The sequence below is a fragment of the Saccoglossus kowalevskii genome, chromosome 3, assembly GCF_978046115.1.
Source record: "Saccoglossus kowalevskii chromosome 3, keSacKowa6.1, whole genome shotgun sequence".
Classification (NCBI taxonomy): Eukaryota; Metazoa; Hemichordata; class Enteropneusta; family Harrimaniidae; genus Saccoglossus; species Saccoglossus kowalevskii.
In genome coordinates, this window is record NC_140643.1 from 35,379,965 (window position 1) to 35,498,095 (window position 118,131).

General features: G+C 36.4%; 1 protein-coding gene across 4 annotated transcripts; it reads left to right on the forward strand.

Moving 5' to 3' along the window:
* Window positions 1–6,473: 6,473 nt before the first annotated feature.
* LOC100374040 (plasma membrane calcium-transporting ATPase 3) lies at window positions 6,474–109,363 on the forward strand. Of its 4 annotated transcripts, none has more exons than XM_085497133.1 (18): window positions 6,474–6,698; window positions 70,463–70,652; window positions 71,881–72,075; window positions 72,876–73,109; window positions 75,417–75,542; window positions 77,801–77,980; window positions 86,452–86,673; window positions 87,459–87,661; window positions 88,236–88,478; window positions 89,139–89,380; window positions 90,042–90,273; window positions 91,613–91,792; window positions 91,964–92,158; window positions 93,333–93,524; window positions 93,909–94,122; window positions 96,802–97,004; window positions 97,659–97,937; window positions 105,869–109,363. In XM_085497133.1, the coding sequence occupies exons 2-18, from the start codon at window positions 70,490–70,492 to the stop codon at window positions 106,037–106,039; spliced, it is 3,474 nt and encodes a 1,157-aa protein (XP_085353259.1). In that variant the 5' UTR covers window positions 6,474–6,698; window positions 70,463–70,489; the 3' UTR covers window positions 106,040–109,363. The 4 variants fall into 4 exon arrangements, with proteins under 4 accessions (XP_085353259.1, XP_085353260.1, XP_085353261.1 ...); XM_085497134.1 differs by lacking the exon at window positions 6,474–6,698 and adding an exon at window positions 38,595–38,682; XM_085497135.1 differs by lacking the exon at window positions 6,474–6,698 and adding an exon at window positions 47,786–47,798.
* The last annotated feature ends 8,768 nt before the right edge of the window (window positions 109,364–118,131 follow it).

Sequence of the window (118,131 nt, forward strand, 5' to 3'; positions counted from 1 at the left end):
ACTCAAAAACGAGCAAAAGTGGAGTAGAGAGCCACTAAATCGGCTGGAAAATTACGAATAAAAGTTGCGAAAGTGATAAAAACCATGTTGGAATTTTGAAAAAAAGAGTTGCAAAAGTCCAGTGGAAAATCGAACAGCAATATAGAAATTTGTGAAAATGAGTTGCAAAAGTGGAAAATTGAAGGAGCTAAAAGGAGTGACAGTAGTGAAGTAGAGTTAAAATAAAAGAAAACTAGTTGCATAATTGCAAATGTACAGTAAAAAGTCGAAAAAACATATGATGGTATGTTGCAAAAATTAGTTGAAAAGTTGAAAACTGAGCAAGATGGTCCTTAGAGTGGAAGGTCAATAAACCAAAATTGACAATATTGAATATGAATTAAAAAAACATCCTGGAATGTTCCCAAAATGAGTTGCAAAACTGTGAAAGTTGAGTGGATTGTTGACAAATCATGATGGAAAATCGAAAAACCAAACTAAAAAGTGACGAACATGAAATGCAAATGTGGAGTGGAAAATTTAAAGATCTAGCTGGAGAAAATGAGTTGCAATGTCGCAAAAGTGGAGTTGAGAGTCGCCAAATAAGCTTGAAAGTTTAGTCAAAAGTCAGAGAACCTATGGTGCAAAGTTGCTAATATGTAGTTGAAAGTCAATAAACCAAGATTGAATGTTTTGAATATAAGTTGCGAAGTCCTAAAATTGGGATGGAAAGTTGATAAACCATGCTGGAATGTTCTGAAAATGAGTTGCGAAATTGTGAAAATGAAGTGGATCGAAAAACCAAGATAGAAAGGGGCGAATGTGAGTTTCAAAAACCAATATGAAAAGTGTTGAAACCAAGCAAAACCAAGCAAAAAATAAATAACTTGCAAAAGTTGAAAGTCAATCTGAATCTATTGCTAGGAAACCATCCTTCCAAGCTTTTTCTCCTGGGCGAATCAGGCATATCGTCATCACAGTCAACAAGCATTCTGGCAGCACTATCTATCATCGAGGGAAGCAGTCAGCAATAAGCAGCGTTGGAGATTGATAATACTCATGTCTTGTTTGATGCAGTTGCCTACCAACAGACTTCCGCTAGTCATCAAGACTGTGATGTCTCCACCAGAATTTATTCAAGTATAGGTTTTGATTCTCGACATTTACATCCATTGGCTGCTAGACTATTCACCGACTATTGCAACATCATGAAGAGTACCAGCCTTATCGGCAGCAAAGAATACTTTCACCACGGTGTTAAGGCAGTCATGAACATTCCAACACTACTGCACACAGTGGTGGTTCCAGATAATTTCTTGTTAATGTCACCCTACAAGCCATGGCCAAAACTTTCTTCCGGTCAAGTGTATGTATGCCAGAAGCCTGAACTATCAGTAGAGTGAGTAACAACAGACACTCGCCTGTAGGTGTAATGCTGAACACCTGCCAATAAGGGAACACAATTTGTTTCCATTTGAATGTTAATATATATATGAAATGCCGATTTTGACAAATATGTTTTCAATAGGAAATTCCAGTAAACCCAAGTTCTTTAGTAAGGTGTTCATAATACTAGTAATATGACTTATAAAACAAATGCTATGTCTGCAGCGACAACAACATATCCATTATAGAGGTCAGACGAGCAATTGAGTGCATCACGATCTTTAAATACCGACTTTGGTCGTCTGTTGATGCATAACTATAGATTCGACAACATATTTCATTTCGGATAGCCTTCTCCCAAGGAATAGACTTATTAGGTCTCAATAGCTTCTTGTCTTTTGATTACGTCCACCACCTAATTTCAGTTGATAAGGATAAAGCTAGTTTTGTCATCCTCTAATTACAGATCAATTTTTACGGGGGTGTTATAGGTACTGTCCTAGACATTACGCGGGTGTCAGTATCTAACTTACCGTCAAGTCCCTGGTCTGTTCTACCATTAGCTATCATCTCCAGTACATACCATTCCGAGACCCACGCTGTTAAGTGGTTAACATCTTATCTGACTGGGGTTTAAATTTGTAAATTTCAGAGGTAAAGATTTTGAAAACAAACTTGTGCCTACTGGGTTTCTCAGGGTTCAATTTTTATATTCATAAATGATGTTTAGTAACTGTGAAGTATGTCACGCAAACGTAGATATGTGTGCTGACGATTCTACCATATATACGTCGAACAAAATGGTTGTAAACACCGTCAAAAACTAAGTCAGTGTTAATATATCCACCTCATAGAAATCACAGAAAGTGCTCTCATCTGAACAGAACCCAAATATCACACCGCGGGAAGTATTTTTTCCAAAGAACTTTAGAAAGGTTACTTAGAGTAATGGTGAGTACAAATTTTGAAAAGATCATGTCCAAAAATATCTGACTATTTCAACTAGTAAAAACGTTTTATAATTCGTTTACATCAACTGATATGGCTAAGTTAGTCAAGTCACAGAAGGGAGCAGCATGTTCGATACCAGGTGTCCTGAGAAGACACACTACTAAAAACTTGTTCAAGGCCCTTTACTGATTACATATACCATGACATTCCTTGTTTTCAAATCAGTGAATAATTTAGTCTCATTATACAAGAAAGGTATGTTTACATATACAAAATGATGTTCAATGATCTGTACATCAAGTCCGCTGATTACTGGTGGTCTGACATGGAACAATTTGGATCTGGGAATTCGACGACCAGGTAGCAAAAATATTTATAAACATTTATTTTACATGAGTATGCATGTAACGGTAATTTGATTGGGATGTATATGTATACATTATGTTTGGTTATTTTTTTATTATTTTATTTTTCATTTCACTATATTTGGCAACGCTCTAAAATTGACAAGCTGTTAAATTTTCACAATTTGGCTTATTTTATACTGTCTTCGACATTTCAGGATATTTTATAAAGCTGCTATATTTTGACAATTCAGCTTATTTTAGAAAGCTACTAAACTTCGGCATTTCACTATATTTTAGAAAGCTGCTAAATTTCGACAATTCGGCTTATTTTAGAAAGCTACTAAACTCCGACATTTTAGTATATAGAAAGCTGCTAAATTTCGACATTTCAGCTTATTTTGAAAGCTACTAAACTTCGACAATTCAGCTTAATTTCAGAAAGCTACTAAACGTCGACATTTTAGTTTATAGAAAGCTGCTAAATTTCGACATTTCAGAATATTTCTAAAAACGTTATTTGAATATATTTGAGCAAGGTACTAAACTCCGCTAATTAGAATGCTAATTATATCGTAATTTTAATAAACTTGAGAAATCTGCTAAACTTCGATATTTGAGTGTGTATTCCAGAAACACAAACACATGAAAAAACGTTAAGCATCGGGTTTTTCACTGAATTATAGGTCAGTGCATACGTCACACATATAATGGGAACCTTACCATGCATGATACAGGGGTTAACGTTTTCTTCTTCCTACTCCCCTCTGTTTGCCTACCATTTACGACAAGATTTCTGTTGACTAACAAAATTTTCCTCCCTAAAATGTTGTTCGCCATTTACCTACTATGGTGTGCCATTAGGACCAAAATTGACAAATAAATAAAAGAATATTTCGAAGAATAGAACAATAAATAAATGAATAAATCAGTTAATATAAATATAAATAAAAGAATAGGTTTGGGAGTATGGTGTCCTGTCGGCTGCAGACGGTAAAAACTGACAGTGCTACACCTATCGCCCGCTCCTAACTACAGTACATATCCCAATGCCCCATGAATCCTCTTCGCGATGAGTCATGTAACTTTTCCTGTCAATTAATAAATGACTCAATCGTAAGAAACGTCTTTATTAAGAACTCTCCCAATATAAACTATATAAACGATAAATCCAAACTCATATTATTGATAACAACGAGTGAGAAAAAAGTTGACAAATATTTATATTTAAAAATGTGTATATAAAAACAAAATGAACCGATGTTACCCCTGATGGTATATTACACTGCTTCAGAAAAAGGAGGAGATGTTATAATGGTACGTATGTTGGTATTGCATGATTTTTGGATCCAGGATATGAACAACTGTCTATTCATCGCCTATTAGGTCATTATATGGCAGCCCTCATATTGCTCATACATTGCATTATATCTTATTGCTAAACCAAATAATGAACAAAACACATAAATGTAAAGAATAACATATTTATTTATATCATATATTAATGATTCGAAATATTGATAATACTAATAAGGAATGATTGTACAGATAACGCATTGTAATTTACTTGGGAACTGTGATTGACTCTCAAAGTAGTGATGGGCACGAGGCCGTGACATATCCGGGGTTCCAACAACTGAAACACATACTAACTAATATGTAGCTGGCAGACCAGGCCCACTCTGCGTGGGCACAATGTTGCGTGGCGGGGTAACACGTGCGTCAATTCCCGATATTGACAACCAAAATATGCATCGATACTGCAATAGTGGCAATGCACAGCAACATGGGTGGTGGTGGGTGATTAATCCAATAAATAAACTACGCCAGTCTATTTTTATTTGACCATCTACTATGCGTTATATCGGGTCCGGAGTTCGGATGTAAATGCTATTATAAACGTCTAGCTGCATGGCAAAGGAGGAAGGCTTGACATAATAATTACATTTGTAATAAAACTGTAATGAGCATGAGTATGTGTCTTGTGTACAATGCATTGGTAATGACTAATAAAAGCACAAGAATTGTACAATAAACATATTGTTATATTTAAAAAGTAACAATTGTTCCAAAAGTTGGTTGCCGAGAAAATAAAGTCAGCAAGTATGTAAACTGCTAGACTGGCAAAGTCGGGACTTCTTTTTTGTTTTACAAACAAATATAATTAATTGTCAATTTAGCCCTTTAGCGTGTTCGCGGAAACTAGCATGACCGCGAAAGAAAATGGATTTCTTTCTTTCATTTATTTTGGGATTTACTATATAGCCACTAATACTCAAATATACATATTTTCGAAGGTGGGCAACTTAACCATCGATATTTTATTTTATCTCCTAACTAAATCAAAGACTTGTTTCTCAAATAAATAGTTCACTATTATTAGGAATTTCAGAACAAAGATATGAAGCCAATTATACTCAATGTTTTCACACATGTAATAAATTGGTATAATGCTACAAAGCTGTTTGCCCTTATTACATATGCAGTCCAATGGCGTGGACATTTACTCACTAAAACAACCAGGTTCACAACCTTTATCCTGAAAAACATGTTAGTCATGATACAGGCGATTAAGTTGAATTAAATCTAATTATAAATAAAAACAAAATACTAATACTACAAATGATTTGTTTTGACGTCACATAATGGCGCCACGCCCTCAGACATGTACGTTCGACCAACCAAATTACACAGTTTCCCCTGAACTTTGGACAACCGAAGTGTCACGGGGTTGTGACGTCACTTGTTTCACTTGAGCACACAGCGAGAAATCTCACACATTTTGTGAAAATTAGCAAGATGTATGTTTGAATAAGTCCTTGAAAGGAGTTAATTGTAATTTTAAAAATGTTAAATGATATTTTAATTGTTCTTGATCATTTGAAATGAACAACACCGACAATGATGTGCGCATTTCCTTGTATTCACGTGTATATGCCAAACACTTGAGAACCTTTGGGTAGATGAGTATATAGTCTATATTTGTATAACCTTTCCATTGTAATAGGCGGCCAACCCTTTAAAGATCGGCGAATGAGTAAACAGAACCGCAATGAGTGTTATGACGTCATTGCCATTCCCTCAAAGTAACCATTGTACCGTAAATAAGTATGTCGTTGGACCCTTAGCTAAAAATAGTGTTGGGCGGTGATAAAGTTATTTGTTCATTTTACAAATCCGACGCCAATCGTGTTGTAATTATTTTCTGAAATCCGGCACTTTATCAACATTTGTTTTGCATACAGTCCCTCTGTAGACTATATAGGGACTGTGTTTTGCAGTTTTTAGTTGTGTTCGCATAGTTGGCAAGAACGATACAACACCGGGTTTAAGTTGGTGCTCAGACAATTAGTATTAGTATCAGTTACCCGAGGTTTGCGGCTAGATGGACGTGTTGTTTTTCCACAAATACTAGTACCCGTAGGCGTGGAATAAATAAAAACAGAATCTATTTTTAGTTTGAAATTAACTTGGGGTGACTCAGTGGCGCATTGTCCAATTTTACGCAACTCTCGGTGTTCCGCCCACTCAGTGACTCCGGGACGTACAGTGCCGGAAAAGTAGAACATTATACTAGTACCATTTTAGCTCCATGCTAGTACTGGGGACAAAAACAAAAGATATTTTAGCTTGCTATACAATATGAGATAATTATCACAGGGGCTATTTTAGGAAACAAAAGATTCCCGATCACACAATAAAACAGACATGTCAATGGGACAAAACCAGGTTAATGACGTCATAGTTTCTAGGCAATAGAGTGCAAATATTATTGTCTGCCAATCAGAGACAGCGTTACTGCCGCCTTCGGTAATACAGGGTCACGTGGTTCGACGTGGGGTGGTTCGAATCTGAACCTTTGCTGAAGATATTACCATCTAAGTTTCGGGAAATTCACCCCAATATCAGAAGAGTAACGGGTACAATTTACACAGAAGGCTAGAGTAATTGCTGCTCTTCGTATTTCTCATTTGTGAGGGAGATCACGGTCTTTTAGGACCGGGTTCTGGACATTTTCCACTCGGTATCGTTTCCGATGTAAGTACCTTCAATTTCTATCTAACATGATGTCCTCGTCGAAGCTCCTCGATTACCTTGCTCTGCAACGCAGATATCCTTAAAATAAATTATTTTAATGTATGCTAAAAAAGCACAGTCAGATCCTTTGTTTCAGTCTGTAGTATGTCCATGGTCACAGTCTTTAGATTCGAGTTGCTTTATGTATGTGACTAAAACTGGATCTGTGTTAGTAGTGTGTACGGCTTCGTTCGGTCGTCGATTGGGTGCCGTAAGCTACGCTGACCCGACGGCAAACACTTGATTTTAATGTTGTTATTTGGTCACTGCAAATATTGGGTGATCAATCTACCTACCCACTACGATTATTACACCCAGGTATTTATTGATGTATTATCGATTTTATGCATGGCGAAGCGCTGTATTTCAGGAGAAGAGGTGGCAAAATGGGAATGCCGCGACGCTTTCCAAAACATCTCATAATTGGCACTATTTGCTAATGTTGTTATGAGGCAGACAAAATCTGAACTGCTACTACTCTTTTGTTTTGTGTGTGTGTGTGTGACAATCGTGACGTAAAATGGGTGCAAAGTCAATTGTCTCTGGTGGGTATTATGATATACTGCTGTGAACCGTAATAAACAACAAGCGTAAGACCATTGTAGGGAACTGACGCTGATACGAATCTCTGATTCTAATCCTTTTTATGTACAGTATTTTTTATGCTTTTTAATTAATTTGTGAAACCAGGCTTCATATACTATCAAGAAAAGAATAGTTCATGAAGGGACTACTAGTAGTATTCTGCAACCAAGGTTACTATCTATTTCTATTCTATAATTCTTTGGTCATATACTGATAGTCAGTGCACTTACCTGGGTAAATACAGTAGTCAGACTATACTACTGTTCATATCACCTGTATTTCAAGCTTGTTTATAATTTCATATTAAAGATTTGATTCTGCTAGGTAACTCATGCATTAGGATTACTTAAAAAAAAAAACGTGCATACATACACCATTTTTTCCTGTGTACATCGAAGTAGGTAGTTTATGTACATGGGAGGGGCCTCATTTGCATACAGGTAAAACATGTTAGTATGCTCAGCTTCTCCATTCTGTTAAAATATAATGAGATGGGTCTTTGTTGAATGAATCTGAAAAGCTTGCCTATTGTTAGTTTTTTCCAGGGGTTCCTTGATGGTGTGTTATTTGCATTCTTGTAGGGGGTTCCCAAATCCTCTTCACTGTAAAGCGTTTCACGTTGGTTTTATTGTTCTGCAGACTGAAAATATTGTTCAACTGCACTCGATGCTTTAATCAGCGCTGCATAGCACTAGTGTGAATTATAGTAGAATTGGTTTACTTATGATGTCATAAGGCAGGAAATTCCCCAGTTGAAGTGTCATTATGGTAAACTCAAATTGAATGTTCTACAACACTATTGTGCTGGTTAGTCACGCACAGTGTACTATGGTATTATTTTATTACTATTACTGTAATCCCTTTGAATTACACAATAGACTTGTGTGACAAGTCGTGTTGTTTTACCTTGCCCTCATTAGGAAGGATTCTTGTATGAAATCTGTCAGTCAACCTTGTTCTTATCATTCTTATCACGAGATTGCCATAATACATCTAACCATTCAATAGACTACAAACATAGGTATTTTCGAAGGTGGCTGAACTCAAAAAAAATTATATTTTTCAAGTTGCTGAATTATTAGAGTGGCAATAGTCAGTGATTGATTGTTGAATAAAAGGTGTCAATGGAGGTCCTTTCATGATCAACAGAATGTGTAAAACATGTAAACAAACCACGAAAAAACTCAAAGGTGTATTTGTTTTATTTTTTATCAATAAGAAGCCAGGTAGATTTATAGGTATTAGCATCATTCTGAATGCGACCAATTCTTTCAGGTGGTTGAATAAAAAAAAAATCTTGCACAGGCAACTATTAGAAGAGTTATGGTATATATAGACCATATTGCAATCTCAAATTATAGTGCATTGTGGGATAGTTTTGACTGAATCAAATACAATTCTGCCAATTACAAAGCGTGCCTGTTGTGCGACTATCCCATAAATACACTTTAATTTGAAATTACGACAGTATCGCAGCCATGCAGGTACTGTTGAATTGTGTGTTTACTTTGCATGCATCATATTTACTGCATGGGACCCACGATGTGGTGCCACAACTGGAGTGCTTTAGTTTCAGATAATTGCAATATAACATTTTCTGGATGCAAATAACAATCCATTTCTTGCATCTTCAAGTTTTTTTTTTTTTTTATTAACATACATGTATACTGATTCTTTTTTTGAATAACTAGCCTTCATGTTTTTAATGTTCATGGGGAAAACATGACGTGGTTTGTATTCATGTGTCTATGAAATATTAATTTCAAGGTATCTCATTTAATATGATCAAGGTATCGGTTTATTTTTGAATCCAATAAATATTATTAATGCAAAACATGGCTGTTTTTATGTGTAGCTTTACAAGCTTATCAGCTGAAATTAAACCACTGAAGACTCTCTTAACAAAGATTCGTTTTCAGGGACCTATAAACACCTGATTGTGTCTAACATTTGTCGTACACACAATATAGTACCATGTATTCCTAATATTTCATATATCCTACTTTGCAGTGCCTTGATTTTTATATTGGGACTGCAGCCCATGCTTTTTTCAGATTTTAAGTAGTTTGCATGTGTTCACTTGCACAAAAAGTGGCCTCTTTTTATACATCCTTGTATTGTGAGAGTATACTAGTTGCATATCAATCGTATCCTGATTCATTTTTGAATAGTATTTGTAGGATCGCTCTAACAACTAATATATAATATTTTAACGTAGAACATCTATCGATTTTTTATGACATCAATTTTAGTTTATTGTATATTAAATTTGTAATTTCACAGATTTATATCCACATATTATTTGCTTTTTATAACAAATTTATTACCATTTTCTCTCCCTCTCAAGCCTCTTGCTTTGAGATCTTGTTTTGCATATTGATCAGGTGTGTTGGTTTTATATATATATATATATATATATATATATATATATGTATATATTGTGTTAGTGATTTGTCTATGCACATTTTGTGTCTACTGGAAATCTCCTAAATTACAACCAAACTTCAGGTGCAGGTTTCTCTGTAATGGGTGGTTGACATTTACTGATGATTATTGATTTTGATCGGTAAAAATTGCACACTTAAAAATGATGTTGTTATGGCGTAAATTCTTCTTATAGTGCAAGCAACCATAAAAACGACATTATTTCTTATATAAGTGTTCATTGTAAATTCTTGAGAACACATCTAAGTTGAGGTTTATACATGTATATTAGTCGTATTCAGTTAGCAGTTGCTTTGTGTGTGATATGCGATGACGTGATTATAAAATATTCTATAATCTATAGAAATATTAGACTCACAGACATGATGCGTCAAATTCTATGATGGTAAAAGGTAGGTGCCATATTACTGAACAATTTCTAGATTTTGACCAAATATATCACTTGTACATTATATAAGTGACCATAATCTAGAAATTGAATTAGGACGAAGAAGAAAGCCAAATGTGGAAGAAAAAGATAGAATATGTACAAAATGTAATGAAAAAAAAGTGGAAAATGAAATCCATGTTATTTTAGACTGTGAGTGCATACGAAAGAACTAAAATTGCTGTTTATAGAATGTAACATAGTAAATAAACAGAGGAGAATAAACAATTTTTTATAAACATATGCAACAACAGTTTTCCACTGGTTAAATACCTAAAACAAACAATATACAAAAAATAACGTTTTTGTTTTATGGTAACTTGTTCTTTATAGTATTGTTATTGTAATTTTCTTACCATACATTACCCACAGATGATAATTGTTGAGTAATAAAGTTATTATTATTATCATAAAGATATGGTATGAATTCATAATTGGGGAGTCTCACTAAAAATATAACTGATGTAATCATAAAACATCACATCATAGTTATTCATCTTACTTATTTGCTTGGTTAGTTTATTGAAACAAACGCTTTTTTTTGTTATCGTTTTTGCCATAAACTCATATATGCACTTGTTATATTGAATTGAAAATCATGTCCGTTTTAAAATAAGCTTATTTTTCACTGGATGCATGTTTATAGTACAGTTACCAGCAACTATCATCTGCATGCTTTGTTAACTTTCCTTTCACAAAATCAAATTGCCGTGTCAGCATAAAACAGTGGATTTAGGTTTTAGTTGCTATACCTGGGGAAATGTCCAGGGTTGGATGGATGGTTGACTTATGCAAATGAGCTGTTATTGACGTCACTGTGTCGATTGTATTGATGGCTGCACTGTTCCAGTAGTTAATCACACGCATAGATCGCTTTGACATATCTTCCTCGCCCCAAATTGACTCATAAAATTGTTTTCATGAATTTGTTTGAACGATTAATTCGTTCAAAAAATGGTTTTATTGTTGTTGAAACATGTAGGTATAATATGACGTTATTCTGAGATGGCTGCCATGTGCTTCTGTCAGATATTGATCTCTAGTTGTAGTGATGATGTCATAGTCTATTGCTGCCATTAGTATTCTAAACTAGGATGTTGCATTCATATCGGCATGTCCTTGATTCTGTATTCATGCTCATTTATTGAAAATATAGATACATTGTCTGTAAAAAGCATTTTGTATGTTCTTCAGGCTGGCTTTACCAGCTGTGATGCTTTCCATGTCTTTTTCAACTCATTAAATAATATATTAACTTGATCTTCCTGTCTTCTGTTGAGCTTTGTCACTGCAGATAAAACATATGTGTCTTTGAATATCTGCTTTATTTCATCAATAATCAAACAGTGTGTGCCATTCTAAAACCCAAAGGATGAATACCCATAGGTAAATTTTCCAAAACAATTAGCTTCAGCTTCAGCTTCAAGAGAAATGTTGTTGCAGTTATTGATGCATAATTTTGTATCATGGATATTGGTAATTTTCCATTAATTTGTTTGTTCTTGTGTAAATAAATAACTTAATGTCAAAATAAAAAATATTTCAAAGATTGATCATACAATAAACACAATTACTGGTTTATGTGAACCCCTGTTAAAGATGAGCTTCTAATAGAACAAATATGGTAGCCCTCCCCACTATATTTCTTGAATAATCAGTTAAAATGCAAATAACCTTTGAACTTTGACCCCTAGGAGATAATATTTCTTGATTGCTACATTTACATGCATCTAGTGATTGTGTGTGGGAAGCTGTCATATTTTTCAATTTATTACTTTGGTATAATAAATGAATTATTAGAAATAATAATCTTATATTTTCATTTCATAGAATTTGAACCATTTCGTTTTTATTTATTTTTGTGGGTGTTTCATCTGCTACATACAAAACTGTCACAGCATGATATTGATAAGTCAGTTGTCTTAACATAAGTGGTATATGCGATTCTATGTACTAAAATAATGTGGTCAATATCACCATTGTATATTGAAGGACAGGGGTGTATCCGATGGAATTCAGCGGATCGATTAGATAATGATATTATTGTGTATACTGCCATACAATACAATACCAGTACATGTACTACATGTATACAACAGAATTCTCTATGACGATTTAAAAATCAATTCATTTATCCCTGAATGGTTTTTGAAATTTCTAAAGGCTGTGTAGCATACTAACAAGCCTGTATCATAGCGTGACAATCCATGCTTTATGCATTGATGCCGTCTTAAAGGTAACACAAGAGATATTGCAATATTTTCAAACTGCTACTCTACTATTACAGCATTATTATAACCATCTGAGACCTAGTCACCTTTAATTATTACAAAACCATATTTGCTCTAATGGATACTCACGTAAATTAGAAAATTGAATTTTTTTTTGATTATTAAAATATGATTTATTTTGACCATTGACATAGATATACGTCTTTTTCATATTTTCATATCTACATGTAAATTACAGTAATAGAGCAAATACAACTTATTCTGATAAATGAGAAAACTCAACTTCAGCATTAGTTTGTCCATTCCTATTTCTATCAAGATGAAATATCAAACAAAATTATTTAAACTAATCATACTCAAAAATACATCTACATTGCTATTTCTATTTCTTGCCAACCTAATATATTTGTATTCCAACAACAATCAAGTTGTTTTCAAAATCATAATTATTTAAAAGTTGTCCTACTTTAATATATACTTTACCTTGCCTCTCATTTTTCATTATCTTTAATACTGTAATTTATTAATCTTTTTTGAAATTGTTATTTAAGGTGTCATAACAAAAATGGTGTGCTTGTTTTTTTCTGACAAATGCAAGGTGATGTACTTCTAAAAAAATTTTTACTACAAATGGACATGGTTTTTTCACAAGGAAAAATAAAAAATGAATATAAAATGTATTTATAGTCTTCCCCATAGATGTGTGTAAAATGTCTCAGTTGCACTAGAAAGAGGCAGAGGAAATAGGGAGACCCCATAACCACAGATCAGAAGACCCTTTCAGCTTCAGTAAAACTGATAATTACCAAAATTAATCAGTACAACTAGTAACTGTCTGATTTTTATGATATGTGGTAATTTGCATAATGCATTTGGGTCGTATATTTCGTATTTGATACGTCAGTTGCATCAAACACAATAAGCTAGTAAAAAGCTTCATTTTTTACAGTGACAGACTAGATGTCAAATGATGTCATACTCAGGGAGAGGTCAGAGATGAAGGTAGCATCTGAATACAAATTTATCACTAGTAGTGGAATAAATAGGAGGGGGTGTGTGTTTACAAAAAGCGCTTGATTGCATATTGGCACTGGTAATAGCAGATTTGAGATAATAAAAGCTAATGTCATTCAGAACAGCTTTTAGGAATAATACTGAATTGAATTTTAATGTTTTTTATGAATATTTTTCAGTAATCAAAATCACTCGGTGACTTTGATGACTATTTAAATCTACCCATAATTTTACACTTACAAATGCCAAAAATGGTTGCTAGGAAACCAGTGAAGAAGGAAGGTGTCTGTTCTCAAAATAATGAGTATTTTTCAGTTTTAATGAATTGGTTTATCGATAGATATTAGAATAAATATGTTAATGTTTAGCAGTGTCTTGTTTTCTGAAATAAAATGCAAATGTACCTTCCCTGACATGGTTTCAGTATGTGCCAAAATTAACCCTCTACAAAACCTTCAAAGACGAACAGTAGCTCATTTGTGAATTATCACATACTGTTTTTTTTTTGCTGAGAACTAAATTAAGCAAAATTAAGACCCAAATTAAAATTAACCATAGAATGCATTGTTTCCTTCACAAACTGAATTTAAAACTCAATGAATCAGTCTGCTAAAATTGAACCCAGTAAATACCCCCCCCCCTCCCATACATACATATAGAGTAGACAGATTTAAATGACCATCTTAAAGTTGAAGCTGGCACATATTCATGAAATTTACAAGTAATATTCGCAGAGATGAATATCTATAAACAGTCATATTTAATAAGTTTTGCTTGTTTTTGGGACATCTTGATTAATATAAACATCTAATGATTAGTAAATCATTTGTAAAAAAAAACCTACGCCTTATACTTGAGTCAGCAAATCAGAAACCAAGTCTCTCAAATTAGTATAATTCTTTTTATCTCTGTTATGTGTCGGAGTATATAAAGTATTTTAATTGCAAGATTGTCCTTTATTCATGGCACGAGTGAAAATCAAGTAGGTTTTATTTATTGACAGCTTCTAAGCTCATTGCCGTCTCATTGTCATGTGCTGGACGTACTGGGTGGATTTGATATGTTTTAGTGTGTTATTGACTTTTTGCCTTCGGGGATTTCAGCATGATTGCTTACTGTGAATTTGTCACTGCAAGGCTGACTGTTGAGATGCTGATGATAGAATTTGAAGAAAAAAAAAAAAATAGCCTTGCAACATTTTCTTTTTCTAATTATGTTGTTTTGAGAGGCTATTCAATCAGTTTCATTGTTGATTTGTCCTTGTAAAAAAACATCTCCATTTGTGTTAACAATTTTTCTGGCAGTATGTCATCTTACAGAAAAATGAATTGTATCGTTTTATGCTATTTATAGCAATATCAAAGTATGGGGCTGTCCATCTTATATTGTGTCAGCTAACTGGCCGTTAAAAAAGCCATTGTGCTACCGGTTTTAAATTGTGATTTATTGTTTTCCGGTGGGAGGCATTTCTTGTTTCCTTTTCCTTAGAGAATGGTTTCACTAATAATGGTTTATAAGAGACATATGCTTATGCATTGCTCGTGTTGTATGGTTATAATTATTTAAAAGAAATAGTCATTTTTTCTCCCATAATTTTAATGATAATAAGGTAAGGGTTCATGTCATATAGTAAATAAAAACAAAATGTGGAGACAATATTTTGCTTTTATAACATGAATGTTTTTAAACATATCTAGAAATTTGGCTGAGGGACATGAGCTGCAAGACATTGTATATTGTTTCTAATATTAATTCTATCCGGTAATAATTATTATTTTATTACAAATTCTTCCAAAAAAATATAAAATTTCCCATTATATTTCAAATGTCCCCGCTTTCATAAAGACAGTTAATTATTCTTTATTTCATGCATTTCTTCATGCTTTCAATAAGTTTAAAGTAGAGAAAGGTTTATTACTGGCTTGCATTTTATTGGAAATAACAGATAGACAGACTTATTTATGATGTGTATTTTCCCTGTATCTCTATTGCATTGAATAGCTGCTTTAATACTTGCCTGGATTTTTGGTTTGTCTTGCATATTCTTTCACTCGAATGGGTTTTTGGTTTGCCCTTAGACCTAAGGTCTATGGTTTGTCTTGCATATTTTTTCATTGTAAAATAGCAGTCCTAAACGGCATGTCATGTCCAAGTTCATTCAAACTTGGTGTTGACATCACCAATATGTTGGCCACTGATGCACCTCCCTTTGAGATTTCATTCAAAATGGCTGACTGGTGGTCATTTTGTTGAAACAATGACAACTCTTTAGGCATGCCTAAACCAATTTCAAACTTGGTATTGGTATTGATGCGCATTAATTTGTTTTGCGGTTTACAATGACCAACTGGCAGCCATTTTTTTATGTGTTTTTTGCCAATTTTTTTCTGTCATGCATATATTTGTGTACTTTGACTGATTTTGTTTACATTTGGTACAAATAGAAGACATAATAATTTACATATAATGCCTGTTAATTTGTTGGTGAGTTTCTCATATGCCATTTACAATGACTTGTTGAACATTACATTTATAAAATATACATATCAGATGTAACCAACTCAATTTTGATAAAGGTCTGTCTACAGGTACAATAAGTACATGTAGAGCTTTCAGAGTGGTACTAAAATGTTCAATTTTTGGCTGGTGGTCAACTGTTCAATCTATTAACTTTGTACATCCATCAGTTCTGCTAATTAAATAGCTGGTTTGTACATGTCAAGAAAAGTATATGGCGTAGTAATAGTATGATTTATAAACAGACAGATGTAATATACTGAGACGGAACTACTTAGAATCATCATGGATGGCTACAGAGGGTACCCCGGTAGTTTTGATTATATTTTATTTTAGGGAGAGAAAACATGAACACGGCATTACAATCGGCACAATGTTAAAATGTCTGACTTGGTGCAATCCGTCACAAATCATTTCTGTGTTGTCTTGTTCTGTATTTTTGCTACGTTGCTCTGAAATTAACCTTTTCGAAGTAGTCTCTATGATAAATAATGCATTTTTAATTCATATTTATAAGTTAAAGGCGATTTCATACTGTTATTGCGTGAACATGCTGTTACATTCACTCATTGACTATGGTTGACCAGACTTTTAGTTGCCGACGATGTAATCACTCTTCCCATCAGTGTTTTCTTATGAATTGTGCACTGTAGTAGTGACGTTTACTGGAAGAAGCTGTTATACTGTCAATCACCATCTTACTGTTGTAATAGCAGTTATGAATAATCAACAGTGATCACTTTTTTTGTGCCTGAAATATTGTAGACATGCGGAAGGTGGACATGTGCAAGTTAATCAAATAAATTAGCAATGGCGGGCGTTCTATTACATGGGTACTAAAACAAAATGGAGGACAATCTAGTATGAAACCTATCTCAAAGCACATGAACAGTCAGAATTGTGATGACACCATCTTATTTGATTTTGCTAAAATGTATGGTACACCTTCATTATTTAATGATTATTGCCATGGAAACCACAGTGATGTTTCCAGCACCTTATTGGGACTCTTAATTACTTTGAATCCACCACGACAATGTCGAAAATAACCGATAGTTTTATATTCATCTGCTGCACTCTGCTTAATTTGATTTCCTTTTATGAATCATTCACTGTGCGATGATGGTGTGGAATATCCGAAATGGTTTGTCTTGAGATCACCACAGTAATGGTCTTCATAAATACGAACAGACAGTCTTGGGAATCCTTGATGTTGATTACCATAGATTAGAGACGTTGCATATGTAGACTTGAAGACTGTCGCATCAATTTCCAGTAGTAGGTACAGTAGGTAAGACTGCCAGGGAAACAATAGTGCATAGAATAAGACATATTTTTGACAAGTTAGACTTTTCTGATGGCACAGTACCGTATATCGTAGATAACATTCAGTATGCAAATGGTAGTATAATTTTTTTCTATTTTAATGAAGTGAGTGATTCTTGCATGAATGTTTTTTGGTGTAACATACAAATAAAGTACCCAGTCAACTTGAATATGGAGAGGGACTTGGGTTCAGTTTTGTTTTAAATTTTTTCATTACCTGTTTATTATTGATTTCATTATGCATAAATCCATTTTTAAACAGAATCTAATGCTTGTTAATTTAACAGTTCAGATCAAAGTGATTCCACCACCATAGTAATTAGTTACCTAATTAGTCACCAAATAACTTAGTATAGCGTAGTTTAGGTTTTGTTACAATGTACCTCAAACTAACTTTATAGATCAACCAATTAAGCCTTGCTGTTCTGTTGAGATTTATAAATTCAATAGATGGGCAAAGCTTAAATGGAAATGAAATGATAGCAGTGGTCCAGGGAGGGCCATGAACATACATTAATGTATCCTGGAATCTATTACAAAAAAGATGCTCATTGTGAAATTAATAGAAACAGACTTGTTTCCCCTGTGGCGAGCAACTGTCTGAGTAGTTTTAGGCTTTCATGATATAAAAAAGAAGACAAATAAGTAAAAGGTCTGCCGGGATCAGGGCAGCTTACTATACATTTACCAGTGCTTGAAATCACCAATATTTGCATCTGATCATCACCATGTGCGTAACATACATATCTCTACTTTTTGAGAAAGGGCAGATTGAAAACAATGGATTTAATTCATGTATTCCTGCCTAGCGTGCTGTGCAATGACCACTGTCTTTCAAAAAACTATGAGGCACAGAATAATGCTACTGCATCGGTGGAGATCAGAGCGCATGCCTGCTGGTGGAAGGGACCCCTCTAACCAAAGTAAGAGTGATGCAATTAAGTAGGACCCCCTAGTCAATGTGTGGAAATAATCATGATGAATCATGAATCACTATTGTCCTAAATCATACCACCACCACCACGAGAGACACGAGGTATGATATAATAATTAATCTTGTGAAAATTTACTTTGATTCATTCATCAATAGCACAAAACGAAATAAATAAGACATATAAAAAATAATCTATTTTGCCCCCACATTGGTACCGGTAATTGGTACAAATTCTTGAATCTTAGGAGAAGTCAATGTTTGGTGCAATTACAGAATTACTTTCACTTATTGGACCCCCAGATATTAGGGTCTGTCGGGTCGTTATGGAGAATGGCCGTCCACTACATAGTTAGCCACCATGACATCAATAACCTGGTGGGTTATTTAATGTTTCCAATCCTACATTGTGAAGGTACATGTACTCTTCCTTGTCTCTACATTCTATAGATTTATAAATAACTGACACTGTGAGTGGCGCAAATATCATTAGGATTATTGAGACCATTTTGATAATCCAAGGGTCAGTAAAGTTCAGCAACTTCACTACTCAACCTTTTTGTATATAAGAACTGTATCCTGTTTCTCTCCATTTATACCACAGATTGGTCATAACAAAATAAAGATGTACCGGTATATAATTGTCTTTTGATATATATATATATAACATTTCAGAAACAACTATAGATTAATATATAGGTGAATTCTCTATCATTGGATAAACATAACTTCTGAAGTATTCTTTTGATAAATGAACTATTCTTTAAATCATAGTTTTTTAAAATCATACTTGATAACTAATTCTTTGATGATATTTATGATTTAGTTAATTGTATGTACTAAATTACTTATTTAGGTAATCTCTTGACCTTAGAGGGCGCCATATTCCAAAGATTTGTCCAGTGACCATACTGTTACATTTGTTCTATTTTTGAATACTTCAAACAGGAATGAATGTAATATCAACATTTACAGTATTGTATTTGCTCTATTAGTATTGCATGTGCTTACATAAATTACAAAAGTGTTTCTATGGTCAAAATAAGTAATATTTTAATGATTCAGTATAGAACAAATCTGATTTTTGGTTTATATGTACTTCTATTGGAGGTGCGCTTCTATTAGAGCAAATACTGTATTGTTATGAGTCTGTGAAACTTGTATGCACACAGATTATACTTAGGTTAATTTTGACAAATACTCATGAGGCTGGCTTGCATTCGTTCAGAAAAAAATCAATTCTAACAAACTGGCATGATGTTGACATGTATACTATTTCAACTCCAGCATTTGAAAGTTTATAGAACATTTGTTTAATTAATAAATTTGCAAAATGTAGTTTTTGATGAAAATAACCTTGCCTCAACCGTAACAAAAACATATATTATTACTCAAGAGATATAAATTTCAACACACACGCTATATAAGAATGACAGATTTTCTTACAAAAACTTGTTTTAGCTTAGAGAGTCTTCTAGGTGAGTCTTGCGTGTGTTGCATCGTAAAGTGCACTGTCACGCTGATGACATTTCAAGTGCAAACGGTGCCTTTGGTGTGGACGAATGTGCTTTGAATATAAATTCAATCTCAAAGATCCAAATAGCTTATTTTTTACCTAATAGATATTCTAGTCGGCCTGCTTCCTGTCTGATTCAAATGCTGAAAAGTCTACATTAATTTTGCAAAAGATTGAAAATTTGCTTTGATTTTTTTGAGTTGGTAAAAATTTTGTTGCACTGAAATTTCAGGGGGGACCCTAAAGTCATGGAATCAAAGTAACTATTGAAACATTTAAATCGTCAAATCGCAAAAAATTAACTTTTTACTGTACTTAAAAACCTGATGATCAAAGGAAGTATGAAATGATAATATGATATGCATGATAATGATCATAGTAACCGAAATGACAGTAAGATATACCGGGCAGTATTAAATGACTAATAATGTGATATTATTGGGCAAGATCACCTGGAACCATGTTAAATCGCGTTTTCTCCAATGTCAATCCCTTGTACACTTGTAGCAGTAAGATGTGATGATCATCGCGAGTCATGGCTGTTTTGAGAAAAAAAAAAAGAAATTCATAATTGAAGAGCTTGAGGTTAATTTCCAATACTGCTTTTGTAATTCATTTGGTATTCAGTGCACATCTCTCCATCCTATAAACTAAATTATTACCTTAGAAGTCACTATGAAAGACTTCAGGGTTTATTCTTCATCTGTATCTCCAGGGTTCACTTCTCTTAAAGATTTGTGTTTTAGATTTTGTTGCGCACTTTTAGTTTCTTCTTTTGTTTATATTAATTTATTATTTTTTCTTGAACCTATTTTGTCAAAAAGGTGTTACCGGAATTTGTATAATTATTATTTTTATTTTGCATCCTATAATAATCTCATGCTCAGAAAATTATTCAAGCTGCTTTATTTTGTTGAATCAGTCATTCATTAATAATACAATTTCTTCTCTTGTGCGTGTCACTTCCTGATTGCATTGTGGGTAATATAAAACCCCTTGACCTTGGCAGGTGTTGTTTTTCATGAAGATTACTGACATTGATTACATTTTATCCTGGGAATGCCATGTTCATTACTCCAAGGCACCTGTGGATAAATAAAAATTGAATTAAAACATCTGCAAACATTGGTAGGTGTGTGGATTATTTGATCCTTATTCATGGACAAGCTCGTCTGCTTCCCTTTTTATATTGATCTGTTCTCTTTCTTGTTTTCTCAAAATATTATTTATTAATCTTTCTGTTTTATTTTTGCTGATAAGTGAAATCTATAATTAAAAAACATGTGAAACGATAATATTACAATAGATCTCATTCTTTCACTGGAATTTGAGAACAGTAAATATGCTAAAAATATCAAAATAACAAAATTAATTGAAATGAATTGTTTTACAATATGATGCCAGGGCAGGGTCACACAGCTGTTCAGTGGAGAATGTTTTACATGATCGAGTTAAATATCAATAAATATAATACACACATTACTTCATTCTGCATAGATACAGGCATGCCTATTATCACCTTGTACGAGTCAGTCTGTTTCAAAAAAATTTATATTACAAAATAATGCGTGTATTATTTTGTTCGGTGACTTGACTAGATCATGTTCCATATGAACCTCCCTGGACATTTGCTATTATGACTTCTTTCCTGTTCTATGATCAGTGCAGTATCGAACGTTTTCATTTGAGATGCCTTGTTATGAGCCCCAACTATGAGCAGCTGCTGTCGATATCAATGTCGATATCGCTGCATAATTTACACAAATTTTATATTTTAAATGCGTTGCTGCTAAAGCAATTGAAATGATTTAATGCATATTATTTGTACCTTAATATCAAAGTGTATTTCGATTAAATATTTAGTATACAAGTACATGTGTGTTTCACTATCCATTCATTCCCCTCTGGTATTATAATATTATGTCTCGTATATATATATTGTCATATTCATATTTACTTATGATGGTCCATTTCAAAAATCCAGGTTCTTCCCATATCGCAAAAGGTTGCTAGGGAAATTTATAATAATATGCAACTATGTCGTGTACTGAATTGTGTCTTTCATTCCAAACACTGGTCTCTCAACTCATTTCAAAAGTGCTTTCAAGTACCAGTATTCTGTTATCTACCAATACATGTATCTCACATAAAGCTTTTTACTAGGTACATGTAAACTCATGGATTTTGACCTTGTCAATGCAGATAATCATAGAAAAAGCTTTTATATTTTACAGCAGTTTTCAGTGGTATTGATGGCTTCTTATAATTTGGATTTTGTCAATTGAATGTTTCTTTTATGTTATGCAGCACTCGTTATGTTGACAGTTATCTGAAATTCACTCGTCGCTGCTTTTATGGAATAAACACTGAGGGGCAATAGCATATGTATATTTGCCCTGAGGAATGCGAGTCACCACAGGGGAAACTCTGTACTTTGGTTGATATGCAATTTCGTGGTGGAAACAAGACATTAATGGTATTGTGCAAATACTGTATGATGAGGGATGTCTAGTCATAATGGTTTTAATAATCCAGCATTTAATCCATGTAATTGTTAGTGTACACTTTTGTTTAGGATACATGCTCTTCTAATGAGCAAATACTGCTATAAAGCGTATCATTACGGTGCTTAAATAGATAAGAATTTGTATATGCCTCTCTTCAGGACAAGTATATACAGTAGGTGGGCCATATACAATTAGATTGGCAGGTTAGTGGACTGTTAGAGTTCAGGTGATGGGGCGGTCACTTTGACAAACTCTTTTGGCTAAATGTTTTATAGTCTAAAATTACAAACCGGTTAATTTAAGTTTTCTCTGAAATTCAGCACACAAATCTAAGTGTTAGTTTTTTCAGGATCATACTAATATATCATGTTAATTTAAAACTGGTGTATATATATATACAAGTTGTTGCTAAGTGAGCAGATTAGTTTGTCCTTAATCTAGTTTTGCTTTTAATGTATTTTAAATAATTGAGAGTGTAGTTCATTGTCATGCAACTATTTTGGTTTATTTATACGTCATCATGGTTACAGGGATGGTGGAGTATCCTTGATGGGTTAGTTACAAAATTAACAAAGATATTATAATTTTTTAATTATTAAAAATTCCTGTATGCACTATTTATATACTCACCTGATTATCAAACCTTTCCAAATGGAGAATTGTTTATTAATGTTTTCTGAGCTAATTTTGTATTTCAGATTTTAAAATTATTTTAGATTAGTTGCATTACTTTATGTTTCTTATGTTGGACTTTACTCAAGCATTGTTTTTGTGTACATTTTAAATAAAATATCCTATCCTATCCTATTGGAAATGTTTTCCTTGTAATGGGTACCTATATTTGCATACTTTAATTTCTAGATATAACTGCTATTTGCTGACGTTAATGTGTTCTTGACTCGTACAAATAAAACATTACTGTATTTGCTCTGTAAGAAATACATCTCCAATAGAAGTGCTCCTACACTGAAAATTTCATTTATTGTGTACTGGATCATTAAAATATGACTTATTTTGACCATAGACATACCTCTGTTATTTGAGGAATGATGGAACTAATAACATAAGCATTAGTAAACTAAATATTTTATTTTAGCTGGAATTAATTTTTGCTGAATAGACTTTTTGGGTGTTTTGTATGGAATTTATTTTCACTGATTTTTGACGAGTTGAATGTAAAATATAGGAACAACAGTATATCACTGGATTTTATTTTCACTAAATCATTCCTTCAGCGAAAATTAATTCCAAGCAAAAATTAAGTATTCTACAGTATGTATTTTTGGAGTGTGAAGTTAACCCCTATACACATAGCTTCAATTGTGACTGTTTCATTTAATATAAATTTGTCATGATATTACCCCGATAATTGTGAATGTTGTAACTGTTAAATGTTATGAGAACCATGTTTACAGTAAATTCCCCAAATACAGCTGTGCTCTATAAATATTACAGAAGTGCATGTACTTTCCCCTGGTGTTCAGTTACAACGTGTACATAGGGTCACTTCCATGTAGATACTTTACAACAAAATTGCAGCTCACTGCATATATACCCAAAATCACTAAATGATTCAACTGAATGACCCAATTTTCATTGTTTAGATTAATTTTGACTTTTTTGAATGAAGTGAACTAAAGCGATATTGTTGAATTCGTCAGATTGGTTGTTTCTATCAGCTGTGAATATGGTTTGTTTCAAATTCAGACTGCAGTATGCATTTAAATGTTCATGAAGAATTGACATGGGATCGTCAGAACAGTCGACATTCTAAATACCCCTCATTTGACAGACATAGATACCCCTCATTATAAAATGGATTGTGCCTTAACCTATGAACTCAGTTTAAGGAATGCTACCCACGAATGCTTGAACATATTCTGTCACAAAGCGTCAGTCAGTTCATACTAGGTAACCTTTATTTCAACATTTTTTTTCTTTCAAAATAGCTTTAATAGCAGTCAGTTCATATTTTATATTCTGTATCTACTACCGTAAAATCTGTATTAGAAGCCGCATCACTAATAGAAGTTGCACCCATTCTTTTTGAATAATTGAGAACCAAAAAAATCATCATTTCTCATATGTGTAGGTGCTCTAATAGAAGCCGCATTCCCTCTGTTGTATTGTACCACTTTAATAGAAGCCGTGGCTTCTAATACAGATTTTTTAATTGATACCAACATGTTTCTGGGTCCACATTTTTATGAGAATCCATTTGCCCATCGGTCTTAAATATAGACACAACCATGTAACTTTCACTGACAACTTTTAAAACTGGTGATTTTCAGGCATTCTCAATTGATATTGGCCACTAGACATTGTGAGGCGTTATATTTGTAGATGCTATGTTTTCATAGAAACTAGTACAGAAAAGTACCCCTGTTTATTACATTTTGACACTTGGGTGCGATGGTTAGCATCTGACATCGAAGAAGTTATGGATTTTATGCTCAACAAATGTCCAGATCACCAAACACACGGTATTAGAATTAAGAAAGTCAGGATATTACAAACTGTTCTATCCACTGATGTTTTCTATGACATCATACATGAACTCGCAGTCATCCAATCTCGTCTTAACCTTTTCACCACCAGACTTTCTTGCACAAATTTTTCAGCACTTTTTTTTCTTGTATTCTTTATTATTCCTGGAAATGAACCCTAATTTTGGAGCCAACAGAAAAAATCTTAGTCAATTTTCAGTTTTTACTAAAAAAAAATTGGATATTTTTGTCGCAATCTTCTGAAGGAAAGTACAGACTATAAACGACCTATTTTGTGAATAGTTTCCTGAACAATGATTGGCTTCCTCCCTTGTGAGAGCTGGAGCTTCCACATCTGTAATTGAGTCATGGGTGTTTTGTATCGTTTTTTTGTTTCATGTTATTTCTCTCCAAAGACTTGTGCTCTTTAGGTTATTTGCTACATGTACCTGTAATCATGGTAACCACACATGTAAAAAAAGACATTAGGATATTATTTCCTGTACGCTACTAAAAGCTAATCATTCACTACAGAGAAGAAAGTAAATTAAATAAAAAATTACATCTTTGGTGGAATGAATGTGCACTGTTTTAAGTACCTACATATTGATCATGTGACCAGCATCTGGTGTACCGGATATCATGTGACCAGCATTCCAATAGTGTATCATGTGACCAGCATCCTATGTATCATGTTACCAGCATCCTATGTATCATGTGAGTGGTATCCACTGATGTATCATGTGACTGACTATTTTTACTAATGTATCATGTGACCAGCATCTACTTGTAATTGTAATATATTAGCTAATTTATAGGTGTTTCCCAGATATCTCTTCAAATTCAAATGAAACTTAGTACATATGTGCTCTTAATCTCTTAATCTCTAATTAGAGAATAATGAGCGACGGATGTCCATTATTGTGTGATAACTGGGTCACCCGGCAATCTGAACAATCTGGGTGAGCTGGACAATAGGACAGTTTACAGTTTTTAGTTGAGCATACATATGTTTCTCTTCTTCTTTGTCTTGTCTAAATGTCACTGTGCCGGGATAGTTTTTGTCTTTTTCATCTTTGCATATTCACATCGTTATCCCGTAATATTTTCTGAGATGTCTTCAGCATACTTTCCTTCCCCCACTGTTGTCGTATATACCACAAGTCAAGCAGGTTTAGATCACTGTTTTTTGCTATTTGTTATGATTCGAGCAGCTGATCGCACACATTCAATAAATCCTCTTGTATATCTTGTGATATATCGCCTTCATGTGGTATCGTTTGACCAATCAGAACACATCATTTCAGTATACAGCAATGTGCGGCATTATAATAATCCTGGTTGAAATATTTGCTTAAATTTTGGATTCACAATCCAACTTGGTGCATTTTAGCCAGTATTTTCTGCTCAAAATTTGTTATAGATATATATTGTTTTGTTTTAGAACTTTTATTCTCACTTTTTCTCTGCAAGGAAAAGATTATACTAGGCGTTGAGTGCATCATTAGTTTGTATCTGTTCTGAATTCTTATTTTATATCTAGATTCCTAATGGGCAAGGTTGTAATAGTTAGCGCTATGTTTTATAAAACCATTCTAGGTTTCTACTCAAAAGTGTCTTCCGGCTAATATATGATGAACAGCCCGCCCCAGGGAACACATAAATTGAATCAAAGGATATTTAAATGTTTGAGTCTTCGCATTCAACAACACTTTTCAGGACGACTATTTGCTACGGCACCTAAATTGCAGTCTGTGTATCTTCCTGGAAATTTTTGTAAGAAAATCCACATTGTATAAAAGTCTTTTACTTTATACTGTAAAAGATATGATTGAAATTATTTCATTTTTTTAATGATCTATAAAAAGCACTATATTTGTTGTAAAATGCAATTAGTGAATTGATTGTCCAGTGTAACTTACACAGGCTTGTTTTTATCACCCTGATTTTAAGTGATATTAAAAACTGAATTATCTATGAAGTTTTTTGCATTTTGCCTAGGGGGCTATAATCTTTTCCTGTGAATTATAAGTAATTTATGTATTTCTATATCAATAATCTTATTTATACTATAACCTTTTCCTCAATCAAGATTTCAAAATTTTGGAAAGCTTGCTCTGACATTGTTGCTGAAAGTTCATTCACAACTCACTCAATGTTTACATACAGTTGTTTACAATAATGTCTCACTGAATACTAAATATTTGCTAGAATGAGGCTCTACTCGCTCAACATTTGCCAGAATGAGGCTCTTCTCACTCAATATTTGCATATATTTGCTAGAATGAGGCTCCAATCACTCAATATTTGCATATATTTGCTAGAATGAGGCTCTACTAACTCAATATTTGCATATATTAACTAGAATAAGGCTCTACTCACTCAATATTTGCATATATTTTCTAGAATGAGGCTCTACTAACTCAATATTTGCATATATTAACTAGAATGAGGCTCTACTTACTCAATATTTGTATACACTTGCTTAGAAAGAGGTGCTATTCACTCACTATTTGTAAACATTGTCTGGAATAGGGTTTTCGCTCCCGTAAAACAGAGCATATTTGGTACCGGTGTCTGTGACTCTATGACACCGTGACTATGTTACTAAAATTTGTTCCACTGATAACTCAAGATCTACAATTTCAATTCAAATGAAATTTGGCACACAGCTAATATATGATGAGTAGATGTGTGGAGTCCGATCAAACTCTGGTAGCGTTCATGTTTGTTTTTATTATTAGAGGACTCTTACGTGCATGACCATTCCATATTTGGAATTTGCATTTCCTAATATGGTAGGATGAAAATACCCCGTAAAATACAGCAAAATTACGGCACGCTCTAACTTTCGGTGTTACGGTGACAAATGTATAATAATATGTTATGAGCTCTCACAAAACATTGTACAGAAATATAAAAAAAAATTTCGGGGAATTGTTATAGAAAGGAATTCATTCATATCATCTGAGATATTTTCCCTTTTTGATTTGTCTGCTCTGAATATAATCTAAGAAATGATATGGGCCTTAAAAAAAAATCAACATCTTCAATGTCAAACCTGTTCAAAGATAAATACATGCAACAAACCTAGTAGTATAAATGTTTTGAAATGAATTCATGCCGTTCTTTCGTTTTATGCCATGTTTTATTAACTTGCATATATTTGTTGAAATGAGGCCTTTAATATATGCTCTTGCATGTCACCCTATTTCATTGCTGAGATTACAAACGTGACCAAATCCTTTTTTCAGTAATTTTTCTGTATTAACCCTTCCAGCACTGTCAGCTTTTGTCACAAAACAAAACTTGGTAATTGTTTCATTTTTTTTGGTGAAATTTTATTCAAGTTGCATACTTTTGGTTTAAAATCATAGAAAAATACATAAAAATAGACACATTGCCATATTTTGGTGAGAAAATATGACTTCCAACAGGTTTTATTAAAGAGTTTAATATTATTCCATCAAGGTTTACCATTTGTATTGGAACTTGATCTGGTGTGCATTTATAAAATTACTTTTCACCTTCTTCATCATTTTTTTTACCCTCCAGCGTATTCATTTTATTTCCACTTTTGATAATTACCAAATCCTGGCAAACCACAATGCTTTGCAATTGGAAATTGTAAGGTGTCATATCAACATGTACCTTATTTTTTTTCTTCATTGGAATGATCAAAAAATTAAGACATAGATCGTGTATGCTCTAAATTTCTGAAATATTAACTGATGTTTCTTGGCACTTGAAAAAGTCACGAAAATAAATCTTGTCCATACATGTTTATGATGTAACATTCATTTTGGATTCATCTTTATAAAATAATCTGGAATCCCTGTCGTGTTTATAAATTGTTTTCTTTGTAAAACATAGCATATTAGAATTTGAATGAATCTTCACCAGAAAAGAAATTAACGCCACTGTGAAATATTAACAATGATTGGCAGCAGTATATGTGCGAGTATCATTTGTCTGATGAGTTTTTAGGATTTATTGATGTCTTCTACTGTGTACAAGATCCGACCTGAATACTCGATGCACCTATCCCAGAGATCATTGCAGGATTTTGTATTAGCTGCTTACTGAGATATCAAGGCCGAATGAGTGGGTGGATGAGTGAAATTGGGTCCAGAGGTAATTTATTGAGCATTGTGGCTTGCATAAAAACTTGTTTCATTATGCCACTAGACTGCAAATTAAAAGAACAAGACATCACCAACTGAAAGCTGAACTATTGTCGTGCGGCTTGCTGAATTGAATGCCCGGCCTTGAAGTATTTTGGTTTTGACTGACTGGCTTGTAAATTGTCAGCTCGAGGTGTTAGTGTCTTATGAGGTGAGAAGAGTTTTGATTGGATTCCATCCATGCATATCAACTCACTCCTGGAAACACCTTTAGAGCTGGCATAAAATGTTACATAATGATTTACATGACTGTACATATGTGGCTGACATTAATTCACAGACAGATGTTTGTCATGAAGTTTGTTTTTATGGAGTATTTTATTAGTCCTCCTGGGATGTAGTCTGAAAACCGGGACGTACAGTGTCTTGATTGAGCTCCCCCTGTCCGTATCTTGGACATTCCTGTGCCAATCACATTCAAACTTCACACTTCATCTCGAGAGATGAATGCACGTTAATTTGTTTCATCATCTGATTCAAAATGGACGTCTGTTCCTCAGACATGCTTTGACTGATTTACTTGAAGTCAAGTATGCCAAGAATGTTGATGTAATTTACCATATTAACAATTGTGATTTCAAATGTAAATTGTAGTCAATGAATAGACCAATTAATCCCTGTCTTCCTAAGTCTGAAAAAAAAAATCTGTCTTGATATACAAGTTAAATTTACGGTTTTCTTCATCTGTAAATTCACATGTCTCTTAATAACTGAATAACATAAGGCAAAGCAGAGCTCTACAGGAGGTCGGTTGCATAGGTAACGTAGTGTCCGTGTTAGACTAACATTTCTACATGGTTTTCTGATTACATTAAAGTAATTGGCACAATTCTATAATTAGTATTTGAGGGTCAACTACCATGGATGCACAAAGCCATTACAGTTATCATTTTCATTCATTTCTTTAATTTCAGTGAGTTAAAGAGTATTTTGTATTGTGTATTTGCATATTATTGGCTGTCACTGGACATTAAAATTTAAGCTGTACACAATTCTAACTAAGATAGAGTTACAATTCTAGTTTAGGAATTGACATTGAACAAGGTATGAGCTATTGCTTCAATATGACCAGCCAATGTTAATGGCACCTTTAGAATCATAGATGATACACATGTAATGGTACAGCCTACAGGTATAAATATAATATTGACAAATCCTGGATTGTCTTCTCTGTGTTTGCAGTCCTGGATTGTCTTGTCAGTGTTTGCAGTCCTGGATTGTCTTGTCTGTGTCTGCAGTCCTGGATTGTCGTGTCAGTGTCTGCAGTCCTGGGTTGTCTTGTCAGTGTCTGCAGTCCTGGATTGTCTTGTCAGTGTCTGCAGTCCTGGATTGTCTTGTCTGTGTCTGCAGTCCTGGATTGTCTTGTCAGTGTCTGCAGTCCTGGATTGTCTTGTCAGTGTCTGCAGTCCTGGATTGTCTTGCCAGTGTCTGCAGTCCTGGATTGTCTTGTCAGTGTCTGCAGTCCTGGATTGTCTTGTCTGTGTCTGCAGTCCTGGATTGTCTTGTCAGTGTCTGCAGTCCTGGATTGTCTTGTCACTGTTTGCAGTCCTGGATTGTCTTGTCAGTGTCTGTAGTCCTGGATTGTCTTGTCTTGTCAGTGTCTGCAGTCCTGGATTGTCTTGCAAGTGTTTGCAGTCCTGGATTGTCTTGTCATTGTTTGCAGTCCTGGATTGTCTTGTCTTGTCTGTGTCCGCAGTCCTGGATTGTCTTGTCAGTGTCTGCAGTCCTGGATTGTCTTGTCTGTGTCTGCAGTCCTGGATTGTCTTGCCAGTGTCCGCAGTCCTGGATTGTCTTGCCAGTGTCTGCAGTCCTGGGTTGTCTTGTCAGTGTCTGCAGTCCTGGGTTGTCTTGTCAGTGTCTGCAGTCCTGGGTTGTCTTGCCAGTGCCTGCAGTCCTGGATTGTCTTGTCTGTATCTGTAGTCCTGGATTGTCTTGTCTTGTCAGTGTCTGCAGTCCTGGATTGTCTTGCAAGTGTCTGCAGTCCTGGATTGTCTTGTCAGTGTCTGCAGTCCTGGATTGTCTTGTCTGTGTTTGCAGTCTTGGACTGTCTTGTCAGTGTCTGCAGTCCTGGATTGTCTTGTCAGTGTCTGCAGTCCTGGATTGTCTTGTCTGTGTCTGCAGTCCTGGATTGTCTTGCCAGTGTCCGCAGTCCTGGATTGTCTTGTCAGTGTCTGCAGTCCTGGATTGTCTTGTCTGTGTCTGCAGTCCTGGATTGTCTTGCCAGTGTCCGCAGTCCTGGATTGTCTTGTCAGTGTCTGCAGTCCTGGATTGTCTTGTCAGTGTCTGCAGTCCTGGATTGTCTTGTCTGTGTCTGCAGTTCTGGATTGTCTTGCCAGTGTCCGCAGTCCTGGATTGTCTTGCCAGTGTCTGCAGTCCTGGGTTGTCTTGTCAGTGTCTGCAGTCCTGGGTTGTCTTGTCAGTGTCTGCAGTCCTGGGTTGTCTTGCCAGTGCCTGCAGTCCTGGATTGTCTTGTCTGTATCTGTAGTCCTGGATTGTCTTGTCTTGTCAGTGTCTGCAGTCCTGGATTGTCTTGCAAGTGTCTGCAGTCCTGGATTGTCTTGTCAGTGTCTGCAGTCCTGGATTGTCTTGTCTGTGTTTGCAGTCTTGGACTGTCTTGTCAGTGTCTGCAGTCCTGGATTGTCTTGTCAGTGTCTGCAGTCCTGGATTGTCTTGTCTGTGTCTGCAGTCCTGGATTGTCTTGCCAGTGTCCGCAGTCCTGGATTGTCTTGTCAGTGTCTGCAGTCCTGGGTTGTCTTGTCAGTGTCTGCAGTCCTGGATTGTCTTGTCAGTGTCTGCAGTCCTGGATTGTCTTGTCTGTGTCTGCAGTCCTGGATTGTCTTGTCAGTGTCTGCAGTCCTGGATTGTCTTGTCAGTGTCTGCAGTCCTGGATTGTCTTGCCAGTGTCTGCAGTCCTGGATTGTCTTGTCAGTGTCTGCAGTCCTGGATTGTCTTGTCTGTGTCTGCAGTCCTGGATTGTCTTGTCAGTGTCTGCAGTCCTGGATTGTCTTGTCACTGTTTGCAGTCCTGGATTGTCTTGTCAGTGTCTGTAGTCCTGGATTGTCTTGTCTTGTCAGTGTCTGCAGTCCTGGATTGTCTTGCAAGTGTTTGCAGTCCTGGATTGTCTTGTCATTGTTTGCAGTCCTGGATTGTCTTGTCTTGTCTGTGTCCGCAGTCCTGGATTGTCTTGTCAGTGTCTGCAGTCCTGGATTGTCTTGTCTGTGTCTGCAGTCCTGGATTGTCTTGCCAGTGTCCGCAGTCCTGGATTGTCTTGCCAGTGTCTGCAGTCCTGGGTTGTCTTGTCAGTGTCTGCAGTCCTGGGTTGTCTTGTCAGTGTCTGCAGTCCTGGGTTGTCTTGCCAGTGCCTGCAGTCCTGGATTGTCTTGTCTGTATCTGTAGTCCTGGATTGTCTTGTCTTGTCAGTGTCTGCAGTCCTGGATTGTCTTGCAAGTGTCTGCAGTCCTGGATTGTCTTGTCAGTGTCTGCAGTCCTGGATTGTCTTGTCTGTGTTTGCAGTCTTGGACTGTCTTGTCAGTGTCTGCAGTCCTGGATTGTCTTGTCAGTGTCTGCAGTCCTGGATTGTCTTGTCTGTGTCTGCAGTCCTGGATTGTCTTGCCAGTGTCCGCAGTCCTGGATTGTCTTGTCAGTGTCTGCAGTCCTGGATTGTCTTGTCTGTGTCTGCAGTCCTGGATTGTCTTGCCAGTGTCCGCAGTCCTGGATTGTCTTGCCAGTGTCTGCAGTCCTGGGTTGTCTTGTCAGTGTCTGCAGTCCTGGGTTGTCTTGTCAGTGTCTGCAGTCCTGGGTTGTCTTGTCAGTGTCTGCAGTCCTGGGTTGTCTTGCCAGTGCCTGCAGTCCTGGATTGTCTTGTCTGTGTCTGCAGTCCTGGATTGTCTTGTCTGTGTCTGTAGTCCTGGATTGTCTTGTCTTGTCAGTGTCTGCAGTCCTGGATTGTCTTGCAAGTGTTTGCAGTCCTGGGTTGTCTTGTCAGTGTCTGCAGTCCTGGATTGTCTTGCAAGTGTTTGCAGTCCTGGGTTGTCTTGTCAGTGTCTGCAGTCCTGGATTGTCTTGTCAGTGTCTGCAGTCCTAGATTGTCTTGTCTGTGTTTGCAGTCTTGGACTGTCTTGTCAGTGTCTGCAGTCCTGGGTTGTCTTGCAAGTGTTTGCAGTCCTGGGTTGTCCTGTCAGTGTCTGCAGTCCTGGATTGTCTTGCCAGTGCCTGCAGTCCTAGATTGTCTTGTCTGTGTCTGTAGTCTTGGACTGTCTTGTCAGTGCCTGCAGTTCTGGATTGTCTTGTCTGTGTCTGTAGTCCTGGATTGTCTTGTCTTGTCAGTGTCTGCAGTCCTGGATTGTCTTGCAAGTGTTTGCAGTCCTGGATTGTCCTGTCAGTGTCTGCAGTCCTGGATTGTCTTGCCAGTGCCTGCAGTCCTAGATTGTCTTGTCTGTGTCTGTAGTCTTGGACTGTCTTGTCAGTGCCTGCAGTTCTGGATTGTCTTGTCTGTGTCTGTAGTCCTGGATTGTCTTGTCTTGTCAGTGTCTGCAGTCCTGGATTGTCTTGCAAGTGTTTGCAGTCCTGGATTGTCTTGTCATTGTTTGCAGTCCTGGATTGTCTTGTCTTGTCTGTGTCCGCAGTCCTGGATTGTCTTGTCAGTGTCTGCAGTCCTGGATTGTCTTGTCTGTGTCTGCAGTCCTGGATTGTCTTGCCAGTGTCCGCAGTCCTGGATTGTCTTGCCAGTGTCTGCAGTCCTGGGTTGTCTTGTCAGTGTCTGCAGTCCTGGGTTGTCTTGTCAGTGTCTGCAGTCCTGGGTTGTCTTGCCAGTGCCTGCAGTCCTGGATTGTCTTGTCTGTGTCTGTAGTCCTGGATTGTCTTGTCTTGTCAGTGTCTGCAGTCCTGGATTGTCTTGCAAGTGTCTGCAGTCCTGGATTGTCTTGTCAGTGTCTGCAGTCCTGGATTGTCTTGTCTGTGTTTGCAGTCTTGGACTGTCTTGTCAGTGTCTGCAGTCCTGGATTGTCTTGTCAGTGTCTGCAGTCCTGGATTGTCTTGTCTGTGTCTGCAGTCCTGGATTGTCTTGCCAGTGTCCGCAGTCCTGGATTGTCTTGTCAGTGTCTGCAGTCCTGGATTGTCTTGTCTGTGTCTGCAGTCCTGGATTGTCTTGCCAGTGTCCGCAGTCCTGGATTGTCTTGCCAGTGTCTGCAGTCCTGGGTTGTCTTGTCAGTGTCTGCAGTCCTGGGTTGTCTTGTCAGTGTCTGCAGTCCTGGGTTGTCTTGTCAGTGTCTGCAGTCCTGGGTTGTCTTGCCAGTGCCTGCAGTCCTGGATTGTCTTGTCTGTGTCTGCAGTCCTGGATTGTCTTGTCTGTGTCTGTAGTCCTGGATTGTCTTGTCTTGTCAGTGTCTGCAGTCCTGGATTGTCTTGCAAGTGTTTGCAGTCCTGGGTTGTCTTGCCAGTGTCTGCAGTCCTGGGTTGTCTTGTCAGTGTCTGCAGTCCTGGGTTGTCTTGTCAGTGTCTGCAGTCCTGGGTTGTCTTGTCAGTGTCTGCAGTCCTGGGTTGTCTTGCCAGTGCCTGCAGTCCTGGATTGTCTTGTCTGTGTCTGCAGTCCTGGATTGTCTTGTCTGTGTCTGTAGTCCTGGATTGTCTTGTCTTGTCAGTGTCTGCAGTCCTGGATTGTCTTGCAAGTGTTTGCAGTCCTGGGTTGTCTTGTCAGTGTCTGCAGTCCTGGATTGTCTTGTCAGTGTCTGCAGTCCTAGATTGTCTTGTCTGTGTTTGCAGTCTTGGACTGTCTTGTCAGTGTCTGCAGTCCTGGGTTGTCTTGCAAGTGTTTGCAGTCCTGGGTTGTCCTGTCAGTGTCTGCAGTCCTGGATTGTCTTGCCAGTGCCTGCAGTCCTAGATTGTCTTGTCTGTGTCTGTAGTCTTGGACTGTCTTGTCAGTGCCTGCAGTTCTGGATTGTCTTGTCTGTGTCTGTAGTCTTGGATTGTCTTGTCTGTGTCTGTAGTCTTGGACTGTCTTGCCAGTGCCTGCAGTCCTGGATTGTCTTGCCAGTGCCTGCAGTCCTGGATTGTCTTGTCTGTGTTTGCAGTCTTGGACTGTCTTGTCAGTGTCTGCAGTCCTGGGTTGTCTTGCCAGTGCCTGCAGTCCTGGATTGTCTTGTCTGTGTCTGTAGTCCTGGATTGTCTTGTCTTGTCAGTGTCTGCAGTCCTGGATTGTCTTGCAAGTGTTTGCAGTCCTGGGTTGTCTTGTCAGTGTCTGCAGTCCTGGATTGTCTTGTCAGTGTCTGCAGTCCTGGGTTGTCTTGAATAAAAAATTATGATGGCAATGCATACAGTAGTTTCATTTTCTGCTTCAGTTACATTACAGCATATTAAGATAAGTAAATAAGTAAATAATATTGCTACAATGTTTCTGTTCTTATCTTGGTTACTTATATGTAGTTTGGACATGATTTTTCATCATCTTCTATTTTCTTGTCCAATGTGGTGTAAATTATGGTAAAATCATTGTCATTTCAAGTCTCATCACGTAACTGTGAATCATCGAACATAAAATGGGGACTAAAGATATTAAAGCATTCAACATGCAGTGGTGAGTTTAATGTTCAGTTACATGCTGCAGGATAACTGAACAGCATGCACCGAGAGAGATAGAGAGATGTATTTATTTTGTTTTCAAACAAACATAAGATGAAGCTCTTAAAATTTGGTGTCATTTTAACATATAATTTCATGGATCATTCACATTGTAGAATGAAACTGTATTTTACTAGACATGTTGAATTCCTTTATGTCATTAAATTATAAGACCAAGACATTAAATGTCTATATATATTAACATAGGAAATCTGCAGTGGTTTATTTGCATCTCATAAGCATGCACTTTATATAACTTATCAATTGATGAGTTTTGAGTTATAATGTTATCAATAGGTTTTTGTGCGAGGATGGGGGATTGATTCCTTGCTCACTCAATTTCTTCGCTGGTTTCCCTGGTTCCCAGCGTTCTAATGAGCTTTCGAACATCAAAACGATGAAATCAACCCTCCTACGCAGACGAAATTTGATCGTTTTTACAGCAGAGCGTGAAAGTTTATAAGGTACTGGCAGAACTTGAAACTTGTCTCTATGCCATCATATACATGCAGGTTGCAATAAAGAAGAAAGATTTTAGGACTTGGTCTCAGGTGGTGCTGTTCATATGCTGTTGTGTACAATATAGGTACTGCTACATATACATGTATGTGTGACCAATTTTGGGGATGCCACATGCTACAAAATAAATTGTCTTGTGTATGTACTAAGTATATCACATGTCTGTTTAAACTCATCTTTGTTTTCTGTTCACTATTTCAAATTATTTACTGTATCACTGTACTTTTTTGGTGAATCTGCAGATTGTCTTTGGATGCTGCAATTTGACAACAGTATAATAGAATCTGTGACGTCAATTATGTTGTTTTTTCTCACCTAATATGCTCTTGACTTTAACTTGAATACAGCATATTGTTGGCCTTCAGGTGTGAATGTTTCATTAATCAAGTTATTTGGTTATTTTGTGTAATTTACCTCAATCTAAAATACATGAGTATTTATAATTCACAAACGTCTCCATATTATTATAATTCACAAACGTCTCCATATTATTATAATAACAGATGTGTACTTATGTCAGCAATAGAGTTTCGAACTTTCGGGGAACGCCACATTGGGTGTAACTATTACCATGGAAATGATATAGTTGGATTGAAAGGACGGAATTTAGCTTTCGCGAATTTTTGTTAAATGTGAAAAATAAGTCTTTCGCAATATTGGTCCCGTTTATTAGATTATGACATTTGTACATGCATTTTATAGAATTGTGTATGGGGAGCTGGGAACAGGTACCTGTCTACCACATACACCACATAGAAATATTGAAAAATAAAATCATTTTGTAGCTAATAATCATTGTATAAAGTATTATTAGATCATATTGCTTTTAACCAACCTTGTCTACTTCACAATTCTAGATATCTAATTATTTTGCTTTATTTAATTTATTTCTCATTCAATGTGTCCCTTTCTGCAAGCCCAATAGAATACTAATTTTCTTTCCAGCATTGCCTTCATTACCATAATTAACCTGTGACTGTACAAGTTATTAGGAAATCATTTCTTCAGATTTATGGCAACACTGAAATGTTCCCAGCATGCCTTGTGCTGTATTTCTTCTATTAGAAGCACATATATGCTGAAAATTGAATTATTTTAGCTGTATTAGTGGCATAACCATGTAAAACAATGTTTCTTGGGCTTCTTGTCGTCGTCTGACCAGTTATATCTAAGAATTCTTCATCAAAAATAATTTTTATTCATAAATCAAGCATTTGAAGCCTTCGAATAAGCAAAGAAAATGTTGTAATAAATGGCTCCAAACAAACACACCCAAGATGTTGCATTAAGGCATGTGCTTCTAATACAATATTAATTAATGTGAATCTGAGTACAACAACTTCTGGGTATACATGTACTGTATACCTTAATAACAATTTACACGGTACTTACTTAAATGTCTTTGGTATTTGAGCATTTTGTACTATTATAAATTTGTGTTTTAGTGGCAATCACGACAAAGCAGAATACTCATTAACCTTTTGGATGTGTATATTTTCTCACCATCCTTACTGTGCAGCATTTGTAATGTATTTTATAATATTACTTTGTGTTAATGTCGCACTAAGTGGCTGCAGATCTTAATCAAAATTATGTGGGGTTTATTTTGTAAAAATTGACAAAACTTGACTTTAGCGATCAAAAAGGTTGTAAAAAAAAACGTGACTAAAGTGGCAAGGGTCTGACATTTGAATTCAAATTGCAATAAGACAATATTTTGAGTAATGTCAAATAATGGTTGCATTCATGTAGAACAGCTTCTGTGCAGGATAAAATAGTTTTATCCGTGGGTGGCTAAATACTACCAACTAGTCACTTTGCAAATGTCACGATAGCATTACGAAAAATAACAATATTGTTCAGATTCATGTAGCAAATTGAAGTGTGCTATTATCCAGCATGCTTTTCTGATACCATATTTATTCTATTATAAATTTATCTCCAATAGAAACCAAAAAATTACATACATAAATATATTGATTGATTGCTGGATCATTACAATATGACTCATTTTGACGCAAATCTGTAATTTACGAACAAATGCAGTATTAGATGATCATTTATGCTTTGAAATGACTATTAGCCATTTTAAGTCAAAGTGATAAATTTTTGTCAAAATCTAAATGCAAGTCGCCATTGGCTACAGATAAAGCGTTAGTAAAAACACAAAAGGCTGACATATTGTACTTGTATATTGCGATGTAAAATGTTTCTAATGTACATAAATTAAATTCAAAATTGCTCTCAAGGTTAAACAAACAACATCTCATAAATATAGCTTTGTGACCATCTTGATAAAAATAAAATGTAATTATTATCTTTCTAATAATGTGACTCCAATAACTGTAATCCTGTCTAAAAAACAACTGCTTGTAAACGCAATATTTCAATGCCTCACAACCACTGGGATGGCATGCTATGTGGTTTGACATGTCCATTGATCCGACTGCCTCCTACACAGTTTGGTTGTGTCTGCTAGCTTTCACATTTCAATCACTGTGCTTAGCTCGACTCATTCTTCTCTTGATGCATTCTGGGAAATCATTGTGACATTCAGTCTTCCATGGCCACGGTGATGCCTTGCTCTTCTGGGCAGTTACTTCATGGTGATTTGGTTCACTTGTTAAATCCTCTCTCTCCAGGTAAGCTTGTACATATCAAGGGGGGGATCATTTTAACTGTTGTGACATATTGAAAAGATAGCTTAAAATACCGTGCAAGGATTAAGCCATCGCTAAAATACATTCTTATATAGGTCAGGGTTTGTTGCTGAGCATCGGTGAAAAAAATATCACCATTTTAATTTGTAAATTTGTCATTGAAGTCAAATTTATAAATCAATGTTGTTTCCATCCTGTCTATCAATTTTAAAATCAGTCGTGGTAAAAACGAGTGTATGTAGTGTGCTTCTACCGCATTGTATAACATTGTCAGTGTCTTAATAGAATAGCATTAAATCTGTGTAGTGTATCTCCCCCAAACATTAGATCTGTGTATACCAATTAAGCACTTGCACTTGACATGTATTGATAGATGACATACCCACAATTTTAATTGTGAGTTTTTATGTTGATATTTGAGTCTTATGCTTCATCAGTTAACCTTCTGACTGTGGCAAGCCATGTTGATCACTCGGAGATAATATCATTAATTTCTCTCCAAAATAACCCATTTTATGCCCCAGTTGAAGAGGCTGCAGTATTATTTTGAATTTCAAAATTTCTCTGTGAAGATGATATAGCGATGGTTATGCTTAATGAATTCTTGGGTGTATTTTTGCAGGTTTAATATTACATGTGATGTGGTATGACACGAATTTTGAATATTCATGAGTTGAAATCACAGGGATGAAGAGCCATCTCTCATATGATAGATCCCTCCTCTAACACTGTTTAAATGTGACAGAATCCTTTTTTTAGCTCTGCTGTCGACAAAATCATATTACTGATTGTGCATTGCTGTCTGTCATCCGTTGCCCGTTGGTGTCATCTTTCTATTTTTGACTTCTTAAATAATGTCAGCTATATGGGGGGTCGGAATCACTTCAAATGTACCTTGGGTGCTTCTCTCTCAGATGATACCTTCAATGTTTCAAAATGCTATTTTTGACATCTTCTTGAAAATGGCTATCCCAATTGCTTTCAAATTGATATTTTGTATATCATTTTGTATATACCGGAACCCTCAATTCAATCAATAATATTGTCATTTTGGTAAAGATGCTGTTTTTGACTTTATGTAGATACATGTACCTTGAGCTGAACATTTTGTGATGATCTTTGATTATCTAATTTTTGTGTTTTTGGTGAAAAATGGTATTTTTTTGAAAACTGCTTGCTCAGTTGTTTTAATATTTTTTACGCAGCACTTCAGGTGAACTTCTCGTAGATTTGTTGAATTCATGACGATAATTGAGTTATCTAATTTTAGCAAATATTTTTATCATTTTTGGTTAAAAAAAACCAAAAAACTATTTCTAACATCTTTTTATAGAAACATAGGTAGCTTGGATTGACCACTGGCAAACTTGTTTGGTTCATTCCTCTATCAGATTAATTTATTTAGCGCCGATAATTTCCTCCTTTCAGTTAATATTCTTTCAGTTGTCTTGAAGTGACCAGACTGATTGATTTGATATTTCTTTCTCATTATGCATGTGAAACAGCGGAGTTATATCAGGTAACAGGCTGCTTGTTCTTTGAATTAATATTGTGGATGCAAACTCGTAAGTTGTGTGTGTGTTCTCCCCAGCGACTTGTTTTAATTTTTCATGAGTGTGTGCAAAAAACGAAGGGTTCATTTCAAGGTAGTACTAGAGTGACATGTACAGTTGCGTTGAAATGCCGACTACGGTGGTGCTAGTTGATTGGAATACCACATCTTTCTGCACCTGCTCTTGGCAAAACAAATCCAGCAATGCTTAGTTTACAATGAAAACACCATTTTCCACTGCCTGTAAAAATGTTGTCCAGGTCCCTTGATGGGATGACAGAGTTGGGAGCTATATAATGAAACATTCATTCAGTATGTCATTTCTTAGATTGGCTCTGATTCATTCCAGTACACAATAATAGGCTTTCATTAAATTCCCTCATTTCACGGATATTACATTATGATAAGAAATCTGTCCATACACGGCTTGTGCTTCATGTCCACCACTCATACTCAGCGGTTTAGTTTTGTACAGGGATTGAAATTAAGGTCTGTTCAAGACAGGCAGATATAGGCTGCGATGGGCGATTGCATAACTTTACCTGTGGTTGGTGAATAAAGATATCAATATGTCATTCACTTGTCAAATAGGGGGGAGCCATCACTTGCTAAACAATGTTAAGAAAAATGTCTTTCACCTTGAAGTGTGTTTCAAAAATCACTATCAACTTGATGGTGATTAACTAAGAATGAAATAAAATCCTAATTGTAATACAAAGGTGACTTTGTGAATTATAACGAATTCTTTGAATGTCATCCTGATTTTTAATTTCCATTATTAGCCATATTCATCACTCAGTTCTATATTCAGCGTTAGTACAACAGTTAATGAATTCGCTTTTGAAATGAACATAATTATCTCAGAATTAATTAAATTAATATCTAATTTAACAGTTAAGCTCCAAGCTATAAAATTCTTTATTATAGGTAAGACATGATAGGTGTCTAGAAGTGCCCAGAGAGGTCATACATGTAGTTCAACTATGGGAACAATTTTTGCTGGTATCCACAAATTATGTGATGTGTGAGATTACATACATAATGTAAAATAAAAAAAAAACATTGTCTTCACACATGAATTATAACATGCATATCATGTGCCAACATGTTTAAAGACAATACAAAATAATATATATATTTGAGAATTCACCCTCATCAATTAAATGTCATTTCTCTGATTTCTAGAAGTGTTGTTGTAATTTAGTTCTGTATTCAGCTTAGTGGAATGTCTGGGAGTAGGATTTGTCAGTTGATTAAAATGAAAAAAGAATGTTCATGCGTCTTTTATTGATGAAAGCTGGCTGAAAATAAATACCCGACAAAGATTAATTTTGATGTCTTTTTGTTACCATGGAAACCTGCATTTACTATAAAAAAAAGATAATGTGGAATGTTGATTATGACAGCTTTGAAAACAAATATGTTAATGACATCACCAGTTTATTTTACCAGATATTTGGGTGGGGTGGGGGTGTCAAGAAATTATAATGTACATGTATGTACTTAACCTTTCTTGCATCTCACCTTTCGCAAATTATGTTTCATATTTTTCAACAGTCTTCATCATATCTATATATGGAAATATTATAGATAAACATGACTTTTGAAGTAGATTTAAAATGAAATAATCAGAATTGGTAGATGGTGCTTGCTGATATCATTTCTTAAGAGATATGAGACGAATTAATACAGAATTAAGAATTAATTTAAGATTTCACATCACAAGTGTATTTAATTCTACATCTCATGTGTTGTGTTGTAGCAAATTAATGGTATATGATATTTGGTATTGTATTCAATTTAAGATAAGATAATTTTGTATTAAACATACTTTCATCCATAATGACAGTTGCGACCCACATTTTATACAAGTTGTATTGTAACGCATTGCACTTCATGGTACCAAATTCTGATGTGTTCATTTCAAATAAAAAAATGTCTTGCCTGGTGCCGTAAGATACACGTCAGTCTGTATTTTCAATTTTATTTTAAATTGATTTGTGACTCTTTTTGCTGAATCTAAAAATGATACAATACATATGAAGTTTATTTACATGAAATATGAATAGTGGTGGCTCCCGTAGCATTTGATAAACTTAGTTTTTAAGTGTTCTTTGCATTTTCTCATACATCGCATGATCAGTATAGAGCTCAACATGAAACACACAATCACATGACATGCAACAGTCATTTTCCTTGTGCTTTTTAGCGTCTATTATCAAAGTCAGATCTCTACCATAATCTCCCAAACATTATCAGCACCAATCACATACAAAATTACTAAATGCTTTTTGGATTCCTTTTCCCTCACACTAACAAGTTTTCATGCACGTTATGAAATTTTTCGCACGCTAACCATGTTTTGCAACACTAACTGGCTTCTTTCTATGCTAATGAGTATGGTCCTTTACTACTAGTATCATCTTATTTCCAATACAGCTCATTTTTAAGAATACTTGCAGTTGGATTTAGTTTGTGATTTCAACCACTTCCAAAAACAGCTAGAATACAACAATGACTTTTTAGTTTATCATTCGTGTGTTCTCTGTTGAAAATGCAGTCCATTTTCTGTTGATTTGACAGCATACCATAGTTTCACTACTATCTACTTCAAAGTACCCCTTCCAAATTGTTATTGAGAATGTTAGCGTAGAATAATCCTTAATGTGATTCAAGGAAAATAAGATTGATAGATTTTGATTGAAGGCAAAAATTGAATTGAATTTATTGTGAAAGCACAGACATACAATTATAAAATAAGTTTGTGCAGCAGGTGATTTGCGTAATAGTATGAAAGTGCTGCCTCCACGTCTTATCAGCTCAGATCCCTGGTAAAGCGGCTATGATTGACGGCGTCTTCATTACACACTTCGTTCTCCCAGTGAAAATTAACTAAAATTACTGCCGCAGTTAATTTGTCTGGATGTAATTACCTGGCATGCAATGTGACAAGATATACTAGCCACCATTTCTCATGTCAAGACAGAAAGCATTGTGGCCAGGTACCAGTGCAGGTATTTCCTCAGAATATTCTGATGAGTTTGGAGTTAATCAAGTGGTTAAGTGCATTTGTTAGAAAAACTGTCACTAAGTATATCAATCATTGTCAGCATTTACTTTGTCTTAGTGCTGTGCAACCGGTCCTCTATTTTGACAGCCAGTAGATTTATTTTTTCCCTCAGTTTCATTACTTCACGGAATCTGACATGTACGATTAGTTCTTGTTTTTCTCATCATCTGAAATGGTTGTCTTGATCACTGGAGCTCTGATTTTTCAACTTACTGTGATTTTAAATAAATTTAAATCTAAATTTTAAATAACGTTTGTATCCTCAACTCACTGGTTGACGGGATGATTTTCATCACAGGTGTCAGCCTGGTCTTGTCATTTGTTGTACGGGTGCAGTAACCGTGGCAACTAGGAATAACGACACTGCTATGAAATAGGTGAGTGATAGATGTATTAGGTAGGTGTAAAATGGGAAAAAAAAATGTTTTCTATGTTTGTGTTCATGGAGATGACTTTTGTTGCTATGGAAACTTAGGCTTCATTGTCATTACGTATTTAAAACATCTTTCGCTGGCAGCCATTTGTCAAAATCTGAAAAAAACTGGAGCTTTAAATTTATATGTATAAAAGTTCCCTTTATTACTATTTTTGAGAAGTCACTTGTGTAAAACAATCGTTTTGTGTTCAAAACACACAACTACCCTATATTTCAGGTAATCTTTCAGATACATGTACTGGTAGATTGAGTGAGCATCATGTACTGTCTTCCATGATTTCTCATTACTTATGGGCACTGAAGCAAGGTGACCTACACATAGTCGTATTCACTAACATGTGGACAATGTAACAATCGTTGAAATTGTTCCGTAAAACGTGTTCTATTCAAAATAAACTGGAAGAATCTGTTGCAGCACTAAATAATTAACACTTCCACTAAAGGTCAACTCTGCTGTCCCTCTGGATGATTCAATTTCCAGTCTTGTTTTCTCCAGTAATTATCATTAGCTGTATTCACACACAGCAATATTTAGCACAGGCTAAGAGGTCAAAAACATTGGCCAGTGCTTATAAAACATATCCGAGAAAATGCAAAACCAAACTAAAATCTGAACAGTCTTAGCATGTGCGAGCAAAGTGTGTGGGCCCAAATATTAAGCTTGGGCTAAGAGTCTAAAATACTATTGTACTTGATGTCCATTTGGAGTATTTACTATTATTATACATCTGTCACCATAACGCCGTAAGTTACAGCGTGTCGTAACTTTGCGGTATTTTACGGGGTATTTTCATCCTACCCATATAAGGAAATGATTACGCACGTAAGCGTCCTCTAATAATAAAAAAGAAACATGGCTGCCACCAGGGTTTGATTGGTCTCCACACAAAGAAGTTCGCTGACTCTATTCTAAACTTTTTGGATTTCGGCATTCCCATGATGTATCATTGGAAAGAAAAGACTCGAACAGTACGCCGTCACATTGACGCTGCATGTCGGTCGATACTTCAGCTGTACTGTCTTTGTGCATACTATGAGGTATCCTCGTAATAACCTCATATTATATTCATAACTATTCAATACTGTAATCTATTACTGACATGACATCAGGATCATATCCAGAAACATTATTCTTGGGGGGGGGGGGAAACTGGACTGACGATGAGATGTTATTCTGCAATCTGCACTTTCTGAATTTGCATTGTTATTGTTTTTTCAACCGTAGAATTAACATGTACGCGTATACCTTCCTGGTTACTATCCTGAGTAATCATAGTTAAAAGGACTGAAGATTTGTATATTCTATATTTTCAAGTTTGGGTATCCTTAGACAATGCTAACTGTGAACACAATTGGATATAGTTCAACTGATAGAGGGCGCTCATCAACACTTCAGCTATTTAGTCAAGTGCTGTTACGTTGATGATTTGAGGAGTAAGGCATGTACAGAACTCAAGTTGTGTTGTTGTAAAATAGTAAAGGTACTTTGTTACATGACTCAGAACAAATTTTGTAATCAGAGTTTTTCTCTAAAAATAATGTTAATGGCCTCCTTTACATTTCATTGTTTTTACAACAGCATCAGTAATTTGTTTTTCAATAAAGTGATGTTCATCATCATGAAATGACTCCAGTGATAAGGAAAACAGTGATTGCTAACAGCTATTGAAAAAAATACATATAGATGGCACACATACAGATTATATTTTGTTAAAATAAATATAAAAATCCATAAAAATTAATCAGCTGAGAAATAGCTAAATTTTATTCAAACTTTAAAACTCATAACTGATAAATTTTAAATTTAATTCGACTGTTTAATTCGACTATATTTAGATGTTGTATTGAAGATATGCCACAGATAATGTCTTCCCTGGAGATGAGTTTTCTTAATTTTACATTTAGTCTATTTTTAGCAGCAGTGCCAGTTGTTTCCTCAGGAGTCATTTTGTCTTTCTGTATTTTATTTTTAGACCACTAGAATTATTTATTTCAAAATTGTTTCTAAAATTATTCTAACCTCCAGGTTTTTCACATATTGTATCATTTCTGTCATTGTGAAATCTGTTATTACAAGGACTCTTATAATGACTACATCCTCTTTTTTTTGTTTGTTCAGTGTTAAATATAATCATTTTTTACTGACATTTCAGCAGGGTTGTATACCTTTTCTATTATTACTTATTTAATCCATATTATATATGGATTATATATATATTCACTGGTCGGCATGAATAACTATTTGTTTCTATATAAAACCCTTTCAGTGTCTTATGTTGCTCATTTTTTCCCCTCATCTTTTGTATTTTTGTTCCAATAATAGTTTTTTTATCAAATTAATTAATTTATTAATTGCTTACACAAATTCATCAGTAATGTGTTTTTTTTTTTGTCAGACATATTTCATACATGTTTTTTAAACATTTAGGATTCCGATTCAGCCTATTAAGCTATATATTTAATAACTATATATTATTTTTACCAAGAAGTGTTTGTGTAGGTGAAACAAATAAAAAGTTTCTCATCATATGAACATTTGAAAAGAGTTTCGTTCGTATCCCCCACCCCTAATCCTAACTCTAATCCTAACTGCAAACCCCACACTTTATTAGTATATGCCCCTCTAGATAACTTTACATGTAGGTGTCCTTAGAAGGGGATATACCATTAAAATGGGGAGCGCTGGTGGGTAGAGATAGGGTTAGACAAGGTCGTGTTTACAGTAAGTACTCTTATCGAAAAATGATAGATATAATATTGTTCTTAAAAGTAAAATAAAATTAAATACTTAGGCACCTTACTAAACAAGAAAAAAATTGAAGTAAAATTATGCGTTTTTTTTTTATCCTAATCTGAATGCAAATTTCTGTAGCACCAGGGATTATACAGGGATTTACTTCATTCTTTGTGAAAAGGAAGCGTCTTATTTTTGATATATTACACGTCTTGAAAGATCTATTCCAGTATATTTAATTTAGTAGGTTCAGGTGCAATAGGATTTAGTCTGCCAAGTTCAAAATGTATGTGTAAAGAATTATGACCTTAAGGGGCTTTAGAAAGACTGTCAAGCATAAGATATTTTTAAAAGGGGAATAGGAAGGTGTGATCACATGACATGAGATATGAGATTGTAAAAAATAAAAAGCCAAAGTTCAAATGGGCACATGTTGTAGTGCATCATACTTGATGTGTAGGAGTGGACGTAATAGCGAATATTTATAAATAGCCTACGTGGGCCGCCGACTTTTTGTGAAGTAACCGTTCATTTCCTGGCTCGTATTGCGTTACTGTAGTGTAGCCGTTAGTCATATCTGTTGTAATACTCAGTATATGGGATGGTCCTTTGAACTGTGATATCTTCTACTATAACGGCTGTTATTGAAATAAGTAGCGCAATAGTGAGGTCTGTGTGGTGTTTTGGAGGTGAGTAGGATAAAGTTTTGTGTATACATTAAATTCCCTATTGAATGTTCTCCTTGGTTTATTTTATAAAATCAATACCAAATGTTAGTAGGTAGTTCAGTTGATACCAGATTGATTTCTTATATGGTCTTTACATCAGTGATCAGTGAATGCTCTCTTGTGATTGGCAGGACTACTAAATTGACCCCCTTCAATTAGATCCATTTCATAACATGCTACTACTTCACTGTGTATATATGCATGATATGAAATGGATGCAAATACCAAATGGTTGTAAATAGCCTGGTGAGCTAACTCTTGGCATTAATGGGGTGTGAAGTAATACAGAATGAAACTAATGGTTCCTGTAAGTACAGTTAGTGTCAGTAGTTAAAATATAGTGGGGCTTCTTAGTTGTCCTACTTAATGACTCTCTTCCCATCAATCAATTTTAATGTTTAATACTGGTATTGTCTGTGATTCATTTGCATAACACAAGGCAGATGACCTTTGTTGGCCCCTTTCTCCATTATACCATGTAATTGTTATGTATACTAGTAGTGGTTCACCTTGATCTCAACCTGACCTCTTTTCTAAGGTCTATGGATGTAGTATTTGGGCTGGTCAATAAAACAAAGGTAAGACTTAAGCAGATTCTTTCAAGTTCATAGGTCGTTTCTGTGGTAATGTTTACGATTCGTTTGTGTAGTTCTTTTTTCAACATTACTAGCTTATTTAAGAGTTGAATATTTTGATGAGAATTACTATGTGGATTTTTGTTGAGACTCTGAGTTTACCATGGCAACTGGTTGAATGCAGACTGATTAAGTTATAAAAGTTGTTTAGTCATTTTTATTTAGGGGAATGGATTCACATATTGATTTACTGTCTAATACACACTGTAACAGTTTGTTTTATCACCAGTACTTGTGGCACTCTCAGAACACAGAATTTACCGACAGCCTTCCAAAAACACTTACCTTGCAAGTGTTAAAATGAGATGTGCATGTCTGTGATGTTACTTTTAAATAGACGAACTAATGTGATCATCATATTGTTCTGTTTGCTCTTTAGATAGTGTGTAACTGTTAGTATTCTACTCATTAAAACACTGGAATGACTCTTGTTTATGGTATTTTTAAGGCGGGCAATGCTTTTCGCCTTCCCTAAAACTTTAATACTGCTGAAAACTACTGATATTTTGGTAGATGAACTTCCTGTAATATTCCTGTCATATTGAAACTCGATATGATGTTGGTGTTATTTGAAACAAAAATGCTACTCAGTGGAAATTTCACTGCTTAGGTTGGCCGGGTTATGGGCCAACTCAAGATCTGACCTATGACCCAAGACAAAGTGAACTGAATGATAATTATCACTGATAGCTGTATGTACATTATTCAGCTTGTTATATTCAGAGTTGATGAACTTGTAAAATCTGATCGTGACCAGCGTTTGTAGGTTCAAATGAAAAGTCACTCACCCTAGCTGCTCTGCACTGCATACCACATTCAATCCTAAATTGGATTAATTCCCTGTGTTTACAGACAGATTATACTGCACTTTTATATGAAGTATTAACCATTTGGTATTGCTGATTGTAAATCTTCAGGTAATGTAAAATTTGCATGTTATACTTCTTGTGATGAAATAGGATGCGAATGACTCGTTGGCAAAAGCTGAGAGTTTGAGTACTCGTATGTTATTCCATTGCATTAGCTGCACTTCAGTCAATTCCAGTATAGATAATTCAGCAAGGTATTGCAAAGAAAATGATGTCCAATGAATAAGAAAAAAAAATCTAGTCTGACCAACCCTGGTATCCTACCTGTTTTTTTCTTCGGCCTAATGTATGTATAGTGTTTGTAAATGTTGTCGATGATGAGTAAAAGAGTAATGGATTTCGCCCTGAGGCATGGACAACAGCCATTCTATTATATGTGATTGATGTGAAATACTTACAAAACTACAAGCATCAAATGATGGATTTGAGTTCTTGTTGGAGTGATCAAGCTGCTATGCCTAAGCTGTACGTGAACACCACTATTGTAACTTGTTAAAAAATATTACATTATTGACGATTAAATCAAATACATCAATAATTATCATTATGACACATTATTATTGGTGTATATCATCAAAATTACATTATTGAAGTATAACTAGTGTTCCTGGCAAATGTAATATACTAAGTAGGATTTTTATTTATAGAGAAAAATAATTCTTTCCTGCTTCATAAGTAAAAAATCCAAATAATCCAAATATTTCACCTACGTTATGCGTTTAATGAATGTAATTTATTATTTGTCATGAAAATATATTAATGATAGGATTAACACATATTTGTTTTATAATAAAAATGCCGACAGTGAAAATAAAAGTGAGGTATCATTTTTGCTTCTTTAACTTGTGCTTGTATCACAGGAAATTGCTTGGAAGCAAGTGGAAAATGATTTATAAAAAATGCACTCACCATGAAAAAAGATTCACTTTAAATAAATTCAAGTGAATCAAACTAAACTAAACTACACGCCCTGTGGCTCACCCCCCCAGTTCCCCTTGCAGCTGTTTCAAAAATTTTCCCAATGTGCATAAATGTGCCCAATGAATTAATTTAACTGAAATTCCAGTCTGGTTTTTTAGTGAGATGCATGCACATAAACAATGCTGAATAACTGTGGCCATTATAAATGTATATTGTCACTTCTTTATTCCCTTGGTATATGCATATTAAGTTGCACCATGCATTGAAATTAGGTCACTGAAGTAAATATCTTCGATTGAATTCTGCATTTTTGAGTTTATACACAATATCTTCTGATATTCAATAGTGACTGCAACATCTTTACAATTTTCCACAGCAGCATTTTTTTTATTTCTTCGTCTATAAAATATGGCATTCGCTCCTTAGAAACAGTCGTTACTTTGGGCAGTGATGCATAAATTATTTGGCGTACTGGTTCATTCACTTGTTACTTGATGTGTGATTTGATTTTGCGCTTGCATTGTCTGATTATAGGCTTGAATTTTTAACTTGTTTTTTTTTGTTTTACTCTGGCGAAGGTAATGTGAATTTTTAAAAATGGTTATTTCTAATATTTATTCAGCTGAACTTCCCAGCATGCATCATTGTCTACCCTTGACATTTAAATTCAAACTAGGCTTCGTTTTCATTTGTATTATGTTTATTTAATTTAACTCAGTTGAACATTACTCAGGAATAAAATAGTACGGAATTGTGTCAAGTATTGTAAATTATTATCAGTTATGACCTTCACAAATAATTGACTCTAATCATTTTTTCAAAAACAGTTTTGTTGAATACACGAATAAAATTAATGCTAAATCCTTTTTTTTAATGCAAGAATTATGAATGTGCTATCTGTTATTTTCACAATGACCTTCAATTTTATAAGATGAGATATCCTGCAAGCAGCCATACTGTGTTTTCTAATGCTACTAAGGATGTTGAATTGAGGCTTGTCAGGTTTGTTGACATTATTCCAATCCTCTTATTTGGAAGTGATTATCATTGATGTCTTGTGAAAAAAGACAGTTGCAGTCCACGTCTATACTTGTGTTTTTTGCTGGATATTCTAGTATATTTTTAAATGGTGTGACAGGAATGATTACCTCACTGCGATCCTCGTTGAAGTATAATATTTGATTCTGAAGGTTAGTGGAGGAATCTGTTTATGTAAAGGAGGTTGTTTGTTGCCTTTGAAATAACTGTTATTGAAACTCAGTACGAGGGTTGAGTCTGATTCACTCTACAATGTAGACAGTGAATGGCATGAATAAAGAAGTATTATGTTGTCATACTAAAAACCCTTGTCTGTCAGGAAGATTTTCCCTCCTGACCTGAATTCTTGCTTGTGTGAAGCAAGGCCACTGAGATGTGCTGTTTTTATAACACTGTCACTGTCAGTAATACATTTTTTGAATTATTTCTGAATTCTTTAGCTTTGATCATGAACAAGACCTTGAATTGGTTTGTGAGTTACGTTTTACAAGACCTTTTGTGTTTCTTATTTGAATGCAGCTTTATGTTCTTGTATATTCGAAAGGGTGTGCAGACCCGACAAAATATAATGAAATATAGTCAATGTTAGCAATTTTTCTCTTTGAAGAGTAATCTAGCAACTTTTTTTAATTACAGTTAAGCATTATGCTTGGTTTTCTCGTTGCTCTGTCACAAGTATTTTGTTTTAAATACATGGTTGATATAATTGTAGTGATTGATTACCAGGAATAAACTAACATTGATTAAATCAACTTAGTATTAAATAAATCTGATATTAATGAAGTAAATATATTTGTGTGCGCGACTGCAGGGTAAGGCACGGATGTTTTTTATTCTCAACTTAGTTGCCTCAATGTGACCCAACTTTGGGGGAAATTTAATACAATAACCAAGAATGACGTTAGACCTTCTGTAACTGAAATTTAATTTGTGAAAGTGGATTTTCTCAGGGATTTGTGCAATGAGGGAGTCGCAAGTGTAACAATTGTTGAGTGGGGCCAATGGATATTTATTTCTCTATTGGAGTGCCTGATAAGCCACTTAAAGTGCCACTAAACCTTCTAATATTCCAAAGTAACAGTTTGGTGGGCCCCTCAGCTATCAAGTATCACTTCTGTGGTCTTGCCACCTGTTCCTTAGCTTTTTATCCTTGGGAATATCAAATATGGGAAATATTCCTAGCATCTGGTATCTTGATATCCAGTCCCTTGCTGCTATGTACTGCCCTCCCATTGGTGTATTACGTATGTATATGTACGCATTTAATATATGCTTTAGAAATTATTATTTTTATTAGTTGAAATTTCCTCCGTTTGTTTATGGAGCTCTCTTTTTAGCTCCATGGTTTGTTTAAGGATTTCTCCCAGGGGAAAGCATGCTGTGGCAAATATTTGTTGGTACTGTTTCCCAAGTACTATGCTTGGTACTAAGGTGACAGTGTTTACAAATCAACCCTGGTAGTCATTTGAGACTACAACTGCTTCAACAATTAAAAAAGGATACATTAATTATTTTGCCGTGATTGTTTGAGCTGAGAAAGTGAAATAAACAATCCAAGAATTGATTTTAGATGTTTAAAGATGATTGGTGAATGTTTTGTTTAATTTTGAAAGAGTAATATTTTTCTGTGATATCCCTGACTGTCATGATCCAGGCTGTATTCAAATTTACATATTGATAATCCTGTAAATCCTAATGCATATTTTTTTATTTTTAGCATTGATATAATATTGTAAATATGACCTTTGTTCTTCTTTATGTATCAATTCAAACTGTTATTCATTTAATTAAAATTTTATATTTGAACTATTCACCCCCCCTCCCCCGGATTTGTATGGTAGCTACTGATTCTTCATATCATATGATGCTTTTAGAGTTGGGTGAATGACCCCTGGATATTGATGATTACAGAGAGGCCAGTGTTAGGGGTAGGCACATTTGTAGCGCTTTGACATTTATTCTATACAACAGGTATTGAACAGGATTCTTGTAGACTTTTCATGGTGCCCATCTACTGCTATCCCTCTACTGTTATTGGGTTGCCCGTGGAGGAGAGGTTTTTTTATGCAAGTACTGCATTTAAAAGGGTAGCTGTCATTCCCAGGGATGGCACTATATAGAATCAGGATACATTTTTGTTGTTTATTCTAATTTTAATGCAAGTTTATTGGAGATGATGGAGGTTGTCTCTTATAGGTTATTCATTTGAAGAACAAATAGGGAAGAAAATATAGTCAAGTTACCAATCAAGTTGCTGATCTAAAGATGTTAATTGACTATTAATGCACTATTAAAAAATGAATTCACAATTCTGTTGTGACAATAAACAGTTACAGAGTATTTATCACAAATTTGCTATCAATTTTGACGTTTGCACAACTTGACTTATTGTTCAAGCACATCTTTCAAACTCCTATTTAGTTTGTCTTAATTTTTCTTCCTAGCTATTAACAGTTTCTTCATATACTTTTTCTGTCAACAATTATAATATATATTGATACATTTTTTGAGGAAATTTCAAGGTACTGTATGACCTCATTGTATTTTATGGGTGTATTTTACATTGTTGATATAAGGTATTTGTATTTTCAGAAAAATATTTAGTATGGCTGATTTTTTGCTGCTGTATATAAACACACCTGTAATTGTAATACTCCCACATTGTTCTATTTTTAAACTTAAGTATGATTGATTTGTTTCTGCAGTCCGTAATTACATGTGACCATGTATGCGATTCCGTTAAGCTGCTGCTGCTGTAGCCTGAACCGCAAAGTTTTACACAAGCCTGATTGACAAATGAAAATTTGTATTCTAAGTCATTCGCTGAATTAATGAAGTTTTTTTTTAAGATTGCCAGAGTTTGATACAATGTAGATAAGCTGATATCATGGTTAGGGTTGCCCATAGTGGAAGGTAATGAATCAAATACAAGTAAATCAACTGTGAAATTGTTATGAACAAGGCAAGATTTAAGTCTGAAATCGCTACAAATAAATCAGCTGTGAAATCAGTATACACAAGGCAAGATTTAAGTCTGAAATCGTTACATCTATGTCCTATTTCCAGACAAACTAGTGACTTTAAATCTTAACAAGCATGTTCATGACCTTTAACCTCTGCATGTATTATAATGATTGATATAAATTACTTACATAACACATACCTTTTAAATTTTTTAAAAATAATTTTAGCTGTCAGCTATTCTTTATAATGATAAGTAATTCCAATCATTGTAAGACACTGATACTTGTATAATTACTATGCTAGATTGGTTGTTCAATGCTTAAGGTTCTTTTCATATGTCCTAATTACGATAAATAATTTGAAAAACAAATTGTAACTGCTGTACATGCCTTTATTTATTGTAAATAGTGTATTGTTTCAGCTTCTATTGATTATCTCTCTGGACTTCACAACCATAATGTTTTAAAAAAAACAAGACTTATCATATTAACTCTATTCGAATCGCAATTCTAATAGATGGATGTATTTACTAACGCTTGGAAATTTAGTCAAGCCTCAAATCTGGCTAAGCCTAAGGCCGGCCTGCTATCTTTTCTAATGTGAAACCATTATGATAAGGTCCAAATATGGACCATAGACATACCTCTGTCGATCACATAAGTGCATGCAGTAATAGAGCAAATACATTGATGTAAATTGATAAAAGTAAAGGACAAGTCGAATCAAAGAAAACTTTTTACCTTGAAGACTGTTTAAATTGTTTCGTCTATCTTGAATAATCTTGCACAATTAAATTCACTTAAGTTTAAGATTAGATTATCAATAAAAATTAGAGCGACTGCTCTTTAATTCACTAAGAGAGAGTGACTATCCAATGCTTCCACTTTCAAAGATTTCAGGCTGAGTGATCTTACTAGTTAGTTTCCCCCATTAGATTATAAACCAATCAGTTTTAATTATGGGTCTGGTTTCAGAAAGCATCTAAGGACTGCTTGCTGGCTATAGGGAATTCCCGCAGGTAACTTCAGACTGACTCACTGAGTATGATAATGATATCAGAATCCTCCCATTAATAACACCATGAATAAACATTTTTAAGGTTGAATTATTTGAAAAAAAATTATAAATTTCTTATGTTGAGTTTCATTCAGTACTAACGTGATTTTAGAATCCATAGGCATTTATATGGTGCCATATATCCAGAGAACTTCTCATTGGTGCTTTTAATTATTACCCCTGGTCACTGGGCCTTATGACACAGCCTGTAAATCATGCTTAGCCTGAGCAGGTCAAAGTGTATCAGAGCTAAGCTCGTGCACAGCAATCCCTACCCAACCGGATTTCTATATACTCCTGGCTGGAGAGAAGCGCAAGAGTAAAATGCCTTGCCAAAGGAAACAAAATCATAAAAAAAAGTCTAAAATTAAAACCATTGTACCATGATGCCTCTAAAAATATCAGGTGGTTCAACTACATGTAATAAGGGTTTCCAACGAATAGATGAATCACAGTAATTGTCATACAAAGTGAGGGTGTGTCTGTCTGTACTTACAGATAAATACTTGAAATCATAAAGTGGTCTAAATATGTTATCTTCTGCAACTGTTTTTTTTTTAACTGTTTATTTATTTGATTTAGTTTGTATACCTACTTGAGGCTTATGTGAAGAGTGTACATCATATTGCCCAGGGTTTTCATTTCCCTTGACGACCGTCACCTCGTGTTCCTTTGGCGACTGTCACCTCGTGTGTTGTGTAACATACATGTATGCGTTGATGTAAATTGTGATGCCCATTGAGTACAAAGCTCAGCCTGACAACTGGTGTCTGCTAGAGTAGACCATGGAGCTAGCTCCATGAGTAGACACAACAGATTAATGAAATTTGGGAATACTTGTCAGATAGAAAATGATGTATTAGTCTTACTGCTGGGTGAAATGAAAAATCTGTAGACAAGTGTTTAACAGCAGCAATAGTGATTTATCAGTTCACTGGGAATCGATCCAATCTAAGTCGGAAAGAAATCAAATGAAACATTACTTGAATTTCATTTAGCAGTTTCTGTTAAATTCTATGTACATAGTGTGCCTCATCTTCCCCAAACTTGTATAGCAGCAGCTTGTCTTTGATGTTTCTCACTGCATTTCAACTCATTAACATAATCTATGAGATCCAATGACTAGACTGTGTAAGCCAGGAGTCGATGCACTTTCTTGATCTGTCCCAACCGTAACTAATGCTTGGAATGATGGCCATGTTATTATTCACATATGTTACATACCATGGGCAGGAGAGCTGCAGAAAATACTCTTGTGTTCATTAGCCAGTGATCTCTTGATGATAGACACTGTTTGCCCTTGTGGTCAATATCAGACCATGATTTCATGTGTTAACCTTTAATTGTTCCTGTGGTTGTTAGTTTAGGTTGATGTCGTCCGAAAATGTCCAATATGTCTGAAACAGGAACTTATGCTGTTATTGAAACTTTGTATGAACTTCCAACATAATTGGTTACTGATGCACGTCAGCTTGTTATATATAAATGGCAAATTCATGGTGCAATTCGGTTTTATATTTATGTGTCATTTCTTGTACATGTCCTGGCTGATTTTGTTCAAATTTGATACAAAGACATGGGACACTGAGAAATATGTATCAGAAATTCAAATCTGCATTCCAAAGTAAATTGAATGTTTTAGACTAGTCTAAGGGACATTTTGACCGTAAAAGCCAACTAAAATTTGGGCAGGCCTTAGACAAGCTAAATGTGAAACTGGCAATTATGTACATGTACATGCGGTTAGATCTTTTGTTTTCATATTACATGTACTTGTGTACAGGCTGCACAAGTACAGGCTAGATTTAAGCTAATCTCATATGTTTGCTTATCGGCTATACCTCGTTGAGATCACACATGCAAGGAAACAACAGTTAGCACGGGATAAGGAACACTCAAATATACAACTAACTATGATAGACTACAATTGCTCTGAACAGTAACCAAGAAGGTATACATGTTAGCTATGGTTAAAAAACAATACAAATTCAGAAAGTGCATATTGAAAAATAACAGTCGAGAATAATGTTTCCAGATGTGATCACGTTGATCATGTTAGAATTGGCCTACGTACCAAAATGAATAGTTATGAATATACCCGGTAATAGTAAATCTTCCAAATTAACATTGATTACAATGATGTTTTGGCCTAGCCCTAGCTAAGTTTACGTGTACACTTTGTTGGCCACGCTAAGGTTTAGACCAGGTCTTAAAAACGGTTCAGATTTAGCTCGTTCTTGCAATCTCTTAGAACATGCTAAACATCCATCCACTTTTTCTTAGCCAGGGGTTAACGCTTTTTACCTCTGGGCCCATGCTTAGGAGCTGTGCGCAAACATTAATAATATAAATGCCCGGTAAACAAACTTTTAATACTGGATTAAAATTGCAACCAAAAGTAAAGATAATTTAAAGTATATGCAGCTGACAATAGATAGGATGTTGTTCTTTAGTTTGTTGATTATTCTGAAGTGTGTTGCCAATTCTCCTAATGACCTGATTGATTACTGATACAATATCTGTTACCAGTAAAGCTAGAGCACCTGTGCATTTGGAACAGTTATTTTACGTTACGAACAAGTCTCGCAATATATATGTATAAACATGTTTGTTTGTTTTTCTTGGAAATTGTGAATCAAGAGATATATCCAATGTTATGGTTTGATCATTTGTTTGATCATATGGTGAAAAATGTATTGCACTCAAAAGGGTTAATGTGATATTGTTCTTTTAGTACCGTGAAATACTTTATTTTAGCTGGAATTAATTTTCGCTGAAAAGGCATTTTGGGTGTTTTGTATGGAATTTATTTTCACTGATTTTTGATGAGTCGAATGTGAAATATAGGGAAAAAAGTATACTCGCTGGATTTTATTTTCACGGAATCATCCATTCAGCGAAAATAAATTCCAAGTGAAAATAAAGTATTCTATACTATATGGGTTAAACTATAATCATGAATTTTTAAATGAACGTACTTCATGAAAAAGTCTGAAAATACTCTCTGCTGTCAGTTTTCAACACACAAGCATACATGTACATTTTGTATGGCTTGATTATAATTTATACATTGTATGTTATCGCCATGGAAACTGATTGTCTCAGCTACTTTGCTGTAGTTATGCCTGATATATTGCATATCTTCATATTGAGCAGTCAGTGTGAATAAGTAGCAATACATGTATATATCTATTATTAGATGTTATGCTGGGTAGAACAGGTCTTCAATCTGTCAGCCATACACTGTACGTATTGTCAATATATTGTAGAGTACTGAATAGCTTTTATTAAGGCAAGTTGAATTTTATCATGATTTAAACCCTTGTCGGTTTGTTTGTTCTGCGAGAAAGCTCATTTCTCTTCTATCGTTTTAAGAGGCTAATATTTCAACTATCCATCATATTCTGCTTGATGGTTTATTAAATTGTATAAATTTCCACTAACCCAGCATCTATTTCAGTGTTATATAATATATATTGAAAGTTTGTACACAAGTACTGTGCTCATAGTAAGATTGTGTTATTTTGTGTGACTTATCAGACACTGTGTTGTCAATAGTTGCGTTCACGCACAGCTCCTTAGCCCGTGATAAGAAAACGTGTGTGAATGCTTAGCATGGGCTAAGGAATGCTAAGTACGGGTAATATCTGATCCAAATTTAAGACGCGGTCTAGACCCTTAGCATGGGCTAACTAAGTATGCGCGAACGCTTAGCCCAGGGCTAAGCGCCCTCTGCGGTGACCTTTAGGTGTGGAAATTATGCATGTGATCAAATACGTCCAACTTTCTCATTCCCAAAGTTAACAGACCTGTTAACGACTTTATTCCACCAGTCATTACTCCGCGCTCGCTTCCACCCTGATCGGGTCGCTGTAGTAAAGCGTACAGCAGCTCCAATTGTAGACAAAATAAATTTGGTTCGCTGTCTACGATATGCATTAATAAAACTCTGTATACTGTTTCTGTGCATCCAAATAAGTTGAGGCCGTCTTCTCTCGCGCGTTCCTGTGCACGTCGCTTCAAAATTAGAATGAAACATGCCAGCAGCAGAAATGGAACCTCGCGCATGTTGTCCATTTTTCGTTCGTAAATAGCGGCTTGCCAAAGGTCACTGACTGATGGCGCCCCTTAGCCCGTGCTAATGACTGACCCTCCCTGTGCGTGGACGCAATTGGGTCTAGCCGAAATGCAAATATGCTAGATAAGCCTAAATCAGCTTAAATCTTAGCCCGTACTTCGTGTAACGTGAACACAACTAATGTGTGTGAAATATGGCATTGTATGTCTTGAAAACAGTGGGTGGGCATACCCCCCAGATTGTTTGTGTGCTAAGCATGCAATGTTATTGTGTCATATGTTTTGGATATAACTTAACCCTATGCTATTATAAGAAGTTATATGCAAGTTGCGTTATATTTGATAGAGATTTCCTCAAAGCGAAGTCCACAATAGATGGTGTGCTGCAGCATACATGTAGTTACCTTCGTTTTTTTTTTTACGATTCTTAGATTATTAAGTAACGTATGACTCATAGTTCTGACCTTGCAATGTGATTACTGCTGTCCATGCTTATAGACATTTGAATTTAGTTCTAATCTAATGTTATTGAATTACTCCGTACATTTGTCTATCCAGGTAGTGACTATAAATAGGAATATTCTTATTATAAGCTATTGCTTTTGGATAATATCCCTCGGCGACGATGATGTCATCGGCATGATATTACAAGCAGGCCTCTGGCTTTAACATTAACAAGTGTTTTATCTTGTCGACCCAGCCGATGTCAAGAGATCATGACAACCTTCTATTATTTCAAATTTTTTAGACTCCTGTCTTACACATTGCTGTTTTGATTTTCACTTATTGGTAGTTCTGCAACAATGGAGAAATATTAATAATATGTTATTATGTCGCCTTCCACAGAATAAACTTGCATATTTTTGTATTAGTCATTTTTTTCAACCAATGAAAAATGTTCATATTTTTCAATTGATACATAAAATTGATAGGGAGAAGAATATTGGTATTCAAAAGGGTAATGCTGAGTAGGGTATCATTCTCTATATATTTTGAGATTTATTTCTTATTGAAATAAATATTGTCTTCATTAATCCAGTTGATTAAAACTTTTAATATTCAATGTTGATTTGTTGAGGCTCATGAATGTAGTTCAATGCTCAAAATCTTAAGTACAAAAGAGCAAGAAGCAAGGGGTTGGGTAGCATCCAATCAGATGCAATTTTGTATATCACTTGCAATTTCCTGCTTGTACATAGTAATAATGCTCCGAGCATGATCAGTTACTGTTAAGCCAATTCTCATGTTGTCATGGTTACTATAACAAAATACACCATGATAAGCCTGTTCTATTTTCGTGTTGCTGTATGGTTTAATTGAGAATGCTGTGACTTGTAAATACTTTCTGATTAAGCACATGTGCAGTTATGAAATGAAGTACACAATGTACATTGTATGGTACATTTGTACCAGTTATTGTGAATCTAAATCAGTGAACCAAAAAACCCAATGAAATTACAATATTACTTGTATTCAGATAAGTATACATACACAGACTCCTATTGTTAAATATTGTTGCATACTTTATAATTTCCAAGCCTACAAGTGAATTAGTTTTGCTATTAGTTGGTGCAATGAATCACTCAGTGTCTTGTTTACTATGAGTCAAATTAATACATATAGTTCTTCTGTATTCTACATTTATAATTATGTGTCCTTTATTCTCTGTTTTGTACCATTAATTTCTTTTTAGTTTTAATGCTTGTCTAAGGTGCACAATCCGCGATAGTTGTACCACTTTTTTGATCTGTAAACAAGTGTCACAACAAATTGGTTTTATGTGTTCATCATCAATGTTAGCCAACATTATTAATGGTAGCCAACATGTGTTATGTGTACATCATTAATGTTAGCCAAAATGTGTTATGTGTACATCATTAATGGTAGCCAACATGTGTTATGTGTACATCATTAATGAAAGCCAACATGTGTTATGTGTACATCATTAATGGTAGCTAACATGTGTTATGTGTACATTATTAATGGTAGCCAACATGTGTTATGTGTACATCATTAATGGTAGCCAACATGTGTTATGTGTACATCATTAATGGAAGCTAACATGTGTTATGTGTATATCATTAATGGTAGCTAACATGTGTTATGTGTACATCATTAATGGTAGCCAACATGTGTTATGTGTACATCATTAATGAAAGCCAACATGTGTTATGTGTACATTATTAATGGTAGCTAACGTGCGTTATGTGTACATTATTAATGGTAGCCAACATGTGTTATGTGTACATCATTAATGGTAGCCAACATGTGTTATGTGTACATCATTAATGGAAGCCAACATGTGTTGTGTACATCATTAATGGAAGCCAACATGTGTTATGTGTACATCATTAATGGAAGCCAACATGTGTTATGTGTACATTATTAATGGAAGCCAACATGTGTTATGTGTACATCATTAATGGAAGCCAACATGTGTTATGTGTACATTATTAATGGAAGCCAACATGTGTTATGTGTACATTATTAATGGAAGCCAACATGTGTTATGTGTACATCATTAATGAAAGCCAACATGTGTCATGTGTACATTATTAATGGAAGCCAACATGTGTTATGTGTACATCATTAATGGAAGCCAACATGTGTTATGTGTACATTATTAATGGTAGCCAACATGTGTTTTGTGTACATCATTAATAGTAGCTAACATGTGTTATGTGTACATCATTAATGGAAGCCAACATGTGTTATGTGTACATCATTAATGGAAGCCAACATGTGTTATGTGTACATCATTAATGGTAGCCAACATGTGTTATGTGTACATTATTAATGGTAGCTAACATGCGTTATATGTACATCATTAATGGTAGCCAACATGTGTTATGTGTACATCATTAATAGTAGCCAACATGTGTTATATGTACATTATTAATGGTAGCCAACATGTGTTATGTGTACATCATTAATAGTAGCCAACATGTGTTATGTGTACATTATTAATGGTAGCCAACATGTGTTATGTGTACATCATTAATAGTAGCCAACATGTGTTATGTGTACATCATTAATGGTAGCCAACATGTGTTATGTGTACATCATTAATGGTAGCTAACATGTGTTATGTGTACAGGCTGTTCAGTTATGGATGAAGACAGTAGTTCTAGTGTTATCTGGCATTTAATAATTCATGATATATTGTTGAACCATACTTGCATTTTGACTTGCTGGTGTTATTATATCCATGCATTAACTGTTAAGATAACTTATATAAACTGTGATATCATTTTAGTTTTCATATTCACGATATTTTAATTTAATGGTTGGCAGCCATTCATTCTGACAACTGTAAAGATAACAATAAGATGCTCTCAATGATTACATCCAGAAATTGGCAACAACAAATGTATGAGTTGATGATAAGCACCATACAAATAATTTATGAGAAATAGTGATGTCATCACAGATTTCAAAAAAGAAAATCTGTTGTATAAGTTGATAAGGGGTACCACTCCCACTGAAGGCGATATTTCATTTTAGTAAAGAAACTTGTACATGTACATATTGGAGATACATTGGACACATATCTCCATTTCCTTTCATTCTTATTAAAAAAACTTTCTTTTTATTTTTATTTTTACAAATCTTTCAAATGAACCCTTTTGATTTTAAAGTCAACTTTTCTCAATTTTCTCAATTTTTTTTTTTTTGATCAAAGTTGTAGAAAAATATATCCAATAATCAAAATTAAGGGTTAACATGCTTTTACAATATTCAGACATGATTTTTAATGTTCTCTAAGCTACCTATTTTTGATGTGTCCTTCATGGTAATGAATGTATGGAAACAAGAATAATCACCTTTTTAGCTCCGCTGTCGACTTTGTCGAGCGGAGCTTATCATATGAGTGATTGTCCGTCATCGTCCGTGTCAATGTTTTACTTTTTCGACTTCTTCTTGAAAACTACAAGCCTGAATGCTTTGATACTTGGTGTATATGTACCTTGGGTAGACCTCTCTCAGATTTGTTCATTTCATGATCATATCTTCAACTCTCTAATTTTGGTGAATATTTTTGGTAAAAAGTGATTTTTTTGACTTTTTAAAAACCGCAAATCCAATTTCTTTGATATTACATATATAGGTACTACATGTGGACCTCTCTCAGATTTGTTCATTTTGTAATGATATCTTTCATTTTCTAATTTTGCTGAATATTTTTGTCATTTTTGGTAAAAAGTGATATTTTCGACTTCTTGTTAAAAACCGCAAGTCCAATTGCTTTGATACTACATATATAGGTATTACATGTGGACCTCTCTCAGATTTGTTCATTTCGTGATGATATCTTCAATTCTCTAATTTTGGTGAATATTTTTGTAATTTTTGGTAAAAAGTTGTATTTTCGACTTCTTGTTAAAAACCGCAAGTCCAATTGCTTTGATATTACATATATAGGTACTACATGTGGACCTCTCTCAGATTTGTTCATTTTGTGATGATATCTTCAATTCTCTAATTTTGGTGAATATTTTTGTAATTTTTGGTAGAAAGTGATATTTTCGACTTCTTGTTAAAAACTGTAAGTCCGATTGCTTTGATACTATATATATTATTCATTGTCTAATGATGTCTTCAGTTCTTTAATTGAAATGTGCATTGCTAACAGCGGAGCTATCTCAGCCGATAGGCTGCTTGTCTTTTCATTTAGTGAAAATATGATGAAAAAAGAAATAAAATGATACAGTAATTTTCGGCCATAATTCAAAAAAAAAAGTGAAAACCAGGATGCTATAAAAAGCAAAACCTAATTTATCATCAACATAAAAGATGAGTTCTGTATTTTTTATTAACGCCATGCAAGGTGATGGGATTAGAGCTGACTGAATCACACAACATTGATGTCATCAATATATATTACTACCGGTATTAACAATAAAATTACCCGTCATAGTTAGATTGGAAAGTTTGATGCCTTATTGATGTTATTATTAATAAATGTACATGTATATACTTGAGTTTCTTCGTGCACCGAATGCATCAGCCTTTAAACCAAAACACCATACATTAGGATTACCGGTGAAAAATATAATATAATATAAATTTGTGTTTGCACCGATGTATTTGGCATTACCAATGAAAAATCACTTTTATTTATTACTACTAAAATAGTCAATTTTGTCACCAATTGGTTAAGATAAATTTCAAGGAGTGGTTATTGTTGAAAATTTTATAGTCGTTGCACGAACATTCTGATTTTCTCGCAGCGAACACAATGTATTTACATGCACCGTAGATGTATATATGTATATAACCTAAAAGCAAATCCATATAGAACATGACATAATGACGTGATTTTTCATGTAATAAGCTACAGAAAAAAAAATTAAACATCAGAAAAACTTGTCTGATTTGTTTGAGTGTTTGTAAAACTGCTCAGTGAAGGCTTTATTTCTCCTCTGTACTGATTTAACATTTGGTGTGCAACTATACTCAGTCATGAAGTGCACTTTTTAACTCTATTCAATATGGCTGTTTAATAATGTAAAATGTTTTCATGGTGACCTTTTAGTCCTTGTAAAATAATTGATAAACTGAATGTGCATGTTGAACTTTTAATGTACACATGTAAATAGTTTTCATAATTTGAGGAAAAAAAATCAATGAAATCTAATTTTAATATAGAATAATGAATTTGTAATGTGCTGGTCTTATCAAAGACACTAGAAAACGTCTTATCTGGTGTTATCTGCTGCCCAATGTATATACATTTGTACAGTCCCAGCCACTATGATATACATTGCCTAATATTATCTTGTGATATACAAGTACATTTAATAATATTATCTTCTTTCTGTTTGTCAAATGCTCAACACATATAATAGCACCTACAATGTATAATCAACATTCATCAACACACATAAGACTAGTATTTTTAATTATCAGATCCCATGACGACCATTTTTTTTAGAAGACGGCATTCAGATTGACATATATAAAATGAATTGTAATATTTCGTGATGTAATAAAAATAAATACGTATTATGAGTAACTTAGATTTTATAATTGGTTTATTTTATAGATTTGGTATTAATTTGATTAAATACAGAATTTTTCCTGTACCTGTCACAAATCAATTGGTATCAGGAAAGATTCAAACTATGTGCTGGGAAGATAATTCAACGTGCTAGGGAGACAAATATATAGGCCTTGTCAATTTTACATCTAGGAAAAGAATTATTCTGTGATTTTTTTTGGTCTGATGAATTTAAAAAATCGGTTGTATCTAAATGTTGTTTAACATCTTGGCCAAGTTTGAAGTGGACGTGTCACGCTTTGTATGGCTAATATGGCGTTTTCTGTTATTGTCATCTTGTGTTATTGTTGAAATCGATTGCATAAACAAGATAATCTAAGGTCGTAGCATTGTAGTAGAATCAAACTTCGCATGAGATTTTACGAACGCAAAATGTTTGTTTTTCTGTACTTAATAATGTGCTCTACACATTTGATGATGGTCAGTTGGCAAATCAACGCCATATTTCCTTCTAAAAGATCAGTGTTCTGACATTGAACTATAAAATAAGAAATTCAAGTTGTCATTGTCACCTTGAATAAAATCAAGGTACCTCGGTAGTTTGACCATTTTTAGCTCCGCTGTCGACTTTGTCGAGCGGAGCTTATCATATGAGTGATTGTCCGTCGTCGTCCGTGTCAATGTTTTTCGACTTCTTCTTGAAAACTACAAGCCTGAATGCTTTGAAGTATCAATACTTGGTGTATATGTACCTTGGGTAGACCTCTCTTAGGTTTGTTCATTTCATGTTGATATCTTCAATTCTCTAATTTTGGTGAATATTTTTGTAATTTTTGGTAAAAAGTGAAATTTTGACTTCTTGTTAAAAACGAAAAGTTCAATTGCTTTGATATTACACATATAGATACTACATGTAGACCTTTCTCAGATTTGTTCATTTCGTGATGATATCTTCAATTCTCTAATTTTGGTGAATATTTTGGTCATTTTTGATAGAAAGTGATATTTTCCACTTCTTGTTAAAAACTGTAAGTCTGATTGCTTTGATACTATACATATTGTTCATTTTCTAATGATGTCTTCAGTTCTTTAATTGAAATGTGCATTGCTAACAGTGGAGCTATCTCAGCCGATAGGCTGCTTGTTTTATATAGCTGTATGTGGTAGAGAAATATAATTCAATTTTCAATTTAACAGAAAAACTATTATCTGTATGAAACTCGCCATTGAAATCTCTCGCATATTGAGACATTTGATTGCTTGGAAATTATTCAGTGACCCGAAATTTTTGAAAAATATTATATTTCATGATAGCATGTAACCATGTCATTGAAACTGTTTCAGTTCGTTATGATCCACCCTGAATGTACTCATATTACTGTCTGAGTGCTCCCTATACCAATGGTTGGTAATTTGTATTCATTTCATGATTTCCCTTCATCTGTGGTTTCTTCCTACTCTGTTTTCATCATTTATATCCCTTTTATAACTTTCAAGATATTGATTGCATCCTTGTGCCTCTTAGACAGCATGGACAGACTGTCTGGCACCAACCATTTTCCATATGGGGGGATATAGTTTGTTAAATCAGGGTTTGTGCATGCAAGCAGCTAATCTACCTAATATCATTTTGTTGTACATGAATTATTCATTTTCTTTTTTTTTCTTTTTCTCAACACGTCATATTACAAAATATAGAATGTAACAGTTAATCATCAACCAAATATGTACTGCTCAAGTGTTGCATGTGTACCGGTCACTGCACGTGTACCGGTCACTGCACCTGTACCGGTCACTGCACCTGTACCGGTCACTGCACCTGTACCGGTCACTGCACCTGTACCGGTCACTGCTACTGGTCACCACAACTATTCTGGTCACTGCATGTGTACCGGTCACTGCACGTGTACCGGTCACTGCACCTGTACCGGCCACTGCACCTGTACCGGCCACTGCACCTGTACCGGCCACTGCACCTGTACCGGCCACTGCACCTGTACCGGTCACTGCACCTGTACCTGTCACTGTACCTGTACTGGTCACTGCATCTGTACTGGTCACTGCATCTGTACCTGTCACTGCATCTGTACCTGTCACTGTATCTGTACCTGTCACTGTACCTGTACCGGTGACTGCACCTGCACCTGTACCGGTGACTGCACCTGCACCTGTACCGGTGACTGCACCTGTACCGGTCACTGCACCTGTACTGGTCACTGTACCGGTTACTGCACATGTACCGGTCACTGCACGTGTACCGGTCACTGTACATGTACCGGTCACTGCACCTGTCACTGCACCTGTTACGGTCACTGCACCTGTTACGGTCACTGCACCTGTACCGGTCACTGCACCTGTTACGGTCACTGCACCTGTACCGGTCACTGCACCTGTACCGGTCACTGCACCTGTACCGGTCACTGCACGTGTACCGGTCACTGCACGTGTACCGGTCACTGCACGTGTACCGGTCACTGTACATGTACCGGTCACTGCACCTGTACCGGTCACTGCACCTGTCACTGCACGTGTACCGGTCACTGCACCTGTACCGGTCACTGCACCTGTACCGGTCACTGCACCTGTACCGGTCACTGCTACTGGTCACCACAACTATTCTGGTCACTGCATGTGTACCGGTCACTGCACGTGTACCGGTCACTGCACGTGTACCGGCCACTGCACGTGTACCGGCCACTGCACCTGTACCGGCCACTGCACCTGTACCGGCCACTGCACCTGTACCGGCCACTGCACCTGTACCGGCCACTGCACCTGTACCGGCCACTGCACCTGTACCGGCCACTGCACCTGTACCGGCCACTGCACCTGTACCGGCCATTGCACCTGTACCGGCCACTGCACCTGTACCGGCCACTGCACCTGTACCTGTCACTGCACCTGTACCTGTCACTGTACCTGTACTGGTCACTGCATCTGTACTGGTCACTGCATCTGTACCTGTCACTGCATCTGTACCTGTCACTGCATCTGTACCTGTCACTGTACCTGTACCTGTACTGGTCACTGCATCTGTCACTGCACCTGTACCGGTGACTGCACCTGTACCGGTGACTGCACCTGTACCGGTGACTGCACCTGTACCAGTGACTGCACCTGTACCGGTGACTGCACCTGTACCGGTCACTGCTACTGGTCACCACAACTATTCTGGTCACTGTATGTGTATCGGTCACTGCACCTGTACTGGTCACTGTACCGGTCACTGCACGTGTACCGGTCACTGCACATGTACCGGTCACTGCACATGTACCGGTCACTGCACCTGTACCGGTCACTGCACCTGTACCGGTCACTGCACCTGTACCGGTCACTGCACCTGTACCGGTCACTGCACCTGTACCGGTCACTGCATCTGTACCAGTCACTGCTACTGGTCACCACAACTATTCTGGTCACTGTATGTGTATCGGTCACTGCACCTGTACTGGTCACTGTACCGGTTACTGCACATGTACCGGTCACTGCACGTGTACCGGTCACTGCACATGTACCGGTCACTGCACCTGTACCGGTCACTGCACCTGTACCGGTCACTGCACCTGTACCGGTCACTGCACCTGTACCGGTTACTGCACCTGTACCGGTCACTGCACCTGTACCGGTCACTGCACCTGCACCTGCACCGGTCACTGCACCTGCACCGGTCACTGCACCTGCACCGGTCACTGCACCTGCACCGGTGACTGCACCTGCACCGGTGACTGCACCTGCACCGGTGACTGCACCTGCACCGGTGACTGCACCTGCACCGGTCACTGCACCTGCACCGGTCACTGCACCTGCACCGGTCACTGCACCTGCACCGGTCACTGCACCTGCACCGGTCACTGCACCTGCACCGGTCACTGCACCTGTACCGGTCACTGCACCTGTACCGGTCACTGCACCTGCACCGGTCACTGCACCTGCACCGGTCACTGCACCTGCACCGGTCACTGCTACTGGTCACCACAACTATTCTGGTCACTGTATGTGTATCGGTCACTGCACCTGTACTGGTCACTGCACGTGTATTGGTCACTGCACATGTACCGGTCACTGCACATGTACCGGTCACTGCACCTGTCACTGCACCTGTTATAGTCACTGCACCTGTACCGGTCACTGCACCTGTCACTGCACGTGTACCGGTCACTGCACGTGTACCGGTCACTGCACGTGTACCGGTCACTGCACCTGTACCGGTCACTGCACCTGTACCGGTCACTGCACCTGTACCGGTCACTGCACCTGTACCGGTCACTGCACCTGTACCGGTCACCACAACTATACTGGTCACCACAACTATACTGGTCACTGCATGTGTACCGGCCACTGCAGTTATAATGCTCACAACAATGGACTAGTCACTGTGGCTTCCTACTGGTCAGATCTCCTTGTATTCCACCTCAGATTTTTTTTCATCTGTAGCGTGTAGATATTAATAATTTTGTTTGTATATTGAACACACCAATTTGACTTTCAATACCCTACTTGGTCTTATCCCTAGGAATAAATGTATTAAAATAAAATGAATCATTATTAACTCCCAGGTAAAACTCTTCAATAAATCAAATTTGTATTTATACAATGTTTAGTGTTTCAGTGCAATATTTTTACTTATAATGTGATGGTCTGTCTATCCATCCATCCGTGCATATTGAACCACAATATCTGTAACTATGATTGATTATGCCGTTTTGTTTAACAGCTTCTAATATAGCAAGCATTATGCAGGAGCACAACTCTATTTTATTATAAGAGTACTTATTCAGTCACAGCTTGTGTATCGGGTTTGAAGGGTAAATGTCATCCAGGCTTGTACAACATTTTAATAAGGATAGTCATAAGATTGATACCTTCTTTAGTATCTCATTATTCTGTGGATTTCTTACAATATATTGTGTACATATATGTAATTATTAAAAAAAAATAACTCTAGTCTATATTGGAGCAATCATAATGTATACCATATTAGTAATATTAGAAATCACATGCACTTATGTACTTGACCTGTTTGGTACAGGCATCACTGTTAATGACGATTGAAACTCTGATGCAATGCAACGCTAGCAAGTATGAGAGAATACAATAGGCTGAATGGTGTGATACATGTGTTCCAGAGCATGAGAGTCAAATCAGAATGCTTTACATAGGAAGAAGTGAAAGGCGATGCAATATGTGCATTTCCCCCTTTGCTATAAATAACGTATATTACTTTTATTTGTAGTAAATATCTTCAATGCCTACAATAGAATTTTCTGCCTTTATTTTCTCAGTGTTGTATTTTATTATTACCATATCAATGCATCGGGAATGTTCTCATGTTTCATTCCCAGTTGTGATTCTATTTTCCCAAATTGGGAAACTGATTACTGTAAAATACTTTATTTTTGCTTGAAATAATGAAGGAATGATTCCGTGAAAATAAAATCCAGCAAATATACCTTTTTTCCTATATTTTACATTCAACTTGTCAAAAATCAGTGAAAATAAATTCCTTACAAAACACCCAAAATGTCTTTTCAACGAAAATTAATTGCAGCTAAAATAAAGTATTCTGCAGTACATGTGCATTTCAACCTTTTCAAGTAATTATTTTCCTTCCAGTTGAATAACCTACCTACATGTACAGTGGTACAGAATCTTTACTTGATTTCTATTTTGTTATTTTACAGTTGCGGTGAGGTGGTAAAACTGCCGCCATGGCAACCGAGCCCGAGAAGCTGGAGAACAGGTTTGGGATAACCACCAATGAGCTGAGGCATCTTATGGAAGTAAGAAGTCGTGAAGGCTTAGAATACATTAAAGATACATATGGAGATATTTATAAACTTTGTGATAAATTACAGACGTCAACAACAGATGGTAAGATGATCTGTGTATTCTCTTTTAGTTTTGATAACGCAGTTTTTATCATTTGAACAAAATCAGAGATTGATGATGACAAAGCAAGATTAAATAAATATTGTAAATATTCTTTTTGTAGCATATTTCGCTGTTTTGACTCAATTTTTGTTGGAAAAACAACGTGTTTTAGATATTTTAAGTTTAAACTTTACTTTTTGTCGCTTTTTGTCTGGTGACCGTTTATGCGTTTCAGTCCTGAAATTTGAATGTGAAAATGTGCTATAGCTACACTGTAGGTATTTTTATAAACACCAGGAAACATGTTAGAATGATAACTGCCCAAAACTCAACTGAAAATCACTCACCTGAAAATACATATAATATGAGGTTATTACGAAGATACCTCAAAGTATGCACGAAGACAGTACAGCGGCAGTATCGGCCGACGCGCAGCGGATGTCTATGCGACAGCGTACTGTCTGAGTGCATACTTTGAGGTAACTTCGTAATAACCTTATTATTATACATCTTTTTCCTACCAAGGATACATCATGGGAATACCGAAATCTAAAAAGTTTAGAACAGAATCAGCGAACTTCTTTGTATGGAGTCCGGTTAAATTCTGGTGGCAGCCATGTTTGTTTTTATTATTAGAGAACGCTTACGCGCGTAATAATTCCATATTTGGAATTCACATTTCCTAATATAGTAGGATGAAAATACCCCGTAAAATACCGCAAAATTACAGCACGCTGTAACCTATGGCGGTGACAGATGTATAATCATACTGTATATTTGGGTATTCTGAGAATTGTAATGCAACTTTAGTCTAAGGTGATTTCTAAAAATGCATGACATTTCAGTACTCCATTGAAAGGAATAGTTGTATAGATAGGTCAAGGAAAGTTGTTGAAGAATTGAAAACATGTTATATAAGTTATGCTGTGTAGTATGGTATTTAGATATACCACCAGTAGTAATTAGACTTATTTCCCACTAGATATGCTAATTTCTCCAAGAAATAGTCTTCACTACTACGTGTAAATACCATGTTGTTCAGGCAGTAAATTAACATCTTCAGGATTCACAACAAATCTTCAAAATCCTCAGCAACGTAACATGGTTGTGGTTTTATCATATCTTTCTCATCTCTACGTGTTGTTTGATCAGTTTCATGCACTGAATGGCTTTTAGTGTTTCTATTTTTAGTAAGTTCTGCTAACGGCTATTTGTGTTTGATTTACAGGTCTATCAGGAACAAAAGCGGACTTAGATAGACGGCGAGTTGTTTTTGGTGCAAATGTTATTCCACCCAAACCACCAAAGAGTTTCTTACGATTAGTATGGGAAGCACTTCAAGATACTACTTTAATTATTTTAGAAATAGCAGCAATTATTTCATTAGGTCTGAGCTTTTACCAGCCCAAAGATGATTCTGTCGGTAAGTGCATGTAATGATGTTGCAAAATATACATTCTCTGTAGCCAATAAGGTCTATCAATTTTTTTTTGCGAACGGAATTGAACTTCAGATAACACAATTTTATTTATTCTCAAACAAAGTAGCATACACTGTGCTAATACATCAAGCAAATACTGAATTGGAGACATTTTAAGATATCAACGCAAGACATCACTTTGAAATAAAAATGAGAATTCTTGTTATTTCTGACATGCAGTTTTAACACAAGTATGCTATTCAGTCTAGTATTATTGCTTCTACACTGACCTTTTGATTCTGATGTCTGTTTGCTTCATTTATTTGCATGGAGAATGACATTTTTAATGAAACGTAAATGACTGAGGTGTTATTAATAACACTTTACAGTATAGCTGACCTTTCTTTTGTGTCTAATTTATTCTTTTTATTTTCTTAAATCGGACAGAAATGTCAGAGAATTGAATTTACATGTGATCATACTGATACTCAAAACTCAGATTCCCTCTGTATGCTTCTCCCATACAGACATGTGTATATATAGATAGCATTATGTCATCTATATAATTATCTCTTTCCATATCCCTGTGTTCATTTCTTATTACTTCTTGGATGTCCTCAGCCTATGTTATCAGCTTCCTGCTCATTTCTCCGAAATCACCGCAACCTTCTTTTCCAGATCACCCACATAAATTGATTTACTCGACTGTCCATCATTTCCCTTCCAGTCCATCCCCTCACATTATCATCCATAGTTCCATCCATAGTTTTCAACTGATCATTTCTTGTTTCATATTGTTTCAGAAACTGATTCGGGTGAACAGGAAGCCGGTTGGATAGACGCAGTAGGCATCTTAGTGGCGGTTATTTTAGTAGTATTTGTCACAGCGTTTAACGACTGGAATAAAGAAAGAAAATTTCGAGGTCTTCAAAATAGGATAGAACAAGAACAAAATTTTGCTGTTATTCGGGGCGGAGAAAGTTTACAAATTAATAACAAAGAAATTGTAGTTGGCGATATATGTCAGGTTAAGTATGGTAAGTTTCCCCTTCTTGACTTTTCCGCAGATTTGTTTTTTCAATAGTTACAATGTATTGATCAACTTTTGAGTGGTATTGTACTTTATAATTAGTTTTACACTCAGTCTGCATTACATCAGTGTAGCAAGCAAACCAATTACCTAATTCACCAGTTTTATAATATCTCAGAGCCACAATTCAGCAGGAATATGCTGTTTTCTATGCAAACATCTGGCTTTTGTTCTGTACTACATTTTTTATAGCAGGCGTCCAGATTGCCCTTGAAATTTTATATACAAAATGTAATTTTTAATATTTCATAATTTGAGAAAAGAAAACAATGGTCATGGTGTTCTTCCTTTCCATGAGATGCAGATGCAGCGAGTGCTGGCTATAGCAGTTGTATTCTCTTTTGATTTAACCAAAAAGTAATGCCCGTCGGTTGATAATTTTGCACAAGTACATACATGTATGTAGCTGTCTTTGTGTTGAGTTGTGCAAAAAATGTTGGAAACTTCTGAACAAATCAACTCTTTTTCTTATTGTAAAATTACCGATGACCATAATTCCTGACTTTGGAGTTACTGGTTTTCGAAAGAACATTTGTCTGGCTTTTCTCTTTGTGAAGTTTTCTGAAAACATTCTGCTATGATTTAAATATTTGTATCTTGTATTTGATGAAGTTTGATAACGGAAGCGTGATGATCTTTATATTATAGATAGCCGTTTGGTCGATCACTGTGGCATATGACGACGTTTGCACAATATTTTGCGATCGTTGGGAGCTAAAAATTCCACAAGTTCAATGAGTTTAGCTTTACAGGCATTTGTACAAGTTATACCATGTTTTCATATATATGAGTTGAGATTACTGTAAAACCTTTTAGCTAATTAAGCTAAATTTCACTAACTCAAGATTTAATTTTGATTAAAATGAAGTATATTCTCACACGGAGTCAAATTTGCTAAAATGGCATGTAGCTACCAGTACATATGTTTTACAATATTTTGACATTTAAATTCTGCATTTTGCATGGTTCAGTGAATGGGACTGTGTTGCCATTTAAAATCAACCCTACTCGCTTTGTTTACAACCGAGTACTTTGTTAATAGGCCCTCTAGCATTTTTCTTTTGAAAATTCTAAATTCAAGAAATTATGTTGGATAGTTGGTTTGTTTTTGTGATTCTCTCAAGATTGCTTCCCAAATGATAAATACGACTCACTGTTACAATATACAGACTGACATGACATCAACCAAGCCACAAGTCAATTTGCATCTGACAGATACTATTTTAGATTCAGTTATTTATGTCATACCGGTACTACAACATCAGACAAAGTGAACCTTGGGGAATCATTCACAATGAGTAGAATAACATTCAAGAAAAACATTTTTTTTTTATGGATCATTTGAATTGATCTTAAGGTTATTGACAGGCATTTGAAAAACAGTGGTGGAAAATCTAGTATTTCAAAATAGCCATCAGCACCCATCTCATTACTAACATGTTTTTTTTTCGTTTTTTTTTCACTGTATGTAACCTAGTGAATTTTTACCATAGAAACCAATGTTAATGACTAAAAATTAGCAGTTTTTTGAGTGTATGACCTGTGTTTTGTACAAAAAGGTAGTTCAGTGGGATATTTGTAGTCCCAAAATAGGAATTAATAATTTCACCTAATTTCATCCATCCATCCATCCATCCATCCATCCATCCATCCATCCATCCATTCACACCTATATCTCAAACATGCCTTGACATTTCTGCCATTGTGGAAACCGATCTTTGTCATGCATTTATACATATCTTATGATTTTGATGCATACATTGGACATGATGAAACCTATCACATACGTGTATCTTTTATTCCCCAAAGATTGGATTCAAAATGGCTGCCTGGTTGACATTTTGTTTTAATGCATGCTGTTCCAGAGCCACATGCGGACATGCATTGATTGATTTCATTTAACACAAATACACAAAAAAAGTTTAAATAATCTTGCTTGAGTTTCTATCATGTCTTTAGTATGAGTGTCAGTGACAATGCGTAATAACGACATCAGTGTCTTGTATCGGCCATCACACTACCAGCAAGAACTGTAACACCACTCTACTTATGTAATCAGAACACCATGACCAGCCTACTAACAACACCAAGTTCAATTGACACATTTAAATAGCTTGTTGCTTTCAATATTAAAAAAAAATAAAACCATACTGTAAAAGTCAAGGAAATCAGACTGTCCGTCTTATTAGTAGCCATCAACTACCTTAACCGTTTTTAGATTTAAATTTTTCTTATTATTTTCTTGTTTTCTCAGGTGACTTACTTCCAGCTGATGGTGTTGTTATTCAGTCTAATGACTTGAAGATTGATGAAAGTTCATTAACTGGAGAATCAGATCAAGTTAAGAAAGGACCACTAAGGGATGTCCATTTACTATCAGGTTAGATTTCATTATACAGGATTTTAGAAAATATTTTGTATATAATGTGCACTCAAATGTATGAATTTAAAAATATGTATAAACCATTTCTTCTCGACAATCTCTAAAAATCTTTTTTTTAGGGGGGGAATTTAGTACAAATAGTAAATTGATTTTATCTGCAATTATACATTGAGAGCAAACTATTTCAACTTGAGAAAAACAAATGCCTTCAACAACAATGCTTTTGCCGATGTTTTCCTTATCTTCATTTCTATGATTGTGAATTACCAGATTTTAGACTACATAATGAAAATATTGGTACTTCAAGTGGTTATTCATTTTAATAATTTCATTCAAAATAAAATTTCATTCATTTCGTTTTCAGTCCAGTGCTATATCTCATATGTACATACATTTCATCTCATGAGAAGAACACCATGACACTGATGTCATTGTATCTCATGAGAAGAACACCATGACACTGATGTCATTGTATCTCATGAGAAGAACACCGTGATACTGATGTCATTGTATCTCATGAGAAGAACACCATGACACTGATGTTATTGTATCTCATGAGAAGAACACCATGACACTGATGTCATTGTATCTCATGAGAAGAACACCGTGATACTGATGTCATTGTATCTCATGAGAAGAACACCATGACACTGATGTCATTGTATCTCATGAGAAGAACACCATGACACTGATGTCATTGTATCTCATGAGAAGAACATCATGACACTGATGTTATTGTATCTCATGAGAAGAACACCATGACACTGATGTCATTGTATATCATGAGAAGAACACCATGACACTGATGTCATTGTATCTAGAGAAGAACACCATGACACTGATGTTATTGTATCTCATGAGAAGAACACTATGACACTGATGTTATTGTATCTCATGAGAAGAACACCATGACACTGATGTCATTGTATCTCATGAGAAGAACACTATGACACTGATGTTATTGTATCTCATGAGAAGAACACTATGACACCGATGTCATTGTATCTCATGAGAAGAACACCATGACACTGATGTCATTGTATCTCATGAGAAGAACACCATGACACTGATGTTATTGTATCTCATGAGAAGAACACTATGACACTGATGTTATTGTATCTCATGAGAAGAACACCATGACACTGATGTCATTGTATCTCATGAGAAGAACACCATGACACTGATGTCATTGTATCTCATGAGAAGAACACCATGACACTGATGTTAATGTATCTCATGAGAAGAACACCATGACACTGATGTCATTGTATCTCATGAGAAGAACACCATGACACTGATGTCATTGTATCTAGAGAAGAACACCATGACACTGATGTTATTGTATCTCATGAGAAGAACACTATGACACTGATGTTATTGTATCTCATGAGAAGAACACCATGACACTGATGTCATTGTATCTCATGAGAAGAACACTATGACACTGATGTTATTGTATCTCATGAGAAGAACACTATGACACCGATGTCATTGTATCTCATGAGAAGAACACCATGACACTGATGTTATTGTATCTCATGAGAAGAACACTATGACACTGATGTCATTGTATCTAGAGAAGAACACCATGACACTGATGTTATTGTATCTCATGAGAAGAACACCATGACACTGATGTCATTTCATCTCATGAGAAGAACACCATGACACTGATGTCATTGTATCTCATGAGAAGAACACCATGACACTGATGTCATTGTATCTCATGAGAAGAACACTATGACACTGATGTCATTGTATCTAGAGAAGAACACCATGACACTGATGTTATTGTATCTCATGAGAAGAACACCATGACACTGATGTCATTGTATCTCATGAGAAGAACACTATGACACTGATGTCATTGTATCTAGAGAAGAACACCATGACACTGATGTTATTGTATCTCATGAGAAGAACACCATGACACTGATGTCATTTCATCTCATGAGAAGAACACCATGACACTGATGTCATTGTAACTCATGAGAAGAACACCATGACACTGATGTCATTGTATCTCATGAGAAGAACACTATGACACTGATGTCATTGTATCTCATGAGAAGAACACCATGACACTGATGTCATTGTATCTCATGAGAAGAACACTATGACACTGATGTTATTGTATCTCATGAGAAGAACACTATGACACTGATGTCATTGTATCTCATGAGAAGAACACTATGACACTGATGTTATTGTATCTCATGAGAAGAACACCATGACCATTGATGTTATTTCTACAGGTACACATGTGATGGAAGGAAGTGGTAAGATGGTAGTGACGGCTGTTGGCTTGAACTCACAAAATGGTATTATATTTGCTCTATTGGGTGCTACTGATGAACAAATTGTTTCACAGAAGAGGAAAAAGAAGAAGAAGAAAGATGATTTAAAGAAAGCTGAAAGCAAGGACATTGATGAAGGTAACAGTTCATTGCGCTGTTCTCTCAGAAAAATACAACTATTCATATTTTTAATTCAATTTGGCACACAATACATTACAACAAACAATTTTTCTGTCTTTACTATTAGAAAAAAAAATTTAGTTTATAAATAGTTGATGTGAAATAAATAATATTTAGATAATGCACAGTACTACTTGAAATGAGGGTATTCTGAATTACTGCATCCAATTTCAAGGATGTTTAAAAATGATAAACAAACTGGCAGTTCTCTGGGGGATGCAAACAATGATTATGTTACCCCGGTAACGGTAGGACAGGATGATTGACTGAGAAGCAACACTTTGTGTTTAAAATCATACACAGAAAAACGAGTATGGTGAATATTCTAATTTAGGCTCCACTTTTCAAACATTTCAAATTAAAATTATTCAAATTTTCATAGTTACTGATGGCTCTTCAAGAGTACAATGCCTATTGTGACTATCGTGAAAGTGTTACAATGTAACTATGTTTTAACAATGACCTGTTAAAAAGTGCATCTTCCACGCTCAGTTTATTTTTCAAAAATTACTAATTTCCTGAGAAATCATGTCGTTTTTTCACCAAAAGCAATGCTGACCTATCAAATTGGCAATAACAAGGACAGCATCGATCAATTTGTGTTCAAAAGTGTAAACCGTTGATTGATTGTCAGAAAATTGAACTATCATAATATAGCTGGAAGAGACATCTTTGTTGTTGTAACACAAGGTTTCTGTTTACAACAGTGTAGTACATGTGAATATCGAACACATCTTAGAATGTGTGTACATACACCACGCCTCACTGAGTTGTCATTGATGAGACTCAAAACTGAGTATTATGTTGATTGGCTGCACGAAAAAAGCTGTGTCGTCTAATCTGCAATTCTTGGGCAGAGTGATACATGTCTGAAATATTATGTTTCTGGGCATTGCCATGGCAACACTGGGTGTACTCTGTAGGTATAATCTGCCTGTCAAGTTTTAACAAAAGTTTAAACGCTATTTCTGACAGAAATGTTTTCCAACTTCCAGGTCAAATTTCTTTGCAACAAAGAAAGATATCCAAAAAAGCGAGTATTAACACACCCACTCAAGCAAAGTAGATATGTCCAATATTTTTACCCAAAAATTTGGTGTGAAGGTGGGGAATAAAAAAAGTCGTTTTTTTGGCTCTTGCCTGGCAGCCGTGGGGTAGGAGTTGTTTTAGATTTGTCCACCTAACTAGAGTGCAAAAAATCACAGAAGAGTTATTATGTACATACAAAGACAGCCAGAGACAGAAACAGACAAGTAAATGGATGGTGCGATTATAAGAGCTATCTTAGCTGGGAGCTGATTGCCAATACATTGAAATTTGAAGGGAATATTTATTGATATGTAAGGCCCTAAGGCAATGGCCATGCCTGAATTTCAAGCACTGATAAAGCATGCATGGCATGGTAAAAGATGTTGTCTATAAGAGAATTAGCGACCCAGGACATGTACTAGACATGTAGCGATGGACCAGGTCAACCAGAATGCCGATCTTTACAGCTATATTAAACTATATATTGATTCATAACGGTTATGCGGGTCATACTTGTGACAAATGCTCCATGTAAGGTACGACTGAAGCAGCATGTGATCGGAGGTGGTTTTATAAAATCCAAGCACTGTGGCAGTTCCACATTACCATGATTAATGCCTGTCTAAAGTTAATGTTGCAATTTAAAAAACACAATAAATCATTAACATCGCCTTTACACAGCTGAATCCAAGAGCAATAGTCAAGTTTACCCACTGTTATTTCTAGTGTTTCATCTTAATCACACATGATATTCATGTAATGATGTCAGTCGTTCCATCTAATGGTTGTGGCATTTTCTTATAATGGAGGAATTATAAAAGATATTATAGTTTTTACTGTGCTTAGGGTAATTAAAAAATGAGATCAGAATATCTTGTTGTAATTGAATGTGGGATGTTAGCTACTCTGCTTGGCAGGATATGTTCCCCAATGACTTGTCAAGCTTTGTGCTGAAGAATTCAAATCCGACCTAACTAAAACTTGGATCAATAGTCTAAGCTCTTAAGACAGTGAAGTGAGAATCAATCAGATGCAACTTAAGCATAGAAACGTGTTATAGTCGGTCATGCTGTGCTGCAAAATGGTTACTTACCTTGTTTAGCTTATATTTGGCTATAGTAATGATGGGAGGGACATGTAGTTGTCTGTCATGCCGTGTGTGTTGGCGATATCGTTACTTACCTTGTTTAGCTTATCTTTGGCTATAGTAATGATGGGAAGAACATGTAGTTGTCTGTCATGCCGTGTGTGTTGGCGATATCGTTGCTTACCTTGTTTAGGTTATCTTTGGCTATAGTAATGATGGGAAAGACATGTAGTTGTCTGTCATGCCGTGTGTGTTGGTGATATCGTTACTTACCTTGTTTAGCTTATCTTTGGCTATAGTAATGATGGGAAGGACATGAAGTTGTCTGTCATGCCGTGTGTGTTGGCGATATCGTTACTTACCTTGTTTAGCTTATCTTTGGCTATAGTAATGATGGGAAGGACATGCAGTTGTCTGTCATGCCGTGTGTGTTGGCGATATCGTTGCTTACCTTGTTTAGCTTATCTTTGGCTATGGTGATGATGGGAAGGACATGTAGTTGTCTGTCATGCCGTGTGTGTTGGCGATATCGTTGCTTACCTTGTTTAGCTTATATTTGGCTATAGTAATGATGGGAAGGACATGTAGTTGTCTGTCATGCCGTGTGTGTTGGCGATATCGTTGCTTACCTTGTTTAGGTTATCTTTGGCTATACATGTAGTAATGATGGGAAGGACATGTAGTTGTCTGTCATGCCGTGTGTGTTGGCGATATCGTTGCTTACCTTGTTTAGGTTATCTTTGGCTATAGTAATGATGGGAAGGACATGCAGTTGTCTGTCATGCCGTGTGTGTTGGCGATATCGTTACTTACCTTGTTTAGCTTATCTTTGGCTATGGTGATGATGGGAAGGACATGTAGTTGTTTGTCATGCAGTGTGTGTTGGCGATATCGTTACTTACCTTGTTTAGGTTATCTTTGGCTATAGTAATGATGGGAAGGACATGTAGTTGTCTGTCATGCCGTGTGTGTTGGTGATATCGTTACTTACCTTGTTTAGTTTATCTTTGGCTATAGTAATGATGGGAAGGACATGTAGTTGTCTGTCATGCCGTGTGTGTTGGTGATATCGTTACTTACCTTGTTTAGTTTATCTTTGGCTATAGTAATGATGGGAAGGACATGTAGTGGTAGTTGTCTGTCATGCCGTGTGTGTTGGCGATATCGTTGCTTACCTTGTTTAGGTTATCTTTGGCTATAGTAATGATGGGAAGGACATGTAGTTGTCTGTCATGTCGTGTGTGTTGGCGATATCGTTACTTACCTTGTTTAGCTTATCTTTGGCTATAGTAATGATGGGAAGGACATGTAGTTGTCTGTCATGCCGTGTGTGTTGGTGATATCGTTACTTACCTTGTTTAGCTTATCTTTGGCTATAGTAATGATGGGAAGGACATGTAGTTGTCTGTCATGCCGTGTGTGTTGGCGATATCGTTGCTTACCTTGTTTAGCTTATCTTTGGCTATAGTAATGATGGGAAGGACATGTAGTTGTCTGTCGTGTCGTGTGTGTTGGCGATATCGTTACTTACCTTGTTTAGTTTATCTTTGGCTATAGTAATGATGGGAAAGACATGTAGTTGTCTGTCATGCCGTGTGTGTTGGTGATATTGTTACTTACCTTGTTTAGCTTATCTTTGGCTATAGTAATGATGGGAAGAACATGTAGTTGTCTGTCATGTCGTGCGTGTTGGCAATATCGTTACTTACCTTGTTTAGCTTACCTTTGGCTATAGTAATGATGGGAGGGACATGAAGTTGTCTGTCATGCCGTGTGTGTTGGCGATATCGTTGCTTACCTTGTTTAGGTTATCTTTGGCTATAGTAATGATGGGAAAGACATGTAGTTGTCTGTCATGCCGTGTGTGTTGGCGATATCGTTGCTTACCTTGTTTAGGTTAACTTTGGCTATAGTAATGATGGGAAGGACATGTAGTTGTCTGTCATGCCGTGTGTGTTGGCGATATCGTTACTTACCTTGTTTAGCTTATCTTTGGCTATGGTGATGATGGGAAGGACATGTAGTTGTCTGTCATGCCGTGTGTGTTGGTGATATCGTTACTTACCTTGTTTAGCTTATCTTTGGCTATAGTAATGATGGGAAGAACATGTAGTTGTCTGTCATGCCGTGTGTGTTGGCGATATCATTACTTACCTTGTTTAGTTTATCTTTGGCTATAGTAATGATGGGAAGGACATGTAGTTGTCTGTCGTGTCATGTGTGTTGGCGATATCATTACTTACCTTGTTTAGTTTATCTTTGGCTATAGTAATGATGGGAAGGACATGTAGTTGTCTGTCGTGTCATGTGTGTTGGCGATATCGTTACTTACCTTGTTTAGTTTATCTTTGGCTATAGTAATGATGGGAAGGACATGTAGTTGTCTGTCATGCCGTGTGTGTTGGTGATATCGTTACTTACCTTGTTTAGCTTATCTTTGGCTATAGTAATGATGGGAAGGACATGTAGTTGTCTGTCATGCCGTGTGTGTTGGCGATATCGTTGCTTACCTTGTTTAGCTTATCTTTGGCTATAGTAATGATGGGAAGGACATGTAGTTGTCTGTCATGCCGTGTGTGTTGGCGATATCATTACTTACCTTGTTTAGCTTATCTTTGGCTATGGTGATGATGAGATGATTTTTGGATTGGGCTTAAAATGGCCGACTGGTTGCCATTTTATATTAAAAAATGCAGTTCTGGATCCACATATTCGTCATGCTTTGAACCAAGCAAGTTCAAACTTCACACACACGTCAGGCATTATTGGACAAATGCATGTGCATTTTTGTGACCATCCAGAATGGCCATGGGGCCATATCTTGTACATGCCTGAACCAATCAAGTTTAAACATCATGCATACATCACATATCTTCTGTCTATAATACAAACTGGGACTATGTCATTGACAGTGACTTGTTGTTTATAAAAGACAAATAATTAGAAGGATGTATTACAATGATACGCAGTACTGTTAATGAAAACCATACTTTCGCGTTTTTATGAGGAATATTTGCAATAAATAATTTTTGAATTCTGACTCAGTAAAAACAAACCAGAAAAATGATGAATGATGTCAAGATTTTATGTCACATATTAATTACTTAGGGCACATTTTAATCTTTTAAAATCTGCTGTCAGCTACGTACTTTGTAAATTATTACAATAGATTAAATATTGGGTATGTAGCCGCTTCTGTTGCATTCCTTTCACTGATTCATGTTGTTTCATCGTGTCTTGAAAACAAAGATGCTGAAACTCATTCAAGAAGGTCGGGGAATATTCAGTAGCTGGTATGCAACTAATTTAACTCAATTGCTGGTATTTAGGTCTTGACAACTTTGCCAGCAATATGATATGTCAATAAAGGGTTATCTGTCATGTGAAGTGAATTACTGTTGCAATACTTCGGATTGATTTCTTTAAATTGACTTGTTGATTGTATTTTGCCTGCCTGTGTCTGTCTTTGCAATGAACATATATCAAAAAATTCACACTCTACTCGACTTAGTCCTTGCAGTCCTTTCTCCAACTTCCTTCACTCCCTCTGTTGTCCCTCATCACTCCAGGTGAAATTCAATTTAAATGCAAATTTTTGTTTTTTTCAAATGCCATTCTTTGGGAGGAAAAGATTCATTACATTTTCAGTATCATGTTCATATCCAATACATCAATCTGTTTAGCGTCTTTCATTGTGCTATTTTAATGGACATTTTTAGACCTCCTCTCCCTACCTCGATTTATAAATATTCCTTGAAGACGAACCTTAATTAATATTGCTCTTATTTTTATTTGAGTGACACCCTCTAAGAAATATACAGGCCTATGCTTTCACATTGTCATAAATTTGAATTTAAAACAAACATGAACCATGTGTTCACTTTATAAGTAAGTGTAGCAATAGTCACTCATTGTATAGTATTAAACAGCAATCTTCTTGCTATTCAGATTGACTTGATGCCATTTTCTACTACTGGTATTCAAGAGGCTTTGCAGCTAATTATTCACTTTAATTATACCTAAATTACATCAGTGATATGGGACCTGCCCACAATTATATTCCGCTTTGAGACTAACATGCCCTTAAGTTTCTTTGTTTTTTTTCCTTTTACATCTGCGGGCAAAGCGCCTCCTAGTACTGCAGGTAGCATTCTCTGGTTAGCAAACACATTCTACACATGGGTTAGACACTCTTAATTGCACGATCATGAGGTATACTGTTAAAGATGGTTCTTAGATCTTTAATATGTAATTTTCTTCTCGATTATATCAAAGTTTGTTGACTTTAATTTGAAAAATTATGAACACTTAACATTTAAATCATCATAGTTATTTTCCGGTGTTGTCCTAGGTGTATATATAATTTGAAATATGATCTAAACGATGATGTCTGCATACAGCACTAACATAAAAATCAATTATGAACCCTTCTAGAGTAAACACCTTTGTTATTTTACATTTCCTGCTAGAACCTAATTAGATTTTAAAATGTCTCAAAGGAACCCATGTTGGATATCAAGCTCGTACTTTTCATATTTCCTGTGTGAATTGCATGACATTCAAACTTGATCTGTGGTGCAGTTCAAAGTGACATAATTTGTCGTCAGAAATACGCATGTGCATAGGAACGACTTGAATGAATACTTACACAGTGATAGCGATCAGTCGGCTGAATGACTGTTAGACATTAAGAGCCAATCAGGTACATGTATAAAATTCAAATGAGTACATGTCAGATTTATCGATTATAAAATTCTATGGCTGTGAAAAATGTTTGTTTTCAACTGTGTAGAACACATAGCATGTGTGTGTGAGATGTACTCGTAGTAAAGACCAACCAATACATGTATATAGGGTAAAATATATACGATATACGGTAAAATGCACACATGGGTAGTTCTGATGACAGCAGTGTTCGAAATTAACCGAAAATCATAACAGGCCCGAAGGACCTATGTCAAATTAAAACTGTAGGTCCTGCTAGCTAACTGTAGGCCCTGATATTTAACAAACAAAGACTAAACGGATAATACAAAACCTTTATTTACTAATCAATCAGATATATTATCTGCAGCCTCAAAGACGTCATCATCATTTCTTTCATCGTCACTGAACTCATCAAAATCTTCAGAAAAAACACTGTCATGATCACTGGCCGACTCTGAATCTGACATGCATTTTGCATCATGCTCACAATCATTGGCGTCAGCCTCATCTTCTACAAGGATCAATTCTGCTGCACGATCCTCGACAAGGCCAGCAATACATCACCTTGTTATCAAACCTTGTTGTTGTTGTTATCAAAAAGTAACCAGTCTTTGAACTCCGCCTGCCAGCTAACTTGGAATGTGTGTGGTTTACGCCTAGACCGTTTGTATTCTTGCTGTTTGTCACGCCTTTCTTGTGTGGTTTTCACACGTTTAGCAGGCTCCTGGCAGTTTAAATATTGCCACATACTTCGATGTAGACGTAACTCTGCAGTGTGTTCGATGCAAATCAAAGATGGCGGAACATAAAATGTATGCGCGAATTCTATTGGGTTGAATCGGAGGCTTGATCGGCCTACATCCAATCAGATCGTTTGTTAAAGTTCCCACGTTCGGCGCATTTCAGGATCATTCGGCGAGCTTGAATTATGACTCGTATGCCCAGGTCGATGAGTGATGCCATTTGTTGATCAAACGTGCAAGAAAACGCAATTTTGAAACAATTCTGGAGTTACTATAGATATTTATTATATATTTGGTCTTACAATCATACTAAATAATGGAACATTTTTTTAAAATATAAATTTATGGTCGGTCACAAGGACTGATGGTTTTTCACAGCTCTAGGCCCTTTACACCCACTGTCGGCATGAGGCCGACGGACCGACGCTAATTTCGAACACTGGATGACAGTGCAGGTTTAACCTGCCTTGAATTAATCAACTTCTTCTGACATTCGATGAAATGTAATCAGTCATGTTCCAAATGTAAGAATTACAACTGTATGGTTGTTATTGTTTAGTTCTACGCCGTGGAATGTTAAATCAATCATTTGTCACCATCATAGAAAGATGCTGTCACTCGATGCGTTCTGTGTCACTCCATGCTGTAACTTGCTAGAGGGCGCTATCGTGTAAGATCCTCTCTTCTGAGTAGAGATTGAGGGCGCTATTACCAACTGCATTGTGACTTTCATAGTTTTCTAGAAGCTTGCCTACCATACTGAGAAGAGTGTGCGGTAAAATTCTTGGAAGAACAAGCTAATATCTTATGCGGGGTAGTATTTCATATATATTTAAATAAATGATATCATTATCTATCTTCAGCTATGAAGAAAACTGATGGCGATGCCAGTAGTAAAGTACTGGATGGTAAAGCAGATGGTGCAATGAATGATGGGATAGCAGATGGCAAGAAAGATGAGGAACTCAGTGAAGATGAAGAGGAAGAAATAAAAAAGAAATTCAAGATGCCATCGGTTCCTAAGAAAGAGCAATCAGTCCTGCAACTCAAGCTAACAAAGCTCGCAATCCAGATTGGATATGCAGGTGAGATGGCTGCATTGGGGTAGCAGATGTCGTCTTCACTTTCTCTATGGTTACATGAATTACCATCCATTCCAGTAAATGTGTTACATAATCATTATGTATTCATCAAGCACTATAATGCATCACACATGCCATCAGTGTACATGGTAGCTGCTTGCAGATTCTCCAAATATATTGGAATAATCATAATATATACAATCACTGAAAGTTCGTCTGAACTAATTGTCACATGTAAAAAAACTATTAGTTATCAATAAAATCAGCAATACCATTATTTCTGAGAAATTTGTCTTTAAAGCGACAATAGCTGTGATTTTAAATTATTTTGTTTAAATATAATCACATAAAGATTGCCAAATCTTACTATAATATTGTTTTAGACACAATTCCATGGGGTAAAATGACCCAACGCAAGACTAATGTCACGTAAAATGTGATGTGAAAACTAAGGTCACCATTTTGTTGAAATGAGTCATGTGATGAGGACCATATAAATTATGATGCACAATTCACACTTGTGGGAAATAAAACTCTCAAGAAGGTGACAAAATTGACTTTTCGCCGAGAACCCTGGTAAGATTTGCTTGACAAAATTGCATTTCAATAGATGGCGCCCTCTGGAGGGCCCTCAAAGGGTTGATCCTCTCTGTTGATTATCATTCTGTCTGCTTAGTGACTTATTCCAGAGTACTACAAATGTATAGTTGTTTGATTCTAAGTGTTTGATCCATCTTCTAGAAATATATTAAACTTTATTAACATATTTCTTTTTTTGTTTCTAATAGGTTCAGCAATAGCAGTTCTCACAATACTTGTGTTGGTATTGGGTTTTTGTATTGAAACATTTGCTATTGAAAATAAATCATGGAGTAACACCTACTGGACTGACTTAATTGATTATTTCATTATTGGTGTAACAGTCTTGGTTGTTGCAGTACCTGAAGGATTACCCCTTGCTGTAACTCTCTCCTTAGCTTATTCTGTAACAGTAAGTATTATTACACTCATTATTGTGGATTTCATCAACTAAAAAAGCCTTCCATAGTTCAACATACTTAAATACTGTAAAGGTATTAATTTTTCTCTGCTTTAATTTTTAACTTGCCTGTAACATCAAAGATGGAAGGGAAGGAAAAATGTCTGTCCGGCGTTGTCCTCGTCGTCGTCGTCGTTAATAATTGTTATTAAAGTAAATGTAATTCTAAATAAATTCGTTGGACCACTTGCTTGTATTTAAACTATGATACCAGAATAACAGCTTTGATTTGGGTGATATCCAATTTGGTTTGGAAAGCAGTGAATTAGTGCACCTTTAGTGAGTAGTTAACTTTGCCAAATTTGTGTTTACTTTTTGTATGTGTTGGATACATTCATGACACTCTGACTGAATAGTAATTTGTTATGTTATTACATTGTCATCGATTATAGTAGAAAACCTATGTGTATAATCTAAGATGCACACCTAATGCTGTGATTTTTTGTGCTCTTCATAAATTCGTTGTCACATTATAAATCTGCTCTTATAATTTGGCATTGTCATGTTATTTATTTTTATCTTGCAGAAAATGACTAAAGACAATAATTTAGTGAGACATTTAGATGCTTGTGAGACCATGGGAAACGCTACAGCTATTTGTTCTGATAAGACTGGAACATTGACAACGAATAGAATGACAGTGGTACAAGCTTACATCGGAGGCACTCATTTTAAAACTGTTCCAGAGCGAAATGACATCTCTTCTAAAATTTATGATATTATGTTACATGCAATCTCCATCAATAGTAGTTACACCTCCAAAGTTATAGTAAGTTCTACTGGTTATTTCTGAATTTGAGAAATTTATTGCTGCATATTAATATGTGTAGACATATTTAGATATTTGGTTGACTGAATAAAACCGATAGTTAAATTAGTTTAATTCAACAAGAGAAAAATGTATGTCAAGGAATTTCAGGAAATTGCAAAATTTTGTCACGGTAAATGGATTATTTTGGATTTTTAACGACAGTGAGTCATTTGTTTCAGTGAACATTTCATTTAGATAGTGAGTCACAAGACTTTGATTGTTTCATTTGGAATTTTTAAATTCGTTCATCACTGTCAGCTTTCATCTTCCTGAATCACTTCAAATCATTACAACAAAAGTATTAGTTTTTTACAATATTTGCTTATGGTTCAGTTTAAGTTTGGTATTAAAACACCATTGTTTGCTTTCATTCACCTCTACTGTATTGAAATTTGAAACTGAATATGTTAATTATATGGTTTGACAAGAAGATCCAGGAACACGTTAAGAACAACTTAAGTATAGACAAGTCCTGGATTAATTCACAGATATGTTATTTTACATTAGGTTAGGCTACTTGGGTTATTGAAACACTATTGCAGCTTTTAGGATTCACCCACCACAAACTGAAAGACTTATTCAATAATAATAAGAAATAAATCTGTTTGTTTCACACAGCCCCCTAAAGAAAGTGGACAGATGCCAACTCAAGTCGGTAACAAAACTGAGTGTTCATTGCTTGGATTAATTAAAGAGCTGGGTGGAGATTATGATGCTATTCGAGATGAATGGACTGAAGAAAAATTTCACCATGTCTACACCTTCAACTCTCTACGTAAATCCATGAGCACTGTGATTCCTCTACCAAATGGTGGTTTTAGACTATTCAGTAAAGGTGCTTCAGAAATAATTCTTAAAAGGTATAAAAGCAGTATCCAATCTTTATTTTTTTAGCTCCGCTGTTGACTTTGTCGAGCGGAGCTTCTTAGCTTATCATATGAGTGATTGTGCGTCAGCGTTCGTCATCGGCGTCTGTCGTCGTTGTCATCGTCCGTGTCAATGTTTTACTTTATCTACTTCTTCTTCAAAACTACAATCCTGAATGCGTTGATACTTGGTGTATATGTACCTTGGGTAGACCTCTCTCAGGTGAATATTTTTGGTAAAAAGTGATATTTTAGACTTCTTGTTAAAAACCGTAAGTCCGATTGCTTTGATACTGCATATATAGGTACTACATGTGGACCTCTCTCAGATTTATTCATTTCGTAGTGATATCTTCAAATGTCTAATTTTGATGATTATTTTTGTCATTTTTGGTGAAAAGTGATACTTTCCAATTCTTGCTGAAAACAGCAAGTCCGGTTGCTTTGATACTATACATATTGTTCATTTTCAGTTCTTAATTGCTGCTAACAGTGGCGCTATCTCAGCTGAGAGGCTGCTTGTCATCATTTTTTCATCCGTCATTGAAAACTAGCAGCTAGTTGTCAACTAAAAATGCAATATGCAAATACTATGTCTTCTGGAGATATACCAATTGAAAACGTTCCTGAACCTATTTTCAAAATTGTCTTTCAGATGCTCATCAATAATGGACGCTGAAGGTCAGCCGCAACCGTTTCTTCACACTGATAGGGAAGCTATCATTCATAATGTCATTGAACCCATGGCTTGTGATGGACTGAGGACGTTGAGTATAGCTTATCGAGACTTTCTTAAGGAGGAACCAGACTGGGACGAGGAGTCTAACATTGTAACAAATTTAACTTGTATAGCTATTGTTGGTATCGAAGATCCAGTTAGAACAGAGGTATATTTTATATTGTACATGTATGAAGGAGAAAATAGCCGTAGTTTTGAATCATATATTGTTCAAAGTTAAATATTTTATCTATTATTTGGAATAGTTATGTGGGAAAATGCACAGTTGTAAAGCTTATAAGTCAGTGCTTGCTTTGCCGATAAAAAATTCCAGACAATGTAGCGTGCTGCACTGATCATCGGAGTGATCACATCACAAAAGCTGTCATTTCTGTTTTCATTCTCTTCATTTCTGTACATTGTACTGACCAGTTGCATTTCTCCCTCAGCTTCTTTTTGTTGGACAATCATTTTTATTTCTTTTTGTTATATCTTTATTCTCTCTCTTTTTTTTAAAAAAAAAAAAAATTCAATTTCTCTGTAATCCACATTTATATCCTGGTATCTGTAAGGTATCACTGTGTGTTCCTGAAAATATAGCTCTACATCCCTGGACAAATCTCTGTGACATCCATGCATGGATTAAGGAGAAGCCAGGGTGGCCATTAGTCGTGCATGTCACATGTTGTGCACCCTGCCCACCCACAGGCACCTAGTCTTTCCATGTAAGCAGGGTTTGTACAGTAAGTAAACCCAGCAATTAGCCCGACAAAAACCAGGTATGACCCTTCCTTTAGCACATCTTTTATCATAGAAAAATGCACGTTCTGTAGTTCATCACTTTTTCTATGCCAAAAAAAAATATAAAAAATTCTATTCCCTTTCTTTCACATAGAATGATTCTTGCTATTTTCTTTCCAAACTCATAATATTATCTAACCTGGAAGGTTTCAACTGCAATCTGTCTCATTGCATTTTACATTACGCAAAGTATGAATCAGCTATGCATTTATTTTTGTATTCTGCATATCTTGCTAATCAACGTTCGCTGTTGCACATACTTTGCAGCCAGTCTAATTGGTGACTTTAATAATACACTAAACAACATGTGCTCATTAAGATTACTATGCATTGAGATGTTTTGATATTTGTCTACCGCTGATGCTATGCGACTGTGGTTTTGGGGGCATTGAAATTATAGCATGCAGTAGTGCTTTGAGAAGGTTTCAAACTTGGCCATGATTATACATCACTGGCACTATGTATTAAATCAAATTTAAAATGATGAATTATATATTACTGACGTGTATGTTTCATAATCCCTGCATGTTGACAGCACTACTTTATATACTCCTCACATGACCGAACGTTGTGCTGCCAGCAAGTGGATACTAACGTTTTTATTGAATGCCTCTCAATGCATGTTATTCTGGATTTCTGTTTAACCTTGGAATAACTGTGCTAAACACAGCAATGGCTTACCATGTGTGACTGCTTTGTGTCTGCAGGTTCCTGATGCCATTGTAAAATGTCAAAATGCTGGTATCACAGTACGTATGGTAACAGGTGATAACGTTAACACAGCTAGATCTATTGCCTCCAAGTGTGGCATTCTAAAACCAGGAGAGGATTTCTTAGTCTTAGAAGGAAAAGAGTTTAATAGACGAATCAGGGATAACTATGGAATTGTAAGTAATATTTTGAATCAGTTTTTGTTTACTCATAATGATGTAAAAAGTGTCGTTATCACAACTTCCTATCTTCTTAGGAGTGAACATTTGTTGCTTTTACCTGGAATACTCTCACAATATCGTCAAACCTATCGTTTATTGTGATAAACATTATTGATTTGTTTGTAGATTCAACAAGAGCTGTTGGACAAAATCTGGCCAAAATTACGGGTGCTAGCGAGGTCGTCGCCGACTGATAAGCACACGTTAGTTAAGGGTATTATAGATAGTAAAATTAGCACTAATCGTGAAGTTGTAGCGGTAACTGGTGATGGTACAAATGATGGCCCTGCATTGAAAAAAGCTGATGTAGGCTTTGCCATGGTAAGTAAGATAATGATTTACTTTGTGCAATTAATTTTTTAGTCTGATCGATACAAATAGACTTAACTCGGCTAACTAATAACAAAATCTGTAAAATTTCAAAGAACTACAATCTCTTAGCGTTTTGCTGAGTGAAAGGTTCCATCAAATTGGGTACCCAAGCTGCCACAGCGATTTCTACATAACAAACCAAAGACACTAGAGAATACAGTGACAGACAACTGCAGTCTTTCCTTTGACATAACATCTTTTGGGATTCAAATGTGATTTAGAATGTTCGACATGCAAGATTTTGTTTGGATATTCCACTTCAAGTTACATCACACAGGCACAAAATCTATGAAAATATTAATTAGTTTTTCAACTGACAGATTTAAAAACGAAAACAAGCCTACATAACACGTCATAACCAGTGTGACATATAGTAACAGGATTTGAACGGTTTTAACAAACCATGTTTTTGAAAACTGGTTACAAAATGGGTTGCATTACTTTGTGACACAATGCAAGTATACTATAATAGAATATCTTTTCTCATTGATAATAGGTGTACAACACAGTACACAAATGGAGGTATCTAAACTAGTCTGTTGTAAACATACATGTATTGGATTCAGCATATTTTTAAAAACTGGTTACATAAACTACTGGAAAACGTGTCATAGGGTGATTGTGGATTTGTTGCCCGCATCGAAACGATTACTCAATAGGATACAATGCACCAAAGGACACTGTATGAAACATCATTCTATTCCCTTTGCTGCTTGCTTCTGTCTCTGTATTCTCTAGGTCTTTGGTTAAACCCTATTTTGACAGACATTTAGATTAGAAATATTACATAGAAATTAAGAGTCATCATTCAAATATGTTTGTTATTTTGGATTTCAAACATCCAGTGACAAATACTAATTTAGCAAAGTTTAAAGGGTGGCAGTCGTCGTGTCGCGTCCTGTTCGATATGGGACTCATAGCGACGTATACAACGCGTGTAAAATACATTGTTCATTTACATGAAATTCGTCACACGCTGCCTGACAACCACCGCGCTTTAAAGACATTTCACTGTCAAACGTGTGTTAGCCACATGTTATTACGCAGAAAGAGCTTTTTAATAAATTGCTTTAACGTGTTATCGGCAAATATTTTATGGATTTTACTCAATTTTATTTTACAGGGCATTGCTGGTACTGATGTAGCTAAAGAAGCATCTGATATTATTCTTACGGATGACAATTTTACAAGTATAGTTAAAGCTGTAATGTGGGGTCGTAATGTTTACGATAGTATTGCCAAGTTTCTTCAGTTTCAATTGACGGTCAATGTTGTAGCTGTTACATTGGTGGTTATTGGTGCTTGTACAATTAAGGTAAGAGACAACGTGTTCATGTGTTTAGTGAACACAACAGTGCTAAGTAAAATGTTTTATTCCGTACCTGTGGACTCCTTTGCCGATTCTGGAAAATCATTTGATTCAGCATAAAGTTTAATAAACAAGATGCGATACACATTGAATTTCACTTGTAAATTCATCCTTGATTTTCAAGTAACCCTGTTGTTGCTTTCATGAAGTTGTTTGTTTGCTTGAAATTTGAAACACACACATGTGATCATTGCCACTCAAGCCAATGCTCGATGTTAGAGTGAGCAATGCTTAAACAAAAACAAAACATTGAATATCCGAGGGTCGGGAACTTAGCAATATAAAGCCAATTGTAATCACCTATCGATTGTTTTTGTTTCCACTCTGCAGGACAGTCCTCTGAAAGCTGTCCAGATGTTATGGGTTAATTTAATTATGGACACTTTTGCATCGTTAGCATTGGCCACTGAACCGCCTACTGAAGATTTACTTACACGTAAGCCGTATGGACGTACAAAACCATTGATATCTCGTACAATGATGAAGAATATATTAGGCCACTCTGTTTATCAACTGACTATCCTGTTTTGTATACTTTATGCGGGTATGTACTTATATTTATATTCTACAGTTCTTTATATCTCAAGTACAGTGCATCTATTCACATTTAGTGTTTACCAAATGCACCTAGTGTTTTTAATACAGGATTGCAAAAATTCAGGGAAAATAGTAATCTGTCAGATCAATGTTTTTTTTTTATGTTGACTTGAATACCACTAAATATGCAAAGTGTATTATGTCTTAGTGCCGCTATGAATTGTACTTGAGTTGTACGACGGATTTAATCAAATTTATGCCAAGTTTGTGTAGTTTAGGTTTAGAAAAGGGGGAAGGTATGGTGCAATTTATATTAATTTTAATATAATTGTACCATACCTACCCCCTTTACTGAGCCTAAGCTTCGCAAACATTTCTATGTTAAGTCACAGGGAATTCAACTTATAGGACCCACTGATATGAGCACCATTCACTATAGGACCTACTGATATGAACACCATTCACTATAGGACCTACTGATATGAACACCATTCACTATAGGACCTACTGATATGAACACCATTCACTATAGGACCTACTGATATGAACACCATTCACTATAGGACCTACTGATATGAACACCATTCACTATAGGACCTACTGATATGAACACCATTCACTATAGAACCTACTGATATGAACACCATTCACTATAGGACCTACTGATATGAACACCATTCACTATAGGACCTACTGATTTGAACACCATTCACTATATGACCTACTGATATGAACACCATTCACTATATGACCTACTGATATGAACACCATTCACTATAGGACCTACTGATATGAACACCATTCACTATAGGACCTACTGATATGAACACCATTCACTATAGGACCTACTGATATGAACACCATTCACTATAGGACCTACTGATATGAACACCATTCACTATAGGACCTACTGATATGAACACCATTCACTATAGGACCTACTGATATGAACACCATTCACTATAGGACCTACTGATATGAACACCATTCACTATAGGACCTACTGATATGAACACCATTCACTATAGGACCTACTGATATGAACACCATTCACTATAGGGCCTACTGATATGAACACCATTCACTATAGGACCTACTGATATGAACACCATTCACTATAGGACCTACTGATACAAACACCATTCACTATAGGACCTACTGATACGAACACCATTCACTATAGGACCTACTGATACGAACACCATTCACTATAGGACCTACTGATACGAACACCATTCACTATAGGACCTACTGATACGAACACCATTCACTATAGGACCTACTGATACGAACACCATTCACTATAGGACCTACTGATATGAACACCATTCACTATATGACCTACTGATATGAACACCATTCACTATAGGACCTACTGATATGAACACCATTCACTATAGGACCTACTGCTATGAACACCATTCACTATAGGACCTACTGATATGAACACCATTCACTATAGGACCTACTGATATGAACACCATTCACTATAGGACCTACTGATATGAACACCATTCACTATAGGACCTACTGATATGAACACCATTCACTATAGGACCTACTGATATGAACACCATTCACTATAGGACCTACTGATATGAACACCATTCACTATAGGACCTACTGATATGAACACCATTCACTATAGGACCTACTGATATGAACACCATTCACTATATGACCTACTGATATGAACACCATTCACTATAGGACCTACTGATATGAACACCATTCACTATAGGACCTACTGATATGAACACCATTCACTATATGACCTACTGATATGAACACCATTCACTATAGGACCTACTGATATGAACACCATTCACTATAGGACCTACTGATATGAACACCATTCACTATAGGACCTACTGATATGAACACCATTCACTATATGACCTACTGATATGAACATCATTCATTATAGGACCTACTGATATGAACACCATTCACTATAGGACCTACTGATATGAACACCATTCACTATAGGACCTACTGATATGAACACCATTCACTATATGACCTACTGATATGAACATCATTCATTATAGGACCTACTGATATGAACACCATTCACTATAGGACCCACTGATATGAACACCATTCACTATAGGACCTACTGATATGAACACCATTCACGATATGACAGAATTTTGTTACTTGCACTTGATACATAAAAACCCTTAGCACAGGGGAGTTGTTTCTAAACTTCTTTGACTTAATGCTGTCTCTCAATTTTCTGATTTTCACTGTTATTTAAAAAAAAAAACAGTGTTGGCGAAGAACTACTAGTCATATAGTAAAAAACATGGGAGTAACTGGGTAACATATGGGAGTAACTGAAATACTGTAGAATACTTTATTTTCGCTTAGAATTTATTTTCGCTGGTTTCGCTGAAGGGATGATTCCGTGAAAATAAAATCCAGCGAATATACTCTTTTTCCTATATTTCACATTAAACTCATCAAAAATCAGTGAAAATAAATTTCATACAAAACGCCCAAAATGCCTTTTCAATGAAAATGTGATAGAGGAAGTTCATGTCCAGGGAATCTCTTGTATTGTTAGTTTATGTCATACCAGTTCGGCATTGACAGAGCCCAGCTGGAAACCATACACTTTGATTTTGTTCACGAATTCCCAAATAAATAAGATGAGTAATTTTATTTTCTTATCTCGTTGCAGGCCATTATATTTTTGATATTGATAATGGTATTGGTATATCCCATCCAACTGTACACTTTACACTTCTGTTCAATACTTTTGTAATGATGCAATTATTTAATGAAGTGAATGCAAGGAAAATACATGACGAACGGAATGTCTTTAAAGGTTTACACAACAATCCTATCTTTTTGGTTATCCTTTTCGGAACGTTTGCTGTTCAGGTGAGTATCGGTCCTGTTTCACATAATTTTAATATCTCTTAAATTTTACAATGACATTTGTGATATGACATTCAGAGGCATTCAGGATATTCATTTAGAGGAGGCGCATCATTACAATGATGTCATTGCCACAATGCATTGTGGACTATATGTATAAGAGTAACTATGGGTTCAGAGGGGATGCATGTCCACTGTGCTCCCCTCTAAATCTCCCCTGACATTGACTTGTTATAGGAAACATCAATCAAAACAACATAATGACCCCTAAAGAGAAAGCTCCACAAATGTAGGAGAATGCAATTTACAGTTTTTTTTATATCACTTTTAATTCTCTAATCATTTTCTCAATTTCTGACAACAGCTTCTATGATGTCATATTTTACCCATAATCCTTTGTTTGAAAATCAAGATGGCTGACTACATAATACTGATGAAAAAATTGAATATCTAGAGAATAAAAAGTGATATAAAAGAACTGTAAATTGCATTCTCCTACATTTGTGGACCTTATTCTTTAGAGATTATTATATTGTTTGGATTGATGTTTCCTATAAATGAGAGATAATAGCTTGAGTTATTGGTAATATGTACATGTTGAATGACACCATTGCAAAATTAAATTCTCTAACACACTTTTTTTTTTACACCCTATAGATAGTTCTCATTGAAGTTGGAGGTATTGTGTTCCATACGGTTCCTCTGACTGCTGATCAGTGGATGTGGTGCATTTTTCTAGGCTGTGGGGAGTTGCTATGGGCCCAGTTGATGTGTACAATACCTACAGCTAAGCTTCCCCGTATCTGTAGTTATGGTAGTGGGGACGCTGCTGAAGAAGTGCCAAGCATTACTGAAGCCGATGATGGCGATTCCAAGATTGAGATGAAGAGAGCTCAAATCTTGTGGATGAGAGGATTGACACGATTACAGCAACAAGTAAGTAGCTGCCCTCTAGTGGCAGCATCTTGTGCATTTATTTACCTTTTCACCACTAGACTTTCTCACCCAAATTTTTCTGCACTTTTTTCTCATATTCTTCAATATTTCTGGGAATGAACCCTAATTTTTGAACCAGCATGCAAAATTTGGATCAATTTTTAGTTTTTACTAAAAAAAATGTGGCTATTTTTGTCTCAATCTTTTGAAGGAGAGTGACTATTTTGTGAATTTGTGGTGAAAAGAGAGAACTGGTGGTAAAAACGTTAATGTGTGTCTTCACAACTGATTTATTTACGAATTAGCCTATCAGTGTATATTAGTGTTTATTTACTAATTAGCCTAATTAGTGTATCAGTCGTCAAATTATATGGTTGTGGTTGTTATAGCCACTGGGTTTTTTTCAACATGTTTTATCTGAAACAAGATGTGTGAGGGCGTACTTCAATCATGTGTGAGATTTTGTTTTTTGACAAGTTTAGTGACCTGTGGATCTGGGCAACTCTCTTTAAAACAAGACTAGACACTTTGGTTGCTTTTCTGAGAATGTTGAAGGTAAAAAGCCTGACAAATATGTGTGTGTGTTTTTTTTACATGGCCAACATGCGTTTTTCTGACCAGTATTCTATTACAGACATGTGTTTTCAGCAAATTAAAACAATATTTTGATCTTTGTTTTTTTTTTGGAGAATTTAACCAAAATGCTAACATTGTTGTCTATGGAAATCTAATTAGTATCTGCCATCTTGTGGTCCACCACTATCTGCCATCTTGTGGTCCACCACTATCTGCCATCTTGTGGTCCACCACTATCTGCCATCTTGTGGTCCACCACTCTCTGCCATCTTGTGGTCCACCACTATCTGCCATCTTGTGATCCACCACTATCTGCCATCTTGTGGTCCACCACTCTCTGCCATCTTGTGGTCCACCACTATCTGCCATCTTGTGATCCACCACTATCTGCCATCTTGTGATCCACCACTATCTGCCATCTTGTGGTCCACCACTATCTGCCATCTTGTGGTCCACCACTATCTGCCATCTTGTGATCCACCACTATCTGCCATCTTGTGGTCCACCACTCTCTGCCATCTTGTGGTCCACCACTATCTGCCATCTTGTGGTCCACCACTCTCTGCCATCTTGTGGTCCACCACTATCTGCCATCTTGTGGTCCACCACTATCTGCCATCTTGTGATCCACCACTATCTGCCATCTTGTGGTCCACCACTCTCTGCCATCTTGTGGTCCACCACTATCTGCCATCTTGTGATCCACCACTATCTGCCATCTTGTGATCCACCACTATCTGCCATCTTGTGGTCCACCACTATCTGCCATCTTGTGGTCCACCACTATCTGCCATCTTGTGGTCCACCACTATCTGCCATCTTGTGATCCACCACTATCTGCCATCTTGTGGTCTACCTGTATCTGCCATCTTGTGGTCCACCACTATCTGCCATCTTGTGATCCACCACTATCTGCCATCTTGTGATCCACCACTATCTGCCATCTTGTGGTCCACCACTATCTGCCATCTTGTGGTCTACCTGTATCTGCCATCTTGTGGTCCACCACTATCTGCCATCTGGTGGTCCACCACTATCTGCCATCTTGTGGTCCACCACTCTCTGCCATCTTGTGGTGCACCACTCTCTGCCATCTTGTGGTCCACCACTATCTGCCATCTTGTGGTCCACCACTCTCTGCCATCTTGTGATCCACCACTATCTGCCATCTTGTGGTCTACCTGTATCTGCCATCTTGTGGTCCACCACTATCTGCCATCTGGTGGTCCACCACTATCTGCCATCTTGTGATCCACCACTATCTGCCATCTTGTGGTCCACCACTATCTGCCATCTTGTGATCCACCACTATCTGCCATCTTGTGATCCACCACTCTCTGCCATCTTGTGATCCACCACTATCTGCCATCTTGTGGTCTACCTGTATCTGCCATCTTGTGGTCCACCACTATCTGCCATCTGGTGGTCCACCACTATCTGCCATCTTGTGATCCACCACTATCTGCCATCTTGTGGTCCACCACTATCTGCCATCTTGTGATCCACCACTATCTGCCATCTTGTGATCCACCACTATCTGCCATCTTGTGGTCCACCACTCTCTGCCATCTTGTGATCCACCACTATCTGCCATCTTGTGGTCTACCTGTATCTGCCATCTTGTGGTCCACCACTATCTGCCATCTGGTGGTCCACCACTATCTGCCATCTTGTGATCCACCACTATCTGCCATCTTGTGGTCCACCACTATCTGCCATCTTGTGATCCACCACTATCTGCCATCTTGTGATCCACCACTATCTGCCATCTTGTGGTCCACCACTCTCTGCCATCTTGTGATCCACCACTATCTGCCATCTTGTGGTCTACCTGTATCTGCCATCTTGTGGTCCACCACTATCTGCCATCTGGTGGTCCACCACTATCTGCCATCTTGTGATCCACCACTATCTGCCATCTTGTGGTCCACCACTATCTGCCATCTTGTGATCCACCACTATCTGCCATCTTGTGATCCACCACTATCTGCCATCTTGTGGTCCACCACTATCTGCCATCTTGTGGTCTACCTGTATCTGCCATCTTGTGGTCCACCACTATCTGCCATCTGGTGGTCCACCACTATCTGCCATCTTGTGATCCACCACTATCTGCCATCTTGTGGTCCACCACTATCTGCCATCTTGTGGTCCACCACTATCTGCCATCTTGTGGTCTACCTGTATCTGCCATCTTGTGGTCCACCACTATCTGCCATCTGGTGGTCCACCACTATCTGCCATCTTGTGATCCACCACTATCTGCCATCTTGTGGTCCACCACTATCTGCCATCTTGTGATCCACCACTATCTGCCATCTTGTGATCCACCACTATCTGCCATCTTGTGGTCCACCACTATCTGCCATCTTGTGGTCCACCACTATCTGCCATCTTGTGATCCACCACTATCTGCCATCTTGTGGTCCACCACTATCTGCCATCTTGTGGTCCACCACTATCTGCCATCTTGTGGTCCACCACTATCTGCCATCTTGTGGTCCACCACTATCTGCCATCTTGTGGTCCACCACTATCTGCCATCTTGTGGTCCACCACTATCTGCCATCTTGTGATCCACCACTATCTGCCATCTTGTGATCCACCACTATCTGCCATCTTGTGATCCACCACTATCTGCCATCTTGTGATCCACCACTATCTGCCATCTTGTGGTCCACCACTATCTGCCATCTTGTGGTCCACCACTATCTGCCATCTTGTGGTCCACCACTATCTGCCATCTTGTGGTCCACCACTCTCTGCCATCTTGTGATCCACCACTATCTGCCATCTTGTGGTCCACCACTCTCTGCCATCTTGTGGTCCACCACTCTCTGCCATCTTGTGGTCCACCACTCTCTGCCATCTTGTGGTCCACCACTATCTGATCTCTTGTGATCCACCACTATCTGCCATCTTGTGGTCCACCACTCTCTGCCATCTTGTGGTCCACCACTATCTGCCATCTTGTGATCCACCACTATCTGCCATCTTGTGATCCACCACTATCTGCCATCTTGTGGTCCACCACTCTCTGCCATCTTGTGGTCCACCACTATCTGCCATCTTGTGATCCACCACTATCTGCCATCTTGTGATCCACCACTATCTGCCATCTTGTGATCCACCACTATCTGCCATCTTGTGGTCCACCACTCTCTGCCATCTTGTGGTCCACCACTATCTGCCATCTTGTGATCCACCACTATCTGCCATCTTGTGATCCACCACTATCTGCCATCTTGTGGTCCACCACTATCTGCCATCTTGTGATCCACCACTATCTGCCATCTTGTGGTCCACCACTATCTGCCATCTTGTGATCCACCACTATCTGCCATCTTGTGGTCCACCACTCTCTGCCATCTTGTGATCCACCACTCTCTGCCATCTTGTGGTCCACCACTATCTGCCATCTTGTGGTCCACCACTATCTGCCCTCTTGTGGTCCACCACTATCTGCCATCTTGTGATCCACCACTATCTGCCATCTTGTGATCCACCACTATCTGCCATCTTGTGGTCCACCACTATCTGCCATCTTGTGATCCACCACTATCTGCCATCTTGTGGTCCACCACTCTCTGCCATCTTGTGATCCACCACTCTCTGCCATCTTGTGGTCCACCACTATCTGCCATCTTGTGGTCCACCACTATCTGCCCTCTTGTGGTCCACCACTATCTGCCATCTTGTGGTCCACCACTATCTGCCATCTTGTGATCCACCACTATCTGCCATCTTGTGATCCACCACTATCTGCCATCTTGTGATCCACCACTATCTGCCATCTTGTGATCCACCACTATCTGCCATCTTGTGGTCCACCACTATCTGCCATCTTGTGGTCCACCACTATCTGCCATCTTGTGGTCCACCACTATCTGCCATCTTGTGATCCACCACTATCTGCCATCTTGTGGTCCACCACTCTCTGCCATCTTGTGATCCACCACTATCTGCCATCTTGTGATCCACCACTATCTGCCATCTTGTGATCCACCACTATCTGCCATCTTGTGATCCACCACTATCTGCCATCTTGTGGTCCACCACTATCTGCCATCTTGTGATCCACCACTATCTGCCATCTTGTGGTCCACCACTCTCTGCCATCTTGTGATCCACCACTCTCTGCCATCTTGTGGTCCACCACTATCTGCCATCTTGTGGTCCACCACTATCTGATCTCTTGTGGTCCACCACTATCTGCCATCTTGTGGTCCACCACTATCTGCCATCTTGTGATCCACCACTATCTGCCATCTTGTGATCCACCACTATCTGCCATCTTGTGATCCACCACTATCTGCCATCTTGTGATCCACCACTATCTGCCATCTTGTGGTCCACCACTATCTGCCATCTTGTGGTCCACCACTATCTGCCATCTTGTGGTCCACCACTATCTGCCATCTTGTGATCCACCACTATCTGCCATCTTGTGGTCCACCACTCTCTGCCATCTTGTGGTCCACCACTATCTGCCATCTTGTGGTCCACCACTATCTGCCATCTTGTGGTCCACCACTATCTGCCATCTTGTGGTCCACCACTATCTGCCATCTTGTGGTCCACCACTATCTGCCATCTTGTGGTCCACCACTATCTGCCATCTTGTGATCCACCACTATCTGCCATCTTGTGATCCACCACTATCTGCCATCTTGTGGTCCACCACTATCTGCCATCTTGTGGTCCACCACTATCTGCCATCTTGTGATCCACCACTCTCTGCCATCTTGTGGTCCACCACTCTCTGCCATCTTGTGGTCCACCACTATCTGCCATCTGGTGGTCCACCACTATCTGCCATCTTGTGGTCCACCACTATCTGCCATCTTGTGGTCTACCTGTATCTGCCATCTTGTGAACCACCACTATCTGCCATCTTGTGATCCACCACTATCTGCCATCTTGTGATCCACCACTACCTGCCATCTTGTGGTCTACCTGTATCTGCCATCTTGTGAACCACCACTATCTGCCATCTTGTGGTCTACCTGTATCTGCCATCTTGTGATCCACCACTCTCTGCCATCTTGTGGTCCACCACTATCTGCCATCTTGTGATCCACCACTCTCTGCCATCTTGTGGTCCACCACTATCTGCCATCTTGTGATCCACCACTCTCTGCCATCTTGTGGTCCACCACTATCTGCCATCTTGTGATCCACCACTCTCTGCCATCTTGTGATCCACCACTCTCTGCCATCTTGTGGTCCACCACTATCTGCCATCTTGTGATCCACCACTCTCTGCCATCTTGTGGTCCACCACTATCTGCCATCTTGTGATCCACCACTCTCTGCCATCTTGTGGTCCACCACTATCTGCCATCTTGTGATCCACCACTATCTGCCATCTTGTGATCCACCACTATCTGCCATCTTGTGGTCTACCACTATCTGCCATCTTGTGATCCACCACTATCTGCCATCTTGTGATCCACCACTATCTGCCATCTTGTGGTCCACCACTATCTGCCATCTTGTGATCCACCACTATCTGCCATCTTGTGATCCACCACTATCTGCCATCTTGTGATCCACCACTATCTGCCATCTTGTGATCCACCACTATCTGCCATCTTGTGATCCACCACTATCTGCCATCTTGTGATCCACCACTATCTGCCATCTTGTGGTCCACCACTATCTGCCATCTTGTGGTCCACCACTATCTGCCATCTTGTGGTCCACCACTATCTGCCATCTTGTGATCCACCACTATCTGCCATCTTGTGATCCACCACTATCTGCCCTCTCATGGTCTACCTGTATCTGTCCTCTGGTGGTCCACCACTCTCTGCCATCTTGTGTTCCACCACTATCTGCCCTCTCATGGTCTACCTGTATCTGTCCTCTGGTGGTCCACCACTCTCTGCCATCTTGTGGTCCACCACTATCTGCCATCTTGTGGTCCACCACTATCTGCCATCTTGTGGTCCACCACTATCTGCCATCTTGTGATCCACCACTATCTGCCATCTTGTGATCCACCACTATCTGCCATCTTGTGATCCACCACTATCTGCCCTCTCATGGTCTACCTGTATCTGTCCTCTGGTGGTCCACCACTCTCTGCCATCTTGTGGTCCACCACTATCTGCCCTCTCATGGTCTACCTGTATCTGTCCTCTGGTGGTCCACCACTCTCTGCCATCTTGTGGTCCACCACTATCTGCCATCTTGTGGTCCACCACTATCTGCCATCTTGTGGTCTACCTGTATCTGCCATCTTGTGATCCACCACTATCTGCCCTCTCATGGTCTACCTGTATCTGCCATCTTGTGGTCCACCACTATCTGCCCTCTCATGGTCCACCACTATCTGCCATCTTGTGATCCACCACTATCTGCCCTCTCATGGTCTACCTGTATCTGCCATCTTGTGATCCACCACTATCTGCCCTCTCATGGTCTACCTGTATCTGCCATCTTGTGGTCCACCACTATCTGCCCTCTCATGGTCTACCTGTATCTGCCATCTTGTGGTCCACCACTATCTGCCCTCTCATGGTCTACCTGTATCTGTCCTCTGGTGGTCCACCACTCTCTGCCATCTTGTGGTCCACCACTATCTGCCCTCTCATGGTCTACCTGTATCTGTCCTCTGGTGGTCCACCACTCTCTGCCATCTTGTGGTCCACCACTATCTGCCCTCTCATGGTCTACCTGTATCTGTCCTCTGGTGGTCCACCACTCTCTGCCATCTTGTGGTCCACCACTATCTGCCCTCTCATGGTCTACCTGTATCTTGTCCTCTGGTGGTCCACCACTATCTGCCATCTTGTGGTCCACCACTATCTGCCCTCTCATGGTCTACCTGTATCTGTCCTCTGGTGGTCCACCACTATCTGCCATCTTGTGGTCCACCACTATCTGCCCTCTCATGGTCTACCTGTATCTGTCCTCTGGTGGTCCACCACTATCTGCCATCTTGTGGTCCACCACTATCTGCCCTCTCATGGTCTACCTGTATCTGTCCTCTGGTGGTCCACCACTCTCTGCCATCTTGTGGTCCACCACTATCTGCCCTCTCATGGTCTACCTGTATCTGTCCTCTGGTGGTCCACCACTATCTGCCATCTTGTGGTCCACCACTATCTGCCCTCTCATGGTCTACCTGTATCTGTCCTCTGGTGGTCCACCACTCTCTGCCATCTTGTGGTCCACCACTATCTGCCCTCTCATGGTCTACCATTACCTGCCCTCTGGTGGTTCACCACTATGCCATCCAGTGGTCCACAGCCATCTTCTCTCTCATGGGCCACTGTTATCTGCCCCTGTGTGATCTACATGTACCATTTGTTGCTATCTTCTATTGACTGTATATGTCTTTTTTTCAGATCCGCGTTGTGAATGCATTCCAAGCGGGGCTTGAAAGAATGTCAGCAGACAAGAAAAGTCTTAATTCTGTACATGAATTTATGTCTCACATCACATCGGACTCATACAATCTGCCTAACAACCAAGATGACGTGGACTCCAACCTTCATAGTATTGAAACAACCGTTTAATATGGTTGCTTGGTGGACGTGGACTTTGATGGACTCCATTTTAGAGTATTGCATGCTGATCTGTTTGGGATTCCCTCAGATGCAACTTCAATATTTTTTTATTTGTTTTGTCTTCTTTTTTTTTCAGCTTTGCTTTTATGCTTTGAGATATGTTTTAACTACTTTATGCTTTTATGTTTTTTTTCTAAGAAATAATTTTCTTTATCATAGATTCAGCATATTTTTTTTCCCCCCTTGTTTTGTTGATTTTTTGCACTATTTGTTTGTTGTTTCTCCGTTTGGGGCATGTTTGGGGGTAATTCCAAACCCTCTCACTATCACCACACCCACAGACCCATAACCCATAACCACTTACCCAGCCGCAGATCCACATAACCAACCCACCCTACTTACAGCATCCAATCACTAACCATCCTCTCCCCTCTCTATTCCTGGAATGGTCTACATCACTGTCCAGTTTGTGATTCAGCCTCTATATGGGACTGTTGTTTTAATAGATGAAGGTGTTGGTAGTTTACCTGTCGTCATTGTTGTTCCTAAAATTCCTATAGCAAGGTAGCTTGTGTTAGCCTAGTTTTTTGTTTCTCCGAACAAACTAGCGAGTCCGACCCCCCTCCCACAACTCCCTCTGTTCAGACGTACTGAACATCTTGTAAATACGTGTTTAAATTAGTCGTATGACTAATGTCTTACTCACAACTTGAGACTGAATTTTATTTAACATCTTATAATAATTGAATATCAGAATGAACACCTAATTTTGATTGTTATTGGGCCCTTCGTTTTTACCATCCTATCATGAATATCAATTTTCTTTTTATTGTCACTTGTAACTTTTGTGTGGCAGGGTATTTCTGACCTTGTGTATATATATATGTTTATCGGTTTTCACTATTTACAGGTGAATGGAAAGATTTCTTCGCTCACTTGAGATATGCAAACAGCACGTTTTTTTCAAAGTAAAAAAAGTTTTGGGATTTAAAATGACATATAAATATCACCGTTATTTTGTCTTTGTTGCTCATGATTAGTTAGAAGTCAAAATAGAATGCTCCTGCTGTTAAATTATGTTGCTTTCAAATTAGCTACAATGTAACCTCCAATCAGATACAAATATTTGCAAACTTTTCAGGGATTTTGCATCTCATTTACATCTGATTAACATTATTATTGCATTTCCAATCAAATTTCTGTTATTCAATGCTTATTTGCATTTGTTCATTTCCGTGTTCAGTGTAGCTCATCCTATCTCCAGTTCACACACTCACACGCTCACACGCACGCACACACACATACACACACACACACACACACACACACACACACACACACACTCACTCACATGTACTCAGAGTGTTTCATCTCTATTCTGACCAAGAGCTCTGTAAATATTTTTTTCTGAATTTTGCTTAATATTTGTGTAATTTTTTCCATTTTGCACTTATAATGGAGAACACACAGCAATAAGTTGTGGGAGTTTTCTTATATGAAATGGTAGACTTTTTAGTATCTTTCCACCATTCATAATTATATTTCAGTGAATGTTTTGTGAAATGTGCAATCAATATTATTGAGTTGACTATAAGTTAACTCCCTTGCACATTGTTAACCATTGTGTCAGACACGATTCTATTATTTATTTTATTTTCTCAGGATTGCTTAAAAATGAAGAGTTGACATATCACTATGGTGACTGTGTACATTTTAAAATGTGTCAATATTGTATACGTGCCTGGTCTTTCACGTTCTTCTCGACAGTCAGGTTACATCTCCAAAGCCATCTGTATTTTTGAACTGATTGGGTTATCACCGCAGTTCAGGAATACAGATATCTTGGCGGTGCAACTTGATTGTACGAGCTCAAATGGTTTTGTTTTTTTAGGCATTTCAGATAGATACTACACAGTTAACGAAGCAAACATTGTTTAAAATGAACTTTTATTATTTGCTATAGATTTCCTCTTGCCGATGCAAGGTGGTTTTTCTTAATTTTGTAAAATTAAAAGTAGATTTTTTTCACATCGCCTCTTCTTATAACAGTTTACAAACGCTGCTTGACAATTTTTTAAGTGTATCTACAACATAAAATAGCCAAGTGTTTTTTTGCCCAATCAAATCAGTTTTGATAAAGTTGGGAAGTTAATTGGTTGTGTAAAATTAAGACTAATCGGTGTTTTACAGTATGTTTCCTATAAACAAAAAAAATCCAACTTATTCTCTAGATGTTTTGAGAGTATGTACTGTGTATGCGTACTGAAGTAATTTGATTAGATGGTTTTCCAGCAAATTGACAACTGATTTCCCTTTCATCTACTTGACTTTAAATGGCTTTTGAATTAAGTAGGACGTAGTTAAGACTTTAAAAAAATGAAGAAAAGAAACGCGCTCTTAATTTTTTGCATCTTTCACTTTTTTACTATGAGCAATACAGTTGAAATAACTCTAATGTGCCATATCTCATTCTTTGTGTGGCAATACATAAGAATCTTTTTTTTATTAATCTGTTTATTGCAGTATGTTTCTTTATCGATAATGTTTTAATTTTAGGGGAATATTATAAATATGAACATTTGAGTTACAATTTCAAACAGCATTCAGCTTACTTGTTTTTTAGACTCCAAACTTTAGGTGTTCTAGTGCACAGTGCAGTCAAGTTGTAATGTAAGCTTATATTTTATACCATAAAACCCATCCTATTATACATAACTCACATTCTTGTAAATATTCTTGTACAATTTTTTCGATGTCATTCAATTCCGTAGTTAGAAATGTTAAAAAAAAAAAATTCCACATTTTTTCACTTTTTGTGTGTGATTTTGTGCAGTTGATAATCCAATAAAAAAGGCGAAGTTGAGATTGTAGTTTCTGATTGTTGTAGTGACCTTAACCATGCATTACAAGTACGTAGATTAGCATTTAATTCCCCTTTTACAAATCAAATTGAATGGAAAGTTTCAAAATTTCACCAAGTTGTTTTATTTAATCCATTTTGCCAATTTTTTTTTGGCTTGTATCATAGCTTGTTTTATCACATGGAAAGTCTGTGCCATTGTTTTTGGGTGCTACTGTACGTTTTACCCCAAACTCCAAGTCCTGGCATCATTATTCTTTAATACCATTTTTAGATATGGGCCTGCCCGTACCTAAATGTAATTCAGATTCTCATAAACATTATGTTGATTGGGATTTTACAAATCAGAAACTTGGATCCATGTTTTCATTCCAAACATGAACTTTTGATTCTTTTTATTTTTAAATGCCAAGATGCAAATGGTATGTCAGCTTTCCATGGTTTTTATGAATTAAATTGAATTTTAACACTCATCTGTTATTGCTTCTCTTTTATTTTTAACACTGCAACATTGCTTTTCATTTGTATCCTAACGCACTCCCAACACCCTCAGCTTTGAGTACTTCATAATTTGGTTTGTGACACAGAGTATGTTTAACATTGTGATTTACCTTGTTGAATATACTCTGCTGTTGCGAGTATTTTATCGCTGATACAATATTTAAAATGTATGAATATGAATTCATAATCCCTCAAATTGGACAAAAATAACTGTATTTCTGTATTTGCAAGTGCTAGTGACAACACAGAAGCCATATTCATGTTTGGGACTACAGGACAGGGCTGTGTTGCCATCTCTCTGTCAAATGGCAATTTGTAATGCGCTATCCTGGCGTCAACCAGGCCTGGTCGAACACCAGGTTCCCCCAAAGTCGCATTCGTTAGTGAATGAATCTCGGCCAGTGGAATTGGCCTTCCCATTGAGTCTGGCACACTCACCCTGGGTAGGGGTCGACCCTTTGATGTTCAGCCTAAGGTAGGATTTGAACTTGGGTGAGTCTGAGTCTGATGCAACATCCACTATGCTTCCAGTGACCAGTGTGGACAAAAATAACTAGAAAAAGTATGCTGTTAAACATTGCCAAAAACTTTTAAAAATTCTCAATTGTTTCTCTTTTGAAAGGACAATTTGTAATAAAGGCGCTGTCACTGTTCATTATTTTATATTTACTAATTTATAAATCTTTCATAGTTGGCATGAAAATAGTATGATTGTAATTTTTTGTCCTGATTAAGGTCAGTTTCTCAAGTTACAAAATTTCAGACTTTTCAAGGTTTTTTTTCTTGCAAAAAGAATATGTGCTTGCATTAACCACGTTGAACCATGTTTATATTAAACTGACCTTTGACACAGGCATGAATTGCTGCTGTGTATGAATAGTTTAACTACACATTGGCAGTATTTTGTTGTGCCTTCCTCCTGTGAGCATATCTCTTCTTTGTAAAGGTAGGTAAAAAGAATCTTGAACTATGTAGATGTGCAGACTGCACTATTGGAATCACCCATAATGCTTTGCACTACTTGATCACTGTTGATTGCTATTACGGTACACCAATTTGTTTCCAAAGCTGAGTTTGAACCATACAAAAGGTCAATGTTATATATAGTAGGTGATGTCATCTGATAGTCAAATATGACATGTATAGTAGGTGATGCCATCTGATAGTCAAATATGGCATGTATAGTAGGTGATGTCATCTGATAGTCAAATATGACATGTATAGTAGGTGATGCAATCTGATAGTCAAATATGACATCTATAGTAGGTGATGCAATCTGATAGTCAAATATGACATGTATAGTAGGTGATGCAATCTGATAGTCAAATATGACATGTATAGTAGGTGATGCCATCTGATGGTCAAATATGACATGTATAGTAGGTGATGCCATATGATAGTCAAATATGGCATGTATAGTAGTTGGTGCCATCTGATAGTCAAATATGACATGTATAGTAGTTGGTGTCATATGATAGTCAAATATGACATGTATAGTAGTTGGTGTCATATGATAGTCAAATATGGCATGTATAGTAGTTGGTGCCATCTGATAGTCAAATATGACATGTATAGTAGTTGATGCCATCTGATATTCAAATATGGCATGTATAGTAGGTGATGCCATCTGATGGTCAAATATGACATGTATAGTAGGTGATGCCATATGATAGTCAAATATGGCATGTATAGTAGTTGGTGCCATCTGATAGTCAAATATGACATGTATAGTAGTTGGTGTCATATGATAGTCAAATATGGCATGTATAGTAGTTGGTGCCATCTGATAGTCAAATATGACATGTATAGTAGTTGATGCCATCTGATATTCAAATACGGCATGTATAGTAGGTGATGCAATCTGATAGTCAAATATGGCATGTATAGTAGTTGGTGCCATCTGATAGTCAAATATGACATGTATAGTAGTTGGTGTCATATGATAGTCAAATATGGCATGTATAGTAGTTGGTGTCATATGATAGTCAAATATGGCATGTATAGTAGGCGATGCCATCCGATGGTCAAATATGGCATGTATAGTAGGTGATGCCATCCGATGGTCAAATATGGCATGTATAGTAGGTGATGCCATATGACAGTCAAATATAGCATGTATAGTAGTTGGTGTCATATGATAGTCAAATATGGCATGTATAGTAGGTGATGCCATCTGATATTCAAATATGGCATGTATAGTAGTTGATGCCATCTGATATTCAAATATGGCATGTATAGTAGTTGATGCCATCTGATATTCAAATATGGCATGTATAGTAGGTGATGCCATATGATAGTCAAATATGACATGTATAGTAGTTGGTGTCATATGATAGTCAAATATGGCATGTATAGTAGGTGATGCCATCCGATGGTCAAATATGGCATGTATAGTAGTTGGTGTCATATGATAGTCAAATATGGCATGTATAGTAGGTGATGCCATCTGATAGTCAAATATGGCATGTATAGTAGTTGGTGTCATATGATAGTCAAATATGGCATGTATAGTAGGTGATGCCATATGATAGTCAAATATAGCATGTATAGTAGTTGGTGTCATATGATGGTCAAATATAGCATGTATAGTAGGTGATGTCATCTGATAGTCAAATATGGCATGTATAGTAGTTGGTGTCATATGATAGTCAAATATGGCATGTATAGTAGTTTATGTCATATGATGGTCAAATATGGCATGTATAGTAGTTGATGCCATCTGATAGTCAAATATAGCATGTATAGTAGGTGATGTCATCTGATAGTCAAATATAGCATGTATAGTAGTTTATGTCATATGATGGTCAAATATGGCATGTATAGTAGTTGATGCCATCTGATAGTCAAATATAGCATGTATAGTAGGTGATGTCATCTGATAGTCAAATATAGCATGTATAGTAGTTGGTTTCATATGATGGTCAAATATGGCATGTATAGTAGTTGGTGTCATATGATGGTCAAATATAGCATGTATAGTAGGTGATGTCATCTGATAGTCAAATATAGCATGTATAGTAGTTGGTGTCATATGATGGTCAAATATGGCATGTATAGTAGTTGATGTCATATGATGGTCAAATATGGCATGTATAGTAGTTGATGCCATCTGATAGTCAAATATAGCATGTATAGTAGGTGATGTCATCTGATAGTCAAATATGGCATGTATAGTAGTTGGTGTCATATGATAGTCAAATATGGCATGTATAGTAGTTTATGTCATATGATGGTCAAATATGGCATGTATAGTAGTTGATGCCATCTGATAGTCAAATATAGCATGTATAGTAGGTGATGTCATCTGATAGTCAAATATAGCATGTATAGTAGTTGGTTTCATATGATGGTCAAATATGGCATGTATAGTAGTTGGTGTCATATGATGGTCAAATATAGCATGTATAGTAGGTGATGTCATCTGATAGTCAAATATAGCATGTGTAGTAGTTGGTGTCATATGATGGTCAAATATGGCATGTATAGTAGTTGATGTCATATGATGGTCAAATATGGCATGTATAGTAGTTGGTGTCATATGATGGTCAAATATAGCATGTATAGTAGTTGATGTCATATGATGGTCAAATATGGCATGTATAGTAGTTGGTGTCATATGATAGTCAAATATGGCATGTATAGTAGGTGATGCCATCCGATGGTCAAATATGGCATGTATAGTAGTTGGTGTCATATGATAGTCAAATATGGCATGTATAGTAGGTGATGCCATCTGATAGTCAAATATGGCATGTATAGTAGTTGGTGTCATATGATAGTAAAATATGGCATGTATAGTAGGTGATGCCATATGATAGTCAAATATAGCATGTATAGTAGTTGGTGTCATATGATGGTCAAATATAGCATGTATAGTAGGTGATGTCATCTGATAGTCAAATATGGCATGTATAGTAGTTGGTTTCATATGATGGTCAAATATGGCATGTATAGTAGTTGGTGTCATATGATGGTCAAATATAGCATGTATAGTAGGTGATGTCATCTGATAGTCAAATATAGCATGTATAGTAGTTGGTGTCATATGATGGTCAAATATGGCATGTATAGTAGTTGATGTCATATGATGGTCAAATATGGCATGTATAGTAGTTGATGCCATCTGATAGTCAAATATAGCATGTATAGTAGGTGATGTCATCTGATAGTCAAATATAGCATGTATAGTAGTTGGTTTCATATGATGGTCAAATATGGCATGTATAGTAGTTGGTGTCATATGATGGTCAAATATAGCATGTATAGTAGGTGATGTCATCTGATAGTCAAATATAGCATGTATAGTAGTTGGTGTCATATGATGGTCAAATATGGCATGTATAGTAGTTGATGTCATATGATGGTCAAATATGACATGTATAGTAGTTGATGTCATATGATGGTCAAATATGGCATGTATAGTAGTTGGTGTCATATGATGGTCAAATATGGCATGTATAGTAGGTGATGCTATGCTATGCGCTCCTATTGACGTGGGCTTGGTGGGCTGGGTTAAACCCCGAAATCAATGTTACTGTTGATAGAGATAAAACGAACTACTATAAACATAAGTTTACCTACATGCACAACTACTCTATCAATCTCTCTAATAAATGTGGTTTATAAATTGAAGGGAATGTTGCGTGTAATTTGTAGTAGTGTAAAAGAAATTCGATGGTTGTTAGAGATCTAAAGGCAGGAAAAACTAGGTTTCGGTATGTTGTTTTGTACTTTGTACTTTAATTGACACAATTACAGTTAGAAAAGCTGTTTTACATACTGAACGTTTCATTCAAATCCAAAAGAAGAGTCATAGCGCCATCAATCGGTTTCCGTGCGAGAATGGAGGGTTGAATTCTAGCTCGCGCAATTTGTTCAGGCTACTCGCTGGTTTACATGGTTCCCCCATATGTTATGTTTATAAACCTTAAGTATGGTAAAACGGCTTTTCTGGCAACACTGTAAAATGTCATAGAGGAATTAAAAAGGTTGCATAAAAATAGAAAAACAAACAACAACAACAACAACACAATTTACATTCAACTAAAACAGACGATAATAATACAAGTTCCACAACCCCAATTTCCTATAACTGAATACTGGAGCACACCAAATATTATCGTATCTGTGGGCAATATTTGAGGAATTGCAAGTTCGAGTGTCGTTGTCATGTATAGGCCAAGTCGACTATGGATGGGCATGCTCATTACGCATTTATTCTGAGTTGATAAGTCACTGAAGTTAGGAATGCACTTTGTCGCTTCTTCAAATAAAAGTTTTCTTTTGTCTCTATATAAGAAGCATGATGCTAAAAATGGATATCATTTGTTAGAATTAATAAGTATTTTCCTGGTCGAATTTATTTTTTAATTTCTTGTATCTTCTCAACTTATTTGCCGTATTAGGTTTGTTTCAAATTTCACTTGTCCAATATGATTCATACACATTTAATTTTTTGTTGTGGGTCTGTGATTACATTCGTCAAATTAATTATATATGTGTGTTTGGTTTATACACAATCCCAGTGCAGGGACTGTGATTCATATTAAGGTGGCGATGCACCCATGTTGCGTACGAACGGCGTTTGTGAAATGAAGTACCGGTACACAGGAAACGAAACTGATCTTCCCGAAACATGATTTGCATATTACTGTTAAGCTCCAGCAGTCAATCAACCTTAATTATACAAGATTTATGTAAATTAAACAGTTAAACTAAGACCATGGCACATGCGTTTGTTTTTAATAATTTAAACCTAGTTTATAAGGTGTTCTACTCACAATAGAGTTTTGAAATTTTCACTCAAGAACAAGAACGTTTTTTTTCTATATAAAAAGTTAAAAAAGTGAAATTTCACCTCTAAATGCATTTTTCCCTGCATCGCCATCTTAATTAGTTGTGGTGCTGTAGCAGTGTTTTACCATTTATTATTCAATTCATTGTTTACAGTGATAGTGTTTTTTTCGGTAGTGAGTTAGATGTGTTTATTATACGATTATTATATTTTATTAATTGATTTTTAAGGTAGAGATGCAGGTTTGTGGGCACTTGGGAGTGAAATTTTTGTTTGTTTGTTATTATCTAAACAGTCTTGGCTATAAACTGCTAAAATTTTGTAGAATTATGAATAGTGGAACATACTCAAAAAACTATTTTAAAATATAGATAACAGGTGCAAACATTCTCTCTTTTGAATGTTTAGCAAGATTTAGCAAGGCTGTACATAAATAATAAAAAAGAAACATGGTGAAAAAAAGAAATGACGGGACCTCCATATTATGCACTATATTTAACTTTTAACAAAACTAAAATACATTTAAATTTGGATCTGTTACAGTCATTTTAATTTTGAGTATTAGCAAACTTCTTACTGAGTAAATTGTTATGCAAATTAGCAATTATTTCAGCTTCTTTTTAGTGCACATCCCAGAACTTTAAAAAAATAGCTCCTAGACGCTTTGACTTTTTGTTTTGAAATTTTCACAAATGATTGACAATGTGTTTATCTTCAAAACGCCGTCGGGACATTGTTTTTGGTTGAACAGTGTTACAACAATCGTGCAGACAACTAGACTGTTAATTTATGCATAAACTTGAAGTAGTGAAATTTGGCGCTGCAAAATTGACAAGTGGTAGACAGTTTTCAAGACGGCACTTTCTTCCTAGTAAACAGATGTACCCACAAACCAATTTTGACAGGAAACAGAAGCATGGTTTAGGAGCTATTTTTTTTTAAATCACTTTTGACCAAAAAAGCACATTTTTGTGCATATTTCAAACTACAGTGTTCAAAAAATACTAACAAAATTTTAAATTTATACAATAAGCTTTCCGAAAATATATAGTTTTGTGGACAAGGGAGGTCATTTTGGTTTCCTAATTAACTAATTAAAATACCTGTCAGGTAAACTGCATCTCTACCTTAATATTATAAGATGTATAGCCTTGGAATTTCCCCCAACTCTCCGTATATTCTCATTATAGCTGTATGTTTTCCTGCTCCTAGAATGAATTCGGAATAAATGTTCATGTATCACCGTCCCTTATATAGTAGTATGGATTGAAATAATGTTGCTATGCATTTATTAAATTCATTTAAATTAAGAAATTCGTGGTAATCAATATTTTTAACTGGCATATTCATACTGGTCCCATTCATTTAACAAAGCCACTGTGCGTGAACAATACAATACAATTCAATTCAGTGTAACACACTTTCTGTTTCAGTAGAGCACTGGGGGCAAGTTTTGATCCCACCCTTCCTGTATACGACGGACTTTTACTTTTAGAAAACAGGTCACCTGATTTCTTAATTATAAAAAGTTAATATATAAACAAGATTATTATTTCTTACTACTATACGGGAAAGAGATCGATGTTTAATAAACCAACCAACCAAACACACACGTTTCGACGTATATGTAATCAGCAGTGAATCACGGTCAACGACCTGCCAAAAAACTGGGATTTTCTAAATTATCTGATTTTCTGACTTCCTATTTCTGAAAATCATTCTTTCTACTTCAGAGGCAACTGTGAATAATGATGTTGTACCACACTGTTCTAAGTTTCGACGAAATGGTCTTTCTACCAATGTCGAGAACCCTGCACTGCGCCACCACACCACCAAGTTGTGCTATTTTAATAAACGAACATATTGTCTCAATTATTGACCAATGAATGGCATTTGTTTACTAGTCAAGTAATTTATTACTGTAAATGATTGAACATCGGTATTTTTTTTTACATTTATCTACGGTATCTCGTGTGGGACCTGACTGAACTTTTACCACTGTTTTATAATACAATACAAGTTCTGAGTAATGCGATATTTTTAGAAATGATTTACTTTCAGTTTGCTGAAGAATTGCGTTTGTGTGTGAATGGAAACTTGTGAGCAGGGTCGTATAGAATAGGAGTCTTATACAAAACAAAGCATTTTTTTATTGTGACATGAGCGCTTCAATTTAACATACTAAAAACTAGAAAATTACATGAAATGCAAACTATTTATATTTACGCTACGAACGTCGGGATTATTTGAGCGGGAGAATTCTAAGTAGTCAGTCCGATATGATGAAGCGTTCTTATTTCAAGACTAATTTGCTACTATAATATACTGAGAAAATATACACAAGTAAAATATCTGTAACTAAGCTCTCCAACAATGTTATCACTATCGATTTGGGCTGGAATTTTCCAGATTTTTAACAATAAAACTGTTTCTGTTTTTCATGTCAGTTTATATGTAAATACATGTTTAAGATGTGACATGTAACTAATCAATCACCAAATAAACAAATAAATAAATAAGTATAACCAGTGTTTTTCATTCACGGTTACTGATAACTTTTCCAATAAAAACCTTAGCACCCCGTTGGCAGGCCAGTCACACTGGTTCTCACTACAAGAGGTTACGATTCCCCCTGCCAAATGCTAATAGAACTGAAACTAATATATACATATTTACATGAAAAATTTTCCACCTATGCGGATCTGTTTGTGCGGGAGTTTTACGACCGTGTGCCTTTACTGACGTCAACCAAAATTGTTATGTGGGAAATTAGCACCCAAGGCTTACAGGTACTACACCTTGCCCAAGGGTGACCTGGCGGTAGTTGTGGCAAAGGGTAACCTCATTCTCCGAAGTCCATAAACAAATTGCACAGTATAATTGCTGCAATGTGTACTAATAAATTTGCCAAATAAACATGGTGTTTTGAAGTAAACAGAAAGTCAC

Bases quoted from the DNA above. Each gene is read 5' to 3' on its own strand.
- LOC100374040 (XM_085497133.1), top strand. From the start codon at position 70,490: ATGGCAACCGAGCCCGAGAAGCTGGAGAACAGGTTTGGGATAACCACC. The intron at 70,653-71,880 runs GTAAGATGATCT...TTTGATTTACAG, and splicing joins ACAGACGTCAACAACAGATG to GTCTATCAGGAACAAAAGCG. The intron at 91,793-91,963 runs GTAAGTAATATT...ATTTGTTTGTAG, and splicing joins TCAGGGATAACTATGGAATT to ATTCAACAAGAGCTGTTGGA.